Below are 144179 nucleotides of genomic sequence, written 5' to 3'. Positions count from 1 at the left end.
TGGGAGTTAACATCAAAATTACATTTCTCGGCCATATCGCATAGATCTCACTGTGAAAAGGCTTAAATGGCTTTTTTGACCTAAGTTTAATAATTGCGCTCAAACCAAATGTCCTAGAACGAAATTTCCACATGTAACTACTACATTGTGATACAATACACTAATGGGTGAAGTTTGGTTGACTTCTGCGCAGCGGTTTGGGAGTTAACATCAAAATTACATTTCTCGGCCATATCGCATAGATCTCACTGTGAAAAGGCTTAAATGGCTTTTTTGACCTAAGTTTGAGGATTGCGCTCAAATCAAATGTCCTAGAACCAAATTTCCACATGTAACTACTAGATTGTGATACAATACACTAATGGGTGAAGTTTGGTTGACTTCTGCGCAGCGGTTTGGGAGTTAACATCAAAATTACATTTCTCGGCCATATCGCATAGATCTCACTGTGAAAAGGCTTAAATGGCTTTTTTGACCTAAGTTTAATAATTGCGCTCAAACCAAATGTCCTAGAACGAAATTTCCACATGTAACTACTACATTGTGATACAATACACTAATGGGTGAAGTTTGGTTGACTTCTGCGCAGCGGTTTGGGAGTTAACATCAAAATTACATTTCTCGGCCATATCGCATAGAACTCACTGTGAAAAGGCTTAAATGACTTTTTTAATTAAGTTTAATGATTGCGTTAAAAAAAAATGTCCTAGAACAAAATTTTCAAATGTAACTACTAGATTGTGATACAATACACTATTGGGTGAAGTTTGGTTGACTTCTGCGCAGCGGTTTGGGAGTTAACATCAAAATTACATTTCTCGGCCATATCGCATAGATCTCACTGTGAAAAGGCTTAAATGGCTTTTTTGACCTAAGTTTGAGGATTGCGCTCAAATCAAATGTCCTAGAACCAAATTTCCACATGTAACTACTAGATTGTGATACAATACACTAATGGGTGAAGTTTGGTTGACTTCTGCGCAGCGGTTTGGGAGTTAACATCAAAATTACATTTCTCGGCCATATCGCATAGATCTCACTGTGAAAAGGCTTAAATGGCTTTTTTGACCTAAGTTTAATAATTGCGCTCAAACCAAATGTCCTAGAACGAAATTTTCAAATGTAACTACTAGAATGTGATACAATACACTATTGGGTGAAGTTTGGTTGACTTCTGCGCAGCGGTTTGGGAGTTAACATCAAAATTACATTTCTCGGCCATATCGCATTGATCTCACTGTGAAAAGGCTTAAATGGCTTTTTTGACCTAAGTTTGAGGATTGCGCTCAAACAAAATGTCCAAGAACAAAATTTTCAAATGTAACTACTAGATTGTGATACAATACACTATTGGGTGAAGTTTGGTTGACTTCTGCGCAGCGGTTTGGGAGTTAACATCAAAATTACATTTCTCGGCCATATCGCATAGATCTCACTGTGAAAAGGCTTAAATGGCTTTTTTGACCTAAGTTTGAGGATTGCGCTCAAATCAAATGTCCTAGAACCAAATTTCCACATGTAACTACTACATTGTGATACAATACACTAATGGGTGAAGTTTGGTTGACTTCTGCGCAGCGGTTTGGGAGTTAACATCAAAATTACATTTCTCGGCCATATCGCATAGAACTCACTGTGAAAAGGCTTAAATGACTTTTTTAATTAAGTTTAATGATTGCGTTCAAAAAAAATGTCCTAGAACAAAATTTTCAAATGTAACTACTAGATTGTGATACAATACACTATTGGGTGAAGTTTGGTTGACTTCTGCGCAGCGGTTTGGGAGTTAACATCAAAATTACATTTCTCGGCCATATCGCATAGATCTCACTGTGAAAAGGCTTAAATGGCTTTTTTGACCTAAGTTTGAGGATTGCGCTCAAATCAAATGTCCTAGAACCAAATTTCCACATGTAACTACTAGATTGTGATACAATACACTAATGGGTGAAGTTTGGTTGACTTCTGCGCAGCGGTTTGGGAGTTAACATCAAAATTACATTTCTCGGCCATATCGCATAGATCTCACTGTGAAAAGGCTTAAATGGCTTTTTTGACCTAAGTTTAATAATTGCGCTCAAACCAAATGTCCTAGAACGAAATTTTCAAATGTAACTACTAGAATGTGATACAATACACTATTGGGTGAAGTTTGGTTGACTTCTGCGCAGCGGTTTGGGAGTTAACATCAAAATTACATTTCTCGGCCATATCGCATTGATCTCACTGTGAAAAGGCTTAAATGGCTTTTTTGACCTAAGTTTGAGGATTGCGCTCAAACAAAATGTCCAAGAACAAAATTTTCAAATGTAACTACTAGATTGTGATACAATACACTATTGGGTGAAGTTTGGTTGACTTCTGCGCAGCGGTTTGGGAGTTAACATCAAAATTACATTTCTCGGCCATATCGCATAGATCTCACTGTGAAAAGGCTTAAATGGCTTTTTTGACCTAAGTTTGAGGATTGCGCTCAAATCAAATGTCCTAGAACCAAATTTCCACATGTAACTACTAGATTGTGATACAATACACTAATGGGTGAAGTTTGGTTGACTTCTGCGCAGCGGTTTGGGAGTTAACATCAAAATTACATTTCTCGGCCATATCGCATAGATCTCACTGTGAAAAGGCTTAAATGACTTTTTTAATTAAGTTTGATGATTGCGTTCAAACAAAATGTCCTAGAACAAAATTTTCAAATGTAACTACTAGATTGTGATACAATACACTATTGGGTGAAGTTTGGTTGACTTCTGCGCAGCGGTTTGGGAGTTAACATCAAAATTACATTTCTCGGCCATATCGCATAGATCTCACTGTGAAAAGGCTTAAATGACTTTTTTAATTAAGTTTAATGATTGCGCTCAAACCAAATGTCCTAGAACCAAATTTTCAAATGTAACTACTAGAATGTGATACAATACACTATTGGGTGAAGTTTAGTTGACTTCTGCGCAGCGGTTTGGGAGTTAACATCAAAATTACATTTCTCGGCCATATCGCATAGATCTCACTGTGAAAAGGCTTAAATGGCTTTTTTGACCTAAGTTTAATGATTGCGCTCAAACCAAATGTCCTAGAACGAAATTTTCAAAAGTAACTACTAGAATGTGATACAATACACTATTGGGTGAAGTTTGGTTGACTTCTGCGCAGCGGTTTGGGAGTTAACATCAAAATTACATTTCTCGGCCATATCGCATAGATCTCACTGTGAAAAGGCTTAAATGGCTTTTTTGACCTAAGTTTGAGGATTGCGCTCAAACAAAATGTCCTAGAACAAAATTTTCAAATGTAACTACTAGATTGTGATACAATACATTATTGGGTGAAGTTTGGTTGACTTCTGCGCAGCGGTTTGGGAGTTAACATCAAAATTACATTTCTCGGCCGTATCGCATAGATCTCACTGTGAAAAGGCTTAAATGACTTTTTTAATTAAGTTTGATGATTGCGCTCAAACAAAATGTCCTAGAACAAAATTTTCAAATGTAACTACTAGAATGTGATACAATACACTATTGGGTGAAGTTTGGTTGACTTCTGCGCAGCGGTTTGGGAGTTAACATCAAAATTACATTTCTCGGCCATATCGCATAGATCTCACTGTGAAAAGGCTTAAATGACTTTTTTAATTAAGTTTGATGATTGCGTTCAAACAAAATGTCCTAGAACAAAATTTTCAAATGTAACTACTAGAATGTGATACAATACACTATTGGGTGAAGTTTAGTTGACTTCTGCGCAGCGGTTTGGGAGTTAACATCAAAATTACATTTCTCGGCCATATCGCATAGATCTCACTGTGAAAAGGCTTAAATGGCTTTTTTGACCTAAGTTTAATGATTGCGCTCAAACCAAATGTCCTAGAACGAAATTTTCAAATGTAACTACTAGAATGTGATACAATACACTATTGGGTGAAGTTTGGTTGACTTCTGCGCAGCGGTTTGGGAGTTAACATCAAAATTACATTTCTCGGCCATATCGCATAGATCTCACTGTGAAAAGGCTTAAATGGCTTTTTTGACCTAAGTTTGAGGATTGCGCTCAAACAAAATGTCCTAGAACAAAATTTTCAAATGTAACTACTAGATTGTGATACAATACACTATTGGGTGAAGTTTGGTTGACTTCTGCGCAGCGGTTTGGGAGTTAACATCAAAATTACATTTCTCGGCCATATCGCATAGATCTCACTGTGAAAAGGCTTAAATGACTTTTTTAATTAAGTTTGATGATTGCGCTCAAACAAAATGTCCTAGAACAAAATTTTCAAATGTAACTACTAGAATGTATTACAATACACTATTGGGTGAAGTTTGGTTGACTTCTGCGCAGCGGTTTGGGAGTTAACATCAAAATTACATTTCTCGGCCATATCGCATAGATCTCACTGTGAAAAGGCTTAAATGACTTTTTTAATTAAGTTTGATGATTGCGTTCAAACAAAATGTCCTAGAACAAAATTTTCAAATGTAACTACTAGAATGTGATACAATACACTATTGGGTGAAGTTTGGTTGACTTCTGCGCAGCGGTTTGGGAGTTAACATCAAAATTACATTTCTCGGCCATATCGCATAGATCTCACTGTGAAAAGGCTTAAATGACTTTTTTAATTAAGTTTGATGATTGCGCTCAAACAAAATGTCCTAGAACAAAATTTTCAAATGTAACTACTAGAATGTGATACAATACACTATTGGGTGAAGTTTGGTTGACTTCTGCGCAGCGGTTTGGGAGTTAACATCAAAATTACATTTCTCGGCCATATCGCATAGATCTCACTGTGAAAAGGCTTAAATGACTTTTTTAATTAAGTTTGATGATTGCGCTCAAACAAAATGTCCTAGAACAAAATTTTCAAATGTAACTACTAGAATGTGATACAATACACTATTGGGTGAAGTTTGGTTGACTTCTGCGCAGCGGTTTGGGAGTTAACATCAAAATTACATTTCTCGGCCATATCGCATAGATCTCACTGTGAAAAGGCTTAAATGACTTTTTTAATTAAGTTTGATGATTGCGTTCAAACAAAATGTCCTAGAACAAAATTTTCAAATGTAACTACTAGAATGTGATACAATACACTATTGGGTGAAGTTTGGTTGACTTCTGCGCAGCGGTTTGGGAGTTAACATCAAAATTACATTTCTCAGCCATATCGCATTGATCTCACTGTGAAAAGGCTTAAATGGCTTTTTTGACCTAAGTTTGAGGATTGCGCTCAAACAAAATGTCCTAGAACAAAATTTTCAAATGTAACTACTAGATTGTGATACAATACACTATTGGGTGAAGTTTGGTTGACTTCTGCGCAGCGGTTTGGGAGTTAACATCAAAATTACATTTCTCGGCCATATCGCATAGATCTCACTGTGAAAAGGCTTAAATGGCTTTTTTGACCTAAGTTTGAGGATTGCGCTCAAATCAAATGTCCTAGAACCAAATTTCCACATGTAACTACTAGATTGTGATACAATACACTAATGGGTGAAGTTTGGTTGACTTCTGCGCAGCAGTTTTAGAGTTAACATCAAAATTACATTTCTCGGCCATATCGCATAGATCTCACTGTGAAAAGGCTTAAATGACTTTTTTAATTAAGTTTGATGATTGCGTTCAAACAAAATGTCCTAGAACAAAATTTTCAAATGTAACTACTAGATTGTGATACAATACACTATTGGGTGAAGTTTGGTTGACTTCTGCGCAGCGGTTTGGGAGTGAACATCAAAATTACATTTCTCGGCCATATCGCATAGATCTCACTGTGAAAAGGCTTAAATGGCTTTTTTGACCTAAGTTTGAGGATTGCGCTCAAATCAAATGTCCTATAACCAAATTTCCACATGTAACTACTAGATTGTGATACAATACACTAATGGGTGAAGTTTGGTTGACTTCTGCGCAGCGGTTTGGGAGTTAACATCAAAATTACATTTCTCGGCCATATCGCATAGATCTCACTGTGAAAAGGCTTAAATGACTTTTTTAATTAAGTTTGATGATTGCGTTCAAACAAAATGTCCTAGAACGAAATTTTCAAATGTAACTACTAGATTGTGATACAATACACTATTGGGTGAAGTTTGGTTGACTTCTGCGCAGCGGTTTGGGAGTTAACATCAAAATTACATTTCTCGGCCATATCGCATAGATCTCACTGTGAAAAGGCTTAAATGGCTTTTTTGACCTAAGTTTGAGGATTGCGCTCAAATCAAATGTCCTAGAACCAAATTTCCACATGTAACTACTAGATTGTGATACAATACACTAATGGGTGAAGTTTGGTTGACTTCTGCGCAGCGGTTTGGGAGTTAACATCAAAATTACATTTCTCGGCCATATCGCATAGATCTCACTGTGAAAAGGCTTAAATGGCTTTTTTGACCTAAGTTTAATAATTGCGCTCAAACCAAATGTCCTAGAACGAAATTTCCACATGTAACTACTACATTGTGATACAATACACTAATGGGTGAAGTTTGGTTGACTTCTGCGCAGCGGTTTGGGAGTTAACATCAAAATTACATTTCTCGGCCATATCGCATAGATCTCACTGTGAAAAGGCTTAAATGGCTTTTTTGACCTAAGTTTGAGGATTGCGCTCAAATCAAATGTCCTAGAACCAAATTTCCACATGTAACTACTAGATTGTGATACAATACACTAATGGGTGAAGTTTGGTTGACTTCTGCGCAGCGGTTTGGGAGTTAACATCAAAATTACATTTCTCGGCCATATCGCATAGATCTCACTGTGAAAAGGCTTAAATGGCTTTTTTGACCTAAGTTTAATAATTGCGCTCAAACCAAATGTCCTAGAACGAAATTTCCACATGTAACTACTACATTGTGATACAATACACTAATGGGTGAAGTTTGGTTGACTTCTGCGCAGCGGTTTGGGAGTTAACATCAAAATTACATTTCTCGGCCATATCGCATAGAACTCACTGTGAAAAGGCTTAAATGACTTTTTGTAATTAAGTTTAATGATTGCGTTAAAAAAAAATGTCCTAGAACAAAATTTTCAAATGTAACTACTAGATTGTGATACAATACACTATTGGGTGAAGTTAGGTTGACTTCTGCGCAGCGGTTTGGGAGTTAACATCAAAATTACATTTCTCGGCCATATCGCATAGATCTCACTGTGAAAAGGCTTAAATGGCTTTTTTGACCTAAGTTTGAGGATTGCGCTCAAATCAAATGTCCTAGAACCAAATTTCCACATGTAACTACTAGATTGTGATACAATACACTAATGGGTGAAGTTTGGTTGACTTCTGCGCAGCGGTTTGGGAGTTAACATCAAAATTACATTTCTCGGCCATATCGCATAGATCTCACTGTGAAAAGGCTTAAATGGCTTTTTTGACCTAAGTTTAATAATTGCGCTCAAACCAAATGTCCTAGAACGAAATTTTCAAATGTAACTACTAGAATGTGATACAATACACTATTGGGTGAAGTTTGGTTGACTTCTGCGCAGCGGTTTGGGAGTTAACATCAAAATTACATTTCTCGGCCATATCGCATTGATCTCACTGTGAAAAGGCTTAAATGGCTTTTTTGACCTAAGTTTGAGGATTGCGCTCAAACAAAATGTCCAAGAACAAAATTTTCAAATGTAACTACTAGATTGTGATACAATACACTATTGGGTGAAGTTTGGTTGACTTCTGCGCAGCGGTTTGGGAGTTAACATCAAAATTACATTTCTCGGCCATATCGCATAGATCTCACTGTGAAAAGGCTTAAATGGCTTTTTTGACCTAAGTTTGAGGATTGCGCTCAAATCAAATGTCCTAGAACCAAATTTCCACATGTAACTACTACATTGTGATACAATACACTAATGGGTGAAGTTTGGTTGACTTCTGCGCAGCGGTTTGGGAGTTAACATCAAAATTACATTTCTCGGCCATATCGCATAGAACTCACTGTGAAAAGGCTTAAATGACTTTTTTAATTAAGTTTAATGATTGCGTTCAAAAAAAATGTCCTAGAACAAAATTTTCAAATGTAACTACTAGATTGTGATACAATACACTATTGGGTGAAGTTTGGTTGACTTCTGCGCAGCGGTTTGGGAGTTAACATCAAAATTACATTTCTCGGCCATATCGCATAGATCTCACTGTGAAAAGGCTTAAATGGCTTTTTTGACCTAAGTTTGAGGATTGCGCTCAAATCAAATGTCCTAGAACCAAATTTCCACATGTAACTACTAGATTGTGATACAATACACTAATGGGTGAAGTTTGGTTGACTTCTGCGCAGCGGTTTGGGAGTTAACATCAAAATTACATTTCTCGGCCATATCGCATAGATCTCACTGTGAAAAGGCTTAAATGGCTTTTTTGACCTAAGTTTAATAATTGCGCTCAAACCAAATGTCCTAGAACGAAATTTTCAAATGTAACTACTAGAATGTGATACAATACACTATTGGGTGAAGTTTGGTTGACTTCTGCGCAGCGGTTTGGGAGTTAACATCAAAATTACATTTCTCGGCCATATCGCATTGATCTCACTGTGAAAAGGCTTAAATGGCTTTTTTGACCTAAGTTTGAGGATTGCGCTCAAACAAAATGTCCAAGAACAAAATTTTCAAATGTAACTACTAGATTGTGATACAATACACTATTGGGTGAAGTTTGGTTGACTTCTGCGCAGCGGTTTGGGAGTTAACATCAAAATTACATTTCTCGGCCATATCGCATAGATCTCACTGTGAAAAGGCTTAAATGGCTTTTTTGACCTAAGTTTGAGGATTGCGCTCAAATCAAATGTCCTAGAACCAAATTTCCACATGTAACTACTAGATTGTGATACAATACACTAATGGGTGAAGTTTGGTTGACTTCTGCGCAGCGGTTTGGGAGTTAACATCAAAATTACATTTCTCGGCCATATCGCATAGATCTCACTGTGAAAAGGCTTAAATGACTTTTTTAATTAAGTTTGATGATTGCGTTCAAACAAAATGTCCTAGAACAAAATTTTCAAATGTAACTACTAGATTGTGATACAATACACTATTGGGTGAAGTTTGGTTGACTTCTGCGCAGCGGTTTGGGAGTTAACATCAAAATTACATTTCTCGGCCATATCGCATAGATCTCACTGTGAAAAGGCTTAAATGACTTTTTTAATTAAGTTTAATGATTGCGCTCAAACCAAATGTCCTAGAACCAAATTTTCAAATGTAACTACTAGAATGTGATACAATACACTATTGGGTGAAGTTTAGTTGACTTCTGCGCAGCGGTTTGGGAGTTAACATCAAAATTACATTTCTCGGCCATATCGCATAGATCTCACTGTGAAAAGGCTTAAATGGCTTTTTTGACCTAAGTTTAATGATTGCGCTCAAACCAAATGTCCTAGAACGAAATTTTCAAAAGTAACTACTAGAATGTGATACAATACACTATTGGGTGAAGTTTGGTTGACTTCTGCGCAGCGGTTTGGGAGTTAACATCAAAATTACATTTCTCGGCCATATCGCATAGATCTCACTGTGAAAAGGCTTAAATGGCTTTTTTGACCTAAGTTTGAGGATTGCGCTCAAACAAAATGTCCTAGAACAAAATTTTCAAATGTAACTACTAGATTGTGATACAATACATTATTGGGTGAAGTTTGGTTGACTTCTGCGCAGCGGTTTGGGAGTTAACATCAAAATTACATTTCTCGGCCGTATCGCATAGATCTCACTGTGAAAAGGCTTAAATGACTTTTTTAATTAAGTTTGATGATTGCGCTCAAACAAAATGTCCTAGAACAAAATTTTCAAATGTAACTACTAGAATGTGATACAATACACTATTGGGTGAAGTTTGGTTGACTTCTGCGCAGCGGTTTGGGAGTTAACATCAAAATTACATTTCTCGGCCATATCGCATAGATCTCACTGTGAAAAGGCTTAAATGACTTTTTTAATTAAGTTTGATGATTGCGTTCAAACAAAATGTCCTAGAACAAAATTTTCAAATGTAACTACTAGAATGTGATACAATACACTATTGGGTGAAGTTTGGTTGACTTCTGCGCAGCGGTTTGGGAGTTAACATCAAAATTACATTTCTCGGCCATATCGCATTGATCTCACTGTGAAAAGGCTTAAATGGCTTTTTTGACCTAAGTTTGAGGATTGCGCTCAAACAAAATGTCCTAGAACAAAATTTTCAAATGTAACTACTAGATTGTGATACAATACACTATTGGGTGAAGTTTGGTTGACTTCTGCGCAGCGGTTTGGGAGTTAACATCAAAATTACATTTCTCGGCCATATCGCATAGATCTCACTGTGAAAAGGCTTAAATGGCTTTTTTGACCTAAGTTTGAGGATTGCGCTCAAATCAAATGTCCTAGAACCAAATTTCCACATGTAACTACTAGATTGTGATACAATACACTAATGGGTGAAGTTTGGTTGACTTCTGCGCAGCAGTTTTAGAGTTAACATCAAAATTACATTTCTCGGCCATATCGCATAGATCTCACTGTGAAAAGGCTTAAATGACTTTTTTAATTAAGTTTGATGATTGCGTTCAAAAAAAATGTCCTAGAACAAAATTTTCAAATGTAACTACTAGATTGTGATACAATACACTATTGGGTGAAGTTTGGTTGACTTCTGCGCAGCGGTTTGGGAGTTAACATCAAAATTACATTTCTCGGCCATATCGCATAGATCTCACTGTGAAAAGGCTTAAATGGCTTTTTTGACCTAAGTTTGAGGATTGCGCTCAAATCAAATGTCCTAGAACCAAATTTCCACATGTAACTACTAGATTGTGATACAATACACTAATGGGTGAAGTTTGGTTGACTTCTGCGCAGCGGTTTGGGAGTTAACATCAAAATTACATTTCTCGGCCATATCGCATAGATCTCACTGTGAAAAGGCTTAAATGGCTTTTTTGACCTAAGTTTAATAATTGCGCTCAAACCAAATGTCCTAGAACGAAATTTTCAAATGTAACTACTAGAATGTGATACAATACACTATTGGGTGAAGTTTGGTTGACTTCTGCGCAGCGGTTTGGGAGTTAACATCAAAATTACATTTCTCGGCCATATCGCATTGATCTCACTGTGAAAAGGCTTAAATGGCTTTTTTGACCTAAGTTTGAGGATTGCGCTCAAACAAAATGTCCTAGAACAAAATTTTCAAATGTAACTACTAGATTGTGATACAATACACTATTGGGTGAAGTTTGGTTGACTTCTGCGCAGCGGTTTGGGAGTTAACATCAAAATTACATTTCTCGGCCATATCGCATAGATCTCACTGTGAAAAGGCTTAAATGGCTTTTTTGACCTAAGTTTGAGGATTGCGCTCAAATCAAATGTCCTAGAACCAAATTTCCACATGTAACTACTAGATTGTGATACAATACACTAATGGGTGAAGTTTGGTTGACTTCTGCGCAGCGGTTTGGGAGTTAACATCAAAATTACATTTCTCGGCCATATCGCATAGATCTCACTGTGAAAAGGCTTAAATGACTTTTTTAATTAAGTTTGATGATTGCGTTCAAACAAAATGTCCTAGAACGAAATTTTAAAATGTAACTACTAGAATGTGATACAATACACTATTGGGTGAAGTTTGGTTGACTTCTGCGCAGCGGTTTGGGAGTTAACATCAAAATTACATTTCTCGGCCATATCGCATAGATCTCACTGTGAAAAGGCTTAAATGGCTTTTTTGACCTAAGTTTGAGGATTGCGCTCAAATCAAATGTCCTAGAACCAAATTTCCACATGTAACTACTAGATTGTGATACAATACACTAATGGGTGAAGTTTGGTTGACTTCTGCGCAGCGGTTTGGGAGTTAACATCAAAATTACATTTCTCGGCCATATCGCATAGATCTCACTGTGAAAAGGCTTAAATGGCTTTTTTGACCTAAGTTTAATAATTGCGCTCAAACCAAATGTCCTAGAACGAAATTTCCACATGTAACTACTACATTGTGATACAATACACTAATGGGTGAAGTTTGGTTGACTTCTGCGCAGCGGTTTGGGAGTTAACATCAAAATTACATTTCTCGGCCATATCGCTTAGATCTCACTGTGAAAAGGCTTAAATGGCTTTTTTGACCTAATTTTGAGGATTGCGCTCAAATCAAATGTCCTAGAACCAAATTTCCACATGTAACTACTAGATTGTGATACAATACACTAATGGGTGAAGTTTGGTTGACTTCTGCGCAGCGGTTTGGGAGTTAACATCAAAATTACATTTCTCGGCCATATCGCATAGATCTCACTGTGAAAAGGCTTAAATGACTTTTTTAATTAAGTTTGATGATTGCGTTCAAACAAAATGTCCTAGAACAAAATTTTCAAATGTAACTACTAGATTGTGATACAATACACTATTGGGTGAAGTTTGGTTGACTTCTGCGCAGCGGTTTGGGAGTTAACATCAAAATTACATTTCTCAGCCATATCGCATAGATCTCACTGTGAAAAGGCTTAAATGGCTTTTTTGACCTAAGTTTGAGGATTGCGCTCAAATCAAATGTCCTAGAACCAAATTTCCACATGTAACTACTAGATTGTGATACAATACACTAATGGGTGAAGTTTGGTTGACTTCTGCGCAGCGGTTTGGGAGTTAACATCAAAATTACATTTCTCGGCCATATCGCATAGATCTCACTGTGAAAAGGCTTAAATGGCTTTTTTGACCTAAGTTTGAGGATTGCGCTCAAATCAAATGTCCAATAACCAAATTTCCACATGTAACTACTAGATTGTGATACAATACACTAATGGGTGAAGTTTGGTTGACTTCTGCGCAGCAGTTTTAGAGTTAACATCAAAATTACATTTCTCGGCCATATCGCATAGATCTCACTGTGAAAAGGCTTAAATGACTTTTTTAATTAAGTTTGATGATTGCGTTCAAACAAAATGTCCTAGAACAAAATTTTCAAATGTAACTACTAGATTGTGATACAATACACTATTGGGTGAAGTTTGGTTGACTTCTGCGCAGCGGTTTGGGAGTGAACATCAAAATTACATTTCTCGGCCATATCGCATAGATCTCACTGTGAAAAGGCTTAAATGGCTTTTTTGACCTAAGTTTGAGGATTGCGCTCAAATCAAATGTCCTATAACCAAATTTCCACATGTAACTACTAGATTGTGATACAATACACTAATGGGTGAAGTTTGGTTGACTTCTGCGCAGCGGTTTGGGAGTTAACATCAAAATTACATTTCTCGGCCATATCGCATAGATCTCACTGTGAAAAGGCTTAAATGGCTTTTTTGACCTAAGTTTGAGGATTGCGCTCAAATCAAATGTCCTAGAACCAAATTTCCACATGTAACTACTAGATTGTGATACAATACACTAATGGGTGAAGTTTGGTTGACTTCTGCGCAGCGGTTTGGGAGTTAACATCAAAATTACATTTCTCGGCCATATCGCATAGATCTCACTGTGAAAAGGCTTAAATGGCTTTTTTGACCTAAGTTTAATAATTGCGCTCAAACCAAATGTCCTAGAACGAAATTTTCAAATGTAACTACTAGAATGTGATACAATACACTATTGGGTGAAGTTTAGTTGACTTCTGCGCAGCGGTTTGGGAGTTAACATCAAAATTACATTTCTCGGCCATATCGCATAGATCTCACTGTGAAAAGGCTTAAATGGCTTTTTTGACCTAAGTTTAATGATTGCGCTCAAACCAAATGTCCTAGAACGAAATTTTCAAATGTAACTACTAGAATGTGATACAATACACTATTGGGTGAAGTTTGGTTGACTTCTGCGCAGCGGTTTGGGAGTTAACATCAAAATTACATTTCTCGGCCATATCGCATAGATCTCACTGTGAAAAGGCTTAAATGGCTTTTTTGACCTACGTTTGAGGATTGCGCTCAAACAAAATGTCCTAGAACAAAATTTTCAAATGTAACTACTAGATTGTGATACAATACACTATTGGGTGAAGTTTGGTTGACTTCTGCGCAGCGGTTTGGGAGTTAACATCAAAATTACATTTCTCGGCCATATCGCATAGATCTCACTGTGAAAAGGCTTAAATGACTTTTTTAATTAAGTTTGATGATTGCGCTCAAACAAAATGTCCTAGAACAAAATTTTCAAATGTAACTACTAGAATGTGATACAATACACTATTGGGTGAAGTTTGGTTGACTTCTGCGCAGCGGTTTGGGAGTTAACATCAAAATTACATTTCTCGGCCATATCGCATAGATCTCACTGTGAAAAGGCTTAAATGACTTTTTTAATTAAGTTTGATGATTGCGTTCAAACAAAATGTCCTAGAACAAAATTTTCAAATGTAACTACTAGAATGTGATACAATACACTATTGGGTGAAGTTTGGTTGACTTCTGCGCAGCGGTTTGGGAGTTAACATCAAAATTACATTTCTCGGCCATATCGCATTGATCTCACTGTGAAAAGGCTTAAATGGCTTTTTTGACCTAAGTTTGAGGATTGCGCTCAAACAAAATGTCCTAGAACAAAATTTTCAAATGTAACTACTAGATTGTGATACAATACACTATTGGGTGAAGTTTGGTTGACTTCTGCGCAGCGGTTTGGGAGTTAACATCAAAATTACATTTCTCGGCCATATCGCATAGATCTCACTGTGAAAAGGCTTAAATGGCTTTTTTGACCTAAGTTTGAGGATTGCGCTCAAATCAAATGTCCTAGAACCAAATTTCCACATGTAACTACTAGATTGTGATACAATACACTAATGGGTGAAGTTTGGTTGACTTCTGCGCAGCGGTTTGGGAGTTAACATCAAAATTACATTTCTCGGCCATATCGCATAGATCTCACTGTGAAAAGGCTTAAATGGCTTTTTTGACCTAAGTTTAATAATTGCGCTCAAACCAAATGTCCTAGAACGAAATTTTCAAATGTAACTACTAGAATGTGATACAATACACTATTGGGTGAAGTTTGGTTGACTTCTGTGCAGCGGTTTGGGAGTTAACATCAAAATTACATTTCTCGGCCATATCGCATAGATCTCACTGTGAAAAGGCTTAAATGGCTTTTTTGACCTAAGTTTAATAATTGCGCTCAAACCAAATGTCCTAGAACGAAATTTTCAAATGTAACTACTAGAATGTGATACAATACACTATTGGGTGAAGTTTGGTTTACTTCTGCGCAGCGGTTTGGGAGTTAACATCAAAATTACATTTCTCGGCCATATCGCATTGATCTCACTGTGAAAAGGCTTAAATGGCTTTTTTGACCTAAGTTTGAGGATTGCGCTCAAACAAAATGTCCTAGAACAAAATTTTCAAATGTAACTACTAGATTGTGATACAATACACTATTGGGTGAAGTTTGGTTGACTTCTGCGCAGCGGTTTGGGAGTTAACATCAAAATTACATTTCTCGGCCATATCGCATAGATCTCACTGTGAAAAGGCTTAAATGGCTTTTTTGACCTAAGTTTGAGGATTGCGCTCAAATCAAATGTCCTAGAACCAAATTTCCACATGTAACTACTAGATTGTGATACAATACACTAATGGGTGAAGTTTGGTTGACTTCTGCGCAGCGGTTTGGGAGTTAACATCAAAATTACATTTCTCGGCCATATCGCATAGATCTCACTGTGAAAAGGCTTAAATGACTTTTTTAATTAAGTTTGATGATTGCGTTCAAACAAAATGTCCAAGAACGAAATTTTAAAATGTAACTACTAGAATGTGATACAATACACTATTGGGTGAAGTTTGGTTGACTTCTGCGCAGCGGTTTGGGAGTTAACATCAAAATTACATTTCTCGGCCATATCGCATAGATCTCACTGTGAAAAGGCTTAAATGGCTTTTTTGACCTAAGTTTGAGGATTGCGCTCAAATCAAATGTCCTAGAACCAAATTTCCACATGTAACTACTAGATTGTGATACAATACACTAATGGGTGAAGTTTGGTTGACTTCTGCGCAGCGGTTTGGGAGTTAACATCAAAATTACATTTCTCGGCCATATCGCATAGATCTCACTGTGAAAAGGCTTAAATGGCTTTTTTGACCTAAGTTTAATAATTGCGCTCAAACCAAATGTCCTAGAACGAAATTTCCACATGTAACTACTACATTGTGATACAATACACTAATGGGTGAAGTTTGGTTGACTTCTGCGCAGCGGTTTGGGAGTTAACATCAAAATTACATTTCTCGGCCATATCGCTTAGATCTCACTGTGAAAAGGCTTAAATGGCTTTTTTGACCTAAGTTTGAGGATTGCGCTCAAATCAAATGTCCTAGAACCAAATTTCCACATGTAACTACTAGATTGTGATACAATACACTAATGGGTGAAGTTTGGTTGACTTCTGCGCAGCAGTTTGGGAGTTAACATCAAAATTACATTTCTCGGCCATATCGCATAGATCTCACTGTGAAAAGGCTTAAATGATTTTTTAATTAAGTTTGATGATTGCGTTCAAACAAAATGTCCTAGAACAAAATTTTCAAATGTAACTACTAGATTGTGATACAATACACTATTGGGTGAAGTTTGGTTGACTTCTGCGCAGCGGTTTGGGAGTTAACATCAAAATTACATTTCTCAGCCATATCGCATAGATCTCACTGTGAAAAGGCTTAAATGGCTTTTTTGACCTAAGTTTGAGGATTGCGCTCAAATCAAATGTCCTAGAACCAAATTTCCACATGTAACTACTAGATTGTGATACAATACACTAATGGGTGAAGTTTGGTTGACTTCTGCGCAGCGGTTTGGGAGTTAACATCAAAATTACATTTCTCGGCCATATCGCATAGATCTCACTGTGAAAAGGCTTAAATGGCTTTTTTGACCTAAGTTTGAGGATTGCGCTCAAATCAAATGTCCAATAACCAAATTTCCACATGTAACTACTAGATTGTGATACAATACACTAATGGGTGAAGTTTGGTTGACTTCTGCGCAGCAGTTTTAGAGTTAACATCAAAATTACATTTCTCGGCCATATCGCATAGATCTCACTGTGAAAAGGCTTAAATGACTTTTTTAATTAAGTTTGATGATTGCGTTCAAACAAAATGTCCTAGAACAAAATTTTCAAATGTAACTACTAGATTGTGATACAATACACTATTGGGTGAAGTTTGGTTGACTTCTGCGCAGCGGTTTGGGAGTGAACATCAAAATTACATTTCTCGGCCATATCGCATAGATCTCACTGTGAAAAGGCTTAAATGGCTTTTTTGACCTAAGTTTGAGGATTGCGCTCAAATCAAATGTCCTATAACCAAATTTCCACATGTAACTACTAGATTGTGATACAATACACTAATGGGTGAAGTTTGGTTGACTTCTGCGCAGCGGTTTGGGAGTTAACATCAAAATTACATTTCTCGGCCATATCGCATAGATCTCACTGTGAAAAGGCTTAAATGACTTTTTTAATTAAGTTTGATGATTGCGTTAAAAAAAAATGTCCTAGAACAAAATTTTCAAATGTAACTACTAGATTGTGATACAATACACTATTGGGTGAAGTTTGGTTGACTTCTGCGCAGCGGTTTGGGAGTTAACATCAAAATTACATTTCTCGGCCATATCGCATAGATCTCACTGTGAAAAGGCTTAAATGGCTTTTTTGACCTAAGTTTAATAATTGCGCTCAAACCAAATGTCCTAGAACGAAATTTTCAAATGTAACTACTAGAATGTGATACAATACACTATTGGGTGAAGTTTGGTTGACTTCTGCGCAGCGGTTTGGGAGTTAACATCAAAATTACATTTCTCGGCCATATCGCATAGATCTCACTGTGAAAAGGCTTAAATGGCTTTTTTGACCTAAGTTTAATAATTGCGCTCAAACCAAATGTCCTAGAACGAAATTTTCAAATGTAACTACTAGAATGTGATACAATACACTATTGGGTGAAGTTTGGTTTACTTCTGCGCAGCGGTTTGGGAGTTAACATCAAAATTACATTTCTCGGCCATATCGCATTGATCTCACTGTGAAAAGGCTTAAATGGCTTTTTTGACCTAAGTTTGAGGATTGCGCTCAAACAAAATGTCCTAGAACAAAATTTTCAAATGTAACTACTAGATTGTGATACAATACACTATTGGGTGAAGTTTGGTTGACTTCTGCGCAGCGGTTTGGGAGTTAACATCAAAATTACATTTCTCGGCCATATCGCATAGATCTCACTGTGAAAAGGCTTAAATGGCTTTTTTGACCTAAGTTTGAGGATTGCGCTCAAATCAAATGTCCTAGAACCAAATTTCCACATGTAACTACTAGATTGTGATACAATACACTAATGGGTGAAGTTTGGTTGACTTCTGCGCAGCGGTTTGGGAGTTAACATCAAAATTACATTTCTCGGCCATATCGCATAGATCTCACTGTGAAAAGGCTTAAATGACTTTTTTAATTAAGTTTGATGATTGCGTTCAAACAAAATGTCCAAGAACGAAATTTTAAAATGTAACTACTAGAATGTGATACAATACACTATTGGGTGAAGTTTGGTTGACTTCTGCGCAGCGGTTTGGGAGTTAACATCAAAATTACATTTCTCGGCCATATCGCATAGATCTCACTGTGAAAAGGCTTAAATGGCTTTTTTGACCTAAGTTTGAGGATTGCGCTCAAATCAAATGTCCTAGAACCAAATTTCCACATGTAACTACTAGATTGTGATACAATACACTAATGGGTGAAGTTTGGTTGACTTCTGCGCAGCGGTTTGGGAGTTAACATCAAAATTACATTTCTCGGCCATATCGCATAGATCTCACTGTGAAAAGGCTTAAATGGCTTTTTTGACCTAAGTTTAATAATTGCGCTCAAACCAAATGTCCTAGAACGAAATTTCCACATGTAACTACTACATTGTGATACAATACACTAATGGGTGAAGTTTGGTTGACTTCTGCGCAGCGGTTTGGGAGTTAACATCAAAATTACATTTCTCGGCCATATCGCTTAGATCTCACTGTGAAAAGGCTTAAATGGCTTTTTTGACCTAAGTTTGAGGATTGCGCTCAAATCAAATGTCCTAGAACCAAATTTCCACATGTAACTACTAGATTGTGATACAATACACTAATGGGTGAAGTTTGGTTGACTTCTGCGCAGCAGTTTGGGAGTTAACATCAAAATTACATTTCTCGGCCATATCGCATAGATCTCACTGTGAAAAGGCTTAAATGACTTTTTTAATTAAGTTTGATGATTGCGTTCAAACAAAATGTCCTAGAACAAAATTTTCAAATGTAACTACTAGATTGTGATACAATACACTATTGGGTGAAGTTTGGTTGACTTCTGCGCAGCGGTTTGGGAGTTAACATCAAAATTACATTTCTCAGCCATATCGCATAGATCTCACTGTGAAAAGGCTTAAATGGCTTTTTTGACCTAAGTTTGAGGATTGCGCTCAAATCAAATGTCCTAGAACCAAATTTCCACATGTAACTACTAGATTGTGATACAATACACTAATGGGTGAAGTTTGGTTGACTTCTGCGCAGCGGTTTGGGAGTTAACATCAAAATTACATTTCTCGGCCATATCGCATAGATCTCACTGTGAAAAGGCTTAAATGGCTTTTTTGACCTAAGTTTGAGGATTGCGCTCAAATCAAATGTCCAATAACCAAATTTCCACATGTAACTACTAGATTGTGATACAATACACTAATGGGTGAAGTTTGGTTGACTTCTGCGCAGCAGTTTTAGAGTTAACATCAAAATTACATTTCTCGGCCATATCGCATAGATCTCACTGTGAAAAGGCTTAAATGACTTTTTTAATTAAGTTTGATGATTGCGTTCAAACAAAATGTCCTAGAACAAAATTTTCAAAAGTAACTACTAGATTGTGATACAATACACTATTGGGTGAAGTTTGGTTGACTTCTGCGCAGCGGTTTGGGAGTGAACATCAAAATTACATTTCTCGGCCATATCGCATAGATCTCACTGTGAAAAGGCTTAAATGGCTTTTTTGACCTAAGTTTGAGGATTGCGCTCAAATCAAATGTCCTATAACCAAATTTCCACATGTAACTACTAGATTGTGATACAATACACTAATGGGTGAAGTTTGGTTGACTTCTGCGCAGCGGTTTGGGAGTTAACATCAAAATTACATTTCTCGGCCATATCGCATAGATCTCACTGTGAAAAGGCTTAAATGACTTTTTTAATTAAGTTTGATGATTGCGTTCAAAAAAAATGTCCTAGAACAAAATTTTCAAATGTAACTACTAGATTGTGATACAATACACTATTGGGTGAAGTTTGGTTGACTTCTGCGCAGCGGTTTGGGAGTTAACATCAAAATTACATTTCTCGGCCATATCGCATAGATCTCACTGTGAAAAGGCTTAAATGGCTTTTTTGACCTAAGTTTGAGGATTGCGCTCAAATCAAATGTCCTAGAACCAAATTTCCACATGTAACTACTAGATTGTGATACAATACACTAATGGGTGAAGTTTGGTTGACTTCTGCGCAGCGGTTTGGGAGTTAACATCAAAATTACATTTCTCGGCCATATCGCATAGATCTCACTGTGAAAAGGCTTAAATGGCTTTTTTGACCTAAGTTTAATAATTGCGCTCAAACCAAATGTCCTAGAACGAAATTTCCACATGTAACTACTACATTGTGATACAATACACTAATGGGTGAAGTTTGGTTGACTTCTGCGCAGCGGTTTGGGAGTTAACATCAAAATTACATTTCTCGGCCATATCGCATAGATCTCACTGTGAAAAGGCTTAAATGACTTTTTTAATTAAGTTTGATGATTGCGTTCAAACAAAATGTCCTAGAACAAAATTTTCAAATGTAACTACTAGATTGTGATACAATACACTATTGGGTGAAGTTTGGTTGACTTCTGCGCAGCGGTTTGGGAGTTAACATCAAAATTACATTTCTCAGCCATATCGCATAGATCTCACTGTGAAAAGGCTTAAATGGCTTTTTTGACCTAAGTTTGAGGATTGCGCTCAAATCAAATGTCCTAGAACCAAATTTCCACATGTAACTACTAGATTGTGATACAATACACTAATGGGTGAAGTTTGGTTGACTTCTGCGCAGCGGTTTGGGAGTTAACATCAAAATTACATTTCTCGGCCATATCGCATAGATCTCACTGTGAAAAGGCTTAAATGGCTTTTTTGACCTAAGTTTGAGGATTGCGCTCAAATCAAATGTCCAATAACCAAATTTCCACATGTAACTACTAGATTGTGATACAATACACTAATGGGTGAAGTTTGGTTGACTTCTGCGCAGCAGTTTTAGAGTTAACATCAAAATTACATTTCTCGGCCATATCGCATAGATCTCACTGTGAAAAGGCTTAAATGACTTTTTTAATTAAGTTTGATGATTGCGTTCAAACAAAATGTCCTAGAACAAAATTTTCAAATGTAACTACTAGATTGTGATACAATACACTATTGGGTGAAGTTTGGTTGACTTCTGCGCAGCGGTTTGGGAGTGAACATCAAAATTACATTTCTCGGCCATATCGCATAGATCTCACTGTGAAAAGGCTTAAATGGCTTTTTTGACCTAAGTTTGAGGATTGCGCTCAAATCAAATGTCCTATAACCAAATTTCCACATGTAACTACTAGATTGTGATACAATACACTAATGGGTGAAGTTTGGTTGACTTCTGCGCAGCGGTTTGGGAGTTAACATCAAAATTACATTTCTCGGCCATATCGCATAGATCTCACTGTGAAAAGGCTTAAATGACTTTTTTAATTAAGTTTGATGATTGCGTTCAAAAAAAATGTCCTAGAACAAAATTTTCAAATGTAACTACTAGATTGTGATACAATACACTATTGGGTGAAGTTTGGTTGACTTCTGCGCAGCGGTTTGGGAGTTAACATCAAAATTACATTTCTCGGCCATATCGCATAGATCTCACTGTGAAAAGGCTTAAATGGCTTTTTTGACCTAAGTTTGAGGATTGCGCTCAAATCAAATGTCCTAGAACCAAATTTCCACATGTAACTACTAGATTGTGATACAATACACTAATGGGTGAAGTTTGGTTGACTTCTGCGCAGCGGTTTGGGAGTTAACATCAAAATTACATTTCTCGGCCATATCGCATAGATCTCACTGTGAAAAGGCTTAAATGGCTTTTTTGACCTAAGTTTAATAATTGCGCTCAAACCAAATGTCCTAGAACGAAATTTTCAAATGTAACTACTAGAATGTGATACAATACACTATTGGGTGAAGTTTGGTTGACTTCTGCGCAGCGGTTTGGGAGTTAACATCAAAATTACATTTCTCGGCCATATCGCATTGATCTCACTGTGAAAAGGCTTAAATGGCTTTTTTGACCTAAGTTTGAGGATTGCGCTCAAACAAAATGTCCTAGAACAAAATTTTCAAATGTAACTACTAGATTGTGATACAATACACTATTGGGTGAAGTTTGGTTGACTTCTGCGCAGCGGTTTGGGAGGTAACATCAAAATTACATTTCTCGGCCATATCGCATAGATCTCACTGTGAAAAGGCTTAAATGGCTTTTTTGACCTAAGTTTGAGGATTGCGCTCAAATCAAATGTCCTAGAACCAAATTTCCACATGTAACTACTAGATTGTGATACAATACACTAATGGGTGAAGTTTGGTTGACTTCTGCGCAGCGGTTTGGGAGTTAACATCAAAATTACATTTCTCGGCCATATCGCATAGATCTCACTGTGAAAAGGCTTAAATGACTTTTTTAATTAAGTTTGATGATTGCGTTCAAACAAAATGTCCTAGAACAAAATTTTCAAATGTAACTACTAGATTGTGATACAGTACACTATTGGGTGAAGTTTGGTTGACTTCTGCGCAGCGGTTTGGGAGTTAACATCAAAATTACATTTCTCGGCCATATCGCATAGATCTCACTGTGAAAAGGCTTAAATGACTTTTTTAATTAAGTTTAATGATTGCGCTCAAACCAAATGTCCTAGAACGAAATTTTTAAATGTAACTACTAGAATGTGATACAATACACTATTGGGTGAAGTTTAGTTGACTTCTGCGCAGCGGTTTGGGAGTTAACATCAAAATTACATTTCTCGGCCATATCGCATAGATCTCACTGTGAAAAGGCTTAAATGGCTTTTTTGACCTAAGTTTAATGATTGCGCTCAAACCAAATGTCCTAGAACGAAATTTTCAAATGTAACTACTAGAATGTGATACAATACACTATTGGGTGAAGTTTGGTTGACTTCTGCGCAGCGGTTTGGGAGTTAACATCAAAATTACATTTCTCGGCCATATCGCATAGATCTCACTGTGAAAAGGCTTAAATGGCTTTTTTGACCTAAGTTTGAGGATTGCGCTCAAACAAAATGTCCTAGAACAAAATTTTCAAATGTAACTACTAGATTGTGATACAATACACTATTGGGTGAAGTTTGGTTGACTTCTGCGCAGCGGTTTGGGAGTTAACATCAAAATTACATTTCTCGGCCATATCGCATAGATCTCACTGTGAAAAGGCTTAAATGACTTTTTTAATTAAGTTTGATGATTGCGCTCAAACAAAATGTCCTAGAACAAAATTTTCAAATGTAACTACTAGAATGTGATACAATACACTATTGGGTGAAGTTTGGTTGACTTCTGCGCAGCGGTTTGGGAGTTAACATCAAAATTACATTTCTCGGCCATATCGCATAGATCTCACTGTGAAAAGGCTTAAATGACTTTTTTAATTAAGTTTGATGATTGCGTTCAAACAAAATGTCCTAGAACAAAAATTTTCAAATGTAACTACTAGAATGTGATACAATACACTATTGGGTGAAGTTTGGTTGACTTCTGCGCAGCGGTTTGGGAGTTAACATCAAAATTACATTTCTCGGCCATATCGCATTGATCTCACTGTGAAAAGGCTTAAATGGCTTTTTTGACCTAAGTTTGAGGATTGCGCTCAAACAAAATGTCCTAGAACAAAATTTTCAAATGTAACTACTAGATTGTGATACAATACACTATTGGGTGAAGTTTGGTTGACTTCTGCGCAGCGGTTTGGGAGTTAACATCAAAATTACATTTCTCGGCCATATCGCATAGATCTCACTGTGAAAAGGCTTAAATGGCTTTTTTGACCTAAGTTTGAGGATTGCGCTCAAATCAAATGTCCTAGAACCAAATTTCCACATGTAACTACTAGATTGTGATACAATACACTAATGGGTGAAGTTTGGTTGACTTCTGCGCAGCGGTTTGGGAGTTAACATCAAAATTACATTTCTCGGCCATATCGCATAGATCTCACTGTGAAAAGGCTTAAATGGCTTTTTTGACCTAAGTTTAACAATTGCGCTCAAACCAAATGTCCTAGAACGAAATTTTCAAATGTAACTACTAGAATGTGATACAATACACTATTGGGTGAAGTTTGGTTGACTTCTGCGCAGCGGTTTGGGAGTTAACATCAAAATTACATTTCTCGGCCATATCGCATAGATCTCACTGTGAAAAGGCTTAAATGGCTTTTTTGACCTAAGTTTGAGGATTGCGCTCAAATCAAATGTCCTAGAACCAAATTTCCACATGTAACTACTAGATTGTGATACAATACACTAATGGGTGAAGTTTGGTTGACTTCTGCGCAGCGGTTTGAAAGTTAACATCAAAATTACATTTCTCGGCCATATCGCATAGATCTCACTGTGAAAAGGCTTAAATGGCTTTTTTGACCTAAGTTTGAGGATTGCGCTCAAATCAAATGTCCTAGAACCAAATTTCCACATGTAACTACTAGATTGTGATACAATACACTAATGGGTGAAGTTTGGTTGACTTCTGCGCAGCGGTTTGGGAGTTAACATCAAAATTACATTTCTCGGCCATATCGCATAGATCTCACTGTGAAAAGGCTTAAATGGCTTTTTTGACCTAAGTTTAATAATTGCGCTCAAACCAAATGTCCTAGAACGAAATTTTCAAATGTAACTACTAGAATGTGATACAATACACTATTGGGTGAAGTTTGGTTGACTTCTGCGCAGCGGTTTGGGAGTTAACATCAAAATTACATTTCTCGGCCATATCGCATAGATCTCACTGTGAAAAGGCTTAAATGGCTTTTTTGACCTAAGTTTGAGGATTGCGCTCAAATCAAATGTCCTAGAACCAAATTTTCAAATGTAACTACTAGATTGTGATACAATACACTATTGGGTGAAGTTTGGTTGACTTCTGCGCAGCGGTTTGGGAGTGAACATCAAAATTACATTTCTCGGCCATATCGCATAGATCTCACTGTGAAAAGGCTTAAATGGCTTTTTTGACCTAAGTTTGAGGATTGCGCTCAAATCAAATGTCCAATAACCAAATTTCCACATGTAACTACTAGATTGTGATACAATACACTAATGGGTGAAGTTTGGTTGACTTCTGCGCAGCGGTTTGGGAGTTAACATCAAAATTACATTTCTCGCCCATATCGCATAGATCTCACTGTGAAAAGGCTTAAATGACTTTTTTAATTAAGTTTGATGATTGCGTTCAAACAAAATGTCCTAGAACAAAATTTTCAAATGTAACTACTAGATTGTGATACAATACACTATTGGGTGAAGTTTGGTTGACTTCTGCGCAGCGGTTTGGGAGTTAACATCAAAATTACATTTCTCGGCCATATCGCAATGATCTCACTGTGAAAAGGCTTAAATGGCTTTTTTGACCTAAGTTTGAGGATTGCGCTCAAACAAAATGTCCTAGAACAAAATTTTCAAATGTAACTACTAGATTGTGATACAATACACTATTGGGTGAAGTTTGGTTGACTTCTGCGCAGCGGTTTGGGAGTTAACATCAAAATTACATTTCTCGGCCATATCGCATAGATCTCACTGTGAAAAGGCTTAAATGGCTTTTTTGACCTAAGTTTGAGGATTGCGCTCAAATCAAATGTCCTAGAACCAAATTTTCACATGTAACTACTAGATTGTGATACAATACACTATTGGGTGAAGTTTGGTTGACTTCTGCGCACCGGTTTGGGAGTTAACATCAAAATTACATTTCTCGGCCATATCGCATAGATCTCACTGTGAAAAGGCTTAAATGACTTTTTTAATTAAGTTTGATGATTGCGCTCAAAACAAAATTTCCTAGAACAAAATTTTCAAATGTAACTACTAGAATGTGATACAATACACTATTGGGTGAAGTTTGGTTGACTTCTGCGCAGCGGTTTGGGAGTTAACATCAAAATTACATTTCTCGGCCATATCGCATTGATCTCACTGTGAAAAGGCTTAAATGGCTTTTTTGACCTAAGTTTGAGGATTGCGCTCAAACAAAATGTCCTAGAACAAAATTTTCAAATGTAACTACTAGAATGTGATACAATACACTATTGGGTGAAGTTTGGTTGACTTCTGCGCAGCGGTTTGGGAGTTAACATCAAAATTACATTTCTCGGCCATATCGCATTGATCTCACTGTGAAAAGGCTTAAATGGCTTTTTTGACCTAAGTTTGAGGATTGCGCTCAAACAAAATGTCCTAGAACAAAATTTTCAAATGTAACTACTAGATTGTGATACAATACACTATTGGGTGAAGTTTGGTTGACTTCTGCGCAGCGGTTTGGGAGTTAACATCAAAATTACATTTCTCGGCCATATCGCATAGATCTCACTGTGAAAAGGCTTAAATGGCTTTTTTGACCTAAGTTTGAGGATTGCGCTCAAATCAAATGTCCTAGAACCAAATTTCCACATGTAACTACTAGATTGTGAAACAATACACTAATGGGTGAAGTTTGGTTGACTTCTGCGCAGCGGTTTGGGAGTTAACATCAAAATTACATTTCTCGGACATATCGCATAGATCTCACTGTGAAAAGGCTTAAATGGCTTTTTTGACCTAAGTTTAACAATTGCGCTCAAACCAAATGTCCTAGAACGAAATTTTCAAATGTAACTACTAGAATGTGATACAATACACTATTGGGTGAAGTTTGGTTGACTTCTGCGCAGCGGTTTGGGAGTTAACATCAAAATTACATTTCTCGGCCATATCGCATAGATCTCACTGTGAAAAGGCTTAAATGGCTTTTTTGACCTAAGTTTGAGGATTGCGCTCAAATCAAATGTCCTAGAACCAAATTTCCACATGTAACTACTAGATTGTGATACAATACACTAATGGGTGAAGTTTGGTTGACTTCTGCGCAGCGGTTTGAAAGTTAACATCAAAATTACATTTCTCGGCCATATCGCATAGATCTCACTGTGAAAAGGCTTAAATGGCTTTTTTGACCTAAGTTTGAGGATTGCGCTCAAATCAAATGTCCTATAACCAAATTTCCACATGTAACTACTAGATTGTGATACAATACACTAATGGGTGAAGTTTGGTTGACTTCTGCGCAGCGGTTTGGGAGTTAACATCAAAATTACATTTCTCGGCCATATCGCATAGATCTCACTGTGAAAAGGCTTAAATGGCTTTTTTGACCTAAGTTTAATAATTGCGCTCAAACCAAATGTCCTAGAACGAAATTTTCAAATGTAACTACTAGAATGTGATACAATACACTATTGGGTGAAGTTTGGTTGACTTCTGCGCAGCGGTTTGGGAGTTAACATCAAAATTACATTTCTCGGCCATATCGCATAGATCTCACTGTGAAAAGGCTTAAATGGCTTTTTTGACCTAAGTTTGAGGATTGCGCTCAAATCAAATGTCCTAGAACCAAATTTTCAAATGTAACTACTAGATTGTGATACAATACACTATTGGGTGAAGTTTGGTTGACTTCTGCGCAGCGGTTTGGGAGTGAACATCAAAATTACATTTCTCGGCCATATCGCATAGATCTCACTGTGAAAAGGCTTAAATGGCTTTTTTGACCTAAGTTTGAGGATTGCGCTCAAATCAAATGTCCAATAACCAAATTTCCACATGTAACTACTAGATTGTGATACAATACACTAATGGGTGAAGTTTGGTTGACTTCTGCGCAGCGGTTTGGGAGTTAACATCAAAATTACATTTCTCGGCCATATCGCATAGATCTCACTGTGAAAAGGCTTAAATGACTTTTTTAATTAAGTTTGATGATTGCGTTCAAACAAAATGTCCTAGAACAAAATTTTCAAATGTAACTACTAGATTGTGATACAATACACTATTGGGTGAAGTTTGGTTGACTTCTGCGCAGCGGTTTGGGAGTTAACATCAAAATTACATTTCTCGGCCATATCGCATAGATCTCACTGTGAAAAGGCTTAAATGGCTTTTTTGACCTAAGTTTGAGGATTGCGCTCAAACAAAATGTCCTAGAACAAAATTTTCAAATGTAACTACTAGATTGTGATACAATACACTATTGGGTGAAGTTTGGTTGACTTCTGCGCAGCGGTTTGGGAGTTAACATCAAAATTACATTTCTCGGCCATATCGCATAGATCTCACTGTGAAAAGGCTTAAATGGCTTTTTTGACCTAAGTTTGAGGATTGCGCTCAAATCAAATGTCCTAGAACCAAATTTTCACATGTAACTACTAGATTGTGATACAATACACTATTGGGTGAAGTTTGGTTGACTTCTGCGCACCGGTTTGGGAGTTAACATCAAAATTACATTTCTCGGCCATATCGCATAGATCTCACTGTGAAAAGGCTTAAATGGCTTTTTTGACCTAAGTTTGAGGATTGCGCTCAAATCAAATGTCCTATAACCAAATTTCCACATGTAACTACTAGATTGTGATACAATACACTAATGGGTGAAGTTTGGTTGACTTCTGCGCAGCGGTTTGGGAGTTAACATCAAAATTACATTTCTCGGCCATATCGCATAGATCTCACTGTGAAAAGGCTTAAATGGCTTTTTTGACCTAAGTTTAATAATTGCGCTCAAACCAAATGTCCTAGAACGAAATTTTCAAATGTAACTACTAGAATGTGATACAATACACTATTGGGTGAAGTTTGGTTGACTTCTGCGCAGCGGTTTGGGAGTTAACATCAAAATTACATTTCTCGGCCATATCGCATAGATCTCACTGTGAAAAGGCTTAAATGGCTTTTTTGACCTAAGTTTGAGGATTGCGCTCAAATCAAATGTCCTAGAACCAAATTTTCAAATGTAACTACTAGATTGTGATACAATACACTATTGGGTGAAGTTTGGTTGACTTCTGCGCAGCGGTTTGGGAGTGAACATCAAAATTACATTTCTCGGCCATATCGCATAGATCTCACTGTGAAAAGGCTTAAATGGCTTTTTTGACCTAAGTTTGAGGATTGCGCTCAAATCAAATGTCCAATAACCAAATTTCCACATGTAACTACTAGATTGTGATACAATACACTAATGGGTGAAGTTTGGTTGACTTCTGCGCAGCGGTTTGGGAGTTAACATCAAAATTACATTTCTCGGCCATATCGCATAGATCTCACTGTGAAAAGGCTTAAATGACTTTTTTAATTAAGTTTGATGATTGCGTTCAAACAAAATGTCCTAGAACAAAATTTTCAAATGTAACTACTAGATTGTGATACAATACACTATTGGGTGAAGTTTGGTTGACTTCTGCGCAGCGGTTTGGGAGTTAACATCAAAATTACATTTCTCGGCCATATCGCATAGATCTCACTGTGAAAAGGCTTAAATGGCTTTTTTGACCTAAGTTTGAGGATTGCGCTCAAACAAAATGTCCTAGAACAAAATTTTCAAATGTAACTACTAGATTGTGATACAATACACTATTGGGTGAAGTTTGGTTGACTTCTGCGCAGCGGTTTGGGAGTTAACATCAAAATTACATTTCTCGGCCATATCGCATAGATCTCACTGTGAAAAGGCTTAAATGGCTTTTTTGACCTAAGTTTGAGGATTGCGCTCAAATCAAATGTCCTAGAACCAAATTTTCACATGTAACTACTAGATTGTGATACAATACACTATTGGGTGAAGTTTGGTTGACTTCTGCGCACCGGTTTGGGAGTTAACATCAAAATTACATTTCTCGGCCATATCGCATAGATCTCACTGTGAAAAGGCTTAAATGACTTTTTTAATTAAGTTTGATGATTGCGCTCAAAACAAAATTTCCTAGAACAAAATTTTCAAATGTAACTACTAGAATGTGATACAATACACTATTGGGTGAAGTTTGGTTGACTTCTGCGCAGCGGTTTGGGAGTTAACATCAAAATTACATTTCTCGGCCATATCGCATTGATCTCACTGTGAAAAGGCTTAAATGGCTTTTTTGACCTAAGTTTGAGGATTGCGCTCAAACAAAATGTCCTAGAACAAAATTTTCAAATGTAACTACTAGATTGTGATACAATACACTATTGGGTGAAGTTTGGTTGACTTCTGCGCAGCGGTTTGGGAGTTAACATCAAAATTACATTTCTCGGCCATATCGCATAGATCTCACTGTGAAAAGGCTTAAATGGCTTTTTTGACCTAAGTTTGAGGATTGCGCTCAAATCAAATGTCCTAGAACCAAATTTCCACATGTAACTACTAGATTTTGATACAATACACTAATGGGTGAAGTTTGGTTGACTTCTGCGCAGCGGTTTGGGAGTTAACATCAAAATTACATTTCTCGGCCATATCGCATAGATCTCACTGTGAAAAGGCTTAAATGACTTTTTTAATTAAGTTTGATGATTGCGTTCAAACAAAATGTCCTAGAACAAAATTTTCAAATGTAACTACTAGATTGTGATACAATACACTATTGGGTGAAGTTTGGTTGACTTCTGCGCAGCGGTTTGGGAGTTAACATCAAAATTACATTTCTCGGCCATATCGCATAGATCTCACTGTGAAAAGGCTTAAATGGCTTTTTTGACCTAAGTTTGAGGATTGCGCTCAAATCAAATGTCCTAGAACCAAATTTCCACATGTAACTACTAGATTGTGAAACAATACACTAATGGGGGAAGTTTGGTTGACTTCTGCGCAGCGGTTTGGGAGTTAACATCAAAATTACATTTCTCGGCCATATCGCATAGATCTCACTGTGAAAAGGCTTAAATGGCTTTTTTGACCTAAGTTTAATAATTGCGCTCAAACCAAATGTCCTAGAACGAAATTTTTAAATGTAACTACTAGAATGTGATACAATACACTATTGGGTGAAGTTTGGTTGACTTCTGCGCAGCGGTTTGGGAGTTAACATCAAAATTACATTTCTCGGCCATATCGCATTGATCTCACTGTGAAAAGGCTTAAATGGCTTTTTTGACCTAAGTTTGAGGATTGCGCTCAAATCAAATGTCCTAGAACCAAATTTCCACATGTAATTACTAGATTGTGATACAATACAATAATGGGTGAAGTTTGGTTGACATCTGCGCAGCGGTTTGGGAGTTAACATCAAAATTACATTTCTCGGCCATATCGCATAGATCTCACTGTGAAAAGGCTTAAATGACTTTTTTTAATTAAGTTTGAAGATTGCGCTCAAATCAAATGTCCTAGAACTAAATTTCCAAATGTAACTACTAGATTGTGATAAAATACACTATTGGGTAAAGTTTGGTTGACTTCTGCGCAGCGGTTTGGGAGTTAACATCAAAATTACATTTCTCGGCCATATCGCATAGATCTCACTGTGAAAAGGCTTAAATGGCTTTTTTGACCTAAGTTTGAGGATTGCGCTCAAATCAAATGTCCTATAACCAAATTTCCACATGTAACTACTAGATTGTGATACAATACACTAATGGGTGAAGTTTGGTTGACTTCTGCGCAGCGGTTTGGGAGTTAACATCAAAATTACATTTCTCGGCCATATCGCATAGATCTCACTGTGAAAAGGCTTAAATGACTTTTTTAATTAAGTTTGATGATTGCGTTCAAACAAAATGTCCTAGAACAAAATTTTCAAATGTAACTACTAGATTGTGATACAATACACTAATGGGTGAAGTTTGGTTGACTTCTGCGCAGCGGTTTGGGAGTTAACATCAAAATTACATTTCTCGGCCATATCGCATAGATCTCACTGTGAAAAGGCTTAAATGGCTTTTTTGACCTAAGTTTGAGGATTGCGCTCAAATCAAATGTCCTAGAACCAAATTTCCACATGTAACTACTAGATTGTGATACAATACACTAATGGGTGAAGTTTGGTTGACTTCTGCGCAGCGGTTTGGGAGTTAACATCAAAATTACATTTCTCGGCCATATCGCATAGATCTCACTGTGAAAAGGCTTAAATGGCTTTTTTGACCTAAGTTTAATAATTGCGCTCAAACCAAATGTCCTAGAACGAAATTTCCACATGTAACTACTAGATTGTGATACAATACACTAATGGGTGAAGTTTGGTTGACTTCTGCGCAGCGGTTTGGGAGTTAACATCAAAATTACATTTCTCGGCCATATCGCATAGATCTCACTGTGAAAAGGCTTAAATGGCTTTTTTGACCTAAGTTTGAGGATTGCGCTCAAATCAAATGTCCTAGAACCAAATTTCCACATGTAACTACTAGATTGTGATACAATACACTAATGGGTGAAATTTGGTTGACTTCTGCGCAGCGGTTTGGGAGTTAACATCAAAATTACATTTCTCGGCCATATCGCATAGATCTCACTGTGAAAAGGCTTAAATGGCTTTTTTGACCTAAGTTTAATAATTGCGCTCAAACCAAATGTCCTAGAACGAAATTTTCAAATGTAACTACTAGAATGTGATACAATACACTATTGGGTGAAGTTTGGTTGACTTCTGCGCAGCGGTTTGGGAGTTAACATCAAAATTACATTTCTCGGCCATATCGCATAGATCTCACTGTGAAAAGGCTTAAATGGCTTTTTTGACCTAAGTTTGAGGATTGCGCTCAAATCAAATGTCCTAGAACCAAATTTCCACATGTAACTACTAGATTGTGATACAATACACTAATGGGTGAAGTTTGGTTGACTTCTGCGCAGCGGTTTGGGAGTTAACATCAAAATTACATTTCTCGGCCATATCGCATAGATCTCACTGTGAAAAGGCTTAAATGGCTTTTTTGACCTAAGTTTGAGGATTGCGCTCAAATCAAATGTCCAATAACCAAATTTCCACATGTAACTACTAGATTGTGATACAATACACTAATGGGTGAAGTTTGGTTGACTTCTGCGCAGCAGTTTTAGAGTTAACATCAAAATTACATTTCTCGGCCATATCGCATAGATGTCACTGTGAAAAGGCTTAAATGACTTTTTTAATTAAGTTTGATGATTGCGTTCAAACAAAATGTCCTAGAACAAAATTTTCAAATGTAACTACTAGATTGTGATACAATACACTATTGGGTGAAGTTTGGTTGACTTCTGCGCAGCGGTTTGGGAGTTAACATAAAAATTACATTTCTCGGCCATATCGCATAGATCTCACTGTGAAAAGGCTTAAATGGCTTTTTTGACCTAAGTTTGATGATTGCGCTCAAACAAAATTTCCTAGAACAAAATTTTCAAATGTAACTACTAGATTGTGATACAATACACTATTGGGTGAAGTTTAGTTGACTTCTGCGCAGCGGTTTGGGAGTTAACATCAAAATAACATTTCTCGGCCATATCGCATAGATCTCACTGTGAAAAGGCTTAAATGGCTTTTTTGACCTAAGTTTGAGGATTGCGCTCAAATCAAATGTCCTAGAACCAAATTTCCACATGTAACTACTAGATTGTGATACAATACACTAATGGGTGAAGTTTGGTTGACTTCTGCGCAGCGGTTTGGGAGTTAACATCAAAATTACATTTCTCGGCCATATCGCATAGATCTCACTGTGAAAAGGCTTAAATGACTTTTTTAATTAAGTTTGATGATTGCGTTCAAACAAAATGTCCTAGAACAAAATTTTCAAATGTAACTACTAGATTGTGATACAATACACTATTGGGTGAAGTTTGGTTGACTTCTGCGCAGCGGTTTGGGAGTTAACATCAAAATTACATTTCTCGGCCATATCGCATAGATCTCACTGTGAAAAGGCTTAAATGGCTTTTTTGACCTAAGTTTGAGGATTGCGCTCAAACAAAATGTCCTAGAACAAAATTTTCAAATGTAACTACTAGATTGTGATACAATACACTATTGGGTGAAGTTTGGTTGACTTCTGCGCAGCGGTTTGGGAGTTAACATCAAAATTACATTTCTCGGCCATATCGCATAGATCTCACTGTGAAAAGGCTTAAATGGCTTTTTTGACCTAAGTTTGATGATTGCGCTCAAACAAAATTTCCTAGAACAAAATTTTCAAATGTAACTACTAGATTGTGATACAATACACTATTGGGTGAAGTTTAGTTGACTTCTGCGCAGCGGTTTGGGAGTTAACATCAAAATTACATTTCTCGGCCATATCGCATAGATCTCACTGTGAAAAGGCTTAAATGGCTTTTTTGACCTAAGTTTGAGGATTGCGCTCAAATCAAATGTCCAATAACCAAATTTCCACATGTAACTACTAGATTGTGATACAATACACTAATGGGTGAAGTTTGGTTGACTTCTGCGCAGCAGTTTTAGAGTTAACATCAAAATTACATTTCTCGGCCATATCGCATAGATGTCACTGTGAAAAGGCTTAAATGACTTTTTTAATTAAGTTTGATGATTGCGTTCAAACAAAATGTCCTAGAACAAAATTTTCAAATGTAACTACTAGATTGTGATACAATACACTATTGGGTGAAGTTTGGTTGACTTCTGCGCAGCGGTTTGGGAGTTAACATAAAAATTACATTTCTCGGCCATATCGCATAGATCTCACTGTGAAAAGGCTTAAATGACTTTTTTAATTAAGTTTGATGATTGCGTTCAAACAAAATGTCCTAGAACAAAATTTTCAAATGTAACTACTAGATTGTGATACAATACACTATTGGGTGAAGTTTGGTTGACTTCTGCGCAGCGGTTTGGGAGTTAACATCAAAATTACATTTCTCGGCCATATCGCATAGATCTCACTGTGAAAAGGCTTAAATGGCTTTTTTGACCTAAGTTTGAGGATTGCGCTCAAATCAAATGTCCTAGAACCAAATTTCCACATGTAATTACTAGATTGTGATACAATACAATAATGGGTGAAGTTTGGTTGACTTCTGCGCAGCGGTTTGGGAGTTAACATCAAAATTACATTTCTCGGCCATATCGCATAGATCTCACTGTGAAAAGGCTTAAATGACTTTTTTTAATTAAGTTTGAAGATTGCGCTCAAATCAAATGTCCTAGAACTAAATTTCCAAATGTAACTACTAGATTGTGATAAAATACACTATTGGGTAAAGTTTGGTTGACTTCTGCGCAGCGGTTTGGGAGTTAACATCAAAATTACATTTCTCGGCCATATCGCATAGATCTCACTGTGAAAAGGCTTAAATGGCTTTTTTGACCTAAGTTTGAGGATTGCGCTCAAATCAAATGTCCTATAACCAAATTTCTACATGTAACTACTAGATTGTGATACAATACACTAATGGGTGAAGTTTGGTTGACTTCTGCGCAGCGGTTTGGGAGTTAACTTCAAAATTACATTTCTCGGCCATATCGCATAGATCTCACTGTGAAAAGGCTTAAATGACTTTTTTGACCTAAGTTTAATAATTGCGCTCAAACCAAATGTCCTAGAACGAAATTTCCACATGTAACTACTAGATTGTGATACAATACACTAATGGGTGAAGTTTGGTTGACTTCTGCGCAGCGGTTTGGGAGTTAACATCAAAATTACATTTCTCGGCCATATCGCTTAGATCTCACTGTGAAAAGGCTTAAATGGCTTTTTTGACCTAAGTTTGAGGATTGCGCTCAAATCAAATGTCCTAGAACCAAATTTCCACATGTAACTACTAGATTGTGATACAATACACTAATGGGTGAAGTTTGGTTGACTTCTGCGCAGCGGTTTGGGAGTTAACATCAAAATTACATTTCTCGGCCATATCGCATAGATCTCACTGTGAAAAGGCTTAAATGACTTTTTTAATTAAGTTTGATGATTGCGTTCAAACAAAATGTCCTAGAACAACATTTTCAAATGTAACTACTAGATTGTGATACAATACACTATTGGGTGAAGTTTGGTTGACTTCTGCGCAGCGGTTTGGGAGTTAACATCAAAATTACATTTCTCGGCCATATCGCATAGATCTCACTGTGAAAAGGCTTAAATGGCTTTTTTGACCTAAGTTTGAGGATTGCGCTCAAATCAAATGTCCTAGAACCAAATTTCCACATGTAACTACTAGATTGTGATACAATACACTAATGGGTGAAGTTTGGTTGACTTCTGCGCAGCAGTTTTAGAGTTAACATCAAAATTACATTTCTCGGCCATATCGCATAGATGTCACTGTGAAAAGGCTTAAATGACTTTTTTAATTAAGTTTGATGATTGCGTTCAAACAAAATGTCCTAGAACAAAATTTTCAAATGTAACTACTAGATTGTGATACAATACACTATTGGGTGAAGTTTGGTTGACTTCTGCGCAGCGGTTTGGGAGTTAACATAAAAATTACATTTCTCGGCCATATCGCATAGATCTCACTGTGAAAAGGCTTAAATGGCTTTTTTGACCTAAGTTTGATGATTGCGCTCAAACAAAATTTCCTAGAACAAAATTTTCAAATGTAACTACTAGATTGTGATACAATACACTATTGGGTGAAGTTTAGTTGACTTCTGCGCAGCGGTTTGGGAGTTAACATCAAAATTACATTTCTCGGCCATATCGCATAGATCTCACTGTGAAAAGGCTTAAATGGCTTTTTTGACCTAAGTTTGAGGATTGCGCTCAAATCAAATGTCCTAGAACCAAATTTCCACATGTAACTACTAGATTGTGATACAATACACTAATGGGTGAAGTTTGGTTGACTTCTGCGCAGCGGTTTGGGAGTTAACATCAAAATTACATTTCTCGGCCATATCGCATAGATCTCACTGTGAAAAGGCTTAAATGACTTTTTTAATTAAGTTTGATGATTGCGTTCAAACAAAATGTCCTAGAACAAAATTTTCAAATGTAACTACTAGATTGTGATACAATACACTATTGGGTGAAGTTTGGTTGACTTCTGCGCAGCGGTTTGGGAGTTAACATCAAAATTACATTTCTCGGCCATATCGCATAGATCTCACTGTGAAAAGGCTTAAATGGCTTTTTTGACCTAAGTTTGAGGATTGCGCTCAAACAAAATGTCCTAGAACAAAATTTTCAAATGTAACTACTAGATTGTGATACAATACACTATTGGGTGAAGTTTGGTTGACTTCTGCGCAGCGGTTTGGGAGTTAACATCAAAATTACATTTCTCGGCCATATCGCATAGATCTCACTGTGAAAAGGCTTAAATGGCTTTTTTGACCTAAGTTTGAGGATTGCGCTCAAACAAAATGTCCTAGAACAAAATTTTCAAATGTAACTACTAGATTGTGATACAATACACTATTGGGTGAAGTTTGGTTGACTTCTGCGCAGCGGTTTGGGAGTTAACATCAAAATTACATTTCTCGGCCATATCGCATAGATCTCACTGTGAAAAGGCTTAAATGGCTTTTTTGACCTAAGTTTGAGGATTGCGCTCAAATCAAATGTCCTAGAACCAAATTTCCACATGTAATTACTAGATTGTGATACAATACAATAATGGGTGAAGTTTGGTTGACTTCTGCGCAGCGGTTTGGGAGTTAACATCAAAATTACATTTCTCGGCCATATCGCATAGATCTCACTGTGAAAAGGCTTAAATGACTTTTTTTAATTAAGTTTGAAGATTGCGCTCAAATCAAATGTCCTAGAACTAAATTTCCAAATGTAACTACTAGATTGTGATAAAATACACTATTGGGTAAAGTTTGGTTGACTTCTGCGCAGCGGTTTGGGAGTTAACATCAAAATTACATTTCTCGGCCATATCGCATAGATCTCACTGTGAAAAGGCTTAAATGGCTTTTTTGACCTAAGTTTGAGGATTGCGCTCAAATCAAATGTCCTATAACCAAATTTCTACATGTAACTACTAGATTGTGATACAATACACTAATGGGTGAAGTTTGGTTGACTTCTGCGCAGCGGTTTGGGAGTTAACTTCAAAATTACATTTCTCGGCCATATCGCATAGATCTCACTGTGAAAAGGCTTAAATGACTTTTTTGACCTAAGTTTAATAATTGCGCTCAAACCAAATGTCCTAGAACGAAATTTCCACATGTAACTACTAGATTGTGATACAATACACTAATGGGTGAAGTTTGGTTGACTTCTGCGCAGCGGTTTGGGAGTTAACATCAAAATTACATTTCTCGGCCATATCGCTTAGATCTCACTGTGAAAAGGCTTAAATGGCTTTTTTGACCTAAGTTTGAGGATTGCGCTCAAATCAAATGTCCTAGAACCAAATTTCCACATGTAACTACTAGATTGTGATACAATACACTAATGGGTGAAGTTTGGTTGACTTCTGCGCAGCGGTTTGGGAGTTAACATCAAAATTACATTTCTCGGCCATATCGCATAGATCTCACTGTGAAAAGGCTTAAATGACTTTTTTAATTAAGTTTGATGATTGCGTTCAAACAAAATGTCCTAGAACAAAATTTTCAAATGTAACTACTAGATTGTGATACAATACACTATTGGGTGAAGTTTGGTTGACTTCTGCGCAGCGGTTTGGGAGTTAACATCAAAATTACATTTCTCGGCCATATCGCATAGATCTCACTGTGAAAAGGCTTAAATGGCTTTTTTGACCTAAGTTTGAGGATTGCGCTCAAATCAAATGTCCTAGAACCAAATTTCCACATGTAACTACTAGATTGTGATACAATACACTAATGGGTGAAATTTGGTTGACTTCTGCGCAGCGGTTTGGGAGTTAACATCAAAATTACATTTCACGGCCATATCGCATAGATCTCACTGTGAAAAGGCTTAAATGGCTTTTTTGACCTAAGTTTAATAATTGCGCTCAAACCAAATGTCCTAGAACGAAATTTTCAAATGTAACTACTAGAATGTGATACAATACACTATTGGGTGAAGTTTGGTTGACTTCTGCGCAGCGGTTTGGGAGTTAACATCAAAATTACATTTCTCGGCCATATCGCATAGATCTCACTGTGAAAAGGCTTAAATGGCTTTTTTGACCTAAGTTTGAGGATTGCGCTCAAATCAAATGTCCTAGAACCAAATTTCCACATGTAACTACTAGATTGTGATACAATACACTAATGGGTGAAGTTTGGTTGACTTCTGCGCAGCGGTTTGGGAGTTAACATCAAAATTACATTTCTCGGCCATATCGCATAGATCTCACTGTGAAAAGGCTTAAATGGCTTTTTTGACCTAAGTTTGAGGATTGCGCTCAAATCAAATGTCCAATAACCAAATTTCCACATGTAACTACTAGATTGTGATACAATACACTAATGGGTGAAGTTTGGTTGACTTCTGCGCAGCAGTTTTAGAGTTAACATCAAAATTACATTTCTCGGCCATATCGCATAGATGTCACTGTGAAAAGGCTTAAATGACTTTTTTAATTAAGTTTGATGATTGCGTTCAAACAAAATGTCCTAGAACAAAATTTTCAAATGTAACTACTAGATTGTGATACAATACACTATTGGGTGAAGTTTGGTTGACTTCTGCGCAGCGGTTTGGGAGTTAACATAAAAATTACATTTCTCGGCCATATCGCATAGATCTCACTGTGAAAAGGCTTAAATGGCTTTTTTGACCTAAGTTTGATGATTGCGCTCAAACAAAATTTCCTAGAACAAAATTTTCAAATGTAACTACTAGATTGTGATACAATACACTATTGGGTGAAGTTTAGTTGACTTCTGCGCAGCGGTTTGGGAGTTAACATCAAAATTACATTTCTCGGCCATATCGCATAGATCTCACTGTGAAAAGGCTTAAATGGCTTTTTTGACCTAAGTTTGAGGATTGCGCTCAAATCAAATGTCCTAGAACCAAATTTCCACATGTAACTACTAGATTGTGATACAATACACTAATGGGTGAAGTTTGGTTGACTTCTGCGCAGCGGTTTGGGAGTTAACATCAAAATTACATTTCTCGGCCATATCGCATAGATCTCACTGTGAAAAGGCTTAAATGGCTTTTTTGACCTAAGTTTGAGGATTGCGCTCAAATCAAATGTCCTAATACCAAATTTCCACATGTAACTACTAGATTGTGATACAATACACTAATGGGTGAAGTTTGGTTGACGTCTGCGCAGCGGTTTGGGAGTTAACATCAAAATTACATTTCTCGGCCATATCGCATAGATCTCACTGTGAAAAGGCTTAAATGGCTTTTTTGACCTAAGTTTGAGGATTGCGCTCAAATCAAATGTCCAATAACCAAATTTCCACATGTAACTACTAGATTGTGATACAATACACTAATGGGTGAAGTTTGGTTGACTTCTGCGCAGCGGTTTGGGAGTTAACATCAAAATTACATTTCTCGGCCATATCGCATAGATCTCACTGTGAAAAGGCTTAAATGACTTTTTTAATTAAGTTTGATGATTGCGTTCAAACAAAATGTCCTAGAACAAAATTTTCAAATGTAACTACTAGATTGTGATACAATACACTATTGGGTGAAGTTTGGTTGACTTCTGCGCAGCGGTTTGGGAGTTAACATCAAAATTACATTTCTCGGACATATCGCATAGATCTCACTGTGAAAAGGCTTAAATGGCTTTTTTGACCTAAGTTTGAGGATTGCGCTCAAACAAAATGTCCTAGAACAAAATTTTCAAATGTAACTACTAGATTGTGATACAATACACTATTGGGTGAAGTTTGGTTGACTTCTGCGCAGCGGTTTGGGAGTTAACATCAAAATTACATTTCTCGGCCATATCGCATAGATCTCACTGTGAAAAGGCTTAAATGGCTTTTTTGACCTAAGTTTGAGGATTGCGCTCAAACAAAATGTCCTAGAACAAAATTTTCAAATGTAACTACTAGATTGTGATACAATACACTATTGGGTGAAGTTTGGTTGACTTCTGCGCAGCGGTTTGGGAGTTAACATCAAAATTACATTTCTCGGCCATATCGCATAGATCTCACTGTGAAAAGGCTTAAATGGCTTTTTTGACCTAAGTTTGAGGATTGCGCTCAAATCAAATGTCCTAGAACCAAATTTCCACATGTAATTACTAGATTGTGATACAATACAATAATGGGTGAAGTTTGGTTGACTTCTGCGCAGCGGTTTGGGAGTTAACATCAAAATTACATTTCTCGGCCATATCGCATAGATCTCACTGTGAAAAGGCTTAAATGACTTTTTTTAATTAAGTTTGAAGATTGCGCTCAAATCAAATGTCCTAGAACTAAATTTCCAAATGTAACTACTAGATTGTGATAAAATACACTATTGGGTAAAGTTTGGTTGACTTCTGCGCAGCGGTTTGGGAGTTAACATCAAAATTACATTTCTCGGCCATATCGCATAGATCTCACTGTGAAAAGGCTTAAATGGCTTTTTTGACCTAAGTTTGAGGATTGCGCTCAAATCAAATGTCCTATAACCAAATTTCTACATGTAACTACTAGATTGTGATACAATACACTAATGGGTGAAGTTTGGTTGACTTCTGCGCAGCGGTTTGGGAGTTAACATCAAAATTACATTTCTCGGCCATATCGCATAGATCTCACTGTGAATAGGCTTAAATGACTTTTTTGACCTAAGTTTAATAATTGCGCTCAAACCAAATGTCCTAGAACGAAATTTCCACATGTAACTACTAGATTGTGATACAATACACTAATGGGTGAAGTTTGGTTGACTTCTGCGCAGCGGTTTGGGAGTTAACATCAAAATTACATTTCTCGGCCATATCGCTTAGATCTCACTGTGAAAAGGCTTAAATGGCTTTTTTGACCTAAGTTTGAGGATTGCGCTCAAATCAAATGTCCTAGAACCAAATTTCCACATGTAACTACTAGATTGTGATACAATACACTAATGGGTGAAGTTTGGTTGACTTCTGCGCAGCGGTTTGGGAGTTAACATCAAAATTACATTTCTCGGCCATATCGCATAGATCTCACTGTGAAAAGGCTTAAATGACTTTTTTAATTAAGTTTGATGATTGCGTTCAAACAAAATGTCCTAGAACAAAATTTTCAAATGTAACTACTAGATTGTGATACAATACACTATTGGGTGAAGTTTGGTTGACTTCTGCGCAGCGGTTTGGGAGTTAACATCAAAATTACATTTCTCGGCCATATCGCATAGATCTCACTGTGAAAAGGCTTAAATGGCTTTTTTGACCTAAGTTTGAGGATTGCGCTCAAATCAAATGTCCTAGAACCAAATTTCCACATGTAACTACTAGATTGTGATACAATACACTAATGGGTGAAATTTGGTTGACTTCTGCGCAGCGGTTTGGGAGTTAACATCAAAATTACATTTCTCGGCCATATCGCATAGATCTCACTGTGAAAAGGCTTAAATGGCTTTTTTGACCTAAGTTTAATAATTGCGCTCAAACCAAATGTCCTAGAACGAAATTTTCAAATGTAACTACTAGAATGTGATACAATACACTATTGGGTGAAGTTTGGTTGACTTCTGCGCAGCGGTTTGGGAGTTAACATCAAAATTACATTTCTCGGCCATATCGCATAGATCTCACTGTGAAAAGGCTTAAATGGCTTTTTTGACCTAAGTTTGAGGATTGCGCTCAAATCAAATGTCCTAGAACCAAATTTCCACATGTAACTACTAGATTGTGATACAATACACTAATGGGTGAAGTTTGGTTGACTTCTGCGCAGCGGTTTGGGAGTTAACATCAAAATTACATTTCTCGGCCATATCGCATAGATCTCACTGTGAAAAGGCTTAAATGGCTTTTTTGACCTAAGTTTGAGGATTGCGCTCAAATCAAATGTCCAATAACCAAATTTCCACATGTAACTACTAGATTGTGATACAATACACTAATGGGTGAAGTTTGGTTGACTTCTGCGCAGCAGTTTTAGAGTTAACATCAAAATTACATTTCTCGGCCATATCGCATAGATGTCACTGTGAAAAGGCTTAAATGACTTTTTTAATTAAGTTTGATGATTGCGTTCAAACAAAATGTCCTAGAACAAAATTTTCAAATGTAACTACTAGATTGTGATACAATACACTATTGGGTGAAGTTTGGTTGACTTCTGCGCAGCGGTTTGGGAGTTAACATAAAAATTACATTTCTCGGCCATATCGCATAGATCTCACTGTGAAAAGGCTTAAATGGCTTTTTTGACCTAAGTTTGATGATTGCGCTCAAACAAAATTTCCTAGAACAAAATTTTCAAATGTAACTACTAGATTGTGATACAATACACTATTGGGTGAAGTTTAGTTGACTTCTGCGCAGCGGTTTGGGAGTTAACATCAAAATTACATTTCTCGGCCATATCGCATAGATCTCACTGTGAAAAGGCTTAAATGGCTTTTTTGACCTAAGTTTGAGGATTGCGCTCAAATCAAATGTCCTAGAACCAAATTTCCACATGTAACTACTAGATTGTGATACAATACACTAATGGGTGAAGTTTGGTTGACTTCTGCGCAGCGGTTTGGGAGTTAACATCAAAATTACATTTCTCGGCCATATCGCATAGATCTCACTGTGAAAAGGCTTAAATGGCTTTTTTGACCTAAGTTTGAGGATTGCGCTCAAATCAAATGTCCTAGAACCAAATTTCCACATGTAACTACTAGATTGTGATACAATACACTAATGGGTGAAGTTTGGTTGACTTCTGCGCAGCGGTTTGGGAGTTAACATCAAAATTACATTTCTCGGCCATATCGCATAGATCTCACTGTGAAAAGGCTTAAATGGCTTTTTTGACCTAAGTTTGAGGATTGCGCTCAAATCAAATGTCCAATAACCAAATTTCCACATGTAACTACTAGATTGTGATACAATACACTAATGGGTGAAGTTTGGTTGACTTCTGCGCAGCGGTTTGGGAGTTAACATCAAAATTACATTTCTCGGCCATATCGCATAGATCTCACTGTGAAAAGGCTTAAATGACTTTTTTAATTAAGTTTGATGATTGCGTTCAAACAAAATGTCCTAGAACAAAATTTTCAAATGTAACTACTAGATTGTGATACAATACACTATTGGGTGAAGTTTGGTTGACTTCTGCGCACCGGTTTGGGAGTTAACATCAAAATTATATTTCTCGGCCATATCGCATAGATCTCACTGTGAAAAGGCTTAAATGGCTTTTTTGACCTAAGTTTGAGGATTGCGCTCAAACAAAATGTCCTAGAACAAAATTTTCAAATGTAACTACTAGATTGTGATACAATACACTATTGGGTGAAGTTTGGTTGACTTCTGCGCAGCGGTTTGGGAGTTAACATCAAAATTACATTTCTCGGCCATATCGCATAGATCTCACTGTGAAAAGGCTTAAATGGCTTTTTTGACCTAAGTTTGAGGATTGCGCTCAAATCAAATGTCCTAGAACCAAATTTTCACATGTAACTACTAGATTGTGATACAATACACTATTGGGTGAAGTTTGGTTGACTTCTGCGCACCGGTTTGGGAGTTAACATCAAAATTACATTTCTCGGCCATATCGCATAGATCTCACTGTGAAAAGGCTTAAATGACTTTTTTAATTAAGTTTGATGATTGCGCTCAAAACAAAATTTCCTAGAACAAAATTTTCAAATGTAACTACTAGAATGTGATACAATACACTATTGGGTGAAGTTTGGTTGACTTCTGCGCAGCGGTTTGGGAGTTAACATCAAAATTACATTTCTCGGCCATATCGCATTGATCTCACTGTGAAAAGGCTTAAATGGCTTTTTTGACCTAAGTTTGAGGATTGCGCTCAAACAAAATGTCCTAGAACAAAATTTTCAAATGTAACTACTAGATTGTGATACAATACACTATTGGGTGAAGTTTGGTTGACTTCTGCGCAGCGGTTTGGGAGTTAACATCAAAATTACATTTCTCGGCCATATCGCATAGATCTCACTGTGAAAAGGCTTAAATGGCTTTTTTGACCTAAGTTTGAGGATTGCGCTCAAATCAAATGTCCTAGAACCAAATTTCCACATGTAACTACTAGATTTTGATACAATACACTAATGGGTGAAGTTTGGTTGACTTCTGCGCAGCGGTTTGGGAGTTAACATCAAAATTACATTTCTCGGCCATATCGCATAGATCTCACTGTGAAAAGGCTTAAATGACTTTTTTTAATTAAGTTTGATGATTGCGTTCAAACAAAATGTCCTAGAACAAAATTTTCAAATGTAACTACTAGATTGTGATACAATACACTATTGGGTGAAGTTTGGTTGACTTCTGCGCAGCGGTTTGGGAGTTAACATCAAAATTACATTTCTCGGCCATATCGCATAGATCTCACTGTGAAAAGGCTTAAATGGCTTTTTTGACCTAAGTTTGAGGATTGCGCTCAAATCAAATGTCCTAGAACCAAATTTCCACATGTAACTACTAGATTGTGAAACAATATACTAATGGGGGAAGTTTGGTTGACTTCTGCGCAGCGGTTTGGGAGTTAACATCAAAATTACATTTCTCGGCCATATCGCATAGATCTCACTGTGAAAAGGCTTAAATGGCTTTTTTGACCTAAGTTTAATAATTGCGCTCAAACCAAATGTCCTAGAACGAAATTTTTAAATGTAACTACTAGAATGTGATACAATACACTATTGGGTGAAGTTTGGTTGACTTCTGCGCAGCGGTTTGGGAGTTAACATCAAAATTACATTTCTCGGCCATATCGCATAGATCTCACTGTGAAAAGGCTTAAATGGCTTTTTTGACCTAAGTTTGAGGATTGCGCTCAAACAAAATGTCCTAGAACAAAATTTTCAAATGTAACTACTAGATTGTGATACAATACACTATTGGGTGAAGTTTGGTTGACTTCTGCGCAGCGGTTTGGGAGTTAACATCAAAATTACATTTCTCGGCCATATCGCATAGATCTCACTGTGAAAAGGCTTAAATGGCTTTTTTGACCTAAGTTTGAGGATTGCGCTCAAATCAAATGTCCTAGAACCAAATTTTCACATGTAACTACTAGATTGTGATACAATACACTATTGGGTGAAGTTTGGTTGACTTCTGCGCACCGGTTTGGGAGTTAACATCAAAATTACATTTCTCGGCCATATCGCATAGATCTCACTGTGAAAAGGCTTAAATGACTTTTTTAATTAAGTTTGATGATTGCGCTCAAAACAAAATTTCCTAGAACAAAATTTTCAAATGTAACTACTAGAATGTGATACAATACACTATTGGGTGAAGTTTGGTTGACTTCTGCGCAGCGGTTTGGGAGTTAACATCAAAATTACATTTCTCGGCCATATCGCATTGATCTCACTGTGAAAAGGCTTAAATGGCTTTTTTGACCTAAGTTTGAGGATTGCGCTCAAACAAAATGTCCTAGAACAAAATTTTCAAATGTAACTACTAGATTGTGATACAATACACTATTGGGTGAAGTTTGGTTGACTTCTGCGCAGCGGTTTGGGAGTTAACATCAAAATTACATTTCTCGGCCATATCGCATAGATCTCACTGTGAAAAGGCTTAAATGGCTTTTTTGACCTAAGTTTGAGGATTGCGCTCAAATCAAATGTCCTAGAACCAAATTTCCACATGTAACTACTAGATTTTGATACAATACACTAATGGGTGAAGTTTGGTTGACTTCTGCGCAGCGGTTTGGGAGTTAACATCAAAATTACATTTCTCGGCCATATCGCATAGATCTCACTGTGAAAAGGCTTAAATGACTTTTTTAATTAAGTTTGATGATTGCGTTCAAACAAAATGTCCTAGAACAAAATTTTCAAATGTAACTACTAGATTGTGATACAATACACTATTGGGTGAAGTTTGGTTGACTTCTGCGCAGCGGTTTGGGAGTTAACATCAAAATTACATTTCTCGGCCATATCGCATAGATCTCACTGTGAAAAGGCTTAAATGGCTTTTTTGACCTAAGTTTGAGGATTGCGCTCAAATCAAATGTCCTAGAACCAAATTTCCACATGTAACTACTAGATTGTGAAACAATATACTAATGGGGGAAGTTTGGTTGACTTCTGCGCAGCGGTTTGGGAGTTAACATCAAAATTACATTTCTCGGCCATATCGCATAGATCTCACTGTGAAAAGGCTTAAATGGCTTTTTTGACCTAAGTTTAATAATTGCGCTCAAACCAAATGTCCTAGAACGAAATTTTTAAATGTAACTACTAGAATGTGATACAATACACTATTGGGTGAAGTTTGGTTGACTTCTGCGCAGCGGTTTGGGAGTTAACATCAAAATTACATTTCTCGGCCATATCGCATTGATCTCACTGTGAAAAGGCTTAAATGGCTTTTTTGACCTAAGTTTGAAGATTGCGCTCAAATCAAATGTCCTAGAAACAAATTTCCACATGTAATTACTAGATTGTGATACAATACAATAATGGGTGAAGTTTGGTTGACTTCTGCGCAGCGGTTTGGGAGTTAACATCAAAATTACATTTCTCGGCCATATCGCATAGATCTCACTGTGAAAAGGCTTAAATGACTTTTTTTAATTAAGTTTGAAGATTGCGCTCAAATCAAATGTCCTAGAACTAAATTTCCAAATGTAACTACTAGATTGTGATAAAATACACTATTGGGTAAAGTTTGGTTGACTTCTGCGCAGCGGTTTGGGAGTTAACATCAAAATTACATTTCTCGGCCATATCGCATAGATCTCACTGTGAAAAGGCTTAAATGGCTTTTTTGACCTAAGTTTGAGGATTGCGCTCAAATCAAATGTCCTATAACCAAATTTCTACATGTAACTACTAGATTGTGATACAATACACTAATGGGTGAAGTTTGGTTGACTTCTGCGCAGCGGTTTGGGAGTTAACATCAAAATTACATTTCTCGGCCATATCGCATAGATCTCACTGTGAAAAGGCTTAAATGACTTTTTAAATTAAGTTTGATGATTGCGTTCAAACAAAATGTCCTAGAACAAAATTTTCAAATGTAACTACTAGATTGTGATACAATACACTATTGGGTGAAGTTTGGTTGACTTCTGCGCAGCGGTTTGGGAGTTAACATCAAAATTACATTTCTCGGCCATATCGCATAGATCTCACTGTGAAAAGGCTTAAATGGCTTTTTTGACCTAAGTTTGAGGATTGCGCTCAAATCAAATGTCCTAGAACCAAATTTCCACATGTAACTACTAGATTGTGATACAATACACTAATGGGTGAAGTTTGGTTGACTTCTGCGCAGCGGTTTGGGAGTTAACATCAAAATTACATTTCTCGGCCATATCGCATAGATCTCACTGTGAAAAGGCTTAAATGGCTTTTTTGACCTAAGTTTAATAATTGCGCTCAAACCAAATGTCCTAGAACGAAATTTCCACATGTAACTACTAGATTGTGATACAATACACTAATGGGTGAAGTTTGGTTGACTTCTGCGCAGCGGTTTGGGAGTTAACATCAAAATTACATTTCTCGGCCATATCGCTTAGATCTCACTGTGAAAAGGCTTAAATGGCTTTTTTGACCTAAGTTTGAGGATTGCGCTCAAATCAAATGTCCTAGAACCAAATTTCCACATGTAACTACTAGATTGTGATACAATACACTAATGGGTGAAGTTTGGTTGACTTCTGCGCAGCGGTTTGGGAGTTAACATCAAAATTACATTTCTCGGCCATATCGCATAGATCTCACTGTGAAAAGGCTTAAATGGCTTTTTTGACCTAAGTTTAATAATTGCGCTCAAACCAAATGTCCTAGAACGGAATTTTTAAATGTAACTACTAGAATGTGATACAATACACTATTGGGTGAAGTTTGGTTGACTTCTGCGCAGCGGTTTGGGAGTTAACATCAAAATTACATTTCTCGGCCATATCGCATAGATCTCACTGTGAAAAGGCTTAAATGGCTTTTTTGACCTAAGTTTGAGGATTGCGCTCAAACAAAATGTCCTAGAACAAAATTTTCAAATGTAACTACTAGATTGTGATACAATACACTATTGGGTGAAGTTTGGTTGACTTCTGCGCAGCGGTTTGGGAGTTAACATCAAAATTACATTTCTCGGCCATATCGCATAGATCTCACTGTGAAAAGGCTTAAATGGCTTTTTTGACCTAAGTTTGAGGATTGCGCTCAAATCAAATGTCCTAGAACCAAATTTTCACATGTAACTACTAGATTGTGATACAATACACTATTGGGTGAAGTTTGGTTGACTTCTGCGCACCGGTTTGGGAGTTAACATCAAAATTACATTTCTCGGCCATATCGCATAGATCTCACTGTGAAAAGGCTTAAATGACTTTTTTAATTAAGTTTGATGATTGCGCTCAAAACAAAATTTCCTAGAACAAAATTTTCAAATGTAACTACTAGAATGTGATACAATACACTATTGGGTGAAGTTTGGTTGACTTCTGCGCAGCGGTTTGGGAGTTAACATCAAAATTACATTTCTCGGCCATATCGCATTGATCTCACTGTGAAAAGGCTTAAATGGCTTTTTTGACCTAAGTTTGAGGATTGCGCTCAAACAAAATGTCCTAGAACAAAATTTTCAAATGTAACTACTAGATTGTGATACAATACACTATTGGGTGAAGTTTGGTTGACTTCTGCGCAGCGGTTTGGGAGTTAACATCAAAATTACATTTCTCGGCCATATCGCATAGATCTCACTGTGAAAAGGCTTAAATGACTTTTTTAATTAAGTTTGATGATTGCGTTCAAACAAAATGTCCTAGAACAAAATTTTCAAATGTAACTACTAGATTGTGATACAATACACTATTGGGTGAAGTTTGGTTGACTTCTGCGCAGCGGTTTGGGAGTTAACATCAAAATTACATTTCTCGGCCATATCGCATAGATCTCACTGTGAAAAGGCTTAAATGGCTTTTTTGACCTAAGTTTGAGGATTGCGCTCAAATCAAATGTCCTAGAACCAAATTTCCACATGTAACTACTAGATTGTGAAACAATATACTAATGGGGGAAGTTTGGTTGACTTCTGCGCAGCGGTTTGGGAGTTAACATCAAAATTACATTTCTCGGCCATATCGCATAGATCTCACTGTGAAAAGGCTTAAATGGCTTTTTTGACCTAAGTTTAATAATTGCGCTCAAACCAAATGTCCTAGAACGAAATTTTTAAATGTAACTACTAGAATGTGATACAATACACTATTGGGTGAAGTTTGGTTGACTTCTGCGCAGCGGTTTGGGAGTTAACATCAAAATTACATTTCTCGGCCATATCGCATAGATCTCACTGTGAAAAGGCTTAAATGGCTTTTTTGACCTAAGTTTGAGGATTGCGCTCAAATCAAATGTCCTAGAACCAAATTTCCACATGTAACTACTAGATTTTGATACAATACACTAATGGGTGAAGTTTGGTTGACTTCTGCGCAGCGGTTTGGGAGTTAACATCAAAATTACATTTCTCGGCCATATCGCATAGATCTCACTGTGAAAAGGCTTAAATGACTTTTTTAATTAAGTTTGATGATTGCGTTCAAACAAAATGTCCTAGAACAAAATTTTCAAATGTAACTACTAGATTGTGATACAATACACTATTGGGTGAAGTTTGGTTGACTTCTGCGCAGCGGTTTGGGAGTTAACATCAAAATTACATTTCTCGGCCATATCGCATAGATCTCACTGTGAAAAGGCTTAAATGGCTTTTTTGACCTAAGTTTGAGGATTGCGCTCAAATCAAATGTCCTAGAACCAAATTTCCACATGTAACTACTAGATTGTGAAACAATATACTAATGGGGGAAGTTTGGTTGACTTCTGCGCAGCGGTTTGGGAGTTAACATCAAAATTACATTTCTCGGCCATATCGCATAGATCTCACTGTGAAAAGGCTTAAATGGCTTTTTTGACCTAAGTTTAATAATTGCGCTCAAACCAAATGTCCTAGAACGAAATTTTTAAATGTAACTACTAGAATGTGATACAATACACTATTGGGTGAAGTTTGGTTGACTTCTGCGCAGCGGTTTGGGAGTTAACATCAAAATTACATTTCTCGGCCATATCGCATTGATCTCACTGTGAAAAGGCTTAAATGGCTTTTTTGACCTAAGTTTGAGGATTGCGCTCAAATCAAATGTCCTAGAACCAAATTTCCACATGTAATTACTAGATTGTGATACAATACAATAATGGGTGAAGTTTGGTTGACTTCTGCGCAGCGGTTTGGGAGTTAACATCAAAATTACATTTCTCGGCCATATCGCATAGATCTCACTGTGAAAAGGCTTAAATGACTTTTTTTAATTAAGTTTGAAGATTGCGCTCAAATCAAATGTCCTAGAACTAAATTTCCAAATGTAACTACTAGATTGTGATAAAATACACTATTGGGTAAAGTTTGGTTGACTTCTGCGCAGCGGTTTGGGAGTTAACATCAAAATTACATTTCTCGGCCATATCGCATAGATCTCACTGTGAAAAGGCTTAAATGGCTTTTTTGACCTAAGTTTGAGGATTGCGCTCAAATCAAATGTCCTATAACCAAATTTCTACATGTAACTACTAGATTGTGATACAATACACTAATGGGTGAAGTTTGGTTGACTTCTGCGCAGCGGTTTGGGAGTTAACATCAAAATTACATTTCTCGGCCATATCGCATAGATCTCACTGTGAAAAGGCTTAAATGACTTTTTAAATTAAGTTTGATGATTGCGTTCAAACAAAATGTCCTAGAACAAAATTTTCAAATGTAACTACTAGATTGTGATACAATACACTATTGGGTGAAGTTTGGTTGACTTCTGCGCAGCGGTTTGGGAGTTAACATCAAAATTACATTTCTCGGCCATATCGCATAGATCTCACTGTGAAAAGGCTTAAATGGCTTTTTTGACCTAAGTTTGAGGATTGCGCTCAAACAAAATGTCCTAGAACAAAATTTTCAAATGTAACTACTAGATTGTGATACAATACACTATTGGGTGAAGTTTGGTTGACTTCTGCGCAGCGGTTTGGGAGTTAACATCAAAATTACATTTCTCGGCCATATCGCATAGATCTCACTGTGAAAAGGCTTAAATGACTTTTTTAATTAAGTTTGATGATTGCGCTCAAACAAAATGTCCTAGAACAAAATTTTCAAATATAACTACTAGAATGTGATACAATACACTATTGGGTGAAATTTGGTTGACTTCTGCGCAGCGGTTTGGGAGTTAACATCAAAATTACATTTCTCGGCCATATCGCATAGATCTCACTGTGAAAAGGCTTAAATGACTTTTTTAATTAAGTTTGATGATTGCGTTCAAACAAAATGTCCTAGAACAAAATTTTCAAATGTAACTACTAGAATGTGATACAATACACTATTGGGTGAAGTTTGGTTGACTTCTGCGCAGCGGTTTGGGAGTTAACATCAAAATTACATTTCTCGGCCATATCGCATTGATCTCATTGTGAAAAGGCTTAAATGGCTTTTTTGACCTAAGTTTGAGGATTGCGCTCAAACAAAATGTCCTAGAACAAAATTTTCAAATGTAACTACTAGATTGTGATACAATACACTATTGGGTGAAGTTTGGTTGACTTCTGCGCAGCGGTTTGGGAGTTAACATCAAAATTACATTTCTCGGCCATATCGCATAGATCTCACTGTGAAAAGGCTTAAATGGCTTTTTTGACCTAAGTTTGAGGATTGCGCTCAAATCAAATGTCCTAGAACCAAATTTCCACATGTAACTACTAGATTGTGATACAATACACTAATGGGTGAAGTTTGGTTGACTTCTGCGCAGCGGTTTGGGAGTTAACATCAAAATTACATTTCTCGGCCATATCGCATAGATCTCACTGTGAAAAGGCTTAAATGGCTTTTTTGACCTAAGTTTAATAATTGCGCTCAAACCAAATGTCCTAGAACGAAATTTTCAAATGTAACTACTAGAATGTGATACAATACACTATTGGGTGAAGTTTGGTTGACTTCTGCGCAGCGGTTTGGGAGTTAACATCAAAATTACATTTCTCGGCCATATCGCATAGATCTCACTGTGAAAAGGCTTAAATGGCTTTTTTGACCTAAGTTTGAGGATTGCGCTCAAATCAAATGTCCTAGAACCAAATTTCCACATGTAACTACTAGATTGTGATACAATACACTAATGGGTGAAGTTTGGTTGACTTCTGCGCAGCGGTTTGGGAGTTAACATCAAAATTACATTTCTCGGCCATATCGCATAGATCTCACTGTGAAAAGGCTTAAATGGCTTTTTTGACCTAAGTTTGAGGATTGCGCTCAAACCAAATGTCCTAGAACGAAATTTTCAAATGTAACTACTAGAATGTGATACAATACACTATTGGGTGAAGTTTGGTTGACTTCTGCGCAGCGGTTTGGGAGTTAACATCAAAATTACATTTCTCGGCCATATCGCATTGATCTCACTGTGAAAAGGCTTAAATGGCTTTTTTGACCTAAGTTTGAGGATTGCGCTCAAACAAAATGTCCTAGAACAAAATTTTCAAATGTAACTACTAGATTGTGATACAATACACTATTGGGAGAAGTTTGGTTGACTTCTGCGCAGCGGTTTGGGAGTTAACATCAAAATTACATTTCTCGGCCATATCGCATAGATCTCACTGTGAAAAGGCTTAAATGGCTTTTTTGACCTAAGTTTGAGGATTGCGCTCAAATCAAATGTCCTAGAACCAAATTTCCACATGTAACTACTAGATTGTGATACAATACACTAATGGGTGAAGTTTGGTTGACTTCTGCGCAGCGGTTTGGGAGTTAACATCAAAATTACATTTCTCGGCCATATCGCATAGATCTCACTGTGAAAAGGCTTAAATGACTTTTTTAATTAAGTTTGATGATTGCGTTCAAACAAAATGTCCTAGAACGAAATTTTAAAATGTAACTACTAGAATGTGATACAATACACTATTGGGTGAAGTTTGGTTGACTTCTGCGCAGCGGTTTGGGAGTTAACATCAAAATTACATTTCTCGGCCATATCGCATAGATCTCACTGTGAAAAGGCTTAAATGGCTTTTTTGACCTAAGTTTGAGGATTGCGCTCAAATCAAATGTCCTAGAACCAAATTTCCACATGTAACTACTAGATTGTGATACAATACACTAATGGGTGAAGTTTGGTTGACTTCTGCGCAGCGGTTTGGGAGTTAACATCAAAATTACATTTCTCGGCCATATCGCATAGATCTCACTGTGAAAAGGCTTAAATGGCTTTTTTGACCTAAGTTTAATAATTGCGCTCAAACCAAATGTCCTAGAACGAAATTTCCACATGTAACTACTACATTGTGATACAATACACTAATGGGTGAAGTTTGGTTGACTTCTGCGCAGCGGTTTGGGAGTTAACATCAAAATTACATTTCTCGGCCATATCGCATAGATCTCACTGTGAAAAGGCTTAAATGGCTTTTTTGACCTAAGTTTGAGGATTGCGCTCAAATCAAATGTCCTAGAACCAAATTTCCACATGTAACTACTAGATTGTGATACAATACACTAATGGGTGAAGTTTGGTTGACTTCTGCGCAGCGGTTTGGGAGTTAACATCAAAATTACATTTCTCGGCCATATCGCATAGATCTCACTGTGAAAAGGCTTAAATGGCTTTTTTGACCTAAGTTTAATAATTGCGCTCAAACCAAATGTCCTAGAACGAAATTTTCAAATGTAACTACTAGAATGTGATAATATACACTATTGGGTGAAGTTTGGTTGACTTCTGCGCAGCGGTTTGGGAGTTAACATCAAAATTACATTTCTCAGCCATATCGCATAGATCTCACTGTGAAAAGGCTTAAATGGCTTTTTTGACCTAAGTTTGAGGATTGCGCTCAAATCAAATGTCCTAGAACCAAATTTCCACATGTAACTACTAGATTGTGATACAATACACTAATGGGTGAAGTTTGGTTGACTTCTGCGCAGCGGTTTGGGAGTTAACATCAAAATTACATTTCTCGGCCATATCGCATAGATCTCACTGTGAAAAGGCTTAAATGGCTTTTTTGACCTAAGTTTGAGGATTGCGCTCAAATCAAATGTCCAATAACCAAATTTCCACATGTAACTACTAGATTGTGATACAATACACTAATGGGTGAAGTTTGGTTGACTTCTGCGCAGCAGTTTTAGAGTTAACATCAAAATTACATTTCTCGGCCATATCGCATAGATCTCACTGTGAAAAGGCTTAAATGACTTTTTTAATTAAGTTTGATGATTGCGTTCAAACAAAATGTCCTAGAACAAAATTTTCAAATGTAACTACTAGATTGTGATACAATACACTATTGGGTGAAGTTTGGTTGACTTCTGCGCAGCGGTTTGGGAGTGAACATCAAAATTACATTTCTCGGCCATATCGCATAGATCTCACTGTGAAAAGGCTTAAATGGCTTTTTTGACCTAAGTTTGAGGATTGCGCTCAAATCAAATGTCCTATAACCAAATTTCCACATGTAACTACTAGATTGTGATACAATACACTAATGGGTGAAGTTTGGTTGACTTCTGCGCAGCGGTTTGGGAGTTAACATCAAAATTACATTTCTCGGCCATATCGCATAGATCTCACTGTGAAAAGGCTTAAATGACTTTTTTAATTAAGTTTGATGATTGCGTTCAAAAAAAATGTCCTAGAACAAAATTTTCAAATGTAACTACTAGATTGTGATACAATACACTATTGGGTGAAGTTTGGTTGACTTCTGCGCAGCGGTTTGGGAGTTAACATCAAAATTACATTTCTCGGCCATATCGCATAGATCTCACTGTGAAAAGGCTTAAATGGCTTTTTTGACCTAAGTTTGAGGATTGCGCTCAAATCAAATGTCCTAGAACCAAATTTCCACATGTAACTACTAGATTGTGATACAATACACTAATGGGTGAAGTTTGGTTGACTTCTGCGCAGCGGTTTGGGAGTTAACATCAAAATTACATTTCTCGGCCATATCGCATAGATCTCACTGTGAAAAGGCTTAAATGGCTTTTTTGACCTAAGTTTAATAATTGCGCTCAAACCAAATGTCCTAGAACGAAATTTTCAAATGTAACTACTAGAATGTGATACAATACACTATTGGGTGAAGTTTGGTTGACTTCTGCGCAGCGGTTTGGGAGTTAACATCAAAATTACATTTCTTGGCCATATCGCATAGATCTCACTGTGAAAAGGCTTAAATGGCTTTTTTGACCTAAGTTTGAGGATTGCGCTCAAATCAAATGTCCTAGAACCAAATTTCCACATGTAACTACTAGATTGTGATACAATACACTAATGGGTGAAGTTTGGTTGACTTCTGCGCAGCGGTTTGGGAGTTAACATCAAAATTACATTTCTCGGCCATATCGCATAGATCTCACTGTGAAAAGGCTTAAATGGCTTTTTTGACCTAAGTTTAATAATTGCGCTCAAACCAAATGTCCTAGAACGAAATTTTCAAATGTAACTACTAGAATGTGATACAATACACTATTGGGTGAAGTTTGGTTGACTTCTGCGCAGCGGTTTGGGAGTTAACATCAAAATTACATTTCTCGGCCATATCGCATAGATCTCACTGTGAAAAGGCTTAAATGACTTTTTTAATTAAGTTTGATGATTGCGTTCAAACAAAATGTCCTAGAACAAAATTTTCAAATGTAACTACTAGATTGTGATACAATACACTATTGGGTGAAGTTTGGTTGACTTCTGCGCAGCGGTTTGGGAGTGAACATCAAAATTACATTTCTCGGCCATATCGCATAGATCTCACTGTGAAAAGGCTTAAATGGCTTTTTTGACCTAAGTTTGAGGATTGCGCTCAAATCAAATGTCCTATAACCAAATTTCCACATGTAACTACTAGATTGTGATAAAATACACTATTGTGTGAAGTTTGGTTGACTTCTGCGCAGCGGTTTGGGAGTTATCAAAATTACATTTCTCGGCCATATCGCATAGATCTCACTGTGAAAAGGCTTAAATGGCTTTTTTGACCTAAGTTTGAGGATTGCGCTCAAATCAAATGTCCTAGAACCAAATTTCCACATGTAACTACTAGATTGTGATACAATACACTAATGGGTGAAGTTTGGTTGACTTCTGCGCAGCGGTTTGGGAGTTAACATCAAAATTACATTTCTCGGCCATATCGCATAGATCTCACTGTGAAAAGGCTTAAATGACTTTTTTAATTAAGTTTGATGATTGCGTTCAAACAAAATGTCCTAGAACAAAATTTTCAAATGTAACTACTAGATTGTGATACAATACACTATTGGGTGAAGTTTGGTTGACTTCTGCGCAGCGGTTTGGGAGTTAACATCAAAATTACATTTCTCGGCCATATCGCATAGATCTCACTGTGAAAAGGCTTAAATGGCTTTTTTGACCTAAGTTTGAGGATTGCGCTCAAATCAAATGTCCTAGAACCAAATTTCCACATGTAACTACTAGATTGTGATACAATACACTAATGGGTGAAGTTTGGTTGACTTCTGCGCAGCGGTTTGGGAGTTAACATCAAAATTACATTTCTCGGCCATATCGCATAGATCTCACTGTGAAAAGGCTTAAATGGCTTTTTTGACCTAAGTTTAATAATTGCGCTCAAACCAAATGTCCTAGAACGAAATTTTCAAATGTAACTACTAGAATGTGATACAATACACTATTGGGTGAAGTTTGGTTGACTTCTGCGCATCGGTTTGGGAGTTAACATCAAAATTACATTTCTCGGCCATATCGCATAAATCTCACTGTGAAAAGGCTTAAATGGCTTTTTTGACCTAAGTTTGAGGATTGCGCTCAAATCAAATGTCCTAGAACCAAATTTCCACATGTAACTACTAGATTGTGATACAATACACTAATGGGTGAAGTTTGGTTGACTTCTGCGCAGCGGTTTGGAAGTTAACATCAAAATTACATTTCTCGGCCATATCGCATAGATCTCACTGTGAAAAGGCTTAAATGGCTTTTTTGACCTAAGTTTGAGGATTGCGCTCAAATCAAATGTCCAATAACCAAATTTCCACATGTAACTACTAGATTGTGATACAATACACTAATGGGTGAAGTTTGGTTGACTTCTGCGCAGCAGTTTTAGAGTTAACATCAAAATTACATTTCTCGGCCATATCGCATAGATCTCACTGTGAAAAGGCTTAAATGACTTTTTTAATTAAGTTTGATGATTGCGTTCAAACAAAATGTCCTAGAACAAAATTTTCAAATGTAACTACTAGATTGTGATACAATACACTATTGGGTGAAGTTTGGTTGACTTCTGCGCAGCGGTTTGGGAGTGAACATCAAAATTACATTTCTCGGCCATATCGAATAGATCTCACTGTGAAAAGGCTTAAATGGCTTTTTTGACCTAAGTTTAATGATTGCGCTCAAACCAAATGTCCTAGAACCAAATTTCCACATGTAACTACTAGATTGTGATACAATACACTAATGGGTGAAGTTTGGTTGACTTCTGCGCAGCGGTTTGGGAGTTAACATCAAAATTACATTTCTCGGCCATATCGCATAGATCTCACTGTGAAAAGGCTTAAATGACTTTTTTAATTAAGTTTGATGATTGCGCTCAAACAAAATTTCCTAGAACAAAATTTTCAAATGTAACTACTAGATTGTGATACAATACACTATTGGGTGAAGTTTGGTTGACTTCTGCGCAGCGGTTTGGGAGTTAACATCAAAATTACATTTCTCGGCCATATCGCATAGATCTCACTGTGAAAAGGCTTAAATGACTTTTTTAATTAAGTTTGATGATTGCGTTCAAACAAAATGTCCTAGAACAAAATTTTCAAATGTAACTACTAGATTGTGATACAATACACTATTGGGTGAAGTTTGGTTGACTTCTGCGCAGCAGTTTGGGAGTTAACATCAAAATTACATTTCTCGGCCATATCGCATAGATCTCACTGTGAAAAGGCTTAAATGACTTTTTTTAATTAAGTTTAATGATTGCGCTCAAACCAAATGTCCTAGAACGAAATTTTCAAATGTAACTACTAGAATGTGATACAATACACTATTGGGTGAAGTTTAGTTGACTTCTGCGCAGCGGTTTGGGAGTTAACATCAAAATTACATTTCTCGGCCATATCGCATAGATCTCACTGTGAAAAGGCTTAAATGACTTTTTTAATTAAGTTTAATGATTGCGCTCAAACCAAATCCCCTAGAACGAAATTTTCAAATGTAACTACTAGATTGTGATACAATACACTATTGGGTGAAGTTTGGTTGACTTCTGCGCAGCGGTTTGGGAGTTAACATCAAAATTACATTTCTCGGCCATATCGCATAGATCTCACTGTGAAAAGGCTTAAATGGCTTTTTTGACCTAAGTTTGAGGATTGCGCTCAAATCAAATGTCCTAGAACCAAATTTCCACATGTAACTACTAGATTGTGATACAATACACTAATGGATGAAGTTTGGTTGACTTCTGCGCAGCGGTTTGGGAGTGAACATCAAAATTACATTTCTCGGCCATATCGCATAGATCTCACTGTGAAAAGGCTTAAATGACTTTTTTAATTAAGTTTGATGATTGCGCTCAAACAAAATTTCCTAGAACAAAATTTTCAAATGTAACTACTAGATTGTGATACAATACACTATTGGGTGAAGTTTGGTTGACTTCTGCGCAGCGGTTTGGGAGTTAACATCAAAATTACATTTCTCGGCCATATCGCATAGATCTCACTGTGAAAAGGCTTAAATGACTTTTTTAATTAAGTTTGATGATTGCGCTCAAACAAAATGTCCTAGAACAAAATTTTCAAATGTAACTACTAGATTGTGATACAATACACTATTGGGTGAAGTTTGGTTGACTTCTGCGCAGCGGTTTGGGAGTTAACATCAAAATTACATTTCTCGGCCATATCGCATAGATCTCACTGTGAAAAGGCTTAAATGGCTTTTTTGACCTAAGTTTGAGGATTGCGCTCAAATCAAATGTCCAATAACCAAAATTCCACATGTAACTACTAGATTGTGATACAATACACTAATGGGTGAAGTTTGGTTGACTTCTGCGCAGCGGTTTGGGAGTTAACATCAAAATTACATTTCTCGGCCATATCGCATAGATCTCACTGTGAAAAGGCTTAAATGACTTTTTTAATTAAGTTTGATGATTGCGTTCAAACAAAATGTCCTAGAACAAAATTTTCAAATGTAACTACTAGATTGTGATACAATACACTATTGGGTGAAGTTTGGTTGACTTCTGCGCAGCGGTTTGGGAGTTAACATCAAAATTACATTTCTCGGCCATATCGCATAGATCTCACTGTGAAAAGGCTTAAATGGCTTTTTTGACCTAAGTTTGAGGATTGCGCTCAAATCAAATGTCCTAGAACCAAATTTCCACATGTAATTACTAGATTGTGATACAATACACTAATGGGTGAAGTTTGGTTGACTTCTGCGCAGCGGTTTGGGAGTTAACATCAAAATTACATTTCTCGGCCATATCGCATAGATCTCACTGTGAAAAGGCTTAAATGACTTTTTTAATTAAGTTTAATGATTGCGCTCAAACCAAATGTCCTCGAACGAAATTTTCAAATGTAACTACTAGAATGTGATACAATACACTATTGGGTGAAGTTTAGTTGACTTCTGCGCAGCGGTTTGGGAGTTAACATCAAAATTACATTTCTCGGCCATATCGCATAGATCTCACTGTGAAAAGGCTTAAATGGCTTTTTTGACCTAAGTTTAATAATTGCGCTCAAACCAAATGTCCTAGAACGAAATTTTAAAATGTAACTACTAGAATGTGATACAATACACTATTGGGTGAAGTTTGGTTGACTTCTGCGCAGCGGTTTGGGAGTTAACATCAAAATTACATTTCTCGGCCATATCGCATAGATCTCACTGTGAAAAGGCTTAAATGGCTTTTTTGACCTAAGTTTGAGGATTGCGCTCAAATCAAATGTCCTAGAACCAAATTTCCACATGTAACTACTAGATTGTGATACAATACACTAATGGGTGAAGTTTGGTTGACTTCTGCGCAGCGGTTTGGGAGTTAACATCAAAATTACATTTCTCGGCCATATCGCATAGATCTCACTGTGAAAAGGCTTAAATGACTTTTTTAATTAAGTTTGATGATTGCGCTCAAACAAAATTTCCTAGAACAAAATGTTCAAATGTAACTACTAGATTGTGATACAATACACTATTGGGTGAAGTTTGGTTGACTTCTGCGCAGCGGTTTGGGAGTTAACATCAAAATTACATTTCTCGGCCATATCGAATAGATCTCACTGTGAAAAGGCTTAAATGGCTTTTTTGACCTAAGTTTAATGATTGCGCTCAAACCAAATGTCCTAGAACCAAATTTCCACATGTAACTACTAGATTGTGATACAATACACTAATGGGTGAAGTTTGGTTGACTTCTGCGCAGCGGTTTGGGAGTTAACATCAAAATTACATTTCTCGGCCATATCGCATAGATCTCACTGTGAAAAGGCTTAAATGACTTTTTTAATTAAGTTTGATGATTGCGCTCAAACAAAATTTCCTAGAACAAAATTTTCAAATGTAACTACTAGATTGTGATACAATACACTATTGGGTGAAGTTTGGTTGACTTCTGCGCAGCGGTTTGGGAGTTAACATCAAAATTACATTTCTCGGCCATATCGCATAGATCTCACTGTGAAAAGGCTTAAATGACTTTTTTAATTAAGTTTGATGATTGCGTTCAAACAAAATGTCCTAGAACAAAATTTTCAAATGTAACTACTAGATTGTGATACAATACACTATTGGGTGAAGTTTGGTTGACTTCTGCGCAGCGGTTTGGGAGTTAACATCAAAATTACATTTCTCGGCCATATCGCATAGATCTCACTGTGAAAAGGCTTAAATGACTTTTTTTAATTAAGTTTAATGATTGCGCTCAAACCAAATGTCCTAGAACGAAATTTTCAAATGTAACTACTAGAATGTGATACAATACACTATTGGGTGAAGTTTAGTTGACTTCTGCGCAGCGGTTTGGGAGTTAACATCAAAATTACATATCTCGGCCATATCGCATAGATCTCACTGTGAAAAGGCTTAAATGGCTTTTTTGACCTAAGTTTAATGATTGCGCTCAAACCAAATGTCCTAGAACAAAATTTTCAAATGTAACTACTAGAATGTGATACAATACACTATTGGGTGAAGTTTGGTTTACTTCTGCGCAGCGGTTTGGGAGTTAACATCAAAATTACATTTCTCGGCCATATCGCATAGATCTCACTGTGAAAAGGCTTAAATGGCTTTTTTGACCTAAGTTTGAGGATTGCGCTCAAATCAAATGTCCTAGAACCAAATTTCCACATGTCACTACTAGATTGTGATACAATACACTAATGGGTGAAGTTTGGTTGACTTCTGCGCAGCGGTTTGGGAGTTAACATCAAAATTACATTTCTCGGCCATATCGCATAGATCTCACTGTGAAAAGGCTTAAATGACTTTTTTAATTAAGTTTGATGATTGCGCTCAAACAAAATTTCCTAGAACAAAATTTTCAAATGTAACTACTAGATTGTGATACAATACACTATTGGGTGAAGTTTGGTTGACTTCTGCGCAGCGGTTTGGGAGTTAACATCAAAATTACATTTCTCGGCCATATCGCATAGATCTCACTGTGAAAAGGCTTAAATGACTTTTTTAATTAAGTTTGATGATTGCGTTCAAACAAAATGTCCTAGAACAAAATTTTCAAATGTAACTACTAGATTGTGATACAATACACTATTGGGTGAAGTTTGGTTGACTTCTGCGCAGCGGTTTGGGAGTTAACATTAAAATTACATTTCTCGGCCATATCGCATAGATCTCACTGTGAAAAGGCTTAAATGACTTTTTTAAATTAAGTTTAATGATTGCGCTCAAACCAAATGTCCTAGAACGAAATTTTCAAATGTAACTACTAGAATGTGATACAATACACTATTGGGTGAAGTTTAGTTGACTTCTGCGCAGCGGTTTGGGAGTTAACATCAAAATTACATTTCTCGGCCATATCGCATAGATCTCACTGTGAAAAGGCTTAAATGGCTTTTTTGACCTAAGTTTAATGATTGCGCTCAAACCAAATGTCCTAGAACCAAATTTCCACATGTAATTACTAGATTGTGATACAATACACTAATGGGTGAAGTTTGGTTGACTTCTGCGCAGCGGTTTGGGAGTTAACATCAAAATTACATTTCTCGGCCATATCGCATAGATCTCACTGTGAAAAGGCTTAAATGACTTTTTTAATTAAGTTTAATGATTGCGCTCAAACCAAATGTCCTAGAACCAAATTTCCACATGTAATTACTAGATTGTGATACAATACACTAATGGGTGAAGTTTGGTTGACTTCTGCGCAGCGGTTTGGGAGTTAACATCAAAATTACATTTCTCGGCCATATCGCATAGATCTCACTGTGAAAAGGCTTAAATGACTTTTTTAATTAAGTTTAATGATTGCGCTCAAACCAAATGTCCTCGAACGAAATTTTCAAATGTAACTACTAGAATGTGATACAATACACTATTGGGTGAAGTTTAGTTGACTTCTGCGCAGCGGTTTGGGAGTTAACATCAAAATTACATTTCTCGGCCATATCGCATAGATCTCACTGTGAAAAGGCTTAAATGGCTTTTTTGACCTAAGTTTGAGGATTGCGCTCAAATCAAATGTCCTAGAACCAAATTTCCACATGTAACTACTAGATTGTGATACAATACACTAATGGGTGAAGTTTGGTTTACTTCTGCGCAGCGGTTTGGGAGTTAACATCAAAATTACATTTCTCGGCCATATCGCATAGATCTCACTGTGAAAAGGCTTAAATGGCTTTTTTGACCTAAGTTTAATAATTGCGCTCAAACCAAATGTCCTAGAACGAAATTTTAAAATGTAACTACTAGATTGTGATACAATACACTAATGGGTGAAGTTTGGTTGACTTCTGCGCAGCGGTTTGGGAGTTAACATCAAAATTACATTTCTCGGCCATATCGCATAGATCTCACTGTGAAAAGGCTTAAATGACTTTTTTAATTAAGTTTGATGATTGCGCTCAAACAAAATTTCCTAGAACAAAATTTTCAAATGTAACTACTAGATTGTGATACAATACACTATTGGGTGAAGTTTGGTTGACTTCTGCGCAGCGGTTTGGGAGTTAACATCAAAATTACATTTCTCGGCCATATCGCATAGATCTCACTGTGAAAAGGCTTAAATGGCTTTTTTGACCTAAGTTTGAGGATTGCGCTCAAATCAAATGTCCTAGAACCAAATTTCCACATGTAACTACTAGATTGTGATACAATACACTAATGGGTGAAGTTTGGTTGACTTCTGCGCAGCGGTTTGGGAGTTAACATCAAAATTACATTTCTCGGCCATATCGCATAGATCTCACTGTGAAAAGGCTTAAATGACTTTTTTAATTAAGTTTGATGATTGCGCTCAAACAAAATTTCCTAGAACAAAATTTTCAAATGTAACTACTAGATTGTGATACAATACACTATTGGGTGAAGTTTGGTTGACTTCTGCGCAGCGGTTTGGGAGTTAACATCAAAATTACATTTCTCGGCCATATCGCATAGATCTCACTGTGAAAAGGCTTAAATGACTTTTTTAATTAAGTTTGATGATTGCGTTCAAACAAAATGTCCTAGAACAAAATTTTCAAATGTAACTACTAGATTGTGATACAATACACTATTGGGTGAAGTTTGGTTGACTTCTGCGCAGCAGTTTGGGAGTTAACATCAAAATTACATTTCTCGGCCATATCGCATAGATCTCACTGTGAAAAGGCTTAAATGACTTTTTTTAATTAAGTTTAATGATTGCGCTCAAACCAAATGTCCTAGAACGAAATTTTCAAATGTAACTACTAGAATGTGATACAATACACTATTGGGTGAAGTTTAGTTGACTTCTGCGCAGCGGTTTGGGAGTTAACATCAAAATTACATTTCTCGGCCATATCGCATAGATCTCACTGTGAAAAGGCTTAAATGACTTTTTTAATTAAGTTTAATGATTGCGCTCAAACCAAATCCCCTAGAACGAAATTTTCAAATGTAACTACTAGAATGTGATACAATACACTATTGGGTGAAGTTTGGTTGACTTCTGCGCAGCGGTTTGGGAGTTAACATCAAAATTACATTTCTCGGCCATATCGCATAGATCTCACTGTGAAAAGGCTTAAATGGCTTTTTTGACCTAAGTTTGAGGATTGCGCTCAAATCAAATGTCCTAGAACCAAATTTCCACATGTAACTACTAGATTGTGATACAATACACTAATGGATGAAGTTTGGTTGACTTCTGCGCAGCGGTTTGGGAGTGAACATCAAAATTACATTTCTCGGCCATATCGCATAGATCTCACTGTGAAAAGGCTTAAATGACTTTTTTAATTAAGTTTGATGATTGCGCTCAAACAAAATTTCCTAGAACAAAATTTTCAAATGTAACTACTAGATTGTGATACAATACACTATTGGGTGAAGTTTGGTTGACTTCTGCGCAGCGGTTTGGGAGTTAACATCAAAATTACATTTCTCGGCCATATCGCATAGATCTCACTGTGAAAAGGCTTAAATGACTTTTTTAATTAAGTTTGATGATTGCGCTCAAACAAAATGTCCTAGAACAAAATTTTCAAATGTAACTACTAGATTGTGATACAATACACTATTGGGTGAAGTTTGGTTGACTTCTGCGCAGCGGTTTGGGAGTTAACATCAAAATTACATTTCTCGGCCATATCGCATAGATCTCACTGTGAAAAGGCTTAAATGGCTTTTTTGACCTAAGTTTGAGGATTGCGCTCAAATCAAATGTCCAATAACCAAAATTCCACATGTAACTACTAGATTGTGATACAATACACTAATGGGTGAAGTTTGGTTGACTTCTGCGCAGCGGTTTGGGAGTTAACATCAAAATTACATTTCTCGGCCATATCGCATAGATCTCACTGTGAAAAGGCTTAAATGACTTTTTTAATTAAGTTTGATGATTGCGTTCAAACAAAATGTCCTAGAACAAAATTTTCAAATGTAACTACTAGATTGTGATACAATACACTATTGGGTGAAGTTTGGTTGACTTCTGCGCAGCGGTTTGGGAGTTAACATCAAAATTACATTTCTCGGCCATATCGCATAGATCTCACTGTGAAAAGGCTTAAATGGCTTTTTTGACCTAAGTTTGAGGATTGCGCTCAAATCAAATGTCCTAGAACCAAATTTCCACATGTAATTACTAGATTGTGATACAATACACTAATGGGTGAAGTTTGGTTGACTTCTGCGCAGCGGTTTGGGAGTTAACATCAAAATTACATTTCTCGGCCATATCGCATAGATCTCACTGTGAAAAGGCTTAAATGACTTTTTTAATTAAGTTTAATGATTGCGCTCAAACCAAATGTCCTCGAACGAAATTTTCAAATGTAACTACTAGAATGTGATACAATACACTATTGGGTGAAGTTTAGTTGACTTCTGCGCAGCGGTTTGGGAGTTAACATCAAAATTACATTTCTCGGCCATATCGCATAGATCTCACTGTGAAAAGGCTTAAATGGCTTTTTTGACCTAAGTTTGAGGATTGCGCTCAAATCAAATGTCCTAGAACCAAATTTCCACATGTAACTACTAGATTGTGATACAATACACTAATGGGTGAAGTTTGGTTTACTTCTGCGCAGCGGTTTGGGAGTTAACATCAAAATTACATTTCTCGGCCATATCGCATAGATCTCACTGTGAAAAGGCTTAAATGGCTTTTTTGACCTAAGTTTAATAATTGCGCTCAAACCAAATGTCCTAGAACGAAATTTTAAAATGTAACTACTAGAATGTGATACAATACACTATTGGGTGAAGTTTGGTTGACTTCTGCGCAGCGGTTTGGGAGTTAACATCAAAATTACATTTCTCGGCCATATCGCATAGATCTCACTGTGAAAAGGCTTAAATGGCTTTTTTGACCTAAGTTTGAGGATTGCGCTCAAATCAAATGTCCTAGAACCAAATTTCCACATGTAACTACTAGATTGTGATACAATACACTAATGGGTGAAGTTTGGTTGACTTCTGCGCAGCGGTTTGGGAGTTAACATCAAAATTACATTTCTCGGCCATATCGCATAGATCTCACTGTGAAAAGGCTTAAATGACTTTTTTAATTAAGTTTGATGATTGCGCTCAAACAAAATTTCCTAGAACAAAATGTTCAAATGTAACTACTAGATTGTGATACAATACAGTATTGGGTGAAGTTTGGTTGACTTCTGCGCAGCGGTTTGGGAGTTAACATCAAAATTACATTTCTCGGCCATATCGAATAGATCTCACTGTGAAAAGGCTTAAATGCCTTTTTTGACCTAAGTTTAATGATTGCGCTCAAACCAAATGTCCTAGAACCAAATTTCCACATGTAACTACTAGATTGTGATACAATACACTAATGGGTGAAGTTTGGTTGACTTCTGCGCAGCGGTTTGGGAGTTAACATCAAAATTACATTTCTCGGCCATATCGCATAGATCTCACTGTGAAAAGGCTTAAATGACTTTTTTAATTAAGTTTGATGATTGCGCTCAAACAAAATTTCCTAGAACAAAATTTTCAAATGTAACTACTAGATTGTGATACAATACACTATTGGGTGAAGTTTGGTTGACTTCTGCGCAGCGGTTTGGGAGTTAACATCAAAATTACATTTCTCGGCCATATCGCATAGATCTCACTGTGAAAAGGCTTAAATGACTTTTTTAATTAAGTTTGATGATTGCGTTCAAACAAAATGTCCTAGAACAAAATTTTCAAATGTAACTACTAGATTGTGATACAATACACTATTGGGTGAAGTTTGGTTGACTTCTGCGCAGCGGTTTGGGAGTTAACATCAAAATTACATTTCTCGGCCATATCGCATAGATCTCACTGTGAAAAGGCTTAAATGACTGTTTTTTAATTAAGTTTAATGATTGCGCTCAAACCAAATGTCCTAGAACGAAATTTTCAAATGTAACTACTAGAATGTGATACAATACACTATTGGGTGAAGTTTAGTTGACTTCTGCGCAGCGGTTTGGGAGTTAACATCAAAATTACATATCTCGGCCATATCGCATAGATCTCACTGTGAAAAGGCTTAAATGGCTTTTTTGACCTAAGTTTAATGATTGCGCTCAAACCAAATGTCCTTGAACAAAATTTTCAAATGTAACTACTAGAATGTGATACAATACACTATTGGGTGAAGTTTGGTTTACTTCTGCGCAGCGGTTTGGGAGTTAACATCAAAATTACATTTCTCGGCCATATCGCATAGATCTCACTGTGAAAAGGCTTAAATGACTTTTTTAATTAAGTTTGATGATTGCGCTCAAACAAAATTTCCTAGAACAAAATTTTCAAATGTAACTACTAGATTGTGATACAATACACTATTGGGTGAAGTTTGGTTGACTTCTGCGCAGCGGTTTGGGAGTTAACATCAAAATTACATTTCTCGGCCATATCGCATAGATCTCACTGTGAAAAGGCTTAAATGACTTTTTTAATTAAGTTTGATGATTGCGTTCAAACAAAATGTCCTAGAACAAAATTTTCAAATGTAACTACTAGATTGTGATACAATACACTATTGGGTGAAGTTTGGTTGACTTCTGCGCAGCGGTTTGGGAGTTAACATTAAAATTACATTTCTCGGCCATATCGCATAGATCTCACTGTGAAAAGGCTTAAATGACTTTTTTAAATTAAGTTTAATGATTGCGCTCAAACCAAATGTCCTAGAACGAAATTTTCAAATGTAACTACTAGAATGTGATACAATACACTATTGGGTGACGTTTAGTTGACTTCTGCGCAGCGGTTTGGGAGTTAACATCAAAATTACATTTCTCGGCCATATCGCATAGATCTCACTGTGAAAAGGCTTAAATGGCTTTTTTGACCTAAGTTTAATGATTGCGCTCAAACCAAATGTCCTAGAACCAAATTTCCACATGTAATTACTAGATTGTGATACAATACACTAATGGGTGAAGTTTGGTTGACTTCTGCGCAGCGGTTTGGGAGTTAACATCAAAATTACATTTCTCGGCCATATCGCATAGATCTCACTGTGAAAAGGCTTAAATGACTTTTTTAATTAAGTTTAATGATTGCGCTCAAACCAAATGTCCTAGAACCAAATTTCCACATGTAATTACTAGATTGTGATACAATACACTAATGGGTGAAGTTTGGTTGACTTCTGCGCAGCGGTTTGGGAGTTAACATCAAAATTACATTTCTCGGCCATATCGCATAGATCTCACTGTGAAAAGGCTTAAATGGCTTTTTTGACCTAAGTTTGAGGATTGCGCTCAAATCAAATGTCCTAGAACCAAATTTCCACATGTAACTACTAGATTGTGATACAATACACTAATGGGTGAAGTTTGGTTTACTTCTGCGCAGCGGTTTGGGAGTTAACATCAAAATTACATTTCTCGGCCATATCGCATAGATCTCACTGTGAAAAGGCTTAAATGGCTTTTTTGACCTAAGTTTAATAATTGCGCTCAAACCAAATGTCCTAGAACGAAATTTTAAAATGTAACTACTAGATTGTGATACAATACACTAATGGGTGAAGTTTGGTTGACTTCTGCGCAGCGGTTTGGGAGTTAACATCAAAATTACATTTCTCGGCCATATCGCATAGATCTCACTGTGAAAAGGCTTAAATGACTTTTTTAATTAAGTTTGATGATTGCGCTCAAACAAAATTTCCTAGAACAAAATTTTCAAATGTAACTACTAGATTGTGATACAATACACTATTGGGTGAAGTTTGGTTGACTTCTGCGCAGCGGTTTGGGAGTTAACATCAAAATTACATTTCTCGGCCATATCGCATAGATCTCACTGTGAAAAGGCTTAAATGACTTTTTTAATTAAGTTTGATGATTGCGTTCAAACAAAATGTCCTAGAACAAAATTTTCAAATGTAACTACTAGATTGTGATACAATACACTATTGGGTGAAGTTTGGTTGACTTCTGCGCAGCGGTTTGGGAGTTAACATCAAAATTACATTTCTCGGCCATATCGCATAGATCTCACTGTAAAAAAGGCTTAAATGACTTTTTTTAATTAAGTTTAATGATTGCGCTCAAACCAAATGTCCTAGAACGAAATTTTCAAATGTAACTACTAGAATGTGATACAATACACTATTGGGTGAAGTTTAGTTGACTTCTGCGCAGCGGTTTGGGAGTTAACATCAAAATTACATTTCTCGGCCATATCGCATAGATCTCACTGTGAAAAGGATTAAATGGCTTTTTTGACCTAAGTTTAATGATTGCGCTCAAACCAAATGTCCTAGAACAAAATTTTCAAATGTAACTACTAGAATGTGATACAATACACTATTGGGTGAAGTTTGGTTGACTTCTGCGCAGCGGTTTGGGAGTTAACATCAAAATTACATTTCTCGGCCATATCGCATAGATCTCACTGTGAAAAGACTTAAATGGCTTTTTTGACCTAAGTTTGAGGATTGCGCTCAAATCAAATGTCCTAGAACCAAATTTCCACATGTAACTACTAGATTGTGATACAATACACTAATGGGTGAAGTTTGGTTGACTTCTGCGCAGCGGTTTGGGAGTTAACATCAAAATTACATTTCTCGGCCATATCGCATAGATCTCACTGTGAAAAGGCTTAAATGACTTTTTTACTTAAGTTTGATGATTGCGCTCAAACAAAATTTCCTAGAACAAAATTTTCAAATGTAACTACTAGATTGTGATACAATACACTATTGGGTGAAGTTTGGTTGACTTCTGCGCAGCGGTTTGGGAGTTAACATCAAAATTACATTTCTCGGCCATATCGCATAGATCTCACTGTGAAAAGGCTTAAATGACTTTTTTTAATTAAGTTTAATGATTGCGCTCAAACCAAATGTCCTAGAACGAAATTTTCAAATGTAACTACTAGAATGTGATACAATACACTATTGGGTGAAGTTTAGTTGACTTCTGCGCAGCGGTTTGGGAGTTAACATCAAAATTACATTTCTAGGCCATATCGCATAGATCTCACTGTGAAAAGGCTTAAATGGCTTTTTTGACCTAAGTTTAATGATTGCGCTCAAACCAAATGTCCTAGAACAAAATTTTCAAATGTAACTACTAGAATGTGATACAATACACTTTTGGGTGAAGTTTGGTTGACTTCTGCGCAGCGGTTTGGGAGTTAACATCAAAATTACATTTCTCGGCCATATCGCATAGATCTCACTGTGAAAAGGCTTAAATGGCTTTTTTGACCTAAGTTTGAGGATTGCGCTCAAATCAAATGTCCTAGAACCAAATTTCCACATGTAACTACTAGATTGTGATACAATACACTAATGGGTGAAGTTTGGTTGACTTCTGCGCAGCGGTTTGGGAGTTAACATCAAAATTACATTTCTCGGCCATATCGCATAGATCTCACTGTGAAAAGGCTTAAATGACTTTTTTAATTAAGTTTGATGATTGCGCTCAAACAAAATTTCCTAGAACAAAATTTTCAAATGTAACTACTAGAATGTGATACAATACACTATTGGGTGAAGTTTGGTTGACTTCTGCGCAGCGGTTTGGGAGTTAACATCAAAATTACATTTCTCGGCCATATCGCATAGATCTCACTGTGAAAAGGCTTAAATGACTTTTTTAATTAAGTTTGATGATTGCGTTCAAACAAAATGTCCTAGAACAAAATTTTCAAATGTAACTACTAGATTGTGATACAATACACTATTGGGTGAAGTTTGGTTGACTTCTGCGCAGCGGTTTGGGAGTTAACATCAAAATTACATTTCTCGGCCATATCGCATAGATCTCACTGTGAAAAGGCTTAAATGGCTTTTTTGACCTAAGTTTGAGGATTGCGCTCAAATCAAATGTCCTAGAACCAAATTTCCACATGTAACTACTAGATTGTGATACAATACACTAATGGGTGAAGTTTGGTTTACTTCTGCGCAGCGGTTTGGGAGTTAACATCAAAATTACATTTCTCGGCCATATCGCATAGATCTCACTGTGAAAAGGCTTAAATGGCTTTTTTGACCTAAGTTTGAGGATTGCGCTCAAACAAAATGTCCTAGAACAAAATTTTCAAATGTAACTACTAGATTGTGATACAATACACTATTGGGTGAAGTTTGGTTGACTTCTGCGCAGCGGTTTGGGAGTTAACATCTAAATTACATTTCTCGGCCATATCGCATAGATCTCACTGTGAAAAGGCTTAAATGGCTTTTTTGACCTAAGTTTGAGGATTGCGTTCAAATCAAATGTCCTAGAACCAAATTTCTACATGTAACTACTAGATTGTGATACAATACACTAATGGGTGAAGTTTGGTTGACTTCTGCGCAGCGGTTTGGGAGTTAACATCAAAATTACATTTCTCGGCCATATCGCATAGATCTCACTGTGAAAAGGCTTAAATGACTTTTTTAATTAAGTTTAATGATTGCGCTCAAACAAAATGTCCTAGAACAAAATTTTCAAATGTAACTACTAGATTGTGATACAATACACTATTGGGTGAAGTTTGGTTGACTTCTGCGCAGCGGTTTGGGAGTTAACATCAAAATTACATTTCTCGGCCATATCGCATAGATCTCACTGTGAAAAGGCTTAAATGGCTTTTTTGACCTAAGTTTGAGGATTGCGCTCAAATCAAATGTCCTAGAACCAAATTTCCACATGTAACTACTAGATTGTGATACAATACACTAATGGGTGAAGTTTGGTTTTATTTCTGCGCAGCGGTTTGGGAGTTAACATCAAAATTACATTTCTCGGCCATATCGCATAGATCTCACTGTGAAAAGGCTTAAATGGCTTTTTTGACCTAAGTTTAATGATTGCGCTCAAACCAAATGTCCTAGAACGAAATTTTCAAATGTAACTACTAGAATGTGATACATTACACTATTGGGTGAAGTTTGGTTGACTTCTGCGCAGCGGTTTGGAAGTTAACATCAAAATTACATTTCTCGGCCATATCGCATAGATCTCACTGTGAAAAGGCTTAAATGGCTTTTTTGACCTAAGTTTGAGGATTGCGCTCAAACAAAATGTCCTAGAACAAAATTTTCAAATATAACTACTAGATTGTGATACAATACACTAATGGGTGAAGTTTGGTTTACTTCTGCGCAGCGGTTTGGGAGTTAACATCAAAATTACATTTCTCGGCCATATCGCATAGATCTCACTGTGAAAAGGCTTAAATGGCTTTTTTGACCTAAGTTTAATAATTGCGCTCAAACCAAATGTCCTAGAACGAAATTTTAAAATGTAACTACTAGAATGTGATACAATACACTATTGGGTGAAGTTTGGTTGACTTCTGCGCAGCGGTTTGGGAGTTAACATCAAAATTACATTTCTCGGCCATATCGCATAGATCTCACTGTGAAAAGGCTTAAATGGCTTTTTTGACCTAAGTTTGAGGATTGCGCTCAAATCAAATGTCCTAGAACCAAATTTCCACATGTAACTACTAGATTGTGATACAATACACTATTGGGTGAAGTTTGGTTGACTTCTGCGCAGCGGTTTGGGAGTTAACATCAAAATTACATTTCTCGGCCATATCGCATAGATCTCACTGTGAAAAGGCTTAAATGGCTTTTTTGACCTAAGTTTGAGGATTGCGCTCAAATCAAATGTCCTAGAACCAAATTTCCACATGTAACTACTAGATTGTGATACAATACACTAATGGATGAAGTTTGGTTGACTTCTGCGCAGCGGTTTGGGAGTTAACATCAAAATTACATTTCTCGGCCATATCGCATAGATCTCACTGTGAAAAGGCTTAAATGACTTTTTTAATTAAGTTTGATGATTGCGCTCAAACAAAATTTCCTAGAACAAAATTTTCGAATGTAACTACTAGATTGTGATACAATACACTATTGGGTGAAGTTTGGTTGACTTCTGCGCAGCGGTTTGGGAGTTAACATCAAAATTACATTTCTCGGCCATATCGCATAGATCTCACTGTGAAAAGGCTTAAATGACTTTTTTAATTAAGTTTGATGATTGCGTTCAAACAAAATGTCCTAGAACAAAATTTTCAAATGTAACTACTAGATTGTGATACAATACACTATTGGGTGAAGTTTGGTTGACTTCTGCGCAGCGGTTTGGGAGTTAACATCAAAATTACATTTCTCGGCCATATCGCATAGATCTCACTGTGAAAAGGCTTAAATGACTTTTTTTAATTAAGTTTAATGATTGCGCTCAAACCAAATGTCCTAGAACGAAATGTTCAAATGTAACTACTAGAATGTGATACAATACACTATTGGGTGAAGTTTAGTTGACTTCTGCGCAGCGGTTTGGGAGTTAACATCAAAATTACAATTCTCGGCCATATCGCATAGATCTCACTGTGAAAAGGCTTAAATGACTTTTTTAATTAAGTTTAATGATTGCGCTCAAACCAAATCCCCTAGAACGAAATTTTCAAATGTAACTACTAGAATGTGATACAATACACTATTGGGTGAAGTTTGGTTGACTTCTGCGCAGCGGTTTGGGAGTTAACATCAAAATTACATTTCTCGGCCATATCGCATAGATCTCACTGTGAAAAGGCTTAAATGGCTTTTTTGACCTAAGTTTGAGGATTGCGCTCAAATCAAATGTCCTAGAACCAAATTTCCACATGTAACTACTAGATTGTGATACAATACACTAATGGGTGAAGTTTGGTTTACTTCTGCGCAGCGGTTTGGGAGTTAACATCAAAATTACATTTCTCGGCCATATCGCATAGATCTCACTGTGAAAAGGCTTAAATGGCTTTTTTGACCTAAGTTTAATAATTGCGCTCAAACCAAATGTCCTAGAACAAAATTTTAAAATGTAACTACTAGAATGTGATACAATACACTATTGGGTGAAGTTTGGTTGACTTCTGCGCAGCGGTTTGGTAGTTAACATTAAAATTACATTTCTCGGCCATATCGCATAGATCTCACTGTGAAAACGCTTAAATGGCTTTTTTGACCTAAGTTTGAGGATTGCGCTCAAATCAAATGTCCTAGAACCAAATTTCCACATGTAACTACTAGATTGTGATACAATACACTAATGGGTGAAGTTTGGTTGACTTCTGCGCAGCGGTTTGGGAGTTAACATCAAAATTACATTTCTCGGCCATATCGCATAGATCTCACTGTGAAAAGGCTTAAATGACTTTTTTAATTAAGTTTGATGATTGCGCTCAAACAAAATTTCCTAGAACAAAATTTTCAAATGTAACTACTAGATTGTGATACAATACACTATTGGGTGAAGTTTGGTTGACTTCTGCGCAGCGGTTTGGGAGTTAACATCAAAATTACATTTCTCGGCCATATCGCATAGATCTCACTGTGAAAAGGCTTAAATGACTTTTTTAATTAAGTTTGATGATTGCGTTCAAACAAAATGTCCTAGAACAAAATTTTCAAATGTAACTACTAGATTGTGATACAATACACTATTGGGTGAAGTTTGGTTGACTTCTGCGCAGCAGTTTGGGAGTTAACATCAAAATTACATTTCTCGGCCATATCGCATAGATCTCACTGTGAAAAGGCTTAAATGACTTTTTTTAATTAAGTTTAATGATTGCGCTCAAACCAAATGTCCTAGAACGAAATTTTCAAATGTAACTACTAGAATGTGATACAATACACTATTGGGTGAAGTTTAGTTGACTTCTGCGCAGCGGTTTGGGAGTTAACATCAAAATTACATTTCTCGGCCATATCGCATAGATCTCACTGTGAAAAGGCTTAAATGACTTTTTTAATTAAGTTTAATGATTGCGCTCAAACCAAATCCCCTAGAACGAAATTTTCAAATGTAACTACTAGAATGTGATACAATACACTATTGGGTGAAGTTTGGTTGACTTCTGCGCAGCGGTTTGGGAGTTAACATCAAAATTACATTTCTCGGCCATATCGCATAGATCTCAGTGTGAAAAGGCTTAAATGGCTTTTTTGACCTAAGTTTGAGGATTGCGCTCAAATCAAATGTCCTAGAACCAAATTTCCACATGTAACTACTAGATTGTGATACAATACACTAATGGATGAAGTTTGGTTGACTTCTGCGCAGCGGTTTGGGAGTGAACATCAAAATTACATTTCTCGGCCATATCGCATAGATCTCACTGTGAAAAGGCTTAAATGACTTTTTTAATTAAGTTTGATGATTGCGCTCAAACAAAATTTCCTAGAACAAAATTTTCAAATGTAACTACTAGATTGTGATACAATACACTATTGGGTGAAGTTTGGTTGACTTCTGCGCAGCGGTTTGGGAGTTAACATCAAAATTACATTTCTCGGCCATATCGCATAGATCTCACTGTGAAAAGGCTTAAATGACTTTTTTAATTAAGTTTGATGATTGCGCTCAAACAAAATGTCCTAGAACAAAATTTTCAAATGTAACTACTAGATTGTGATACAATACACTATTGGGTGAAGTTTGGTTGACTTCTGCGCAGCGGTTTGGGAGTTAACATCAAAATTACATTTCTCGGCCATATCGCATAGATCTCACTGTGAAAAGGCTTAAATGGCTTTTTTGACCTAAGTTTGAGGATTGCGCTCAAATCAAATGTCCAATAACCAAAATTCCACATGTAACTACTAGATTGTGATACAATACACTAATGGGTGAAGTTTGGTTGACTTCTGCGCAGCGGTTTGGGAGTTAACATCAAAATTACATTTCTCGGCCATATCGCATAGATCTCACTGTGAAAAGGCTTAAATGACTTTTTTAATTAAGTTTGATGATTGCGTTCAAACAAAATGTCCTAGAACAAAATTTTCAAATGTAACTACTAGATTGTGATACAATACACTATTGGGTGAAGTTTGGTTGACTTCTGCGCAGCGGTTTGGGAGTTAACATCAAAATTACATTTCTCGGCCATATCGCATAGATCTCACTGTGAAAAGGCTTAAATGGCTTTTTTGACCTAAGTTTGAGGATTGCGCTCAAATCAAATGTCCTAGAACCAAATTTCCACATGTAATTACTAGATTGTGATACAATACACTAATGGGTGAAGTTTGGTTGACTTCTGCGCAGCGGTTTGGGAGTTAACATCAAAATTACATTTCTCGGCCATATCGCATAGATCTCACTGTGAAAAGGCTTAAATGACTTTTTTAATTAAGTTTAATGATTGCGCTCAAACCAAATGTCCTCGAACGAAATTTTCAAATGTAACTACTAGAATGTGATACAATACACTATTGGGTGAAGTTTAGTTGACTTCTGCGCAGCGGTTTGGGAGTTAACATCAAAATTACATTTCTCGGCCATATCGCATAGATCTCACTGTGAAAAGGCTTAAATGGCTTTTTTGACCTAAGTTTGAGGATTGCGCTCAAATCAAATGTCCTAGAACCAAATTTCCACATGTAACTACTAGATTGTGATACAATACACTAATGGGTGAAGTTTGGTTTACTTCTGCGCAGCGGTTTGGGAGTTAACATCAAAATTACATTTCTCGGCCATATCGCATAGATCTCACTGTGAAAAGGCTTAAATGGCTTTTTTGACCTAAGTTTAATAATTGCGCTCAAACCAAATGTCCTAGAACGAAATTTTAAAATGTAACTACTAGAATGTGATACAATACACTATTGGGTGAAGTTTGGTTGACTTCTGCGCAGCGGTTTGGGAGTTAACATCAAAATTACATTTCTCGGCCATATCGCATAGATCTCACTGTGAAAAGGCTTAAATGGCTTTTTTGACCTAAGTTTGAGGATTGCGCTCAAATCAAATGTCCTAGAACCAAATTTCCACATGTAACTACTAGATTGTGATACAATACACTAATGGGTGAAGTTTGGTTGACTTCTGCGCAGCGGTTTGGGAGTTAACATCAAAATTACATTTCTCGGCCATATCGCATAGATCTCACTGTGAAAAGGTTTAATGACTTTTTTAATTAAGTTTGATGATTGCGCTCAAACAAAATTTCCTAGAACAAAATGTTCAAATGTAACTACTAGATTGTGATACAATACACTATTGGGTGAAGTTTGGTTGACTTCTGCGCAGCGGTTTGGGAGTTAACATCAAAATTACATTTCTCGGCCATATCGAATAGATCTCACTGTGAAAAGGCTTAAATGGCTTTTTTGACTTAAGTTTAATGATTGCGCTCAAACCAAATGTCCTAGAACCAAATTTCCACATGTAACTACTAGATTGTGATACAATACACTAATGGGTGAAGTTTGGTTGACTTCTGCGCAGCGGTTTGGGAGTTAACATCAAAATTACATTTCTCGGCCATATCGCATAGATCTCACTGTGAAAAGGCTTAAATGACTTTTTTAATTAAGTTTGATGATTGCGCTCAAACAAAATTTCCTAGAACAAAATTTTCAAATGTAACTACTAGATTGTGATACAATACACTATTGGGTGAAGTTTGGTTGACTTCTGCGCAGCGGTTTGGGAGTTAACATCAAAATTACATTTCTCGGCCATATCGCATAGATCTCACTGTGAAAAGGCTTAAATGACTTTTTTAATTAAGTTTGATGATTGCGTTCAAACAAAATGTCCTAGAACAAAATTTTCAAATGTAACTACTAGATTGTGATACAATACACTATTGGGTGAAGTTTGGTTGACTTCTGCGCAGCGGTTTGGGAGTTAACATCAAAATTACATTTCTCGGCCATATCGCATAGATCTCACTGTGAAAAGGCTTAAATGACTTTTTTTAATTAAGTTTAATGATTGCGCTCAAACCAAATGTCCTAGAACGAAATTTTCAAATGTAACTACTAGAATGTGATACAATACACTATTGGGTGAAGTTTAGTTGACTTCTGCGCAGCGGTTTGGGAGTTAACATCAAAATTACATATCTCGGCCATATCGCATAGATCTCACTGTGAAAAGGCTTAAATGGCTTTTTTGACCTAAGTTTAATGATTGCGCTCAAACCAAATGTCCTAGAACAAAATTTTCAAATGTAACTACTAGAATGTGATACAATACACTATTGGGTGAAGTTTGGTTTACTTCTGCGCAGCGGTTTGGGAGTTAACATCAAAATTACATTTCTCGGCCATATCGCATAGATCTCACTGTGAAAAGGCTTAAATGGCTTTTTTGACCTAAGTTTGAGGATTGCGCTCAAATCAAATGTCCTAGAACCAAATTTCCACATGTCACTACTAGATTGTGATACAATACACTAATGGGTGAAGTTTGGTTGACTTCTGCGCAGCGGTTTGGGAGTTAACATCAAAATTACATTTCTCGGCCATATCGCATAGATCTCACTGTGAAAAGGCTTAAATGACTTTTTTAATTAAGTTTGATGATTGCGCTCAAACAAAATTTCCTAGAACAAAATTTTCAAATGTAACTACTAGATTGTGATACAATACACTATTGGGTGAAGTTTGGTTGACTTCTGCGCAGCGGTTTGGGAGTTAACATCAAAATTACATTTCTCGGCCATATCGCATAGATCTCACTGTGAAAAGGCTTAAATGACTTTTTTAATTAAGTTTGATGATTGCGTTCAAACAAAATGTCCTAGAACAAAATTTTCAAATGTAACTACTAGATTGTGATACAATACACTATTGGGTGAAGTTTGGTTGACTTCTGCGCAGCGGTTTGGGAGTTAACATTAAAATTACATTTCTCGGCCATATCGCATAGATCTCACTGTGAAAAGGCTTAAATGACTTTTTTAAATTAAGTTTAATGATTGCGCTCAAACCAAATGTCCTAGAACGAAATTTTCAAATGTAACTACTAGAATGTGATACAATACACTATTGGGTGAAGTTTAGTTGACTTCTGCGCAGCGGTTTGGGAGTTAACATCAAAATTACATTTCTCGGCCATATCGCATAGATCTCACTGTGAAAAGGCTTAAATGGCTTTTTTGACCTAAGTTTAATGATTGCGCTCAAACCAAATGTCCTAGAACCAAATTTCCACATGTAATTACTAGATTGTGATACAATACACTAATGGGTGAAGTTTGGTTGACTTCTGCGCAGCGGTTTGGGAGTTAACATCAAAATTACATTTCTCGGCCATATCGCATAGATCTCACTGTGAAAAGGCTTAAATGACTTTTTTAATTAAGTTTAATGATTGCGCTCAAACCAAATGTCCTAGAACCAAATTTCCACATGTAATTACTAGATTGTGATACAATACACTAATGGGTGAAGTTTGGTTGACTTCTGCGCAGCGGTTTGGGAGTTAACATCAAAATTACATTTCTCGGCCATATCGCATAGATCTCACTGTGAAAAGGCTTAAATGACTTTTTTAATTAAGTTTAATGATTGCGCTCAAACCAAATGTCCTCGAACGAAATTTTCAAATGTAACTACTAGAATGTGATACAATACACTATTGGGTGAAGTTTAGTTGACTTCTGCGCAGCGGTTTGGGAGTTAACATCAAAATTACATTTCTCGGCCATATCGCATAGATCTCACTGTGAAAAGGCTTAAATGGCTTTTTTGACCTAAGTTTGAGGATTGCGCTCAAATCAAATGTCCTAGAACCAAATTTCCACATGTAACTACTAGATTGTGATACAATACACTAATGGGTGAAGTTTGGTTGACTTCTGCGCAGCGGTTTGGGAGTTAACATCAAAATTACATTTCTCGGCCATATCGCATAGATCTCACTGTGAAAAGGCTTAAATGACTTTTTTAATTAAGTTTGATGATTGCGCTCAAACAAAATTTCCTAGAACAAAATTTTCGAATGTAACTACTAGATTGTGATACAATACACTATTGGGTGAAGTTTGGTTGACTTCTGCGCAGCGGTTTGGGAGTTAACATCAAAATTACATTTCTCGGCCATATCGCATAGATCTCACTGTGAAAAGGCTTAAATGACTTTTTTTAATTAAGTTTAATGATTGCGCTCAAACCAAATGTCCTAGAACGAAATGTTCAAATGTAACTACTAGAATGTGATACAATACACTATTGGGTGAAGTTTAGTTGACTTCTGCGCAGCGGTTTGGGAGTTAACATCAAAATTACAATTCTCGGCCATATCGCATAGATCTCACTGTGAAAAGGCTTAAATGACTTTTTTAATTAAGTTTAATGATTGCGCTCAAACCAAATCCCCTAGAACGAAATTTTCAAATGTAACTACTAGAATGTGATACAATACACTATTGGGTGAAGTTTGGTTGACTTCTGCGCAGCGGTTTGGGAGTTAACATCAAAATTACATTTCTCGGCCATATCGCATAGATCTCACTGTGAAAAGGCTTAAATGGCTTTTTTGACCTAAGTTTGAGGATTGCGCTCAAATCAAATGTCCTAGAACCAAATTTCCACATGTAACTACTAGATTGTGATACAATACACTAATGGGTGAAGTTTGGTTTACTTCTGCGCAGCGGTTTGGGAGTTAACATCAAAATTACATTTCTCGGCCATATCGCATAGATCTCACTGTGAAAAGGCTTAAATGGCTTTTTTGACCTAAGTTTAATAATTGCGCTCAAACCAAATGTCCTAGAACAAAATTTTAAAATGTAACTACTAGAATGTGATACAATACACTATTGGGTGAAGTTTGGTTGACTTCTGCGCAGCGGTTTGGTAGTTAACATTAAAATTACATTTCTCGGCCATATCGCATAGATCTCACTGTGAAAAGGCTTAAATGGCTTTTTTGACCTAAGTTTGAGGATTGCGCTCAAATCAAATGTCCTAGAACCAAATTTCCACATGTAACTACTAGATTGTGATACAATACACTAATGGGTGAAGTTTGGTTGACTTCTGCGCAGCGGTTTGGGAGTTAACATCAAAATTACATTTCTCGGCCATATCGCATAGATCTCACTGTGAAAAGGCTTAAATGACTTTTTTAATTAAGTTTGATGATTGCGCTCAAACAAAATTTCCTAGAACAAAATTTTCAAATGTAACTACTAGATTGTGATACAATACACTATTGGGTGAAGTTTGGTTGACTTCTGCGCAGCGGTTTGGGAGTTAACATCAAAATTACATTTCTCGGCCATATCGCATAGATCTCACTGTGAAAAGGCTTAAATGACTTTTTTAATTAAGTTTGATGATTGCGTTCAAACAAAATGTCCTAGAACAAAATTTTCAAATGTAACTACTAGATTGTGATACAATACACTATTGGGTGAAGTTTGGTTGACTTCTGCGCAGCAGTTTGGGAGTTAACATCAAAATTACATTTCTCGGCCATATCGCATAGATCTCACTGTGAAAAGGCTTAAATGACTTTTTTTAATTAAGTTTAATGATTGCGCTCAAACCAAATGTCCTAGAACGAAATTTTCAAATGTAACTACTAGAATGTGATACAATACACTATTGGGTGAAGTTTAGTTGACTTCTGCGCAGCGGTTTGGGAGTTAACATCAAAATTACATTTCTCGGCCATATCGCATAGATCTCACTGTGAAAAGGCTTAAATGACTTTTTTAATTAAGTTTAATGATTGCGCTCAAACCAAATCCCCTAGAACGAAATTTTCAAATGTAACTACTAGAATGTGATACAATACACTATTGGGTGAAGTTTGGTTGACTTCTGCGCAGCGGTTTGGGAGTTAACATCAAAATTACATTTCTCGGCCATATCGCATAGATCTCACTGTGAAAAGGCTTAAATGGCTTTTTTGACCTAAGTTTGAGGATTGCGCTCAAATCAAATGTCCTAGAACCAAATTTCCACATGTAACTACTAGATTGTGATACAATACACTAATGGATGAAGTTTGGTTGACTTCTGCGCAGCGGTTTGGGAGTGAACATCAAAATTACATTTCTCGGCCATATCGCATAGATCTCACTGTGAAAAGGCTTAAATGACTTTTTTAATTAAGTTTGATGATTGCGCTCAAACAAAATTTCCTAGAACAAAATTTTCAAATGTAACTACTAGATTGTGATACAATACACTATTGGGTGAAGTTTGGTTGACTTCTGCGCAGCGGTTTGGGAGTTAACATCAAAATTACATTTCTCGGCCATATCGCATAGATCTCACTGTGAAAAGGCTTAAATGACTTTTTTAATTAAGTTTGATGATTGCGCTCAAACAAAATGTCCTAGAACAAAATTTTCAAATGTAACTACTAGATTGTGATACAATACACTATTGGGTGAAGTTTGGTTGACTTCTGCGCAGCGGTTTGGGAGTTAACATCAAAATTACATTTCTCGGCCATATCGCATAGATCTCACTGTGAAAAGGCTTAAATGGCTTTTTTGACCTAAGTTTGAGGATTGCGCTCAAATCAAATGTCCAATAACCAAAATTCCACATGTAACTACTAGATTGTGATACAATACACTAATGGGTGAAGTTTGGTTGACTTCTGCGCAGCGGTTTGGGAGTTAACATCAAAATTACATTTCTCGGCCATATCGCATAGATCTCACTGTGAAAAGGCTTAAATGACTTTTTTAATTAAGTTTGATGATTGCGTTCAAACAAAATGTCCTAGAACAAAATTTTCAAATGTAACTACTAGATTGTGATACAATACACTATTGGGTGAAGTTTGGTTGACTTCTGCGCAGCGGTTTGGGAGTTAACATCAAAATTACATTTCTCGGCCATATCGCATAGATCTCACTGTGAAAAGGCTTAAATGGCTTTTTTGACCTAAGTTTGAGGATTGCGCTCAAATCAAATGTCCTAGAACCAAATTTCCACATGTAATTACTAGATTGTGATACAATACACTAATGGGTGAAGTTTGGTTGACTTCTGCGCAGCGGTTTGGGAGTTAACATCAAAATTACATTTCTCGGCCATATCGCATAGATCTCACTGTGAAAAGGCTTAAATGACTTTTTTAATTAAGTTTAATGATTGCGCTCAAACCAAATGTCCTCGAACGAAATTTTCAAATGTAACTACTAGAATGTGATACAATACACTATTGGGTGAAGTTTAGTTGACTTCTGCGCAGCGGTTTGGGAGTTAACATCAAAATTACATTTCTCGGCCATATCGCATAGATCTCACTGTGAAAAGGCTTAAATGGCTTTTTTGACCTAAGTTTGAGGATTGCGCTCAAATCAAATGTCCTAGAACCAAATTTCCACATGTAACTACTAGATTGTGATACAATACACTAATGGGTGAAGTTTGGTTTACTTCTGCGCAGCGGTTTGGGAGTTAACATCAAAATTACATTTCTCGGCCATATCGCATAGATCTCACTGTGAAAAGGCTTAAATGGCTTTTTTGACCTAAGTTTAATAATTGCGCTCAAACCAAATGTCCTAGAACGAAATTTTAAAATGTAACTACTAGAATGTGATACAATACACTATTGGGTGAAGTTTGGTTGACTTCTGCGCAGCGGTTTGGGAGTTAACATCAAAATTACATTTCTCGGCCATATCGCATAGATCTCACTGTGAAAAGGCTTAAATGGCTTTTTTGACCTAAGTTTGAGGATTGCGCTCAAATCAAATGTCCTAGAACCAAATTTCCACATGTAACTACTAGATTGTGATACAATACACTAATGGGTGAAGTTTGGTTGACTTCTGCGCAGCGGTTTGGGAGTTAACATCAAAATTACATTTCTCGGCCATATTGCATAGATCTCACTGTGAAAAGGCTTAAATGACTTTTTTAATTAAGTTTGATGATTGCGCTCAAACAAAATTTCCTAGAACAAAATGTTCAAATGTAACTACTAGATTGTGATACAATACACTATTGGGTGAAGTTTGGTTGACTTCTGCGCAGCGGTTTGGGAGTTAACATCAAAATTACATTTCTCGGCCATATCGAATAGATCTCACTGTGAAAAGGCTTAAATGGCTTTTTTGACCTAAGTTTAATGATTGCGCTCAAACCAAATGTCCTAGAACCAAATTTCCACATGTAACTACTAGATTGTGATACAATACACTAATGGGTGAAGTTTGGTTGACTTCTGCGCAGCGGTTTGGGAGTTAACATCAAAATTACATTTCTCGGCCATATCGCATAGATCTCACTGTGAAAAGGCTTAAATGACTTTTTTAATTAAGTTTGATGATTGCGCTCAAACAAAATTTCCTAGAACAAAATTTTCAAATGTAACTACTAGATTGTGATACAATACACTATTGGGTGAAGTTTGGTTGACTTCTGCGCAGCGGTTTGGGAGTTAACATCAAAATTACATTTCTCGGCCATATCGCATAGATCTCACTGTGAAAAGGCTTAAATGACTTTTTTAATTAAGTTTGATGATTGCGTTCAAACAAAATGTCCTAGAACAAAATTTTCAAATGTAACTACTAGATTGTGATACAATACACTATTGGGTGAAGTTTGGTTGACTTCTGCGCAGCGGTTTGGGAGTTAACATCAAAATTACATTTCTCGGCCATATCGCATAGATCTCACTGTGAAAAGGCTTAAATGACTTTTTTTAATTAAGTTTAATGATTGCGCTCAAACCAAATGTCCTAGAACGAAATTTTCAAATGTAACTACTAGAATGTGATACAATACACTATTGGGTGAAGTTTAGTTGACTTCTGCGCAGCGGTTTGGGAGTTAACATCAAAATTACATATCTCGGCCATATCGCATAGATCTCACTGTGAAAAGGCTTAAATGGCTTTTTTGACCTAAGTTTAATGATTGCGCTCAAACCAAATGTCCTAGAACAAAATTTTCAAATGTAACTACTAGAATGTGATACAATACACTATTGGGTGAAGTTTGGTTTACTTCTGCGCAGCGGTTTGGGAGTTAACATCAAAATTACATTTCTCGGCCATATCGCATAGATCTCACTGTGAAAAGGCTTAAATGGCTTTTTTGACCTAAGTTTGAGGATTGCGCTCAAATCAAATGTCCTAGAACCAAATTTCCACATGTCACTACTAGATTGTGATACAATACACTAATGGGTGAAGTTTGGTTGACTTCTGCGCAGCGGTTTGGGAGTTAACATCAAAATTACATTTCTCGGCCATATCGCATAGATCTCACTGTGAAAAGGCTTAAATGACTTTTTTAATTAAGTTTGATGATTGCGCTCAAACAAAATTTCCTAGAACAAAATTTTCAAATGTAACTACTAGATTGTGATACAATACACTATTGGGTGAAGTTTGGTTGACTTCTGCGCAGCGGTTTGGGAGTTAACATCAAAATTACATTTCTCGGCCATATCGCATAGATCTCACTGTGAAAAGGCTTAAATGACTTTTTTAATTAAGTTTGATGATTGCGTTCAAACAAAATGTCCTAGAACAAAATTTTCAAATGTAACTACTAGATTGTGATACAATACACTATTGGGTGAAGTTTGGTTGACTTCTGCGCAGCGGTTTGGGAGTTAACATTAAAATTACATTTCTCGGCCATATCGCATAGATCTCACTGTGAAAAGGCTTAAATGACTTTTTTAAATTAAGTTTAATGATTGCGCTCAAACCAAATGTCCTAGAACGAAATTTTCAAATGTAACTACTAGAATGTGATACAATACACTATTGGGTGAAGTTTAGTTGACTTCTGCGCAGCGGTTTGGGAGTTAACATCAAAATTACATTTCTCGGCCATATCGCATAGATCTCACTGTGAAAAGGCTTAAATGGCTTTTTTGACCTAAGTTTAATGATTGCGCTCAAACCAAATGTCCTAGAACCAAATTTCCACATGTAATTACTAGATTGTGATACAATACACTAATGGGTGAAGTTTGGTTGACTTCTGCGCAGCGGTTTGGGAGTTAACATCAAAATTACATTTCTCGGCCATATCGCATAGATCTCACTGTGAAAAGGCTTAAATGACTTTTTTAATTAAGTTTAATGATTGCGCTCAAACCAAATGTCCTAGAACCAAATTTCCACATGTAATTACTAGATTGTGATACAATACACTAATGGGTGAAGTTTGGTTGACTTCTGCGCAGCGGTTTGGGAGTTAACATCAAAATTACATTTCTCGGCCATATCGCATAGATCTCACTGTGAAAAGGCTTAAATGACTTTTTTAATTAAGTTTAATGATTGCGCTCAAACCAAATGTCCTCGAACGAAATTTTCAAATGTAACTACTAGAATGTGATACAATACACTATTGGGTGAAGTTTAGTTGACTTCTGCGCAGCGGTTTGGGAGTTAACATCAAAATTACATTTCTCGGCCATATCGCATAGATCTCACTGTGAAAAGGCTTAAATGGCTTTTTTGACCTAAGTTTGAGGATTGCGCTCAAATCAAATGTCCTAGAACCAAATTTCCACATGTAACTACTAGATTGTGATACAATACACTAATGGGTGAAGTTTGGTTTACTTCTGCGCAGCGGTTTGGGAGTTAACATCAAAATTACATTTCTCGGCCATATCGCATAGATCTCACTGTGAAAAGGCTTAAATGGCTTTTTTGACCTAAGTTTAATAATTGCGCTCAAACCAAATGTCCTAGAACGAAATTTTAAAATGTAACTACTAGATTGTGATACAATACACTAATGGGTGAAGTTTGGTTGACTTCTGCGCAGCGGTTTGGGAGTTAACATCAAAATTACATTTCTCGGCCATATCGCATAGATCTCACTGTGAAAAGGCTTAAATGACTTTTTTAATTAAGTTTGATGATTGCGCTCAAACAAAATTTCCTAGAACAAAATTTTCAAATGTAACTACTAGATTGTGATACAATACACTATTGGGTGAAGTTTGGTTGACTTCTGCGCAGCGGTTTGGGAGTTAACATCAAAATTACATTTCTCGGCCATATCGCATAGATCTCACTGTGAAAAGGCTTAAATGACTTTTTTAATTAAGTTTGATGATTGCGTTCAAACAAAATGTCCTAGAACAAAATTTTCAAATGTAACTACTAGATTGTGATACAATACACTATTGGGTGAAGTTTGGTTGACTTCTGCGCAGCGGTTTGGGAGTTAACATCAAAATTACATTTCTCGGCCATATCGCATAGATCTCACTGTAAAAAAGGCTTAAATGACTTTTTTTAATTAAGTTTAATGATTGCGCTCAAACCAAATGTCCTAGAACGAAATTTTCAAATGTAACTACTAGAATGTGATACAATACACTATTGGGTGAAGTTTAGTTGACTTCTGCGCAGCGGTTTGGGAGTTAACATCAAAATTACATTTCTCGGCCATATCGCATAGATCTCACTGTGAAAAGGATTAAATGGCTTTTTTGACCTAAGTTTAATGATTGCGCTCAAACCAAATGTCCTAGAACAAAATTTTCAAATGTAACTACTAGAATGTGATACAATACACTATTGGGTGAAGTTTGGTTGACTTCTGCGCAGCGGTTTGGGAGTTAACATCAAAATTACATTTCTCGGCCATATCGCATAGATCTCACTGTGAAAAGACTTAAATGGCTTTTTTGACCTAAGTTTGAGGATTGCGCTCAAATCAAATGTCCTAGAACCAAATTTCCACATGTAACTACTAGATTGTGATACAATACACTAATGGGTGAAGTTTGGTTGACTTCTGCGCAGCGGTTTGGGAGTTAACATCAAAATTACATTTCTCGGCCATATCGCATAGATCTCACTGTGAAAAGGCTTAAATGACTTTTTTACTTAAGTTTGATGATTGCGCTCAAACAAAATTTCCTAGAACAAAATTTTCAAATGTAACTACTAGATTGTGATACAATACACTATTGGGTGAAGTTTGGTTGACTTCTGCGCAGCGGTTTGGGAGTTAACATCAAAATTACATTTCTCGGCCATATCGCATAGATCTCACTGTGAAAAGGCTTAAATGACTTTTTTTAATTAAGTTTAATGATTGCGCTCAAACCAAATGTCCTAGAACGAAATTTTCAAATGTAACTACTAGAATGTGATACAATACACTATTGGGTGAAGTTTAGTTGACTTCTGCGCAGCGGTTTGGGAGTTAACATCAAAATTACATTTCTAGGCCATATCGCATAGATCTCACTGTGAAAAGGCTTAAATGGCTTTTTTGACCTAAGTTTAATGATTGCGCTCAAACCAAATGTCCTAGAACAAAATTTTCAAATGTAACTACTAGAATGTGATACAATACACTTTTGGGTGAAGTTTGGTTGACTTCTGCGCAGCGGTTTGGGAGTTAACATCAAAATTACATTTCTCGGCCATATTGCATAGATCTCACTGTGAAAAGGCTTAAATGGCTTTTTTGACCTAAGTTTGAGGATTGCGCTCAAATCAAATGTCCTAGAACCAAATTTCCACATGTAACTACTAGATTGTGATACAATACACTAATGGGTGAAGTTTGGTTGACTTCTGCGCAGCGGTTTGGGAGTTAACATCAAAATTACATTTCTCGGCCATATCGCATAGATCTCACTGTGAAAAGGCTTAAATGACTTTTTTAATTAAGTTTGATGATTGCGCTCAAACAAAATTTCCTAGAACAAAATTTTCAAATGTAACTACTAGAATGTGATACAATACACTAATGGGTGAAGTTTGGTTTACTTCTGCGCAGCGGTTTGGGAGTTAACATCAAAATTACATTTCTCGGCCATATCGCATAGATCTCACTGTGAAAAGGCTTAAATGGCTTTTTTGACCTAAGTTTAATAATTGCGCTCAAACCAAATGTCCTAGAACGAAATTTTAAAATGTAACTACTAGAATGTGATACAATACACTATTGGGTGAAGTTTGGTTGACTTCTGCGCAGCGGTTTGGGAGTTAACATCAAAATTACATTTCTCGGCCATATCGCATAGATCTCACTGTGAAAAGGCTTAAATGGCTTTTTTGACCTAAGTTTAATGATTGCGCTCAAACCAAATGTCCTCGAACGAAATTTTCAAATGTAACTACTAGAATGTGATACAATACACTATTGGGTGAAGTTTAGTTGACTTCTGCGCAGCGGTTTGGGAGTTAACATCAAAATTACATTTCTCGGCCATATCGCATAGATCTCACTGTGAAAAGGCTTAAATGGCTTTTTTGACCTAAGTTTGAGGATTGCGCTCAAATCAAATGTCCTAGAACCAAATTTCCACATGTAACTACTAGATTGTGATACAATACACTAATGGGTGAAGTTTGGTTTACTTCTGCGCAGCGGTTTGGGAGTTAACATCAAAATTACATTTCTCGGCCATATCGCATAGATCTCACTGTGAAAAGGCTTAAATGGCTTTTTTGACCTAAGTTTAATAATTGCGCTCAAACCAAATGTCCTAGAACGAAATTTTAAAATGTAACTACTAGAATGTGATACAATACACTATTGGGTGAAGTTTGGTTGACTTCTGCGCAGCGGTTTGGGAGTTAACATCAAAATTACATTTCTCGGCCATATCGCATAGATCTCACTGTGAAAAGGCTTAAATGGCTTTTTTGACCTAAGTTTGAGGATTGCGCTCAAATCAAATGTCCTAGAACCAAATTTCCACATGTAACTACTAGATTGTGATACAATACACTAATGGGTGAAGTTTGGTTGACTTCTGCGCAGCGGTTTGGGAGTTAACATCAAAATTACATTTCTCGGCCATATCGCATAGATCTCACTGTGAAAAGGCTTAAATGACTTTTTTAATTAAGTTTGATGATTGCGCTCAAACAAAATTTCCTAGAACAAAATGTTCAAATGTAACTACTAGATTGTGATACAATACACTATTGGGTGAAGTTTGGTTGACTTCTGCGCAGCGGTTTGGGAGTTAACATCAAAATTACATTTCTCGGCCATATCGAATAGATCTCACTGTGAAAAGGCTTAAATGGCTTTTTTGACCTAAGTTTAATGATTGCGCTCAAACCAAATGTCCTAGAACCAAATTTCCACATGTAACTACTAGATTGTGATACAATACACTAATGGGTGAAGTTTGGTTGACTTCTGCGCAGCGGTTTGGGAGTTAACATCAAAATTACATTTCTCGGCCATATCGCATAGATCTCACTGTGAAAAGGCTTAAATGACTTTTTTAATTAAGTTTGATGATTGCGCTCAAACAAAATTTCCTAGAACAAAATTTTCAAATGTAACTACTAGATTGTGATACAATACACTATTGGGTGAAGTTTGGTTGACTTCTGCGCAGCGGTTTGGGAGTTAACATCAAAATTACATTTCTCGGCCATATCGCATAGATCTCACTGTGAAAAGGCTTAAATGACTTTTTTAATTAAGTTTGATGATTGCGTTCAAACAAAATGTCCTAGAACAAAATTTTCAAATGTAACTACTAGATTGTGATACAATACACTATTGGGTGAAGTTTGGTTGACTTCTGCGCAGCGGTTTGGGAGTTAACATCAAAATTACATTTCTCGGCCATATCGCATAGATCTCACTGTGAAAAGGCTTAAATGACTTTTTTTAATTAAGTTTAATGATTGCGCTCAAACCAAATGTCCTAGAACGAAATTTTCAAATGTAACTACTAGAATGTGATACAATACACTATTGGGTGAAGTTTAGTTGACTTCTGCGCAGCGGTTTGGGAGTTAACATCAAAATTACATTTCTCGGCCATATCGCATAGATCTCACTGTGAAAAGGCTTAAATGACTCTTTTAATTAAGTTTAATGATTGCGCTCAAACCAAATCCCCTAGAACGAAATTTTCAAATGTAACTACTAGAATGTGATACAATACACTATTGGGTGAAGTTTGGTTGACTTCTGCGCAGCGGTTTGGGAGTTAACATCAAAATTACATTTCTCGGCCATATCGCATAGATCTCACTGTGAAAAGGCTTAAATGGCTTTTTTGACCTAAGTTTGAGGATTGCGCTCAAATCAAATGTCCTAGAACCAAATTTCCACATGTAACTACTAGATTGTGATACAATACACTAATGGATGAAGTTTGGTTGACTTCTGCGCAGCGGTTTGGGAGTGAACATCAAAATTACATTTCTCGGCCATATCGCATAGATCTCACTGTGAAAAGGCTTAAATGACTTTTTTAATTAAGTTTGATGATTGCGCTCAAACAAAATTTCCTAGAACAAAATTTTCAAATGTAACTACTAGATTGTGATACAATACACTATTGGGTGAAGTTTGGTTGACTTCTGCGCAGCGGTTTGGGAGTTAACATCAAAATTACATTTCTCGGCCATATCGCATAGATCTCACTGTGAAAAGGCTTAAATGACTTTTTTAATTAAGTTTGATGATTGCGCTCAAACAAAATGTCCTAGAACAAAATTTTCAAATGTAACTACTAGATTGTGATACAATACACTATTGGGTGAAGTTTGGTTGACTTCTGCGCAGCGGTTTGGGAGTTAACATCAAAATTACATTTCTCGGGCATATCGCATAGATCTCACTGTGAAAAGGCTTAAATGGCTTTTTTGACCTAAGTTTGAGGATTGCGCTCAAATCAAATGTCCTAGAACCAAATTTCCACATGTAACTACTAGATTGTGATACAATACACTAATGGGTGAAGTTTGGTTGACTTCTGCGCAGCGGTTTGGGAGTTAACATCAAAATTACATTTCTCGGCCATATCGCATAGATCTCACTGTGAAAAGGCTTAAATGACTTTTTTAATTAAGTTTGATGATTGCGCTCAAACAAAATTTCCTAGAACAAAATTTTCAAATGTAACTACTAGATTGTGATACAATACACTATTGGGTGAAGTTTGGTTGACTTCTGCGCAGCGGTTTGGGAGTTAACATCAAAATTACATTTCTCGGCCATATCGCATAGATCTCACTGTGAAAAGGCTTAAATGACTTTTTTAATTAAGTTTGATGATTGCGTTCAAACAAAATGTCCTAGAACAAAATTTTCAAATGTAACTACTAGATTGTGATACAATACACTATTGGGTGAAGTTTGGTTGACTTCTGCGCAGCGGTTTGGGAGTTAACATTAAAATTACATTTCTCGGCCATATCGCATAGATCTCACTGTGAAAAGGCTTAAATGACTTTTTTAAATTAAGTTTAATGATTGCGCTCAAACCAAATGTCCTAGAACGAAATTTTCAAATGTAACTACTAGAATGTGATACAATACACTATTGGGTGAAGTTTAGTTGACTTCTGCGCAGCGGTTTGGGAGTCAACATCAAAATTACATTTCTCGGCCATATCGCATAGATCTCACTGTGAAAAGGCTTAAATGGCTTTTTTGACCTAAGTTTAATGATTGCGCTCAAACCAAATGTCCTAGAACCAAATTTCCACATGTAATTACTAGATTGTGATACAATACACTAATGGGTGAAGTTTGGTTGACTTCTGCGCAGCGGTTTGGGAGTTAACATCAAAATTACATTTCTCGGCCATATCGCATAGATCTCACTGTGAAAAGGCTTAAATGACTTTTTTAATTAAGTTTAATGATTGCGCTCAAACCAAATGTCCTAGAACCAAATTTCCACATGTAATTACTAGATTGTGATACAATACACTAATGGGTGAAGTTTGGTTGACTTCTGCGCAGCGGTTTGGGAGTTAACATCAAAATTACATTTCTCGGCCATATCGCATAGATCTCACTGTGAAAAGGCTTAAATGACTTTTTTAATTAAGTTTAATGATTGCGCTCAAACCAAATGTCCTCGAACGAAATTTTCAAATGTAACTACTAGAATGTGATACAATACACTATTGGGTGAAGTTTAGTTGACTTCTGCGCAGCGGTTTGGGAGTTAACATCAAAATTACATTTCTCGGCCATATCGCATAGATCTCACTGTGAAAAGGCTTAAATGGCTTTTTTGACCTAAGTTTGAGGATTGCGCTCAAATCAAATGTCCTAGAACCAAATTTCCACATGTAACTACTAGATTGTGATACAATACACTAATGGGTGAAGTTTGGTTTACTTCTGCGCAGCGGTTTGGGAGTTAACATCAAAATTACATTTCTCGGCCATATCGCATAGATCTCACTGTGAAAAGGCTTAAATGGCTTTTTTGACCTAAGTTTAATAATTGCGCTCAAACCAAATGTCCTAGAACGAAATTTTAAAATGTAACTACTAGATTGTGATACAATACACTAATGGGTGAAGTTTGGTTGACTTCTGCGCAGCGGTTTGGGAGTTAACATCAAAATTACATTTCTCGGCCATATCGCATAGATCTCACTGTGAAAAGGCTTAAATGACTTTTTTAATTAAGTTTGATGATTGCGCTCAAACAAAATTTCCTAGAACAAAATTTTCAAATGTAACTACTAGATTGTGATACAATACACTATTGGGTGAAGTTTGGTTGACTTCTGCGCAGCGGTTTGGGAGTTAACATCAAAATTACATTTCTCGGCCATATCGCATAGATCTCACTGTGAAAAGGCTTAAATGACTTTTTTAATTAAGTTTGATGATTGCGTTCAAACAAAATGTCCTAGAACAAAATTTTCAAATGTAACTACTAGATTGTGATACAATACACTATTGGGTGAAGTTTGGTTGACTTCTGCGCAGCGGTTTGGGAGTTAACATCAAAATTACATTTCTCGGCCATATCGCATAGATCTCACTGTAAAAAAGGCTTAAATGACTTTTTTTAATTAAGTTTAATGATTGCGCTCAAACCAAATGTCCTAGAACGAAATTTTCAAATGTAACTACTAGAATGTGATACAATACACTATTGGGTGAAGTTTAGTTGACTTCTGCGCAGCGGTTTGGGAGTTAACATCAAAATTACATTTCTCGGCCATATCGCATAGATCTCACTGTGAAAAGGATTAAATGGCTTTTTTGACCTAAGTTTAATGATTGCGCTCAAACCAAATGTCCTAGAACAAAATTTTCAAATGTAACTACTAGAATGTGATACAATACACTATTGGGTGAAGTTTGGTTGACTTCTGCGCAGCGGTTTGGGAGTTAACATCAAAATTACATTTCTCGGCCATATCGCATAGATCTCACTGTGAAAAGACTTAAATGGCTTTTTTGACCTAAGTTTGAGGATTGCGCTCAAATCAAATGTCCTAGAACCAAATTTCCACATGTAACTACTAGATTGTGATACAATACACTAATGGGTGAAGTTTGGTTGACTTCTGCGCAGCGGTTTGGGAGTTAACATCAAAATTACATTTCTCGGCCATATCGCATAGATCTCACTGTGAAAAGGCTTAAATGACTTTTTTACTTAAGTTTGATGATTGCGCTCAAACAAAATTTCCTAGAACAAAATTTTCAAATGTAACTACTAGATTGTGATACAATACACTATTGGGTGAAGTTTGGTTGACTTCTGCGCAGCGGTTTGGGAGTTAACATCAAAATTACATTTCTCGGCCATATCGCATAGATCTCACTGTGAAAAGGCTTAAATGACTTTTTTTAATTAAGTTTAATGATTGCGCTCAAACCAAATGTCCTAGAACGAAATTTTCAAATGTAACTACTAGAATGTGATACAATACACTATTGGGTGAAGTTTAGTTGACTTCTGCGCAGCGGTTTGGGAGTTAACATCAAAATTACATTTCTAGGCCATATCGCATAGATCTCACTGTGAAAAGGCTTAAATGGCTTTTTTGACCTAAGTTTAATGATTGCGCTCAAACCAAATGTCCTAGAACAAAATTTTCAAATGTAACTACTAGAATGTGATACAATACACTTTTGGGTGAAGTTTGGTTGACTTCTGCGCAGCGGTTTGGGAGTTAACATCAAAATTACATTTCTCGGCCATATTGCATAGATCTCACTGTGAAAAGGCTTAAATGGCTTTTTTGACCTAAGTTTGAGGATTGCGCTCAAATCAAATGTCCTAGAACCAAATTTCCACATGTAACTACTAGATTGTGATACAATACACTAATGGGTGAAGTTTGGTTGACTTCTGCGCAGCGGTTTGGGAGTTAACATCAAAATTACATTTCTCGGCCATATCGCATAGATCTCACTGTGAAAAGGCTTAAATGACTTTTTTAATTAAGTTTGATGATTGCGCTCAAACAAAATTTCCTAGAACAAAATTTTCAAATGTAACTACTAGAATGTGATACAATACACTATTGGGTGAAGTTTGGTTGACTTCTGCGCAGCGGTTTGGGAGTTAACATCAAAATTACATTTCTCGGCCATATCGCATAGATCTCACTGTGAAAAGGCTTAAATGACTTTTTTAATTAAGTTTGATGATTGCGTTCAAACAAAATGTCCTAGAACAAAATTTTCAAATGTAACTACTAGATTGTGATACAATACACTATTGGGTGAAGTTTGGTTGACTTCTGCGCAGCGGTTTGGGAGTTAACATCAAAATTACATTTCTCGGCCATATCGCATAGATCTCACTGTGAAAAGGCTTAAATGGCTTTTTTGACCTAAGTTTGAGGATTGCGCTCAAATCAAATGTCCTAGAACCAAATTTCCACATGTAACTACTAGATTGTGATACAATACACTAATGGGTGAAGTTTGGTTTACTTCTGCGCAGCGGTTTGGGAGTTAACATCAAAATTACATTTCTCGGCCATATCGCATAGATCTCACTGTGAAAAGGCTTAAATGGCTTTTTTGACCTAAGTTTGAGGATTGCGCTCAAACAAAATGTCCTAGAACAAAATTTTCAAATGTAACTACTAGATTGTGATACAATACACTATTGGGTGAAGTTTGGTTGACTTCTGCGCAGCGGTTTGGGAGTTAACATCTAAATTACATTTCTCGGCCATATCGCATAGATCTCACTGTGAAAAGGCTTAAATGGCTTTTTTGACCTAAGTTTGAGGATTGCGTTCAAATCAAATGTCCTAGAACCAAATTTCTACATGTAACTACTAGATTGTGATACAATACACTAATGGGTGAAGTTTGGTTGACTTCTGCGCAGCGGTTTGGGAGTTAACATCAAAATTACATTTCTCGGCCATATCGCATAGATCTCACTGTGAAAAGGCTTAAATGACTTTTTTAATTAAGTTTAATGATTGCGCTCAAACAAAATGTCCTAGAACAAAATTTTCAAATGTAACTACTAGATTGTGATACAATACACTATTGGGTGAAGTTTGGTTGACTTCTGCGCAGCGGTTTGGGAGTTAACATCAAAATTACATTTCTCGGCCATATCGCATAGATCTCACTGTGAAAAGGCTTAAATGGCTTTTTTGACCTAAGTTTGAGGATTGCGCTCAAATCAAATGTCCTAGAACCAAATTTCCACATGTAACTACTAGATTGTGATACAATACACTAATGGGTGAAGTTTGGTTTTATTTCTGCGCAGCGGTTTGGGAGTTAACATCAAAATTACATTTCTCGGCCATATCGCATAGATCTCACTGTGAAAAGGCTTAAATGGCTTTTTTGACCTAAGTTTAATGATTGCGCTCAAACCAAATGTCCTAGAACGAAATTTTCAAATGTAACTACTAGAATGTGATACATTACACTATTGGGTGAAGTTTGGTTGACTTCTGCGCAGCGGTTTGGAAGTTAACATCAAAATTACATTTCTCGGCCATATCGCATAGATCTCACTGTGAAAAGGCTTAAATGGCTTTTCTGACCTAAGTTTGAGGATTGCGCTCAAACAAAATGTCCTAGAACAAAATTTTCAAATATAACTACTAGATTGTGATACAATACACTAATGGGTGAAGTTTGGTTTACTTCTGCGCAGCGGTTTGGGAGTTAACATCAAAATTACATTTCTCGGCCATATCGCATAGATCTCACTGTGAAAAGGCTTAAATGGCTTTTTTGACCTAAGTTTAATAATTGCGCTCAAACCAAATGTCCTAGAACGAAATTTTAAAATGTAACTACTAGAATGTGATACAATACACTATTGGGTGAAGTTTGGTTGTCTTCTGCGCAGCGGTTTGGGAGTTAACATCAAAATTACATTTCTCGGCCATATCGCATAGATCTCACTGTGAAAAGGCTTAAATGGCTTTTTTGACCTAAGTTTAATGATTGCGCTCAAACCAAATGTCCTCGAACGAAATTTTCAAATGTAACTACTAGAATGTGATACAATACACTATTGGGTGAAGTTTAGTTGACTTCTGCGCAGCGGTTTGGGAGTTAACATCAAAATTACATTTCTCGGCCATATCGCATAGATCTCACTGTGAAAAGGCTTAAATGGCTTTTTTGACCTAAGTTTGAGGATTGCGCTCAAATCAAATGTCCTAGAACCAAATTTCCACATGTAACTACTAGATTGTGATACAATACACTAATGGGTGAAGTTTGGTTTACTTCTGCGCAGCGGTTTGGGAGTTAACATCAAAATTACATTTCTCGGCCATATCGCATAGATCTCACTGTGAAAAGGCTTAAATGGCTTTTTTGACCTAAGTTTAATAATTGCGCTCAAACCAAATGTCCTAGAACGAAATTTTAAAATGTAACTACTAGATTGTGATACAATACACTAATGGGTGAAGTTTGGTAGACTTCTGCGCAGCGGTTTGGGAGTTAACATCAAAATTACATTTCTCGGCCATATCGCATAGATCTCACTGTGAAAAGGCTTAAATGACTTTTTTAATTAAGTTTGATGATTGCGCTCAAACAAAATTTCCTAGAACAAAATGTTCAAATGTAACTACTAGATTGTGATACAATACACTATTGGGTGAAGTTTGGTTGACTTCTGCGCAGCGGTTTGGGAGTTAACATCAAAATTACATTTCTCGGCCATATCGAATAGATCTCACTGTGAAAAGGCTTAAATGGCTTTTTTGACCTAAGTTTAATGATTGCGCTCAAACCAAATGTCCTAGAACCAAATTTCCACATGTAACTACTAGATTGTGATACAATACACTAATGGGTGAAGTTTGGTTGACTTCTGCGCAGCGGTTTGGGAGTTAACATCAAAATTACATTTCTCGGCCATATCGCATAGATCTCACTGTGAAAAGGCTTAAATGACTTTTTTAATTAAGTTTGATGATTGCGCTCAAACAAAATTTCCTAGAACAAAATTTTCAAATGTAACTACTAGATTGTGATACAATACACTATTGGGTGAAGTTTGGTTGACTTCTGCGCAGCGGTTTGGGAGTTAACATCAAAATTACATTTCTCGGCCATATCGCATAGATCTCACTGTGAAAAGGCTTAAATGACTTTTTTAATTAAGTTTGATGATTGCGTTCAAACAAAATGTCCTAGAACAAAATTTTCAAATGTAACTACTAGATTGTGATACAATACACTATTGGGTGAAGTTTGGTTGACTTCTGCGCAGCGGTTTGGGAGTTAACATCAAAATTACATTTCTCGGCCATATCGCATAGATCTCACTGTGAAAAGGCTTAAATGACTTTTTTTAATTAAGTTTAATGATTGCGCTCAAACCAAATGTCCTAGAACGAAATTTTCAAATGTAACTACTAGAATGTGATACAATACACTATTGGGTGAAGTTTAGTTGACTTCTGCGCAGCGGTTTGGGAGTTAACATCAAAATTACATTTCTCGGCCATATCGCATAGATCTCACTGTGAAAAGGCTTAAATGACTCTTTTAATTAAGTTTAATGATTGCGCTCAAACCAAATCCCCTAGAACGAAATTTTCAAATGTAACTACTAGAATGTGATACAATACACTATTGGGTGAAGTTTGGTTGACTTCTGCGCAGCGGTTTGGGAGTTAACATCAAAATTACATTTCTCGGCCATATCGCATAGATCTCACTGTGAAAAGGCTTAAATGGCTTTTTTGACCTAAGTTTGAGGATTGCGCTCAAATCAAATGTCCTAGAACCAAATTTCCACATGTAACTACTAGATTGTGATACAATACACTAATGGATGAAGTTTGGTTGACTTCTGCGCAGCGGTTTGGGAGTGAACATCAAAATTACATTTCTCGGCCATATCGCATAGATCTCACTGTGAAAAGGCTTAAATGACTTTTTTAATTAAGTTTGATGATTGCGCTCAAACAAAATTTCCTAGAACAAAATTTTCAAATGTAACTACTAGATTGTGATACAATACACTATTGGGTGAAGTTTGGTTGACTTCTGCGCAGCGGTTTGGGAGTTAACATCAAAATTACATTTCTCGGCCATATCGCATAGATCTCACTGTGAAAAGGCTTAAATGACTTTTTTAATTAAGTTTGATGATTGCGCTCAAACAAAATGTCCTAGAACAAAATTTTCAAATGTAACTACTAGATTGTGATACAATACACTATTGGGTGAAGTTTGGTTGACTTCTGCGCAGCGGTTTGGGAGTTAACATCAAAATTACATTTCTCGGCCATATCGCATAGATCTCACTGTGAAAAGGCTTAAATGGCTTTTTTGACCTAAGTTTGAGGATTGCGCTCAAATCAAATGTCCTAGAACCAAATTTCCACATGTAACTACTAGATTGTGATACAATACACTAATGGGTGAAGTTTGGTTGACTTCTGCGCAGCGGTTTGGGAGTTAACATCAAAATTACATTTCTCGGCCATATCGCATAGATCTCACTGTGAAAAGGCTTAAATGACTTTTTTAATTAAGTTTGATGATTGCGCTCAAACAAAATTTCCTAGAACAAAATTTTCAAATGTAACTACTAGATTGTGATACAATACACTATTGGGTGAAGTTTGGTTGACTTCTGCGCAGCGGTTTGGGAGTTAACATCAAAATTACATTTCTCGGCCATATCGCATAGATCTCACTGTGAAAAGGCTTAAATGGCTTTTTTGACCTAAGTTTAATAATTGCGCTCAAACCAAATGTCCTAGAACGAAATTTTAAAATGTAACTACTAGAATGTGATACAATACACTATTGGGTGAAGTTTGGTTGACTTCTGCGCAGCGGTTTGGGAGTTAACATCAAAATTACATTTCTCGGCCATATCGCATAGATCTCACTGTGAAAAGGCTTAAATGGCTTTTTTGACCTAAGTTTGAGGATTGCGCTCAAATCAAATGTCCTAGAACCAAATTTCCACATGTAATTACTAGATTGTGATACAATACACTAATGGGTGAAGTTTGGTTGACTTCTGCGCAGCGGTTTGGGAGTTAACATCAAAATTACATTTCTCGGCCATATCGCATAGATCTCACTGTGAAAAGGCTTAAATGACTTTTTTAATTAAGTTTAATGATTGCGCTCAAACCAAATGTCCTCGAACGAAATTTTCAAATGTAACTACTAGAATGTGATACAATACACTATTGGGTGAAGTTTAGTTGACTTCTGCGCAGCGGTTTGGGAGTTAACATCAAAATTACATTTCTCGGCCATATCGCATAGATCTCACTGTGAAAAGGCTTAAATGGCTTTTTTGACCTAAGTTTGAGGATTGCGCTCAAATCAAATGTCCTAGAACCAAATTTCCACATGTAACTACTAGATTGTGATACAATACACTAATGGGTGAAGTTTGGTTGACTTCTGCGCAGCGGTTTGGGAGTTAACATCAAAATTACATTTCTCGGCCATATCGCATAGATCTCACTGTGAAAAGGCTTAAATGGCTTTTTTGACCTAAGTTTAATAATTGCGCTCAAACCAAATGTCCTAGAACGAAATTTTAAAATGTAACTACTAGAATGTGATACAATACACTATTGGGTGAAGTTTGGTTGACTTCTGCGCAGCGGTTTGGGAGTTAACATCAAAATTACATTTCTCGGCCATATCGCATAGATCTCACTGTGAAAAGGCTTAAATGGCTTTTTTGACCTAAGTTTGAGGATTGCGCTCAAATCAAATGTCCTAGAACCAAATTTCCACATGTAACTACTAGATTGTGATACAATACACTAATGGGTGAAGTTTGGTTTTATTTCTGCGCAGCGGTTTGGGAGTTAACATCAAAATTACATTTCTCGGCCATATCGCATAGATCTCACTGTGAAAAGGCTTAAATGGCTTTTTTGACCTAAGTTTAATGATTGCGCTCAAACCAAATGTCCTAGAACGAAATTTTCAAATGTAACTACTAGAATGTGATACATTACACTATTGGGTGAAGTTTGGTTGACTTCTGCGCAGCGGTTTGGAAGTTAACATCAAAATTACATTTCTCGGCCATATCGCATAGATCTCACTGTGAAAAGGCTTAAATGGCTTTTTTGACCTAAGTTTGAGGATTGCGCTCAAACAAAATGTCCTAGAACAAAATTTTCAAATATAACTACTAGATTGTGATACAATACACTAATGGGTGAAGTTTGGTTTACTTCTGCGCAGCGGTTTGGGAGTTAACATCAAAATTACATTTCTCGGCCATATCGCATAGATCTCACTGTGAAAAGGCTTAAATGGCTTTTTTGACCTAAGTTTAATAATTGCGCTCAAACCAAATGTCCTAGAACGAAATTTTAAAATGTAACTACTAGAATGTGATACAATACACTATTGGGTGAAGTTTGGTTGACTTCTGCGCAGCGGTTTGGGAGTTAACATCAAAATTACATTTCTCGGCCATATCGCATAGATCTCACTGTGAAAAGGCTTAAATGGCTTTTTTGACCTAAGTTTAATAATTGCGCTCAAACCAAATGTCCTAGAACAAAATTTTCAAATGTAACTACTAGATTGTGATACAATACACTATTGGGTGAAGTTTGGTTGACTTCTGCGCAGCGGTTTGGGAGTTAACATCTAAATTACATTTCTCGGCCATATCGCATAGATCTCACTGTGAAAAGGCTTAAATGGCTTTTTTGACCTAAGTTTGAGGATTGCGTTCAAATCAAATGTCCTAGAACCAAATTTCTACATGTAACTACTAGATTGTGATACAATACACTAATGGGTGAAGTTTGGTTGACTTCTGCGCAGCGGTTTGGGAGTTAACATCAAAATTACATTTCTCGGCCATATCGCATAGATCTCACTGTGAAAAGGCTTAAATGACTTTTTTAATTAAGTTTAATGATTGCGCTCAAACAAAATGTCCTAGAACAAAATTTTCAAATGTAACTACTAGATTGTGATACAATACACTATTGGGTGAAGTTTGGTTGACTTCTGCGCAGCGGTTTGGGAGTTAACATCAAAATTACATTTCTCGGCCATATCGCATAGATCTCACTGTGAAAAGGCTTAAATGGCTTTTTTGACCTAAGTTTGAGGATTGCGCTCAAATCAAATGTCCTAGAACCAAATTTCCACATGTAACTACTAGATTGTGATACAATACACTAATGGGTGAAGTTTGGTTTTATTTCTGCGCAGCGGTTTGGGAGTTAACATCAAAATTACATTTCTCGGCCATATCGCATAGATCTCACTGTGAAAAGGCTTAAATGGCTTTTTTGACCTAAGTTTAATGATTGCGCTCAAACCAAATGTCCTAGAACGAAATTTTCAAATGTAACTACTAGAATGTGATACATTACACTATTGGGTGAAGTTTGGTTGACTTCTGCGCAGCGGTTTGGAAGTTAACATCAAAATTACATTTCTCGGCCATATCGCATAGATCTCACTGTGAAAAGGCTTAAATGGCTTTTTTGACCTAAGTTTGAGGATTGCGCTCAAACAAAATGTCCTAGAACAAAATTTTCAAATATAACTACTAGATTGTGATACAATACACTAATGGGTGAAGTTTGGTTTACTTCTGCGCAGCGGTTTGGGAGTTAACATCAAAATTACATTTCTCGGCCATATCGCATAGATCTCACTGTGAAAAGGCTTAAATGGCTTTTTTGACCTAAGTTTAATAATTGCGCTCAAACCAAATGTCCTAGAACGAAATTTTCAAATGTAACTACTAGAATGTGATACAATACACTATTGGGTGAAGTTTGGTTGTCTTCTGCGCAGCGGTTTGGGAGTTAACATCAAAATTACATTTCTCGGCCATATCGCATAGATCTCACTGTGAAAAGGCTTAAATGGCTTTTTTGACCTAAGTTTAATGATTGCGCTCAAACCAAATGTCCTCGAACGAAATTTTCAAATGTAACTACTAGAATGTGATACAATACACTATTGGGTGAAGTTTAGTTGACTTCTGCGCAGCGGTTTGGGAGTTAACATCAAAATTACATTTCTCGGCCATATCGCATAGATCTCACTGTGAAAAGGCTTAAATGGCTTTTTTGACCTAAGTTTGAGGATTGCGCTCAAATCAAATGTCCTAGAACCAAATTTCCACATGTAACTACTAGATTGTGATACAATACACTAATGGGTGAAGTTTGGTTTACTTCTGCGCAGCGGTTTGGGAGTTAACATCAAAATTACATTTCTCGGCCATATCGCATAGATCTCACTGTGAAAAGGCTTAAATGGCTTTTTTGACCTAAGTTTAATAATTGCGCTCAAACCAAATGTCCTAGAACGAAATTTTAAAATGTAACTACTAGAATGTGATACAATACACTATTGGGTGAAGTTTGGTTGACTTCTGCGCAGCGGTTTGGGAGTTAACATCAAAATTACATTTCTCGGCCATATCGCATAGATCTCACTGTGAAAAGGCTTAAATGGCTTTTTTGACCTAAGTTTGAGGATTGCGCTCAAATCAAATGTCCTAGAACCAAATTTCCACATGTAACTACTAGATTGTGATACAATACACTAATGGGTGAAGTTTGGTTGACTTCTGCGCAGCGGTTTGGGAGTTAACATCAAAATTACATTTCTCGGCCATATCGCATAGATCTCACTGTGAAAAGGCTTAAATGACTTTTTTAATTAAGTTTGATGATTGCGCTCAAACAAAATTTCCTAGAACAAAATGTTCAAATGTAACTACTAGATTGTGATACAATACACTATTGGGTGAAGTTTGGTTGACTTCTGCGCAGCGGTTTGGGAGTTAACATCAAAATTACATTTCTCGGCCATATCGAATAGATCTCACTGTGAAAAGGCTTAAATGGCTTTTTTGACCTAAGTTTAATGATTGCGCTCAAACCAAATGTCCTAGAACCAAATTTCCACATGTAACTACTAGATTGTGATACAATACACTAATGGGTGAAGTTTGGTTGACTTCTGCGCAGCGGTTTGGGAGTTAACATCAAAATTACATTTCTCGGCCATATCGCATAGATCTCACTGTGAAAAGGCTTAAATGACTTTTTTAATTAAGTTTGATGATTGCGCTCAAACAAAATTTCCTAGAACAAAATTTTCAAATGTAACTACTAGATTGTGATACAATACACTATTGGGTGAAGTTTGGTTGACTTCTGCGCAGCGGTTTGGGAGTTAACATCAAAATTACATTTCTCGGCCATATCGCATAGATCTCACTGTGAAAAGGCTTAAATGACTTTTTTAATTAAGTTTGATGATTGCGTTCAAACAAAATGTCCTAGAACAAAATTTTCAAATGTAACTACTAGATTGTGATACAATACACTATTGGGTGAAGTTTGGTTGACTTCTGCGCAGCGGTTTGGGAGTTAACATCAAAATTACATTTCTCGGCCATATCGCATAGATCTCACTGTGAAAAGGCTTAAATGACTTTTTTTAATTAAGTTTAATGATTGCGCTCAAACCAAATGTCCTAGAACGAAATTTTCAAATGTAACTACTAGAATGTGATACAATACACTATTGGGTGAAGTTTAGTTGACTTCTGCGCAGCGGTTTGGGAGTTAACATCAAAATTACATTTCTCGGCCATATCGCATAGATCTCACTGTGAAAAGGCTTAAATGACTCTTTTAATTAAGTTTAATGATTGCGCTCAAACCAAATCCCCTAGAACGAAATTTTCAAATGTAACTACTAGAATGTGATACAATACACTATTGGGTGAAGTTTGGTTGACTTCTGCGCAGCGGTTTGGGAGTTAACATCAAAATTACATTTCTCGGCCATATCGCATAGATCTCACTGTGAAAAGGCTTAAATGGCTTTTTTGACCTAAGTTTGAGGATTGCGCTCAAATCAAATGTCCTAGAACCAAATTTCCACATGTAACTACTAGATTGTGATACAATACACTAATGGATGAAGTTTGGTTGACTTCTGCGCAGCGGTTTGGGAGTGAACATCAAAATTACATTTCTCGGCCATATCGCATAGATCTCACTGTGAAAAGGCTTAAATGACTTTTTTAATTAAGTTTGATGATTGCGCTCAAACAAAATTTCCTAGAACAAAATTTTCAAATGTAACTACTAGATTGTGATACAATACACTATTGGGTGAAGTTTGGTTGACTTCTGCGCAGCGGTTTGGGAGTTAACATCAAAATTACATTTCTCGGCCATATCGCATAGATCTCACTGTGAAAAGGCTTAAATGACTTTTTTAATTAAGTTTGATGATTGCGCTCAAACAAAATGTCCTAGAACAAAATTTTCAAATGTAACTACTAGATTGTGATACAATACACTATTGGGTGAAGTTTGGTTGACTTCTGCGCAGCGGTTTGGGAGTTAACATCAAAATTACATTTCTCGGCCATATCGCATAGATCTCACTGTGAAAAGGCTTAAATGGCTTTTTTGACCTAAGTTTGAGGATTGCGCTCAAATCAAATGTCCTAGAACCAAATTTCCACATGTAACTACTAGATTGTGATACAATACACTAATGGGTGAAGTTTGGTTGACTTCTGCGCAGCGGTTTGGGAGTTAACATCAAAATTACATTTCTCGGCCATATCGCATAGATCTCACTGTGAAAAGGCTTAAATGACTTTTTTAATTAAGTTTGATGATTGCGCTCAAACAAAATTTCCTAGAACAAAATTTTCAAATGTAACTACTAGATTGTGATACAATACACTATTGGGTGAAGTTTGGTTGACTTCTGCGCAGCGGTTTGGGAGTTAACATCAAAATTACATTTCTCGGCCATATCGCATAGATCTCACTGTGAAAAGGCTTAAATGGCTTTTTTGACCTAAGTTTAATAATTGCGCTCAAACCAAATGTCCTAGAACGAAATTTTAAAATGTAACTACTAGAATGTGATACAATACACTATTGGGTGAAGTTTGGTTGACTTCTGCGCAGCGGTTTGGGAGTTAACATCAAAATTACATTTCTCGGCCATATCGCATAGATCTCACTGTGAAAAGGCTTAAATGGCTTTTTTGACCTAAGTTTGAGGATTGCGCTCAAATCAAATGTCCTAGAACCAAATTTCCACATGTAATTACTAGATTGTGATACAATACACTAATGGGTGAAGTTTGGTTGACTTCTGCGCAGCGGTTTGGGAGTTAACATCAAAATTACATTTCTCGGCCATATCGCATAGATCTCACTGTGAAAAGGCTTAAATGACTTTTTTAATTAAGTTTAATGATTGCGCTCAAACCAAATGTCCTCGAACGAAATTTTCAAATGTAACTACTAGAATGTGATACAATACACTATTGGGTGAAGTTTAGTTGACTTCTGCGCAGCGGTTTGGGAGTTAACATCAAAATTACATTTCTCGGCCATATCGCATAGATCTCACTGTGAAAAGGCTTAAATGGCTTTTTTGACCTAAGTTTGAGGATTGCGCTCAAATCAAATGTCCTAGAACCAAATTTCCACATGTAACTACTAGATTGTGATACAATACACTAATGGGTGAAGTTTGGTTGACTTCTGCGCAGCGGTTTGGGAGTTAACATCAAAATTACATTTCTCGGCCATATCGCATAGATCTCACTGTGAAAAGGCTTAAATGGCTTTTTTGACCTAAGTTTAATAATTGCGCTCAAACCAAATGTCCTAGAACGAAATTTTAAAATGTAACTACTAGAATGTGATACAATACACTATTGGGTGAAGTTTGGTTGACTTCTGCGCAGCGGTTTGGGAGTTAACATCAAAATTACATTTCTCGGCCATATCGCATAGATCTCACTGTGAAAAGGCTTAAATGGCTTTTTTGACCTAAGTTTGAGGATTGCGCTCAAATCAAATGTCCTAGAACCAAATTTCCACATGTAACTACTAGATTGTGATACAATACACTAATGGGTGAAGTTTGGTTTTATTTCTGCGCAGCGGTTTGGGAGTTAACATCAAAATTACATTTCTCGGCCATATCGCATAGATCTCACTGTGAAAAGGCTTAAATGGCTTTTTTGACCTAAGTTTAATGATTGCGCTCAAACCAAATGTCCTAGAACGAAATTTTCAAATGTAACTACTAGAATGTGATACATTACACTATTGGGTGAAGTTTGGTTGACTTCTGCGCAGCGGTTTGGAAGTTAACATCAAAATTACATTTCTCGGCCATATCGCATAGATCTCACTGTGAAAAGGCTTAAATGGCTTTTTTGACCTAAGTTTGAGGATTGCGCTCAAACAAAATGTCCTAGAACAAAATTTTCAAATATAACTACTAGATTGTGATACAATACACTAATGGGTGAAGTTTGGTTTACTTCTGCGCAGCGGTTTGGGAGTTAACATCAAAATTACATTTCTCGGCCATATCGCATAGATCTCACTGTGAAAAGGCTTAAATGGCTTTTTTGACCTAAGTTTAATAATTGCGCTCAAACCAAATGTCCTAGAACGAAATTTTAAAATGTAACTACTAGAATGTGATACAATACACTATTGGGTGAAGTTTGGTTGACTTCTGCGCAGCGGTTTGGGAGTTAACATCAAAATTACATTTCTCGGCCATATCGCATAGATCTCACTGTGAAAAGGCTTAAATGGCTTTTTTGACCTAAGTTTGAGGATTGCGCTCAAATCAAATGTCCTAGAACCAAATTTCCACATGTAACTACTAGATTGTGATACAATACACTATTGGGTGAAGTTTGGTTGACTTCTGCGCAGCGGTTTGGGAGTTAACATCAAAATTACATTTCTCGGCCATATCGCATAGATCTCACTGTGAAAAGGCTTAAATGGCTTTTTTGACCTAAGTTTGAGGATTGCGCTCAAATCAAATGTCCTAGAACCAAATTTCCACATGTAACTACTAGATTGTGATACAATACACTAATGGATGAAGTTTGGTTGACTTCTGCGCAGCGGTTTGGGAGTGAACATCAAAATTACATTTCTCGGCCATATCGCATAGATCTCACTGTGAAAAGGCTTAAATGACTTTTTTAATTAAGTTTGATGATTGCGCTCAAACAAAATTTCCTAGAACAAAATTTTCAAATGTAACTACTAGATTGTGATACAATACACTATTGGGTGAAGTTTGGTTGACTTCTGCGCAGCGGTTTGGGAGTTAACATCAAAATTACATTTCTCGGCCATATCGCATAGATCTCACTGTGAAAAGGCTTAAATGACTTTTTTAATTAAGTTTGATGATTGCGCTCAAACAAAATGTCCTAGAACAAAATTTTCAAATGTAACTACTAGATTGTGATACAATACACTATTGGGTGAAGTTTGGTTGACTTCTGCGCAGCGGTTTGGGAGTTAACATCAAAATTACATTTCTCGGCCATATCGCATAGATCTCACTGTGAAAAGGCTTAAATGGCTTTTTTGACCTAAGTTTGAGGATTGCGCTCAAATCAAATGTCCAATAACCAAATTTCCACATGTAACTACTAGATTGTGATACAATACACTAATGGGTGAAGTTTGGTTGACTTCTGCGCAGCGGTTTGGGAGTTAACATCAAAATTACATTTCTCGGCCATATCGCATAGATCTCACTGTGAAAAGGCTTAAATGACTTTTTTAATTAAGTTTAATGATTGCGCTCAAACCAAATCCCCTAGAACGAAATTTTCAAATGTAACTACTAGAATGTGATACAATACACTATTGGGTGAAGTTTGGTTGACTTCTGCGCAGCGGTTTGGGAGTTAACATCAAAATTACATTTCTCGGCCATATCGCATAGATCTCACTGTGAAAAGGCTTAAATGGCTTTTTTGACCTAAGTTTGAGGATTGCGCTCAAATCAAATGTCCTAGAACCAAATTTCCACATGTAACTACTAGATTGTGATACAATACACTATTGGGTGAAGTTTGGTTGACTTCTGCGCAGCGGTTTGGGAGTTAACATCAAAATTACATTTCTCGGCCATATCGCATAGATCTCACTGTGAAAAGACAAATGACTTTTTTAATTAAGTTTGATGATTGCGTTCAAACAAAATGTCCTAGAACAAAATTTTCAAATGTAACTACTAGATTGTGATACAATACACTATTGGGTGAAGTTTGGTTGACTTCTGCGCAGCGGTTTGGGAGTTAACATCAAAATTACATTTCTCGGCCATATCGCATAGATCTCACTGTGAAAAGGCTTAAATGACTTTTTTTAATTAAGTTTAATGATTGCGCTCAAACCAAATGTCCTAGAACGAAATTTTCAAATGTAACTACTAGAATGTGATACAATACACTATTGGGTGAAGTTTAGTTGACTTCTGCGCAGCGGTTTGGGAGTTAACATCAAAATTACATTTCTCGGCCATATCGCATAGATCTCACTGTGAAAAGGCTTAAATGACTCTTTTAATTAAGTTTAATGATTGCGCTCAAACCAAATCCCCTAGAACGAAATTTTCAAATGTAACTACTAGAATGTGATACAATACACTATTGGGTGAAGTTTGGTTGACTTCTGCGCAGCGGTTTGGGAGTTAACATCAAAATTACATTTCTCGGCCATATCGCATAGATCTCACTGTGAAAAGGCTTAAATGGCTTTTTTGACCTAAGTTTGAGGATTGCGCTCAAATCAAATGTCCTAGAACCAAATTTCCACATGTAACTACTAGATTGTGATACAATACACTAATGGATGAAGTTTGGTTGACTTCTGCGCAGCGGTTTGGGAGTGAACATCAAAATTACATTTCTCGGCCATATCGCATAGATCTCACTGTGAAAAGGCTTAAATGACTTTTTTAATTAAGTTTGATGATTGCGCTCAAACAAAATTTCCTAGAACAAAATTTTCAAATGTAACTACTAGATTGTGATACAATACACTATTGGGTGAAGTTTGGTTGACTTCTGCGCAGCGGTTTGGGAGTTAACATCAAAATTACATTTCTCGGCCATATCGCATAGATCTCACTGTGAAAAGGCTTAAATGACTTTTTTAATTAAGTTTGATGATTGCGCTCAAACAAAATGTCCTAGAACAAAATTTTCAAATGTAACTACTAGATTGTGATACAATACACTATTGGGTGAAGTTTGGTTGACTTCTGCGCAGCGGTTTGGGAGTTAACATCAAAATTACATTTCTCGGCCATATCGCATAGATCTCACTGTGAAAAGGCTTAAATGGCTTTTTTGACCTAAGTTTGAGGATTGCGCTCAAATCAAATGTCCTAGAACCAAATTTCCACATGTAACTACTAGATTGTGATACAATACACTAATGGGTGAAGTTTGGTTGACTTCTGCGCAGCGGTTTGGGAGTTAACATCAAAATTACATTTCTCGGCCATATCGCATAGATCTCACTGTGAAAAGGCTTAAATGACTTTTTTAATTAAGTTTAATGATTGCGCTCAAACAAAATTTCCTAGAACAAAATTTTCAAATGTAATTACTAGATTGTGATACAATACACTATTGGGTGAAGTTTGGTTGACTTCTGCGCAGCGGTTTGGGAGTTAACATCAAAATTACATTTCTCGGCCATATCGCATAGATCTCACTGTGAAAAGGCTTAAATGACTTTTTTAATTAAGTTTGATGATTGCGTTCAAACAAAATGTCCTAGAACAAAATTTTCAAATGTAACTACTAGATTGTGATACAATACACTATTGGGTGAAGTTTGGTTGACTTCTGCGCAGCGGTTTGGGAGTTAACATCAAAATTACATTTCTCGGCCATATCGCATAGATCTCACTGTGAAAAGGCTTAAATGGCTTTTTTGACCTAAGTTTGAGGATTGCGCTCAAATCAAATGTCCTAGAACCAAATTTCCACATGTAATTACTAGATTGTGATACAATACACTAATGGGTGAAGTTTGGTTGACTTCTGCGCAGCGGTTTGGGAGTTAACATCAAAATTACATTTCTCGGCCATATCGCATAGATCTCACTGTGAAAAGGCTTAAATGACTTTTTTAATTAAGTTTAATGATTGCGCTCAAACCAAATGTCCTCGAACGAAATTTTCAAATGTAACTACTAGAATGTGATACAATACACTATTGGGTGAAGTTTAGTTGACTTCTGCGCAGCGGTTTGGGAGTTAACATCAAAATTACATTTCTCGGCCATATCGCATAGATCTCACTGTGAAAAGGCTTAAATGGCTTTTTTGACCTAAGTTTGAGGATTGCGCTCAAATCAAATGTCCTAGAACCAAATTTCCACATGTAACTACTAGATTGTGATACAATACACTAATGGGTGAAGTTTGGTTGACTTCTGCGCAGCGGTTTGGGAGTTAACATCAAAATTACATTTCTCGGCCATATCGCATAGATCTCACTGTGAAAAGGCTTAAATGGCTTTTTTGACCTAAGTTTAATAATTGCGCTCAAACCAAATGTCCTAGAACGAAATTTTAAAATGTAACTACTAGAATGTGATACAATACACTATTGGGTGAAGTTTGGTTGACTTCTGCGCAGCGGTTTGGGAGTTAACATCAAAATTACATTTCTCGGCCATATCGCATAGATCTCACTGTGAAAAGGCTTAAATGGCTTTTTTGACCTAAGTTTGAGGATTGCGCTCAAATCAAATGTCCTAGAACCAAATTTCCACATGTAACTACTAGATTGTGATACAATACACTAATAGGTGAAGTTTGGTTGACTTCTGCGCAGCGGTTTGGGAGTTAACATCAAAATTACATTTCTCGGCCATATCGCATAGATCTCACTGTGAAAAAGCTTAAATGACTTTTTTAATTAAGTTTGATGATTGCGCTCAAACAAAATTTCCTAGAACAAAATTTTCAAATGTAACTACTAGATTGTGATACAATACACTATTGGGTGAAGTTTGGTTGACTTCTGCGCAGCGGTTTGGGAGTTAACATCAAAATTACATTAATCGGCCATATCGCATAGATCTCACTGTGAAAAGGCTTAAATGACTTTTTTAATTAAGTTTGATGATTGCGTTCAAACAAAATGTCCTAGAACAAAATTTTCAAATGTAACTACTAGATTGTGATACAATACACTATTGGGTGAAGTTTGGTTGACTTCTGCGCAGCGGTTTGGGAGTTAACATCAAAATTACATTTCTCGGCCATATCGCATAGATCTCACTGTGAAAAGGCTTAAATGACTTTTTTTAATTAAGTTTAATGATTGCGCTCAAACCAAATGTCCTAGAACGAAATGTTCAAATGTAACTACTAGAATGTGATACAATACACTATTGGGTGAAGTTTAGTTGACTTCTGCGCAGCGGTTTGGGAGTTAACATCAAAATTACATTTCTCGGCCATATCGCATAGATCTCACTGTGAAAAGGCTTAAATGGCTTTTTTGACCTAAGTTTGAGGATTGCGCTCAAATCAAATGTCCTAGAACCAAATTTCCACATGTAACTACTAGATTGTGATACAATACACTAATGGGTGAAGTTTGGTTTACTTCTGCGCAGCGGTTTGGGAGTTAACATCAAAATTACATTTCTCGGCCATATCGCATAGATCTCACTGTGAAAAGGCTTAAATGGCTTTTTTGACCTAAGTTTAATAATTGCGCTCAAACCAAATGTCCTAGAACGAAATTTTAAAATGTAACTACTAGAATGTGATACAATACACTATTGGGTGAAGTTTGGTTGACTTCTGCGCAGCGGTTTGGGAGTTAACATCAAAATTACATTTCTCGGCCATATCGCATAGATCTCACTGTGAAAAGGCTTAAATGGCTTTTTTGACCTAAGTTTGAGGATTGCGCTCAAATCAAATGTCCTAGAACCAAATTTCCACATGTAACTACTAGATTGTGATACAATACACTATTGGGTGAAGTTTGGTTGACGTCTGCGCAGCGGTTTGGGAGTTAACATCAAAATTACATTTCTCGGCCATATCGCATAGATCTCACTGTGAAAAGGCTTAAATGACTTTTTTAATTAAGTTTGATGATTGCGCTCAAACAAAATTTCCTAGAACAAAATTTTCAAATGTAACTACTAGATTGTGATACAATACACTATTGGGTGAAGTTTGGTTGACTTCTGCGCAGCGGTTTGGGAGTTAACATCAAAATTACATTTCTCGGCCATATCGCATAGATCTCACTGTGAAAAGGCTTAAATGACTTTTTTAATTAAGTTTGATGATTGCGCTCAAACAAAATGTCCTAGAACAAAATTTTCAAATGTAACTACTAGATTGTGATACAATACACTATTGGGTGAAGTTTGGTTGACTTCTGCGCAGCGGTTTGGGAGTTAACATCAAAATTACATTTCTCGGCCATATCGCATAGATCTCACTGTGAAAAGGCTTAAATGGCTTTTTTGACCTAAGTTTGAGGATTGCGCTCAAATCAAATGTCCAATAACCAAATTTCCACATGTAACTACTAGATTGTGATACAATACACTAATGGGTGAAGTTTGGTTGACTTCTGCGCAGCGGTTTGGGAGTTAACATCAAAATTACATTTCTCGGCCATATCGCATAGATCTCACTGTGAAAAGGCTTAAATGACTTTTTTAATTAAGTTTGATGATTGCGTTCAAACAAAATGTCCTAGAACAAAATTTTCAAATGTAACTACTAGATTGTGATACAATACACTATTGGGTGAAGTTTGGTTGACTTCTGCGCAGCGGTTTGGGAGTTAACATCAAAATTACATTTCTCGGCCATATCGCATAGATCTCACTGTGAAAAGGCTTAAATGGCTTTTTTGACCTAAGTTTAATAATTGCGCTCAAACCAAATGTCCTAGAACGAAATTTTAAAATGTAACTACTAGAATGTGATACAATACACTATTGGGTGAAGTTTGGTTGACTTCTGCGCAGCGGTTTGGGAGTTAACATCAAAATTACATTTCTCGGCCATATCGCATAGATCTCACTGTGAAAAGGCTTAAATGACTTTTTTAATTAAGTTTGATGATTGCGTTCAAACAAAATGTCCTAGAACAAAATTTTCAAATGTAACTACTAGATTGTGATACAATACACTATTGGGTGAAGTTTGGTTGACTTCTGCGCAGCGGTTTGGGAGTTAACATCAAAATTACATTTCTCGGCCATATCGCATAGATCTCACTGTGAAAAGGCTTAAATGGCTTTTTTGACCTAAGTTTGAGGATTGCGCTCAAATCAAATGTCCTAGAACCAAATTTCCACATGTAATTACTAGATTGTGATACAATACACTAATGGGTGAAGTTTGGTTGACTTCTGCGCAGCGGTTTGGGAGTTAACATCAAAATTACATTTCTCGGCCATATCGCATAGATCTCACTGTGAAAAGGCTTAAATGACTTTTTTAATTAAGTTTAATGATTGCGCTCAAACCAAATGTCCTCGAACGAAATTTTCAAATGTAACTACTAGAATGTGATACAATACACTATTGGGTGAAGTTTAGTTGACTTCTGCGCAGCGGTTTGGGAGTTAACATCAAAATTACATTTCTCGGCCATATCGCATAGATCTCACTGTGAAAAGGCTTAAATGGCTTTTTTGACCTAAGTTTGAGGATTGCGCTCAAATCAAATGTCCTAGAACCAAATTTCCACATGTAACTACTAGATTGTGATACAATACACTAATGGGTGAAGTTTGGTTGACTTCTGCGCAGCGGTTTGGGAGTTAACATCAAAATTACATTTCTCGGCCATATCGCATAGATCTCACTGTGAAAAGGCTTAAATGGCTTTTTTGACCTAAGTTTAATAATTGCGCTCAAACCAAATGTCCTAGAACGAAATTTTAAAATGTAACTACTAGAATGTGATACAATACACTATTGGGTGAAGTTTGGTTGACTTCTGCGCAGCGGTTTGGGAGTTAACATCAAAATTACATTTCTCGGCCATATCGCATAGATCTCACTGTGAAAAGGCTTAAATGGCTTTTTTGACCTAAGTTTGAGGATTGCGCTCAAATCAAATGTCCTAGAACCAAATTTCCACATGTAACTACTAGATTGTGATACAATACACTAATGGGTGAAGTTTGGTTGACTTCTGCGCAGCGGTTTGGGAGTTAACATCAAAATTACATTTCTCGGCCATATCGCATAGATCTCACTGTGAAAAAGCTTAAATGACTTTTTTAATTAAGTTTGATGATTGCGCTCAAACAAAATTTCCTAGAACAAAATTTTCAAATGTAACTACTAGATTGTGATACAATACACTATTGGGTGAAGTTTGGTTGACTTCTGCGCAGCGGTTTGGGAGTTAACATCAAAATTACATTAATCGGCCATATCGCATAGATCTCACTGTGAAAAGGCTTAAATGACTTTTTTAATTAAGTTTGATGATTGCGTTCAAACAAAATGTCCTAGAACAAAATTTTCAAATGTAACTACTAGATTGTGATACAATACACTATTGGGTGAAGTTTGGTTGACTTCTGCGCAGCGGTTTGGGAGTTAACATCAAAATTACATTTCTCGGCCATATCGCATAGATCTCACTGTGAAAAGGCTTAAATGACTTTTTTTAATTAAGTTTAATGATTGCGCTCAAACCAAATGTCCTAGAACGAAATGTTCAAATGTAACTACTAGAATGTGATACAATACACTATTGGGTGAAGTTTAGTTGACTTCTGCGCAGCGGTTTGGGAGTTAACATCAAAATTACATTTCTCGGCCATATCGCATAGATCTCACTGTGAAAAGGCTTAAATGGCTTTTTTGACCTAAGTTTGAGGATTGCGCTCAAATCAAATGTCCTAGAACCAAATTTCCACATGTAACTACTAGATTGTGATACAATACACTAATGGGTGAAGTTTGGTTTACTTCTGCGCAGCGGTTTGGGAGTTAACATCAAAATTACATTTCTCGGCCATATCGCATAGATCTCACTGTGAAAAGGCTTAAATGGCTTTTTTGACCTAAGTTTAATAATTGCGCTCAAACCAAATGTCCTAGAACGAAATTTTAAAATGTAACTACTAGAATGTGATACAATACACTATTGGGTGAAGTTTGGTTGACTTCTGCGCAGCGGTTTGGGAGTTAACATCAAAATTACATTTCTCGGCCATATCGCATAGATCTCACTGTGAAAAGGCTTAAATGGCTTTTTTGACCTAAGTTTGAGGATTGCGCTCAAATCAAATGTCCTAGAACCAAATTTCCACATGTAACTACTAGATTGTGATACAATACACTATTGGGTGAAGTTTGGTTGACGTCTGCGCAGCGGTTTGGGAGTTAACATCAAAATTACATTTCTCGGCCATATCGCATAGATCTCACTGTGAAAAGGCTTAAATGACTTTTTTAATTAAGTTTGATGATTGCGCTCAAACAAAATTTCCTAGAACAAAATTTTCAAATGTAACTACTAGATTGTGATACAATACACTATTGGGTGAAGTTTGGTTGACTTCTGCGCAGCGGTTTGGGAGTTAACATCAAAATTACATTTCTCGGCCATATCGCATAGATCTCACTGTGAAAAGGCTTAAATGACTTTTTTAATTAAGTTTGATGATTGCGCTCAAACAAAATGTCCTAGAACAAAATTTTCAAATGTAACTACTAGATTGTGATACAATACACTATTGGGTGAAGTTTGGTTGACTTCTGCGCAGCGGTTTGGGAGTTAACATCAAAATTACATTTCTCGGCCATATCGCATAGATCTCACTGTGAAAAGGCTTAAATGGCTTTTTTGACCTAAGTTTGAGGATTGCGCTCAAATCAAATGTCCAATAACCAAATTTCCACATGTAACTACTAGATTGTGATACAATACACTAATGGGTGAAGTTTGGTTGACTTCTGCGCAGCGGTTTGGGAGTTAACATCAAAATTACATTTCTCGGCCATATCGCATAGATCTCACTGTGAAAAGGCTTAAATGACTTTTTTAATTAAGTTTGATGATTGCGTTCAAACAAAATGTCCTAGAACAAAATTTTCAAATGTAACTACTAGATTGTGATACAATACACTATTGGGTGAAGTTTGGTTGACTTCTGCGCAGCGGTTTGGGAGTTAACATCAAAATTACATTTCTCGGCCATATCGCATAGATCTCACTGTGAAAAGGCTTAAATGGCTTTTTTGACCTAAGTTTAATAATTGCGCTCAAACCAAATGTCCTAGAACGAAATTTTAAAATGTAACTACTAGAATGTGATACAATACACTATTGGGTGAAGTTTGGTTGACTTCTGCGCAGCGGTTTGGGAGTTAACATCAAAATTACATTTCTCGGCCATATCGCATAGATCTCACTGTGAAAAGGCTTAAATGACTTTTTTAATTAAGTTTGATGATTGCGTTCAAACAAAATGTCCTAGAACAAAATTTTCAAATGTAACTACTAGATTGTGATACAATACACTATTGGGTGAAGTTTGGTTGACTTCTGCGCAGCGGTTTGGGAGTTAACATCAAAATTACATTTCTCGGCCATATCGCATAGATCTCACTGTGAAAAGGCTTAAATGGCTTTTTTGACCTAAGTTTGAGGATTGCGCTCAAATCAAATGTCCTAGAACCAAATTTCCACATGTAATTACTAGATTGTGATACAATACACTAATGGGTGAAGTTTGGTTGACTTCTGCGCAGCGGTTTGGGAGTTAACATCAAAATTACATTTCTCGGCCATATCGCATAGATCTCACTGTGAAAAGGCTTAAATGACTTTTTTAATTAAGTTTAATGATTGCGCTCAAACCAAATGTCCTCGAACGAAATTTTCAAATGTAACTACTAGAATGTGATACAATACACTATTGGGTGAAGTTTAGTTGACTTCTGCGCAGCGGTTTGGGAGTTAACATCAAAATTACATTTCTCGGCCATATCGCATAGATCTCACTGTGAAAAGGCTTAAATGGCTTTTTTGACCTAAGTTTGAGGATTGCGCTCAAATCAAATGTCCTAGAACCAAATTTCCACATGTAACTACTAGATTGTGATACAATACACTAATGGGTGAAGTTTGGTTGACTTCTGCGCAGCGGTTTGGGAGTTAACATCAAAATTACATTTCTCGGCCATATCGCATAGATCTCACTGTGAAAAGGCTTAAATGGCTTTTTTGACCTAAGTTTAATAATTGCGCTCAAACCAAATGTCCTAGAACGAAATTTTAAAATGTAACTACTAGAATGTGATACAATACACTATTGGGTGAAGTTTGGTTGACTTCTGCGCAGCGGTTTGGGAGTTAACATCAAAATTACATTTCTCGGCCATATCGCATAGATCTCACTGTGAAAAGGCTTAAATGGCTTTTTTGACCTAAGTTTGAGGATTGCGCTCAAATCAAATGTCCTAGAACCAAATTTCCACATGTAACTACTAGATTGTGATACAATACACTAATGGGTGAAGTTTGGTTGACTTCTGCGCAGCGGTTTGGGAGTTAACATCAAAATTACATTTCTCGGCCATATCGCATAGATCTCACTGTGAAAAAGCTTAAATGACTTTTTTAATTAAGTTTGATGATTGCGCTCAAACAAAATTTCCTAGAACAAAATTTTCAAATGTAACTACTAGATTGTGATACAATACACTATTGGGTGAAGTTTGGTTGACTTCTGCGCAGCGGTTTGGGAGTTAACATCAAAATTACATTAATCGGCCATATCGCATAGATCTCACTGTGAAAAGGCTTAAATGACTTTTTTAATTAAGTTTGATGATTGCGTTCAAACAAAATGTCCTAGAACAAAATTTTCAAATGTAACTACTAGATTGTGATACAATACACTATTGGGTGAAGTTTGGTTGACTTCTGCGCAGCGGTTTGGGAGTTAACATCAAAATTACATTTCTCGGCCATATCGCATAGATCTCACTGTGAAAAGGCTTAAATGACTTTTTTTAATTAAGTTTAATGATTGCGCTCAAACCAAATGTCCTAGAACGAAATGTTCAAATGTAACTACTAGAATGTGATACAATACACTATTGGGTGAAGTTTAGTTGACTTCTGCGCAGCGGTTTGGGAGTTAACATCAAAATTACATTTCTCGGCCATATCGCATAGATCTCACTGTGAAAAGGCTTAAATGGCTTTTTTGACCTAAGTTTGAGGATTGCGCTCAAATCAAATGTCCTAGAACCAAATTTCCACATGTAACTACTAGATTGTGATACAATACACTAATGGGTGAAGTTTGGTTTACTTCTGCGCAGCGGTTTGGGAGTTAACATCAAAATTACATTTCTCGGCCATATCGCATAGATCTCACTGTGAAAAGGCTTAAATGGCTTTTTTGACCTAAGTTTAATAATTGCGCTCAAACCAAATGTCCTAGAACGAAATTTTAAAATGTAACTACTAGAATGTGATACAATACACTATTGGGTGAAGTTTGGTTGACTTCTGCGCAGCGGTTTGGGAGTTAACATCAAAATTACATTTCTCGGCCATATCGCATAGATCTCACTGTGAAAAGGCTTAAATGGCTTTTTTGACCTAAGTTTGAGGATTGCGCTCAAATCAAATGTCCTAGAACCAAATTTCCACATGTAACTACTAGATTGTGATACAATACACTATTGGGTGAAGTTTGGTTGACGTCTGCGCAGCGGTTTGGGAGTTAACATCAAAATTACATTTCTCGGCCATATCGCATAGATCTCACTGTGAAAAGGCTTAAATGACTTTTTTAATTAAGTTTGATGATTGCGCTCAAACAAAATTTCCTAGAACAAAATTTTCAAATGTAACTACTAGATTGTGATACAATACACTATTGGGTGAAGTTTGGTTGACTTCTGCGCAGCGGTTTGGGAGTTAACATCAAAATTACATTTCTCGGCCATATCGCATAGATCTCACTGTGAAAAGGCTTAAATGACTTTTTTAATTAAGTTTGATGATTGCGCTCAAACAAAATGTCCTAGAACAAAATTTTCAAATGTAACTACTAGATTGTGATACAATACACTATTGGGTGAAGTTTGGTTGACTTCTGCGCAGCGGTTTGGGAGTTAACATCAAAATTACATTTCTCGGCCATATCGCATAGATCTCACTGTGAAAAGGCTTAAATGGCTTTTTTGACCTAAGTTTGAGGATTGCGCTCAAATCAAATGTCCAATAACCAAATTTCCACATGTAACTACTAGATTGTGATACAATACACTAATGGGTGAAGTTTGGTTGACTTCTGCGCAGCGGTTTGGGAGTTAACATCAAAATTACATTTCTCGGCCATATCGCATAGATCTCACTGTGAAAAGGCTTAAATGACTTTTTTAATTAAGTTTGATGATTGAGTTCAAATAAAATGTCCTAGAACAAAATTTTCAAATGTAACTACTAGATTGTGATACAATACACTATTGGGTGAAGTTTGGTTGACTTCTGCGCAGCGGTTTGGGAGTTAACATCAAAATTACATTTCTCGGCCATATCGCATAGATCTCACTGTGAAAAGGCTTAAATGGCTTTTTTGACCTAAGTTTGAGGATTGCGCTCAAATCAAATGTCCTAGAACCAAATTTCCACATGTAACTACTAGATTGTGATACAATACACTAATGGATGAAGTTTGGTTGACTTCTGCGCAGCGGTTTGGGAGTGAACATCAAAATTACATTTCTCGGCCATATCGCATAGATCTCACTGTGAAAAGGCTTAAATGACTTTTTTAATTAAGTTTGATGATTGCGCTCAAACAAAATTTCCTAGAACAAAATTTTCAAATGTAACTACTAGATTGTGATACAATACACTATTGGGTGAAGTTTGGTTGACTTCTGCGCAGCGGTTTGGGAGTTAACATCAAAATTACATTTCTCGGCCATATCGCATAGATCTCACTGTGAAAAGGCTTAAATGACTTTTTTAATTAAGTTTGATGATTGCGCTCAAACAAAATGTCCTAGAACAAAATTTTCAAATGTAACTACTAGATTGTGATACAATACACTATTGGGTGAAGTTTGGTTGACTTCTGCGCAGCGGTTTGGGAGTTAACATCAAAATTACATTTCTCGGCCATATCGCATAGATCTCACTGTGAAAAGGCTTAAATGGCTTTTTTGACCTAAGTTTGAGGATTGCGCTCAAATCAAATGTCCAATAACCAAATTTCCACATGTAAGTACTAGATTGTGATACAATACACTAATGGGTGAAGTTTGGTTGACTTCTGCGCAGCGGTTTGGGAGTTAACATCAAAATTACATTTCTCGGCCATATCGCATAGATCTCACTGTGAAAAGTCTTAAATGACTTTTTTAATTAAGTTTGATGATTGCGTTCAAACAAAATGTCCTAGAACAAAATTTTCAAATGTAACTACTAGATTGTGATACAATACACTATTGGGTGAAGTTTGGTTGACTTCTGCGCAGCGGTTTGGGAGTTAACATCAAAATTACATTTCTCGGCCATATCGCATAGATCTCACTGTGAAAAGGCTTAAATGGCTTTTTTGACCTAAGTTTGAGGATTGCGCTCAAATCAAATGTCCTAGAACCAAATTTCCACATGTAATTACTAGATTGTGATACAATACACTAATGGGTGAAGTTTGGTTGACTTCTGCGCAGCGGTTTGGGAGTTAACATCAAAATTACATTTCTCGGCCATATCGCATAGATCTCACTGTGAAAAGGCTTAAATGACTTTTTTAATTAAGTTTAATGATTGCGCTCAAACCAAATGTCCTCGAACGAAATTTTCAAATGTAACTACTAGAATGTGATACAATACACTATTGGGTGAAGTTTAGTTGACTTCTGCGCAGCGGTTTGGGAGTTAACATCAAAATTACATTTCTCGGCCATATCGCATAGATCTCACTGTGAAAAGGCTTAAATGGCTTTTTTGACCTAAGTTTGAGGATTGCGCTCAAATCAAATGTCCTAGAACCAAATTTCCAAATGTAACTACTAGATTGTGATACAATACACTAATGGGTGAAGTTTGGTTTACTTCTGCGCAGCGGTTTGGGAGTTAACATCAAAATTACATTTCTCGGCCATATCGCATAGATCTCACTGTGAAAAGGCTTAAATGGCTTTTTTGACCTAAGTTTAATAATTGCGCTCAAACCAAATGTCCTAGAACGAAATTTTAAAATGTAACTACTAGAATGTGATACAATACACTATTGGGTGAAGTTTGGTTGACTTCTGCGCAGCGGTTTGGGAGTTAACATCAAAATTACATTTCTCGGCCATATCGCATAGATCTCACTGTGAAAAGGCTTAAATGGCTTTTTTGACCTAAGTTTGAGGATTGCGCTCAAATCAAATGTCCTAGAACCAAATTTCCACATGTAACTACTAGAATGTGATACAATACACTATTGGGTGAAGTTTGGTTGACTTCTGCGCAGCGGTTTGGGAGTTAACATCAAAATTACATTTCTCGGCCATATCGCATAGATCTCACTGTGAAAAGGCTTAAATGACTTTTTTTAATTAAGTTTAATGATTGCGCTCAAACCAAATGTCCTAGAACGAAATGTTCAAATGTAACTACTAGAATGTGATACAATACACTATTGGGTGAAGTTTAGTTGACTTCTGCGCAGCGGTTTGGGAGTTAACATCAAAATTACATTTCTCGGCCATATCGCATAGATCTCACTGTGAAAAGGCTTAAATGACTTTTTTAATTAAGTTTAATGATTGCGCTCAAACCAAATCCCCTAGAACGAAATTTTCAAATGTAACTACTAGAATGTGATACAATACACTATTGGGTGAAGTTTGGTTGACTTCTGCGCAGCGGTTTGGGAGTTAACATCAAAATTACATTTCTCGGCCATATCGCATAGATCTCACTGTGAAAAGGCTTAAATGACTTTTTTTAATTAAGTTTAATGATTGCGCTCAAACCAAATGTCCTAGAACGAAATGTTCAAATGTAACTACTAGAATGTGATACAATACACTATTGGGTGAAGTTTAGTTGACTTCTGCGCAGCGGTTTGGGAGTTAACATCAAAATTACATTTCTCGGCCATATCGCATAGATCTCACTGTGAAAAGGCTTAAATGGCTTTTTTGACCTAAGTTTGAGGATTGCGCTCAAATCAAATGTCCTAGAACCAAATTTCCACATGTAACTACTAGATTGTGATACAATACACTAATGGGTGAAGTTTGGTTTACTTCTGCGCAGCGGTTTGGGAGTTAACATCAAAATTACATTTCTCGGCCATATCGCATAGATCTCACTGTGAAAAGGCTTAAATGGCTTTTTTGACCTAAGTTTAATAATTGCGCTCAAACCAAATGTCCTAGAACGAAATTTTAAAATGTAACTACTAGAATGTGATACAATACACTATTGGGTGAAGTTTGGTTGACTTCTGCGCAGCGGTTTGGGAGTTAACATCAAAATTACATTTCTCGGCCATATCGCATAGATCTCACTGTGAAAAGGCTTAAATGGCTTTTTTGACCTAAGTTTGAGGATTGCGCTCAAATCAAATGTCCTAGAACCAAATTTCCACATGTAACTACTAGATTGTGATACAATACACTATTGGGTGAAGTTTGGTTGACGTCTGCGCAGCGGTTTGGGAGTTAACATCAAAATTACATTTCTCGGCCATATCGCATAGATCTCACTGTGAAAAGGCTTAAATGACTTTTTTAATTAAGTTTGATGATTGCGCTCAAACAAAATTTCCTAGAACAAAATTTTCAAATGTAACTACTAGATTGTGATACAATACACTATTGGGTGAAGTTTGGTTGACTTCTGCGCAGCGGTTTGGGAGTTAACATCAAAATTACATTTCTCGGCCATATCGCATAGATCTCACTGTGAAAAGGCTTAAATGACTTTTTTAATTAAGTTTGATGATTGCGCTCAAACAAAATGTCCTAGAACAAAATTTTCAAATGTAACTACTAGATTGTGATACAATACACTATTGGGTGAAGTTTGGTTGACTTCTGCGCAGCGGTTTGGGAGTTAACATCAAAATTACATTTCTCGGCCATATCGCATAGATCTCACTGTGAAAAGGCTTAAATGGCTTTTTTGACCTAAGTTTGAGGATTGCGCTCAAATCAAATGTCCAATAACCAAATTTCCACATGTAACTACTAGATTGTGATACAATACACTAATGGGTGAAGTTTGGTTGACTTCTGCGCAGCGGTTTGGGAGTTAACATCAAAATTACATTTCTCGGCCATATCGCATAGATCTCACTGTGAAAAGGCTTAAATGACTTTTTTAATTAAGTTTGATGATTGCGTTCAAACAAAATGTCCTAGAACAAAATTTTCAAATGTAACTACTAGATTGTGATACAATACACTATTGGGTGAAGTTTGGTTGACTTCTGCGCAGCGGTTTGGGAGTGAACATCAAAATTACATTTCTCGGCCATATCGCATAGATCTCACTGTGAAAAGGCTTAAATGGCTTTTTTGACCTAAGTTTGAGGATTGCGCTCAAATCAAATGTCCTAGAACCAAATTTCCACATGTAACTACTAGATTGTGATACAATACACTAATGGATGAAGTTTGGTTGACTTCTGCGCAGCGGTTTGGGAGTGAACATCAAAATTACATTTCTCGGCCATATCGCATAGATCTCACTGTGAAAAGGCTTAAATGACTTTTTTAATTAAGTTTGATGATTGCGCTCAAACAAAATTTCCTAGAACAAAATTTTCAAATGTAACTACTAGATTGTGATACAATACACTATTGGGTGAAGTTTGGTTGACTTCTGCGCAGCGGTTTGGGAGTTAACATCAAAATTACATTTCTCGGCCATATCGCATAGATCTCACTGTGAAAAGGCTTAAATGACTTTTTTAATTAAGTTTGATGATTGCGCTCAAACAAAATGTCCTAGAACAAAATTTTCAAATGTAACTACTAGATTGTGATACAATACACTATTGGGTGAAGTTTGGTTGACTTCTGCGCAGCGGTTTGGGAGTTAACATCAAAATTACATTTCTCGGCCATATCGCATAGATCTCACTGTGAAAAGGCTTAAATGGCTTTTTTGACCTAAGTTTGAGGATTGCGCTCAAATCAAATGTCCAATAACCAAATTTCCACATGTAAGTACTAGATTGTGATACAATACACTAATGGGTGAAGTTTGGTTGACTTCTGCGCAGCGGTTTGGGAGTTAACATCAAAATTACATTTCTCGGCCATATCGCATAGATCTCACTGTGAAAAGTCTTAAATGACTTTTTTAATTAAGTTTGATGATTGCGTTCAAACAAAATGTCCTAGAACAAAATTTTCAAATGTAACTACTAGATTGTGATACATTACACTAATGGGTGAAGTTTGGTTGACTTCTGCGCAGCGGTTTGGGAGTTAACATCAAAATTACATTTCTCGGCCATATCGCATAGATCTCACTGTGAAAAGGCTTAAATGACTTTTTTAATTAAGTTTGATGATTGCGCTCAAACAAAATGTCCTAGAACAAAATTTTCAAATGTAACTACTAGATTGTGATACAATACACTATTGGGTGAAGTTTGGTTGACTTCTGCGCAGCGGTTTGGGAGTTAACATCAAAATTACATTTCTCGGCCATATCGCATAGATCTCACTGTGAAAAGGCTTAAATGGCTTTTTTGACCTAAGTTTGAGGATTGCGCTCAAATCAAATGTCCTAGAACCAAATTTCCACATGTAACTACTAGATTGTGATACAATACACTAATGGGTGAAGTTTGGTTTACTTCTGCGCAGCGGTTTGGGAGTTAACATCAAAATTACATTTCTCGGCCATATCGCATAGATCTCACTGTGAAAAGGCTTAAATGGCTTTTTTGACCTAAGTTTAATAATTGCGCTCAAACCAAATGTCCTAGAACGAAATTTTAAAATGTAACTACTAGAATGTGATACAATACACTATTGGGTGAAGTTTGGTTGACTTCTGCGCAGCGGTTTGGGAGTTAACATCAAAATTACATTTCTCGGCCATATCGCATAGATCTCACTGTGAAAAGGCTTAAATGGCTTTTTTGACCTAAGTTTGAGGATTGCGCTCAAATCAAATGTCCTAGAACCAAATTTCCACATGTAACTACTAGAATGTGATACAATACACTATTGGGTGAAGTTTGGTTGACTTCTGCGCAGCGGTTTGGGAGTTAACATCAAAATTACATTTCTCGGCCATATCGCATAGATCTCACTGTGAAAAGGCTTAAATGACTTTTTTTAATTAAGTTTAATGATTGCGCTCAAACCAAATGTCCTAGAACGAAATGTTCAAATGTAACTACTAGAATGTGATACAATACACTATTGGGTGAAGTTTAGTTGACTTCTGCGCAGCGGTTTGGGAGTTAACATCAAAATTACATTTCTCGGCCATATCGCATAGATCTCACTGTGAAAAGGCTTAAATGACTTTTTTAATTAAGTTTAATGATTGCGCTCAAACCAAATCCCCTAGAACGAAATTTTCAAATGTAACTACTAGAATGTGATACAATACACTATTGGGTGAAGTTTGGTTGACTTCTGCGCAGCGGTTTGGGAGTTAACATCAAAATTACATTTCTCGGCCATATCGCATAGATCTCACTGTGAAAAGGCTTAAATGGCTTTTTTGACCTAAGTTTGAGGATTGCGCTCAAATCAAATGTCCTAGAACCAAATTTCCACATGTAACTACTAGATTGTGATACAATACACTAATGGGTGAAGTTTGGTTTACTTCTGCGCAGCGGTTTGGGAGTTAACATCAAAATTACATTTCTCGGCCATATCGCATAGATCTCACTGTGAAAAGGCTTAAATGACTTTTTTAATTAAGTTTGATGATTGTGCTCAAACAAAATTTCCTAGAACAAAATTTTCAAATGTAACTACTAGATTGTGATACAATACACTATTGGGTGAAGTTTGGTTGACTTCTGCGCAGCGGTTTGGGAGTTAACATCAAAATTACATTTCTCGGCCATATCGCATAGATCTCACTGTGAAAAGGCTTAAATGACTTTTTTAATTAAGTTTGATGATTGCGCTCAAACAAAATGTCCTAGAACAAAATTTTCAAATGTAACTACTAGATTGTGATACAATACACTATTGGGTGAAGTTTGGTTGACTTCTGCGCAGCGGTTTGGGAGTTAACATCAAAATTACATTTCTCGGCCATATCGCATAGATCTCACTGTGAAAAGGCTTAAATGGCTTTTTTGACCTAAGTTTGAGGATTGCGCTCAAATCAAATGTCCAATAACCAAATTTCCACATGTAAGTACTAGATTGTGATACAATACACTAATGGGTGAAGTTTGGTTGACTTCTGCGCAGCGGTTTGGGAGTTAACATCAAAATTACATTTCTCGGCCATATCGCATAGATCTCACTGTGAAAAGGCTTAAATGACTTTTTTAATTAAGTTTGATGATTGCGTTCAAACAAAATGTCCTAGAACAAAATTTTCAAATGTAACTACTAGATTGTGATACAATACACTATTGGGTGAAGTTTGGTTGACTTCTGCGCAGCGGTTTGGGAGTTAACATCAAAATTACATTTCTCGGCCATATCGCATAGATCTCACTGTGAAAAGGCTTAAATGGCTTTTTTGACCTAAGTTTGAGGATTGCGCTCAAATCAAATGTCCTAGAACCAAATTTCCACATGTAATTACTAGATTGTGATACAATACACTAATGGGTGAAGTTTGGTTGACTTCTGCGCAGCGGTTTGGGAGTTAACATCAAAATTACATTTCTCGGCCATATCGCATAGATCTCACTGTGAAAAGGCTTAAATGACTTTTTTAATTAAGTTTAATGATTGCGCTCAAACCAAATCCCCTAGAACGAAATTTTCAAATGTAACTACTAGAATGTGATACAATACACTATTGGGTGAAGTTTGGTTGACTTCTGCGCAGCGGTTTGGGAGTTAACATCAAAATTACCTTTCTCGGCCATATCGCATAGATCTCACTGTGAAAAGGCTTAAATGGCTTTTTTGACCTAAGTTTGAGGATTGCGCTCAAATCAAATGTCCTAGAACCAAATTTCCACATGTAACTACTAGATTGTGATACAATACACTATTGGGTGAAGTTTGGTTGACTTCTGCGCAGCGGTTTGGGAGTTAACATCAAAATTACATTTCTCGGCCATATCGCATAGATCTCACTGTGAAAAGACAAATGACTTTTTTAATTAAGTTTGATGATTGCGTTCAAACAAAATGTCCTAGAACAAAATTTTCAAATGTAACTACTAGATTGTGATACAATACACTATTGGGTGAAGTTTGGTTGACTTCTGCGCAGCGGTTTGGGAGTTAACATCAAAATTACATTTCTCGGCCATATCGCATAGATCTCACTGTGAAAAGGCTTAAATGACTTTTTTTAATTAAGTTTAATGATTGCGCTCAAACCAAATGTCCTAGAACGAAATTTTCAAATGTAACTACTAGAATGTGATACAATACACTATTGGGTGAAGTTTAGTTGACTTCTGCGCAGCGGTTTGGGAGTTAACATCAAAATTACATTTCTCGGCCATATCGCATAGATCTCACTGTGAAAAGGCTTAAATGACTCTTTTAATTAAGTTTAATGATTGCGCTCAAACCAAATCCCCTAGAACGAAATTTTCAAATGTAACTACTAGAATGTGATACAATACACTATTGGGTGAAGTTTGGTTGACTTCTGCGCAGCGGTTTGGGAGTTAACATCAAAATTACATTTCTCGGCCATATCGCATAGATCTCACTGTGAAAAGGCTTAAATGGCTTTTTTGACCTAAGTTTGAGGATTGCGCTCAAATCAAATGTCCTAGAACCAAATTTCCACATGTAACTACTAGATTGTGATACAATACACTAATGGATGAAGTTTGGTTGACTTCTGCGCAGCGGTTTGGGAGTGAACATCAAAATTACATTTCTCGGCCATATCGCATAGATCTCACTGTGAAAAGGCTTAAATGACTTTTTTAATTAAGTTTGATGATTGCGCTCAAACAAAATTTCCTAGAACAAAATTTTCAAATGTAACTACTAGATTGTGATACAATACACTATTGGGTGAAGTTTGGTTGACTTCTGCGCAGCGGTTTGGGAGTTAACATCAAAATTACATTTCTCGGCCATATCGCATAGATCTCACTGTGAAAAGGCTTAAATGACTTTTTTAATTAAGTTTGATGATTGCGCTCAAACAAAATGTCCTAGAACAAAATTTTCAAATGTAACTACTAGATTGTGATACAATACACTATTGGGTGAAGTTTGGTTGACTTCTGCGCAGCGGTTTGGGAGTTAACATCAAAATTACATTTCTCGGCCATATCGCATAGATCTCACTGTGAAAAGGCTTAAATGGCTTTTTTGACCTAAGTTTGAGGATTGCGCTCAAATCAAATGTCCTAGAACCAAATTTCCACATGTAACTACTAGATTGTGATACAATACACTAATGGGTGAAGTTTGGTTGACTTCTGCGCAGCGGTTTGGGAGTTAACATCAAAATTACATTTCTCTGCCATATCGCATAGATCTCACTGTGAAAAGGCTTAAATGACTTTTTTAATTAAGTTTGATGATTGCGCTCAAACAAAATTTCCTAGAACAAAATTTTCAAATGTAACTACTAGATTGTGATACAATACACTATTGGGTGAAGTTTGGTTGACTTCTGCGCAGCGGTTTGGGAGTTAACATCAAAATTACATTTCTCGGCCATATCGCATAGATCTCACTGTGAAAAGGCTTAAATGGCTTTTTTGACCTAAGTTTAATAATTGCGCTCAAACCAAATGTCCTAGAACGAAATTTTAAAATGTAACTACTAGAATGTGATACAATACACTATTGGGTGAAGTTTGGTTGACTTCTGCGCAGCGGTTTGGGAGTTAACATCAAAATTACATTTCTCGGCCATATCGCATAGATCTCACTGTGAAAAGGCTTAAATGGCTTTTTTGACCTAAGTTTGAGGATTGCGCTCAAATCAAATGTCCTAGAACCAAATTTCCACATGTAACTACTAGATTGTGATACAATACACTAATGCGTGAAGTTTGGTTTACTTCTGCGCAGCGGTTTGGGAGTTAACATCAAAATTACATTTCTCGGCCATATCGCATAGATCTCACTGTGAAAAGGCTTAAATGGCTTTTTTGACCTAAGTTTAATAATTGCGCTCAAACCAAATGTCCTAGAACGAAATTTTAAAATGTAACTACTAGAATGTGATACAATACACTATTGGGTGAAGTTTGGTTGACTTCTGCGCAGCGGTTTGGGAGTTAACATCAAAATTACATTTCTCGGCCATATCGCATAGATCTCACTGTGAAAAGGCTTAAATGGCTTTTTTGACCTAAGTTTGAGGATTGCGCTCAAATCAAATGTCCTAGAACCAAATTTCCACATGTAACTACTAGAATGTGATACAATACACTATTGGGTGAAGTTTGGTTGACTTCTGCGCAGCGGTTTGGGAGTTAACATCAAAATTACATTTCTCGGCCATATCGCATAGATCTCACTGTGAAAAGGCTTAAATGACTTTTTTTAATTAAGTTTAATGATTGCGCTCAAACCAAATGTCCTAGAACGAAATGTTCAAATGTAACTACTAGAATGTGATACAATACACTATTGGGTGAAGTTTAGTTGACTTCTGCGCAGCGGTTTGGGAGTTAACATCAAAATTACATTTCTCGGCCATATCGCATAGATCTCACTGTGAAAAGGCTTAAATGACTTTTTTAATTAAGTTTAATGATTGCGCTCAAACCAAATCCCCTAGAACGAAATTTTCAAATGTAACTACTAGAATGTGATACAATACACTATTGGGTGAAGTTTGGTTGACTTCTGCGCAGCGGTTTGGGAGTTAACATCAAAATTACATTTCTCGGCCATATCGCATAGATCTCACTGTGAAAAGGCTTAAATGGCTTTTTTGACCTAAGTTTGAGGATTGCGCTCAAATCAAATGTCCTAGAACCAAATTTCCACATGTAACTACTAGATTGTGATACAATACACTAATGGGTGAAGTTTGGTTTACTTCTGCGCAGCGGTTTGGGAGTTAACATCAAAATTACATTTCTCGGCCATATCGCATAGATCTCACTGTGAAAAGGCTTAAATGGCTTTTTTGACCTAAGTTTAATAATTGCGCTCAAACCAAATGTCCTAGAACGAAATTTTAAAATGTAACTACTAGAATGTGATACAATACACTATTGGGTGAAGTTTGGTTGACTTCTGCGCAGCGGTTTGGGAGTTAACATCAAAATTACATTTCTCGGCCATATCGCATAGATCTCACTGTGAAAAGGCTTAAATGGCTTTTTTGACCTAAGTTTGAGGATTGCGCTCAAATCAAATGTCCTAGAACCAAATTTCCACATGTAACTACTAGATTGTGATACAATACACTAATGGGTGAAGTTTGGTTGACTTCTGCGCAGCGGTTTGGGAGTTAACATCAAAATTACATTTCTCGGCCATATCGCATAGATCTCACTGTGAAAAGGCTTAAATGACTTTTTTAATTAAGTTTAATGATTGCGCTCAAACCAAATGTCCTCGAACGAAATTTTCAAATGTAACTACTAGAATGTGATACAATACACTATTGGGTGAAGTTTAGTTGACTTCTGCGCAGCGGTTTGGGAGTTAACATCAAAATTACATTTCTCGGCCATATCGCATAGATCTCACTGTGAAAAGGCTTAAATGACTTTTTTAATTAAGTTTGATGATTGCGCTCAAACAAAATTTCCTAGAACAAAATTTTCAAATGTAACTACTAGATTGTGATACAATACACTATTGGGTGAAGTTTGGTTGACTTCTGCGCAGCGGTTTGGGAGTTAACATCAAAATTACATTTCTCGGCCATATCGCATAGATCTCACTGTGAAAAGACAAATGACTTTTTTAATTAAGTTTGATGATTGCGTTCAAACAAAATGTCCTAGAACAAAATTTTCAAATGTAACTACTAGATTGTGATACAATACACTATTGGGTGAAGTTTGGTTGACTTCTGCGCAGCGGTTTGGGAGTTAACATCAAAATTACATTTCTCGGCCATATCGCATAGATCTCACTGTGAAAAGGCTTAAATGACTTTTTTTAATTAAGTTTAATGATTGCGCTCAAACCAAATGTCCTAGAACGAAATTTTCAAATGTAACTACTAGAATGTGATACAATACACTATTGGGTGAAGTTTAGTTGACTTCTGCGCAGCGGTTTGGGAGTTAACATCAAAATTACATTTCTCGGCCATATCGCATAGATCTCACTGTGAAAAGGCTTAAATGACTTTTTTAATTAAGTTTGATGATTGCGCTCAAACAAAATTTCCTAGAACAAAATTTTCAAATGTAACTACTAGATTGTGATACAATACACTATTGGGTGAAGTTTGGTTGACTTCTGCGCAGCGGTTTGGGAGTTAACATCAAAATTACATTTCTCGGCCATATCGCATAGATCTCACTGTGAAAAGGCTTAAATGACTTTTTTAATTAAGTTTGATGATTGCGCTCAAACAAAATGTCCTAGAACAAAATTTTCAAATGTAACTACTAGATTGTGATACAATACACTATTGGGTGAAGTTTGGTTGACTTCTGCGCAGCGGTTTGGGAGTTAACATCAAAATTACATTTCTCGGCCATATCGCATAGATCTCACTGTGAAAAGGCTTAAATGGCTTTTTTGACCTAAGTTTGAGGATTGCGCTCAAATCAAATGTCCAATAACCAAATTTCCACATGTAACTACTAGATTGTGATACAATACACTAATGGGTGAAGTTTGGTTGACTTCTGCGCAGCGGTTTGGGAGTTAACATCAAAATTACATTTCTCGGCCATATCGCATAGATCTCACTGTGAAAAGTCTTAAATGACTTTTTTAATTAAGTTTGATGATTGCGTTCAAACAAAATGTCCTAGAACAAAATTTTCAAATGTAACTACTAGATTGTGATACAATACACTATTGGGTGAAGTTTGGTTGACTTCTGCGCAGCGGTTTGGGAGTTAACATCAAAATTACATTTCTCGGCCATATCGCATAGATCTCACTGTGAAAAGGCTTAAATGGCTTTTTTGACCTAAGTTTGAGGATTGCGCTCAAATCAAATGTCCTAGAACCAAATTTCCACATGTAATTACTAGATTGTGATACAATACACTAATGGGTGAAGTTTGGTTGACTTCTGCGCAGCGGTTTGGGAGTTAACATCAAAATTACATTTCTCGGCCATATCGCATAGATCTCACTGTGAAAAGGCTTAAATGACTTTTTTAATTAAGTTTAATGATTGCGCTCAAACCAAATGTCCTCGAACGAAATTTTCAAATGTAACTACTAGAATGTGATACAATACACTATTGGGTGAAGTTTAGTTGACTTCTGCGCAGCGGTTTGGGAGTTAACATCAAAATTACATTTCTCGGCCATATCGCATAGATCTCACTGTGAAAAGGCTTAAATGGCTTTTTTGACCTAAGTTTGAGGATTGCGCTCAAATCAAATGTCCTAGAACCAAATTTCCACATGTAACTACTAGATTGTGATACAATACACTAATGGGTGAAGTTTGGTTTACTTCTGCGCAGCGGTTTGGGAGTTAACATCAAAATTACATTTCTCGGCCATATCGCATAGATCTCACTGTGAAAAGGCTTAAATGGCTTTTTTGACCTAAGTTTAATAATTGCGCTCAAACCAAATGTCCTAGAACGAAATTTTAAAATGTAACTACTAGAATGTGATACAATACACTATTGGGTGAAGTTTGGTTGACTTCTGCGCAGCGGTTTGGGAGTTAACATCAAAATTACATTTCTCGGCCATATCGCATAGATCTCACTGTGAAAAGGCTTAAATGGCTTTTTTGACCTAAGTTTGAGGATTGCGCTCAAATCAAATGTCCTAGAACCAAATTTCCACATGTAACTACTAGAATGTGATACAATACACTATTGGGTGAAGTTTGGTTGACTTCTGCGCAGCGGTTTGGGAGTTAACATCAAAATTACATTTCTCGGCCATATCGCATAGATCTCACTGTGAAAAGGCTTAAATGACTTTTTTTAATTAAGTTTAATGATTGCGCTCAAACCAAATGTCCTAGAACGAAATGTTCAAATGTAACTACTAGAATGTGATACAATACACTATTGGGTGAAGTTTAGTTGACTTCTGCGCAGCGGTTTGGGAGTTAACATCAAAATTACATTTCTCGGCCATATCGCATAGATCTCACTGTGAAAAGGCTTAAATGACTTTTTTAATTAAGTTTAATGATTGCGCTCAAACCAAATCCCCTAGAACGAAATTTTCAAATGTAACTACTAGAATGTGATACAATACACTATTGGGTGAAGTTTGGTTGACTTCTGCGCAGCGGTTTGGGAGTTAACATCAAAATTACATTTCTCGGCCATATCGCATAGATCTCACTGTGAAAAGGCTTAAATGGCTTTTTTGACCTAAGTTTGAGGATTGCGCTCAAATCAAATGTCCTAGAACCAAATTTCCACATGTAACTACTAGATTGTGATACAATACACTAATGGGTGAAGTTTGGTTTACTTCTGCGCAGCGGTTTGGGAGTTAACATCAAAATTACATTTCTCGGCCATATCGCATAGATCTCACTGTGAAAAGGCTTAAATGGCTTTTTTGACCTAAGTTTAATAATTGCGCTCAAACCAAATGTCCTAGAACGAAATTTTAAAATGTAACTACTAGAATGTGATACAATACACTATTGGGTGAAGTTTGGTTGACTTCTGCGCAGCGGTTTGGGAGTTAACATCAAAATTACATTTCTCGGCCATATCGCATAGATCTCACTGTGAAAAGGCTTAAATGGCTTTTTTGACCTAAGTTTGAGGATTGCGCTCAAATCAAATGTCCTAGAACCAAATTTCCACATGTAACTACTAGATTGTGATACAATACACTAATGGGTGAAGTTTGGTTGACTTCTGCGCAGCGGTTTGGGAGTTAACATCAAAATTACATTTCTCGGACATATCGCATAGATCTCACTGTGAAAAGGCTTAAATGACTTTTTTAATTAAGTTTGATGATTGCGCTCAAACAAAATTTCCTAGAACAAAATTTTCAAATGTAACTACTAGATTGTGATACAATACACTATTGGGTGAAGTTTGGTTGACTTCTGCGCAGCGGTTTGGGAGTGAACATCAAAATTACATTTCTCGGCCATATCGCATAGATCTCACTGTGAAAAGGCTTAAATGACTTTTTTAATTAAGTTTGATGATTGCGCTCAAACAAAATTTCCTAGAACAAAATTTTCAAATGTAACTACTAGATTGTGATACAATACACTATTGGGTGAAGTTTGGTTGACTTCTGCGCAGCGGTTTGGGAGTTAACATCAAAATTACATTTCTCGGCCATATCGCATAGATCTCACTGTGAAAAGGCTTAAATGACTTTTTTAATTAAGTTTGATGATTGCGCTCAAACAAAATGTCCTAGAACAAAATTTTCAAATGTAACTACTAGATTGTGATACAATACACTATTGGGTGAAGTTTGGTTGACTTCTGCGCAGCGGTTTGGGAGTTAACATCAAAATTACATTTCTCGGCCATATCGCATAGATCTCACTGTGAAAAGGCTTAAATGGCTTTTTTGACCTAAGTTTGAGGATTGCGCTCAAATCAAATGTCCAATAACCAAATTTCCACATGTAAGTACTAGATTGTGATACAATACACTAATGGGTGAAGTTTGGTTGACTTCTGCGCAGCGGTTTGGGAGTTAACATCAAAATTACATTTCTCGGCCATATCGCATAGATCTCACTGTGAAAAGGCTTAAATGACTTTTTTAATTAAGTTTGATGATTGCGTTCAAACAAAATGTCCTAGAACAAAATTTTCAAATGTAACTACTAGATTGTGATACAATACACTATTGGGTGAAGTTTGGTTGACTTCTGCGCAGCGGTTTGGGAGTTAACATCAAAATTACATTTCTCGGCCATATCGCATAGATCTCACTGTGAAAAGGCTTAAATGGCTTTTTTGACCTAAGTTTGAGGATTGCGCTCAAATCAAATGTCCTAGAACCAAATTTCCACATGTAATTACTAGATTGTGATACAATACACTAATGGGTGAAGTTTGGTTGACTTCTGCGCAGCGGTTTGGGAGTTAACATCAAAATTACATTTCTCGGCCATATCGCATAGATCTCACTGTGAAAAGGCTTAAATGACTTTTTTAATTAAGTTTAATGATTGCGCTCAAACCAAATCCCCTAGAACGAAATTTTCAAATGTAACTACTAGAATGTGATACAATACACTATTGGGTGAAGTTTGGTTGACTTCTGCGCAGCGGTTTGGGAGTTAACATCAAAATTACATTTCTCGGCCATATCGCATAGATCTCACTGTGAAAAGGCTTAAATGGCTTTTTTGACCTAAGTTTGAGGATTGCGCTCAAATCAAATGTCCTAGAACCAAATTTCCACATGTAACTACTAGATTGTGATACAATACACTATTGGGTGAAGTTTGGTTGACTTCTGCGCAGCGGTTTGGGAGTTAACATCAAAATTACATTTCTCGGCCATATCGCATAGATCTCACTGTGAAAAGACAAATGACTTTTTTAATTAAGTTTGATGATTGCGTTCAAACAAAATGTCCTAGAACAAAATTTTCAAATGTAACTACTAGATTGTGATACAATACACTATTGGGTGAAGTTTGGTTGACTTCTGCGCAGCGGTTTGGGAGTTAACATCAAAATTACATTTCTCGGCCATATCGCATAGATCTCACTGTGAAAAGGCTTAAATGACTTTTTTTAATTAAGTTTAATGATTGCGCTCAAACCAAATGTCCTAGAACGAAATTTTCAAATGTAACTACTAGAATGTGATACAATACACTATTGGGTGAAGTTTAGTTGACTTCTGCGCAGCGGTTTGGGAGTTAACATCAAAATTACATTTCTCGGCCATATCGCATAGATCTCACTGTGAAAAGGCTTAAATGACTCTTTTAATTAAGTTTAATGATTGCGCTCAAACCAAATCCCCTAGAACGAAATTTTCAAATGTAACTACTAGAATGTGATACAATACACTATTGGGTGAAGTTTGGTTGACTTCTGCGCAGCGGTTTGGGAGTTAACATCAAAATTACATTTCTCGGCCATATCGCATAGATCTCACTGTGAAAAGGCTTAAATGGCTTTTTTGACCTAAGTTTGAGGATTGCGCTCAAATCAAATGTCCTAGAACCAAATTTCCACATGTAACTACTAGATTGTGATACAATACACTAATGGATGAAGTTTGGTTGACTTCTGCGCAGCGGTTTGGGAGTGAACATCAAAATTACATTTCTCGGCCATATCGCATAGATCTCACTGTGAAAAGGCTTAAATGACTTTTTTAATTAAGTTTGATGATTGCGCTCAAACAAAATTTCCTAGAACAAAATTTTCAAATGTAACTACTAGATTGTGATACAATACACTATTGGGTGAAGTTTGGTTGACTTCTGCGCAGCGGTTTGGGAGTTAACATCAAAATTACATTTCTCGGCCATATCGCATAGATCTCACTGTGAAAAGGCTTAAATGACTTTTTTAATTAAGTTTGATGATTGCGCTCAAACAAAATGTCCTAGAACAAAATTTTCAAATGTAACTACTAGATTGTGATACAATACACTATTGGGTGAAGTTTGGTTGACTTCTGCGCAGCGGTTTGGGAGTTAACATCAAAATTACATTTCTCGGCCATATCGCATAGATCTCACTGTGAAAAGGCTTAAATGGCTTTTTTGACCTAAGTTTGAGGATTGCGCTCAAATCAAATGTCCTAGAACCAAATTTCCACATGTAACTACTAGATTGTGATACAATACACTAATGGGTGAAGTTTGGTTGACTTCTGCGCAGCGGTTTGGGAGTTAACATCAAAATTACATTTCTCTGCCATATCGCATAGATCTCACTGTGAAAAGGCTTAAATGACTTTTTTAATTAAGTTTGATGATTGCGCTCAAACAAAATTTCCTAGAACAAAATTTTCAAATGTAACTACTAGATTGTGATACAATACACTATTGGGTGAAGTTTGGTTGACTTCTGCGCAGCGGTTTGGGAGTTAACATCAAAATTACATTTCTCGGCCATATCGCATAGATCTCACTGTGAAAAGGCTTAAATGGCTTTTTTGACCTAAGTTTAATAATTGCGCTCAAACCAAATGTCCTAGAACGAAATTTTAAAATGTAACTACTAGAATGTGATACAATACACTATTGGGTGAAGTTTGGTTGACTTCTGCGCAGCGGTTTGGGAGTTAACATCAAAATTACATTTCTCGGCCATATCGCATAGATCTCACTGTGAAAAGGCTTAAATGGCTTTTTTGACCTAAGTTTGAGGATTGCGCTCAAATCAAATGTCCTAGAACCAAATTTCCACATGTAACTACTAGATTGTGATACAATACACTAATGGATGAAGTTTAGTTGACTTCTGCGCAGCGGTTTGGGAGTTAACATCAAAATTACATTTCTCGGCCATATCGCATAGATCTCACTGTGAAAAGGCTTAAATGACTTTTTTAATTAAGTTTAATGATTGCGCTCAAACCAAATCCCCTAGAACGAAATTTTCAAATGTAACTACTAGAATGTGATACAATACACTATTGGGTGAAGTTTGGTTGACTTCTGCGCAGCGGTTTGGGAGTTAACATCAAAATTACATTTCTCGGCCATATCGCATAGATCTCACTGTGAAAAGGCTTAAATGGCTTTTTTGACCTAAGTTTGAGGATTGCGCTCAAATCAAATGTCCTAGAACCAAATTTCCACATGTAACTACTAGATTGTGATACAATACACTAATGGGTGAAGTTTGGTTTACTTCTGCGCAGCGGTTTGGGAGTTAACATCAAAATTACATTTCTCGGCCATATCGCATAGATCTCACTGTGAAAAGGCTTAAATGGCTTTTTTGACCTAAGTTTAATAATTGCGCTCAAACCAAATGTCCTAGAACGAAATTTTAAAATGTAACTACTAGAATGTGATACAATACACTATTGGGTGAAGTTTGGTTGACTTCTGCGCAGCGGTTTGGGAGTTAACATCAAAATTACATTTCTCGGCCATATCGCATAGATCTCACTGTGAAAAGGCTTAAATGGCTTTTTTGACCTAAGTTTGAGGATTGCGCTCAAATCAAATGTCCTAGAACCAAATTTCCACATGTAACTACTAGAATGTGATACAATACACTATTGGGTGAAGTTTGGTTGACTTCTGCGCAGCGGTTTGGGAGTTAACATCAAAATTACATTTCTCGGCCATATCGCATAGATCTCACTGTGAAAAGGCTTAAATGACTTTTTTTAATTAAGTTTAATGATTGCGCTCAAACCAAATGTCCTAGAACGAAATGTTCAAATGTAACTACTAGAATGTGATACAATACACTATTGGGTGAAGTTTAGTTGACTTCTGCGCAGCGGTTTGGGAGTTAACATCAAAATTACATTTCTCGGCCATATCGCATAGATCTCACTGTGAAAAGGCTTAAATGACTTTTTTAATTAAGTTTGATGATTGCGCTCAAACAAAATTTCCTAGAACAAAATTTTCAAATGTAACTACTAGATTGTGATACAATACACTATTGGGTGAAGTTTGGTTGACTTCTGCGCAGCGGTTTGGTAGTTAACATCAAAATTACATTTCTCGGCCATATCGCATAGATCTCACTGTGAAAAGACTTAAATGACTTTTTTAATTAAGTTTGATGATTGCGTTCAAACAAAATGTCCTAGAACAAAATTTTCAAATGTAACTACTAGATTGTGATACAATACACTATTGGGTGAAGTTTGGTTGACTTCTGCGCAGCGGTTTGGGAGTTAACATCAAAATTACATTTCTCGGCCATATCGCATAGATCTCACTGTGAAAAGGCTTAAATGGCTTTTTTGACCTAAGTTTGATGATTGCGCTCAAACAAAATGTCCTAGAACAAAATTTTCAAATGTAACTACTAGATTGTGATACAATACACTATTGGGTGAAGTTTGGTTGACTTCTGCGCAGCGGTTTGGGAGTTAACATCAAAATTACATTTCTCGGCCATATCGCATAGATCTCACTGTGAAAAGGCTTAAATGGCTTTTTTGACCTAAGTTTGAGGATTGCGCTCAAATCAAATGTCCAATAACCAAATTTCCACATGTAACTACTAGATTGTGATACAATACACTAATGGGTGAAGTTTGGTTGACTTCTGCGCAGCGGTTTGGGAGTTAACATCAAAATTACATTTCTCGGCCATATCGCATAGATCTCACTGTGAAAAGGCTTAAATGACTTTTTTAATTAAGTTTGATGATTGCGTTCAAACAAAATGTTCTAGAACAAAATTTTCAAATGTAACTACTAGATTGTGATACAATACACTATTGGGTGAAGTTTGGTTGACTTCTGCGCAGCGGTTTGGGAGTTAACATCAAAATTACATTTCTCGGCCATATCGCATAGATCTCACTGTGAAAAGGCTTAAATGGCTTTTTTGACCTAAGTTTGAGGATTGCGCTCAAATCAAATGTCCTAGAACCAAATTTCCACATGTAATTACTAGATTGTGATACAATACACTAATGGGTGAAGTTTGGTTGACTTCTGCGCAGCGGTTTGGGAGTTAACATCAAAATTACATTTCTCGGCCATATCGCATAGATCTCACTGTGAAAAGGCTTAAATGACTTTTTTAATTAAGTTTAATGATTGTGCTCAAACCAAATGTCCTCGAACGAAATTTTCAAATGTAACTACTAGAATGTGATACAATACACTATTGGATGAAGTTTAGTTGACTTCTGCGCAGCGGTTTGGGAGTTAACATCAAAATTACATTTCTCGGCCATATCGCATAGATCTCACTGTGAAAAGGCTTAAATGGCTTTTTTGACCTAAGTTTGAGGATTGCGCTCAAATCAAATGTCCTAGAACCAAATTTCCACATGTAACTACTAGATTGTGATACAATACACTAATGGGTGAAGTTTGGTTTATTTCTGCGCAGCGGTTTGGGAGTTAACATCAAAATTACATTTCTCGGCCATATCGCATAGATCTCACTGTGAAAAGGCTTAAATGGCTTTTTTGACCTAAGTTTAATAATTGCGCTCAAACCAAATGTCCTAGAACGAAATTTTAAAATGTAACTACTAGAATGTGATACAATACACTATTGGGTGAAGTTTGGTTGACTTCTGCGCAGCGGTTTGGGAGTTAACATCAAAATTACATTTCTCGGCCATATCGCATAGATCTCACTGTGAAAAGGCTTAAATGGCTTTTTTGACCTAAGTTTGAGGATTGCGCTCAAATCAAATGTCCTAGAACCAAATTTCCACATGTAACTACTAGATTGTGATACAATACACTAATGGGTGAAGTTTGGTTGACTTCTGCGCAGCGGTTTGGGAGTTAACATCAAAATTACATTTCTCGGCCATATCGCATAGATCTCACTGTGAAAAGGCTTAAATGACTTTTTTAATTAAGTTTGATGATTGCGCTCAAACAAAATTTCCTAGAACAAAATTTTCAAATGTAACTACTAGATTGTGATACAATACACTATTGGGTGAAGTTTGGTTGACTTCTGCGCAGCGGTTTGGGAGTTAACATCAAAATTACATTTCTCGGCCATATCGAATAGATCTCACTGTGAAAAGGCTTAAATGGCTTTTTTGACCTAAGTTTAATGATTGCGCTCAAACCAAATGTCCTAGAACCAAATTTCCACATGTAATTACTAGATTGTGATACAATACACTAATGGGTGAAGTTTGGTTGACTTCTGCGCAGCGGTTTGGGAGTTAACATCAAAATTACATTTCTCGGCCATATCGCATAGATCTCACTGTGAAAAGGCTTAAATGACTTTTTTAATTAAGTTTAATGATTGCGCTCAAACCAAATGTCCTCGAACGAAATTTTCAAATGTAACTACTAGAATGTGATACAATACACTATTGGGTGAAGTTTAGTTGACTTCTGCGCAGCGGTTTGGGAGTTAACATCAAAATTACATTTCTCGGCCATATCGCATAGATCTCACTGTGAAAAGGCTTAAATGGCTTTTTTGACCTAAGTTTGAGGATTGCGCTCAAATCAAATGTCCTAGAACCAAATTTCCACATGTAACTACTAGATTGTGATACAATACACTAATGGGTGAAGTTTGGTTTACTTCTGCGCAGCGGTTTGGGAGTTAACATCAAAATTACATTTCTCGGCCATATCGCATAGATCTCACTGTGAAAAGGCTTAAATGGCTTTTTTGACCTAAGTTTAATAATTGCGCTCAAACCAAATGTCCTAGAACGAAATTTTAAAATGTAACTACTAGAATGTGATACAATACACTATTGGGTGAAGTTTGGTTGACTTCTGCGCAGCGGTTTGGGAGTTATCAAAATTACATTTCTCGGCCATATCGCATAGATCTCACTGTGAAAAGGCTTAAATGGCTTTTTTGACCTAAGTTTGAGGATTGCGCTCAAATCAAATGTCCTAGAACCAAATTTCCACATGTAACTACTAGATTGTGATACAATACACTAATGGGTGAAGTTTGGTTGACTTCTGCGCAGCGGTTTGGGAGTTAACATCAAAATTACATTTCTCGGCCATATCGCATAGATCTCACTGTGAAAAGGCTTAAATGACTTTTTTAATTAAGTTTGATGATT

This window comes from Corythoichthys intestinalis, unplaced genomic scaffold (assembly GCF_030265065.1).
Source record: "Corythoichthys intestinalis isolate RoL2023-P3 unplaced genomic scaffold, ASM3026506v1 HiC_scaffold_35, whole genome shotgun sequence".
In the NCBI taxonomy this organism is placed as follows: Eukaryota; Metazoa; Chordata; class Actinopteri; order Syngnathiformes; family Syngnathidae; genus Corythoichthys; species Corythoichthys intestinalis.
Note: the sequence above shows the minus strand (reverse complement) of the source record.